Genomic DNA, 144,179 nt, shown 5'->3' with positions numbered 1-144,179 from the left:
AAGAGGGCAGGTCAACAAATGACACTGCGTTTAATGTACACAGAATGAGAGGAAGAAAACGTCAGAAAATCTCATCAGCCTAATGGAAACAGTGAACTATCACCCCAGTTGCTTTTGTAGAGCCGAGCAGGGAGGCTGGCTGGGTTGGTTGGTAGGTGGGTTAGCTTCAGATGGTGGCAGAAGCTGTCGAGTGGGGAAGTGCTCAAGGCCAACTCCCCCTGGCTCCCTCCCTCATCACAAAGACAGGTTCAACACAAGCTGTGGGAAGCCTGGCGATGCCGTCCTGCTGGTGGCAGTTCAGTGACCACACAGCTGCTAGCCAGGAAAACACTGCACTCTGCTGGTCAGATCAAGACAGAATAATACGATGGAAAAAGAACAGTTTAGCCCGCATGTGATGATCAGTGGACCTGCAACATGATTGTATTGACAACAAAACAAAGATTAAAGTTTACATAAAACACTAAACGAATGTCCACCCTGTCCAAACTACAAGCAATATAGACAGCAATCAGGGTCAATATTTTGTCATTTACCTCAAACCATCACACTTAATAATTAAACCACAGTTTACTTCATGTGACAAAATTAAATATTTGTTAAAGAAATAAAGTCTGTTTTAAACAAGCACTGATGCAATAAAATGTATTGCCCTTGAACAAACTCAATCAAAAAGTGTCCTTTGCAGATAACATGTCAAGGGTTGAAAAGGCTTCAACAAGATTCATGTCTCATAAGACTTAAAAATGATTTATACATTACAAAATGGGCAGAAAGGAAGACAGACTACTTATCATAGTGATTAGTAATTTGGTGAATTTACAAGTAAAATGGTATTCAAAATCTCCACTATGAGTAACCATAAGACACCAATTTTTGAAAGAAAATTTACATTTTTACTTTTTGACAAAGAGGACTTAAAATATACTTGTTAATTTATTGTGCTTTAAAATATATTTTAGAATCATTTAGTTGGTGAGACCACAGCCAGTTTAGAAGAGGAATAACAAAAGTGTTCATTCTCAAATGGAAAAACAATAAACTAATATAAACATGAAGCTACATTGATAATACTGTGTCACTACATTGTTCTGGTTTAAATTCACATTCACCCTACCAAGGGAACTCTTTTTGGCCACTTGTATCTGTGATCTCATTCTTTCGATGAGCAGTATTTAAACATTTTAATCACATATGTCAAACAGAAATACAACATAAAACAGGTGGTAATATGACAGCAAAGCAGACTGTAACTGAAAAAAAGAAGAAATACAGACTGTATTTTTAAAGATGTGTCAAATTACAAAGAGCATGCAGATGTTTCAGCACTGCACTAGTTTAACAGAATACGGCTGAGATATATTGCCCCGTCTATTCCACTGTTGCTGATTCCTTGCCAAACCCTGCCACTTATGTTTCCGACAGCTGAGGTGTGTTAGTGGCTAATGTAGCCTGAAGCCTCTGACCTGCAGCAGAGACGAGGAGCAGCTACAGACGTCTGTCCTGTATTCCGTGTTTAGAGGAGACCTTAGTGATAGACAGCACAAAGATCAGGAAAGGTAGAGGTCATGATACAGGTGAACTATAGCAGAAATCCAGAGCAAATCAATACTTGACTTCATTTATAACCTGAAAGTCAGGAAGAAAAAGAAAATATGAAAGTTGAAGCACCTATGAGCTATTTTTATTAAATAGGAAACAGGCGAGACAGGTGGTCAGCATCAGTAATAATGTAACATAGATGTATGAAATAACACAGAAGGAGACATTTACTATTTTAGGAACAACACTTATATGAAGGATTCAACACATACAGATGATCGTGTATTCTAAAGGAACAAAGCATATATACAAAACATGTTTGAAATCCTCTTTGTCATGTCATACCTGAACATACCCAGTGGTGTATTTTCACCATGTCATATATGTACATATCCATATGTAAATTTGGACCCTCTGCTTCTACAGATTCCCATTTTCTATCTCCCTCGTTCTCTCGGGGCGTGAATATGCTGTGAATAGAACAGCCAACTTTATGGTCAAACAGAACATACACTGGCTGGTGCACATGTGAATGAAATTTTGTTGCAATTTCGGACCAGATATAATCCAGGTATAATCTTTGAGCTCTTTGAGTTGACCACATATCGCAGAGCAAGCAGGTGACACTTAAATTGAAAGTGTGAAATCACTCTGTCAGTTATTAGTTTATAGAACGATAACAGATGCAATCTAGTCATAATCCATGAGTATTATTTGGCTTAGTGCATTCAAGAAAAACAATTACACCAACAAGTTCATGGCCCGGGCTGCACAGTGATATAGTGCTTAGCCCTTGCGCCTTGCAACAAGAAGATCCCCGGTTCAAATCCCGGGGTGGGATCAAATCCCTGGGATCTTTCTGCATGGAGTTTGCATGTTCTTCCTGAGCATGCGTGGGTTTTCTCCTGGCACTCCGGCTTCCTCCCACAGTCCAAAAATATGCTGAGGTTAATTGGTTACTCTAAACTGCCCATAGATGTGAATGTGAGTGTGATTGTTTGTCTGTATATGTAGCCCTGTAAACAGGCTGGCGACCTGTCCAGGGCGTCCCCTGCCTTCGCCCGAGTCAGCTGAGATAAGCTCCAGCACCCCCGCGAACCTAGTGAGGATAAAGCGGTGTATATAGAATGGATGGATGGAAGTTCATGGACCATTTTCCTGTAATAAACACTTAGCAGTTTGCAGAGGTATTGTGAAACTTTTGTTTTAGTTATTTATAGTGGTAGGGAGCCTGTATAGCTCAATGAGGTAAGGAGGCGAACCATGTATAGGGGCAAGTCTCCGACGCAGCGGCCCGGGTTCCATTCCCACTCGCGGCCCTTTGCTGCATGTCTTACCCCAACTCTTCTCCCCATTTCCTGTCTCTCTCACTTTGACTGTCAAAATAAAGCCGAAAATAGGCCAAAAGAGATTTTTTTTAATTTATAGAGCGGTAACCGATGAAATCCAGTCATCAGCGCCTGTCATATGAGTTAGTGCATTTAAGAAAATAAACTACGCAAAAATAAAATAACAAAATCAGTCTCTTTTTATTCTTATTTCGTCGACTTGTAGAAGTAGACAGACTGATTGACAAGTTATTCATTCATACACTGACGACATGTTTTATTTTTGTATTATTTTTGGTTCAATCTTCTGCAGAAATTATTTACAATAAACGTCCTTGAATCCATGAGTATTTTAAACGTCAGTAGAGCTCTATTAATGTCCTGTGGCGGGCAGCAACACGCCTCTGCTGCGTCCAATCTGCCGCAAATTTAGTGGAAGTAGAAGAAGATTATGTCACGTGACACGTCCTGCCGGTTAACTTCCTGTTGCCTTTACACTTCTTAATTATTTCTTTTCCTTTTATTTTGTTCATTTTGTGACTTTGCTGTTGTACACCAAGTCAAGTTATAAAACGAGGTACATATTTACGTTGAGTCAACTCGTTATAAATATCAGACTGATCCGGAAACAAGAGGTCAGTCGTGGTAAATCGTCGGCTGTTAGCTTGTTAGCTGCTCTGTTTACCTGCGGTGACAGCGGACGTGCGGAGCTGTCTCTTTATCTGTCCACTTGTCGTTCATTACATTCAGATACCCGGCGAACTCTCCGTCAATAAAGCCGCTGTAGGTGTTAAATTTGCACATAGCATCATGGCTAGTCTGCTTTCAGTGCAATGCGCTGCCACTGTGAGAAAATCTGGGAGTTTAATTCATTTAAGAAGCGCCGCACTGGGGATCCAGTCGAGACACTATAGCAGCAAAAAAGCCTCTTCGTCCGAGTATCTTCACCAAAGTGTCGTTCCATCCATGCATTACCAGAAGAGTTTACCCAGGTAAGGAACAACTGAAGATTTTGTCAATAGCCTTTCATATTACCCTAATATATTGTTGTGATTCAGTAAATCTATGGTAAAATCTGGACTGGAATGTGCAGAGTATGTAGCAGCAAGGTATTCCGAATCTAAGGTGACCCATTTAGCTTTTTAGATGAATGTAGGTAAAGGGCACACCGGATTTTAGCTCAGTCACCACTAGAGGGCCATGACATTTACCTGGGCTGTTCTGCGTGTTCAGGCTCCCCGTCCCTAAACTGAGGACACCATCAGGAGGTATTTAACTGCCCAGAGGCCTCTGTTGGATGATGAGCAAGTACAGGTAAGTTTTTACAAAGAAATCAACCCTTTCATTTCATTATTGGATGCTCTAAACTTACACGCAGTCATGTTTTCTTTTGCATATTTTCAGAACAACAGAGAAACATGCCCAAGATTTCCAGAATGGTGTGGGGAAACAGCTGCATGAGGAGCTGGTAGCTCAAGACAAAAACAACAAGCACACAAGCTACATCTCAGGTGATTGGAGGAGCCACTGTGAGGATTAACCTCAAACTGAGCCTCTCAAATGCATAACATGGATGTGCTTAAAATGCTTCTTATCTTTCAGGGCCATGGTTTGATATGTACCTCTCTGCACGGGATTCTGTGGTGCTGAACTCCAACCCCTTTATGTCTTTCAATCCCGACCCCAAGACTGAGTACAACGACCAGCTCGTGCGTGCGACCAATATGGTGTCTTCAGCGGTGCGCTTCATGAAGACGCTGCGAGCTGGCTTGCTGGAGCCGGAGGTTTTCCACCTGAACCCTGCCAAAAGTGAACAGACAGTTTCAAAAAATTAATCCGCTGGGTCCCATCGTCACTGTCTTGGTATGGAGCCTACATGGTGAATGCTTTTCCTCTGGACATGTCTCAGTACTTTCGCCTCTTTAATTCGACTCGGATCCCAAAGCGTGGGCCGAGATGAGCTGTTCACTGATGAGAAAGGCCGACATCTGTTAGTTATGAGAAAGGCAACATGTATGTATTTGATATTGTGGACAGGGACGGGAATTTAGTGAAGCCTGCAGAAATCCAGGCCCACCTGAAGTACATTTTGTCTGACTCTGCGGAGGCGGCCGCCTTCCCTCTGGGTGTCCTGACCAGTGAGAACAGGGATGTCTGGGCCGGGCTGAGGGAGAAGTTGATAGCGGCTGGAAATGCAGAGGATTTACGAGTCGTCGACAGTGCCCTTTTCTGTCTCTGTCTCGATGAGGAGAGCATGCGGGACCATATTCACATCTCCCACAACATGCTGCACGGCGACGGCTGCAACCGCTGGTATGACAAATCCTTCAACTTGATTCTGACCAAAGACGGACAGGCAGCGATTCATTTTGAGCATGCCTGGGGCGACGGAGTGGCCATGCTCCGCTTTCAGAACGAGGGTGTTTAAAGACACCACGGAGCAGCCGCTGGTTCATCCCGGTTCTGCTGCTGCTGCATGGATTCAGCCTCAGCTGTGCGAAGGCTGCACTTCAACCTGGACAGCGAACTGCAGAACGGCATCAAAGGGCGAAGGAGAACTTTAACTCAGCCGTGTCAAAACTCACCATTGCTGCCATGGAGTTTAAGAAGGGCGGGAAGGAGCAGTTAAAGAAGAGCAATCTGAGTCCAGATGCTATCGCCCAGCTGGCTTTTCAGATGGGCTTCTTGAGGCAGTACGGACAGACAGTAGCCACATATGAGTCTTGTAGCACTGCAGCGTTCAAACATGGCCCGCACAGAAACCATCCGGCCAGCCTCCATACACACCAAAAAGTGCTCACAAGCCTTTGTTAGCCAACCAGGAAACACAGTGTGGAGGAGCTACGGGGCATGCTCAACGAGTGCTCCAAATATCATGGGCAGCTCACCAAGGAAGCAGCTATGGGTGGTGTATAGAGCATGTCCACTGGCAGATACACCATGAAACACTCAAAATACACAGATGAAAGCAGAAACTCTCGCTACTTGCACTGTAATATTTCTCCTGTTGGTCATTTAAATTACCCTCTGAACCCAAAACTCACCAACAGGTTTGAAAGGCATGTATTTTTTTTTAAACCCGTTGCGCTTCAGTGTCCCGCCCGCGGTACACTTTGAGATCTGCATAAGCAATTTGCCTAAATGTCTGAAACTGAAAACGCGATTTATACAAACACTATACGCCGATGGAAAGCTTAGATTTTCATGAATCCGCCGGTATAAACCACTTTCAGATGTGATTACCACAGCGGGTAATATAAACACATTTGTCCGACAAACAACGAATATCCATCCATCCGTTCTCTATACACGGCTTCAACGTACACAGCGCGACTCACATTTCTGGGTTCATTATTACACACAGATGAAAATATTCCACAAAAAACGGCCCAGAATCCAACCTTGGACATCCAGACAAACAAGCCAGTAAAATATTTTGTCCAAAACATGTCTTGAAGTTGGCATATTATTCACGAATAGGGTCGTTTTCAAGGGAAATGCACCTCGCGATGCGCGTCCAATATTCCCTGTATTTCTTGTCATATTTTTATTTACAAATAGAATATTAGCGTTTTTTTTTTTTTTTTTTGTACTGAAAATGGCTGGAATTGACTGCAAGCTTATAGAAATTACACCATTTATCACCCAAAAACTATAAAAATAGAAAGGCAGACTATTACCTTATGACGATCTTTGATCTAGTCATGGTGTGACATGTGGTGCAGTTGGAAAATTTAATTATCTCTATAAACTAATGACTGACGGAGCAATTTCACATTTTAACTTCTCTCGCCAGGTCAAGGGTTTGACCGTCACTGTTTGCCTTGCGATACATGACCAACTCGAAGGGCCAACCTCTGCACGGCTTGTACACGGATCCGGCCTACGCTGCCATCAACCACAACATCCTCTCCACCAGCACCCTCACCAGCCCCGCCGTCAGTCTCGGTGGCTTTGCTCCAGTGGTGCCCGATGGCTTTGGTGTCGGCTACGGTGTCCGCGACGAATGGATCGGCTGCAACGTATCCAGCTACCCAACTCGCAACGTCCACGAGTTCCTGCAGTGCGTCCACAAGTCTTTAGAGGACATTTTCAGTGTCCTGGAAGGGAAGTTGCTCAGCTAAGAATGAAGTGCATGCAGAGAAAAGGTGGTTTTACGAGAGTTGATCATAAAGGGAAGAGACTGTATATAAAAATCAAAAAAACTTGGTTTAAATTTGGTCATTAGCCCTATGAGAGTAGTACGCTTTGTGTAGTGACACCCTGCTCACAGTGCTCCTGCATCGCTTCAAACACTCCCTGACAGCGTGGTTATGGAAACATGTTGAGCATTATCTGCCATTTGCACTAAATCTCTTAAACTGTGTCAGAATAGTAACCCCTCAGCTTGAACTATATTTTGGTGAAGAAAGTCATCACAGAGAACCCAGTTTGGCCAGCAGAGCAGGCGAGGAGCAACGATTGTGTTGTGACCAAAAATAATGTGTGCCTAATTGCCATGCTGTGATCAGACACACTAACATCTTCACACCAAATGCTCTCCCTCAGACACCTCAGGACGTTACAGAAGAGCCTCGCCTTGATAATCCGACGCTGGGGGATGAATTCACGGTGCACAACCACGTGATTGTCAAAACGAGCCATGGTCCTGGTGCTCCTGACATGACACTCCTCTGTTTTGAAGACTGTAGGTTCTTCAACTGTGAAAACCAAATGTTTCTATTTAGTGTCCTATTATGAGTGAAGATCCTCCACATGAAGTTGGATCATCCAGCTGCTGACTGACACAATGAAATATTCACTGTCTGCTCCATTCTCAGAGAAATTGCAATGTGCAGCTTCCCACCTGTTACAAAAGCATATTAACATTAAGTTCTGCTGTTAATAGTGCAGCATCACGAGTTGCTGCTTGCACATGTTGCACCACAGTCTCAAAACTTTTCGATCAAGCCTTGTAATCAACAGTGAAGGTGAGCGTTGTAGCATTTTTTCACAAAAATGCAAAGAGAGGAGTAGAATATTTTATACATTAGAGATTAACTTCATTAAATGTACATTCACTGTTGGAGTTTACGCTGTTCATCCATCAAATTTGACATGGAATGAAAAGCAGCCTCAGCCTTACTGTGGACGAAAGTCATAATTACTGTATGATTAAAACTACATTAAAATGGATTTGTTTGTTCAACTGATTACCCACACTGAACCTGGAATTTGCGACTGTTATTTACATTCAAATCCATTGAGACAGCCTGTGTACTGTAGCCTTATGTTAGCTGTGCTTTAGGGTTAAATTAAGCAAACTGGTCACAATGTTCATGCAGTTGTAGAAAAGCCAGTGTAGTAATGATAGCCTGGAGATAGAATCTGTGCCTTATCAAGACAATGTGAAGCTCCACCCCAGCATTAAAATGATCATCACTTTGTCAATTGCAGCCTTGTTCTTGTGAATGAATGTTTTTTGAAATAAAATTTAATGTAATTAATTGCTTTTGCTCAGTTATTTATTACATTTCTTTGCAGCAGGACAATCTTCCCACCTGAAATGCCATGAGACAATTAGAAACGACAAGTGAAACATACTAGTTCTTTTTTTCCTCTCTCTTTATTTAAAATAAAAAAAAAGTTCCATCAAAAGCAAATGTACAAATGCGGTAGTACAACAGAAACATCAGCTAAAGTAATTAAAACAACCAAAATCCACAATTTAGATGGGCTTGATCTTGAAGTGTAGTCCGATCAGACTGAAGACGAGACACTTCAGGTCTTGGACCAGGTAGTAGAACACACGGAGACCTTCAGGGTCCCTGAAAACAGCAGGATATTTAAGATGTTACCCTCTGGTATTTACAAATATACTATATTGCCAAAAGTATTCGCTCACTCATCCAAATAATTAGAATCAGGTGTTCCAATCACTTCCATGGCCACAGGTGTATCAAATCAAGTATTTAGGCATGCACACTGCTTTTACAAACATTTGTGAAGAATGGGTCACTTTCAGGAGCTCAGTGAATTCCAGTGTGGAACTGTGACAGGATGCCACTGTGCAACAAATCCAGTCATGACATTTCCTCGCTCCTAAATATTCCACAGTCAACTGAATTATAAGAAAGTGGAAGTGTGTGGGAACGACAGCAACTCAGCCACATAAACTCATGGAGCGAGGTCAGTGGATGGAATGGGTTTCCACGGCCGAGCAGCTGCATCCAAGCCATACATCAAGTGCAATGCAAGGTGTGGGATGCAGTGGTGTAAAGCATGCCGCCACTGGACTCTAGAGCAGTGGAGACGCCTTCTCTGGAGTGACCAGTTGCGCTTCTCCATCTGGCAATCTGATGGACGTGTCTGGGTTTGGTGGTTGCCAGGAAACCCAAGCTTGTCGGACTGCGTTGTACCAAGTGTAAAGTTTGGTGGAGGAGGATTATGGTGTGGGCTTGTTTTTCAGGAGCTGGGCTTGGCCCCTTAGTTCCAGAGAAAGGAACTCGGAACGCTCAGCATACCAGGACATTTGGACAATTCCATGCTCCCCACTTTGTGGGAACAGTTTGGAGCTGGCCCCTTCCTCTTCCGACATGACTGTGCACAAAACAAGGTCCATAAAGACATGGATGACAGAGTCTGATGTGGATGAACTTGACTGGCCTGCACAGAGTCCTTACCTCAACCCGACAGAACACCTTTGGGATGAATTAGAGCGGAAACTGAGAGCCAGGCCTTCTGGTCCAACATCAGTGTGTGACCTCACAAATGCGCTTCTGGAATAATGCTCAAAAATTCCCATAAACACACTCCTAAACCTTGTGGACAGCCTTCCCAGAAGAGTTTGAAGCTGTTATAGCTGCAAAGGGTGGACCGACGTCATATTGAACCCTCTGGATTAGGAATGGGATGCCCACTTAGGTTCATAGGCGAGTCAAGGCAGGTGAGCGAATGCTTTTGGCAATATAGTGTATATAGCATCTGCTTTTCTTATTTGAACGCCAAACCTGATCTTTAGAAGGTGACTACACATGACAAGCAGTACAATCGATCCACACAGAGCAGAATCAATGATTTTATGACACCTAATGTGAATGAAATCTCTGCATTTCACTTTTATTTCTGAACATTTGATTAAAAGTTTATTATGCTTGAGTAAATGAAACTGCATCTAACAGAACTGGACAATTCTGTTTGTGGGGAACTAAAAGCCGCTGTACTCACTTTGACTGATTGACATCAATCAAGGAGCCGATTTTGGAAGTTGTGAATGAAATGTGCTCGTCCCGATGACGATCTCCAGCTCCTGTAAAATTAGATCAAAAGCATGCTTCAAAAACATTTTAAGACAAACTCAGCAACACAAAGTTTTAGTATAGCGTCGATGTTCACATCAAAGTCCAACCATCAACACAAATAATATCAACAGGTGAACCAAACACAGAAAGGTGGTTTGCTCTATACATGCTATTGAAATATTTTACATTTTAACCAAATCATAACAGCGATTAAAACCTGTGAAAAACTACACTGTTAACATCAAATACAATTAGTTTTGTAGCAGCAAAACCCTTCTCTGCTCAGGTCACAACCACGTACAGAATGTTGTACAACACCAGCACCAGTATGTTTACCCCTTTAAACTCCAAAACCTGCTGGCTGGTTTCACAGGCATTTGAATCACTAAAATTTCACCAGAAACTGTTGAAACAGAATTATCAAGATCTATAACTTTCTGATGGTCTTTGAACCATGCACCCAAAACAGGAAACACCACCAAATCTAAGCCTAAAAATCATGATATTTCATCAAAATTGTTATTTTAATGAATGAACAATTTGAACCAAATTATGTAAAAACAAACACATAAATTTTGCACTCGACCAACAGTCACATGACAAAATTTGAGCCTTTTCAGCTGAACTGCATGCTGTGTTTACACAGCACAGAAGAACAAAGTATGGAAACAAAAATTTAAATAGTAAAATATTTAGTTTATGTACAGTCATGGTAACACATGTCGCCAGGCACTTAGACATTATTGTAAAAGTTGATTCCATCCCCCCTCCCCAATTTCTGTCAAAGAATAATGAAGTATGTGATGCTTTTGCTTCTGGCATTATAACTATCATACTGCAAAGAAGAGTTGCAGGACTTTATAGAGCGCACAGTTACACTGTCTTTGTTTCTATTTTGGTCAAACGGAAGATATTGCAATCTTGTTTGCATAAACTTTAATGAACTGTGCCTGGCTAAAGTGAGTGGGAGTTTAGTTTGTATACTAAGTGGTGCCTCCACATCATGGTTGGTTCATTGATCTGTACAATGTGAGCACAGAGGTTTGCGGCAGGAAGGCTGAAACATTGTACAAGACAAATAAATATCACACACTGTCTGCCAGCTCTAATGGCTGATGTAGATTTTGCATAAGTGTTTATAAGTATGCACCAAGCGTAAACTAACCGTGACGTCACCCGTTGGTTTCAACGCCGAGAAAATGAAGCCCGGATTTTGCTACTTCCTGGTCGCCGTTTTGGATTTTTTGGAGCCAGTGACGTAAAAAGCGTCAAACAGACTGGACCGGAGAGCAACTAGGGGCAGGATTGGCTGAGGACTCTCTTATCCCGCCCACATTTTAACGCAGAGGCTTCTGTTGCTGTCTATCAAGTATAGCCACGCCCCCTGGCTCCACCAACTTTAACAATTTATTTAAATTCAGTATTGATTTATTTTAAGATCGGCCACCTGATCTCTCAATTTTGACCATGAAAACTAACGGGAAAAAATCCTGAGCTCTAGAAATTCAGTCTATCAAATTTAATTTTTTCCAAAATGAATTGGAGTCTATGGAGTAAAAGCTTTTTGGAGCCAACCCTTGCAGCTATTCTAACAGATTAGAAAATTGATTAGGCTATGGGTGTGTATCACAGATAATATTTTAATACTATTAGTTTCACTTCTATTTGACCAGAAATAAAAGCAATTTCCACATTTCCTTCAATAGAGGACAGTATCAGACCTAAACGCGCTTCTGAAGTGTCATTTTGAAATGTAGGAAGTTTAAAAGTTAACATTTCAAATTTTCAGCTTTCTTGATGTAATAAAATCAGAGGCTGTGAAAAAGACTGTTAAACTTGCTCTGTGGTTTGCTAACTCCCGACTCCAGTTAGCTTCTGATGAATTTGTTATTTTAACAGTTTACAGGATTCTTCCAATCAATGTCTGACTGAGGTTAATTATTATAAACAAGAAGAAATTAATGATTTGTGCCACATTAGTGTAAATAATTTGTTTTTGTTCAGAGTCACAACCCAACATAAGATTAAATGTAGATAATTCCACTAAATGTGAACCCCTACCGGGAAGACATTATACTCTTGTCACAAACCTGTCTGCCAACTCTGTCAGGAGGCGGCCACAATGCATCATCCTCTTTGGTGATTTCACTGTCATCAATGATCCTCTTCAGCTCCTCCATCACGCTTTTGTGTACGTATGCCTTAGGTTGGTAAAAAGAACACAGGTGAACCAGATTTAACTTGGGCTAGACCAAATATCGGTAACACATGCATGACATGGATTGTCAAAGATTCAGTTTCCTCTGGTAATAGGGGGTTTATAATAACTTACCTCTTTCCTGATCATGACGTCGTTCTTGTAGTTGCTGTTGTTTGCATACCTCAGTTTACCTGCAAGAAAACATCCAGTTTGAAGCAGAAAACTTTGCATCACTTCAACGAAAATTAGTTTTTTACCATCCAAACAGGCCACATGGCGCGTACAGACTTCCGCCATATTATATAGGAATTTACGGTATTGGACATAAACATAAGTGACGGTACTAATTCGTCTGAAAATGATGACTATTAGCATTAAGAGACCAACTAAAACCAAATAGATTATTTGGCGCTCGAGTCGGCTGCGGCCTAGCTTCTGCCGGGTGGCTAGCGACGTTAGCTTAAACGAATGAAGGCTAACGCAGTTGTATTTTCACCAAATTAAACGTACCGTCTGGTCTGAATTCAAATTCCAGAAACTCGTGTCCAAACTTTCCCTTGTGTCCCACATAGTATCTCAAATAAAAGTCACTTGTTGACATATTTACGCTCCAGAAAGGCCTCTTTCTGGTGAAGTCTGGCGAACAAAACTCAGCTAGCAAGAGCAGCCCGGAGCCTCGCCACCCGTGTACGCATGCGCATAGCGTCACGATTGAACCGGGGTTTTATGTCCCGGAATTTGTCTTTCAGGTTGTTCACGCTATTCCTTCTGTAAAAGAGCGTTTAGCTGGGTAAAAATCAGTTAACGTGGGACTCAAACTGCCTTGACAAAAAGATGTAAAATACTGATGTCTTGCTCCCTGTGAAACGTATATATTTTATTTTAATAATTCATGAGGATGTATCTCTAATTTATCTATATGGTTTATCTGATTTGTGATGGTGGTTCACCTCTTGTGGATTTTATTTTTTCATATATACTTTTATACATCTATTTAACATATTTATCAAGTTCTTAAAATGTCTGTAAATCTTCATCTCCACGTTTAATTACCAAAAAATGTGTTATGTATCATTTTAGACACATTTTATATAGCATTTTTTTAAATATACAATGATTGTTAGTTTATTTACATAAAACTATAATTTAATGAAAGTTTAAAAAATGTCTGTGTTTGTGTTGAACTTCAGACTTTATGTTACACTTTAAATCCTTTATAGGCAGTTAATTTTAATCTTTTTACTTCTCCATTACTTTTTATTTGTAAGTTCTCCAGGTTATAGCCAGACTTTTGTATTCAGCATTATTTCTACAGTTTTTGTTTTTTCTTAATTAAGCAATTACTTTATTATATGCAACACTATAGTATTGTTTCAGATGTTTATGCATGTATGTGTTTGGTGCTTTTAATGTCCATTTTTATACTGAGGATTCACGGAGGATTTTCCATGTAGGATTTTAAAATAAAAAATATTTTTTGTAGTTGTTCTGAGGGCTATAATCCTGAGGATACATTCCTCATAAAATAAATCAAGTCATTTTGACGCATTAATAGCATTTTAGGAACAATGTAGGGACGTAAATCACTTTTTGACAAGTGAGATGACTGCATTATAAGAGTACAATTTGTCTTTTCAAATGGTTGAAAGAGCTGAATTGGTTATAATCAGGTACACAGAGCAGATTTTAAAAACGCATTCTGAGCGCAAAGGTTCTGCCTGAAAGCAGCATGCAGGGTTTAATACCAATAATTTCAGAGGCTCGTCGCATGTTACTGACGTCACCCCACCATCTTCGCACCGAGGAAGAATCCGGAGGTACTCACACGTGTTGTTGTTGTAAAACTTTGAGCCATGGCAGGCTCGTTCTCTCAGGAACTCGAGGATTTACTGAATCCTCTGCCCAAGTTTGCAGATCCAGAGGATGACGATGATGAAGCGACCAAAGCCAGAGTGATAGACAGATTCAACGAGGAAGAGGAAGATGATGTCGGCTTCAGTACGCTGAGGAAGAGCAACACAACCCTGCTGTCAGACACGGACAGGCGGTATGTGGGGAAGCCAGTGTCCCGTAATCAGCTGCTGATGGATGAGGAAGGATCTGAGGACGAGGATGATGATGAAGATGAAGAGGAGAGTAGCATAGAGGAAGAAGAGACTATGGTAGATCAAGAGGCAGATGATGATGATGATGATGATGATGAGAGTGATTTAGAGGAAGAAGATGATGATGATAAGGAGGAGGAGTTGCTGGACCATGATTCAGATGGTGAACTTCCATCTCAGAGGAAAGGCTCTGACATGAGTTTTCCTCAGGGAGTGGACTTCCGTAAACTCACAGACGGCATGGATGACCTGGGAGTGAGTGAGGATGACGATGAGGAGGAATCTGAAGGCAGCAACGATGATGAAGACACAGGCTCTGACGATGAAGATGAGATGGATGATGAGGAAGAAGAGGGAGCTGTGCGCACCTTTTCCCAGGATAAAGTGGACGAGGAGGTGGAGAAGGGGAAGGCCGTGAAGGACCAGCTCGCCCTCTGGGACCAGCTGCTCGAAGGTCGGATCAAAATCCAGAAAGCGCTGGTGACAGCCAACCAGCTGCCACAGCCGCCCACCTTCCCGGAGTTCAGGAGGAAGGGAGGAGCTGAGCTGGCCGGGTCGCTGAAGAACACCCACAAGGCTCTGAAGGCTCTGCAGAGGTCTCTGCTGGAGCTGCACGACCAGCTGCTGTACCAGAGCGCCGACACCAGGAGCATCGCTGTGGGGGAGAGCGAGGACGAGGAGATAATCAGCGATGAAGGAGAAGAAGAGTCAGTGCCGCAGTCTGGAGCGCCCAAACGAAAGCTGGAGATGGCGGAGTATCCGGACTTCATGGCCAAACGTTTTGCGGCCTTTCAGCCTTATCGCGATGCCACGCTGCAGAAGTGGCACGACAAAACTCGCCTGACCCAGGGGAAGAGCAGTAAAGGGTTTGGGGCATTTGACAGGAGCATTCTGACCCAGGTGGAGCAGGTGCTGATGGACAACGAGAGGCTGGTGAGGCGAACACAAACCCGCCGCTCAGATTACAGAGTCCTCGGGAAGAAAGAGGCCTCAGCCGTCACTGCGGAGACCGCAGAGGGAGCAGAGCAGCAGCTGAAGGCCAACACGCACCTGAAAGATCTGGACGAGGACATATTCGACGATGACGACTTCTACCACCAGCTGCTGAGGGAGCTCATCGAGCGCAAGACGAACGCGGCGGACCCCAACGATCAGGTGGCCATGGGGCGGCAGTGGCTCGCCATCCAGAAGCTGCGCAGCAAGATCAAGAAGAAGGTGGACACCAAAGCCAGCAAGGGGCGCAAGGTCCGCTTCCACGTCCACAGCAAACTGGTCAACTTCATGGCACCTATCGATCACAGCTCAATGAGCGACGAGGCGTGCAGTGAACTGTACCAAGGCCTGTTCGGTCAGAACGCCTCAGTCATGGAGTAAAGATGGAGTTTATGAAGTCAGAAGAGATGAAGCAGCTCTCCACCAGCAGAGACGCCTCAGACTGGGTGGACAGTTCTGGTGCTTTGACTGGGTTACAATCAAATGGACAGTTCTTTATAGATACTTTTATACCTCAGTGTGTCTCTGCCTAATGAGCAGGTTGTGTTTCCATCAAAACTAAAAGCACAATGAGTTCAAATGCTTTATTTTTTCTGTCTTGTACAGTTCAAGTAAAGTGACCATTTACTTCCAGATTTTGTAACTTCAAAAATTGTCATCTGTCCTTGATGTCAGGGCAGATACGGGGGTACATGAATATTTACAATGGGTATTTCATCCATTATATTTTAAGTTGTCACCTGGTGCCTAGATTTCATGTTTTCCTGTTTCTTTTCCTGTCTTACTTAGACATTTGTACCATAAACCGATGGAAAAATTAACAAATATGTGCTTAAAATCGCAGAAATGCAGGCAATTAAATCATTGATTCTCCATAAAGAATCAAAATGCACATGCTCTAAATGTTGAGCAGTACTTCCTCCCTAAAATGTACACATATGAACTCTTCTAATGTACATGTTGTGTCCCAGCTCCATACTAACTGTTCGTAGTCTAAATGTTCACCAATGTTTCACTGCTAATTAAAAAATCAGAAAGAAAATGTTTCCCAGATAAACTGTTTCATGACGTGTTCTTGCCGTATTTTCCAGCTCCCTTGCGCTTTGCATTGTGGGAGAACACTTCATCAACAGCTCAATGGAAAAAAAGGTTATAAGCTTTTATTATTCTTTATTTTGTGGCTTTTCTGGTGCGACCACGCTACAGACCTGCTTTGGATGAGTGTGGATTTGAGACACAGCTGGAGTCCAGTGGCATTACATGCACTAGGCTGACGTTATGAATCCCGAGTTCCAACTATCACATGAATAAAAACATTTTGGCTTGAAAGTTTAAAATGAAAATTAAATCTGGAATAGAAATGGTAATTTGTAAACTAGTTTTGTTAACTGGAATTTCATTTAGTCAGGAGTAACCAACATGTTTTTGAAAATGTCAGAAATGACAGGAAAATTTAGAGATCTTTATCCAATATAATGACACACACAAAAAAATGCTAACTACTCATTGTACCTCAATGTAGCTTTTCCTTGGTATAAAGGGAAACATTTCCATCATAAATTTATACATAAAAGGAACAAATTGATGCATAAAAATACACCACAGTACAGGAAATTCTCCTGCTTATAGGCACTGATTTCTGGGAAGTAAATATTAAGCAGGGGTGTTGACTTTCTCTCTCAGGTAATTGTCAGTGTTTAACACTTCATTTTGCTGCATACTGGAGAATTTTTGTGCTCCAACTGATGACTCTTATATAGCAGTTTATGGTGGACATGTCTATATGTGTGTACAGAACCAGGTGAAAATTCAAAATGCAATGGAATATTTATGGATCTAATTACATTTTTACAGTGAATTTAGTGGCATTGAAGTCATAATTTATATTTTCAGAGCACAGAAAAGTCCAGTGCTGAGGTATTATCGAGTGAAAAAGTGACGTCAGAGCTGTTCTTTAAATAAAAGTCCTCTGCTTATGGCAGTTTTTTATTTGTGTGGGGGGTCAAATGTACATGTGCTGAGTAGAATCTACACCTATGGCGTCGTCTACACCGTATTGTACTTAGATCAGTAACACTGAAATGTCTCTGAGCTGCAGGAAAAACCCAGTGATGGCTACAGTCCAATCTGGCATTTACCAGTGACATGTCAGATTGTCTACAGTGGAAAAAGGCCAATAAAATACCCACCATCTGTAAACTCTTCCGCCCCCTTCTTCCAATATGACATGACCTGAGCGTCCTCAGAGGCCCTGACCATCTCTACAGTGTCTGTAACTAACCAGTGAAATCTGGGTCACTCGAACTCAGCACGACGCACCACTTTTTCACCTTTCTCTCAAAATGTAGTTTGACTAAGACGGAGGTATTAATAACTGCTCTTTAAAGTGACAAATCAAAGCAAACAGAGTACCTGAGAAATTTATTATAAGAAATGTGTATACAGGCAGAAAAAACTTTTACAGAACACTTTTACATGTTGGACTAAATGTCATTTTACAGCTCTGCGCATCTTCTTTTAAATGAAAATGTACACACGTGCATCTGAGAGCTTCAAGTTGAAGGGCACCAAAATAAAAAAAAACAAAAAAAAAACGCTTTGTGGTCGTTCCATAACAACATAATTAACCTTTCTTAAATGAGCGACAGCATCACATTTAAATAAAACTTCACAACTGGTCCACAAAGATGACACGAAAAAAAAAAGATCTTTGGCGATGATGTCGTACATCAGATGATTTGAGGTGGAAATCGGTTGTTTCATTTTACTAATCATTTCTATTTACACGAGACAAAGCAAATACAGCTTGGGGGCAATGGGACACAAACATCAGAAATCTCACATTATTTCAAAGTGTTTTTGTTGAAGTGAAAATATGTTTGTTCCTTAAATATATCAAGCCTGAAGAGAAGTTGCATTGATAAAGAGAATCAGGCCCTGCCATTAAAGAGCATGTTGCTACACTGCATTTATTGTGTTGTTAAAGGCTGAGAAGTGTCCAGGAATCTGTCTGGAGACACCGATTCTTTAAGTTCCTCCACCTCTGTGCTGTGGTAAAGGCAAGCAGCAGTTCTGAATGAAATTAAAAGTGAGCCTCATTGTGTTTCTCCCCCTTTAATCTCATACAAGCTAAAGAGAAAAACAGAACTGAATACATCTGCCTTAAACGGGCTCCAAAAAGCCTCCCTTCTTCACTGTTGATTTCCTCAGTCCAAGCAGAATCAGACCAAAAGGAGGCCTTCCGATTTCCTGGCAGTTGCTCCTGCCTCGCTGCGATGAGAAGCACATTCATTTGATCGTTCCGTCCTCTCTGTGGAGGAGAGCTGTGCTTTAGTGAGGCCGACTGCTCGACTCCATGTTTGGCTGCGTTTTCGCTAAACCGCCGAAACATCCGTTGAGCCGTTTGGTCAGACCGCCGTTCAGAATGTCCTGGATGTGCTGGACGATCAGGTTTATGGCAACTGCAGCAAGAGACAAAGACATTGTGTGTTCAGGTTTCATCTCAGTTTATAATACAGTTGTGAACAAACGTTTACATACACTTCAGAAACATGTAAATCATGGCAGTCTTGAGTTTCCACTGACTTCTGTGACTCTTCGTTTTCTATGATGGAATGACTGAAATACATGCATCTTTGTCAAACAAAAAGCAATCACGCATTTTGGTTCTTTTGTAGATCTATTATTGGTCTTCTGGAAATATGAGAAAAGCTGTTGGGTCAAAAATATATAAAAAATGACTTGAATTACCAATTTTGGTTAAAGTTGTGGTCATGGCCTACTCATTTGATTTAAAATCGACTGCAGCTGCTTGTTACTCTGAGCTAGATTAAATAGGGCCAATCAGGAGGGCCACTTGGAGCCACTTCAAAGATCATCTATGCAAACAATTATAAGTATAAAGTGCACGGTACTGTTATGTCACTGCCACGAGCAGGAAGTAAACACAAGCTACTACCTGCTGCTGAGAGACAGTTAGTCACGATGGCTAAGAGTCAACCACAAATCTCCAAAAATCAAGTCTCCAGTTAATTAGAAACTGCTGGAACACAGGTGTCAGTGTCCAGAGTGTGTTATATCAACATGATCTAGGAACCTGTCATGGAAAAAGAAATCCCTTTCTCTAGAAATGACACCTTAAGACTTGACTGAAGTTTGCTGCTGATCACATTAACAGAAAATGCCATCCGGGGAAAAGTTCTGTGGTCAAAATACAACAAAAACTGAGCTATTTGGCCACAAATATCAGCAATACGTTTGAAGAGAAAGTGAGGCCTTTAACCCCATGAACACCAAATCTACCATCAAGCATAGTGGTGGTGGTACTGCTCTAAAGGTGTTTGCTGCCGTTGGAAACGGTACTTTACACAAAGTAAACAGAATAATGAAGCAGGAGGATTACCTCCACAACCTTTAGGATAACCTAAAATCATCAGTCAGAAGGTTGGGTCTTGGAGGCAGAGGGTAAAAAGTGGTAAAGAAATGTATAAATCATGCTAGAATTAAAGTTTTAGACTGGCCATTCCAAAGTCCTGACATAACCCCAATCAAAAACCTGTGGACTGTAATGAAGAAACAAATCTGTCAGCCAATAAGTGGTAGGAGTTGTCAAAGATACAACCAGCATCTTGCCAGAAGCTTGTGGATGGCCACCGAAAGCGCTTAGTTGAGGTGAAAATGGCCAAGAGACATTTAACCAGTTGTTATCCTTGAAAATCTGTGATAAAGCCCTGAAAGAACCATAATGCATGATTGTTTTTGTAACAAAGGCACATGGTTTCAATGATTCCATCAAAGAAAATTAGAAGTGATTGGAACATCTAGACTGCCATGAGATATATATATATATATATATATATATATATATATATGGTCTGTGTGAGTGTATACTAACTTTGAGTTCACGACTGTATGTTTCACTTTCTCCTTTCAAGCAGTTTGTTTTAGGCACGACAGTTGCATTTTTATTTCGCCTGACTGCTTTGTGTAGAAGGTATTGAGAGGGAATGTGTGGGGGACATTGTCGCTGCAGCTTTTGTCACAGATGGACGTTTGTGGTGAAGCACACTTACGACAAACCACTGTTAGATTTATTAGCCATGCTTGACTATCTGGAATTAAAATTTCATGTATCAACATCATTTTTAAATATTTAGTTATGCTTTGACTAGTCATCATTTTTATTCTGTCTGCAAAATATTTTTTTAGAACCATAACGAGTCAAAACCTACCACTGATCTGAAGGCATTTTAAACTAGTTAAAGATCGCCTGTTAGGAAAAAATAGCCCATCTACTGTATTATCTTTCATCTCTGTATTTATTTTTCAGAAAATCTGATTCTTTTGCTCTGTGAAACAATTCTAACGAAGCACAAACTGGGGCTACAGCTTGGTGCCAGTTTTCCTCCAGATGATATTTAGTTTGCACCCCTCCTTTCTCACATCAGACAAAGCTGTTTTGTCCTGGCCTTGCTTGAGGACACAATTGCCAGCATGGAGGTCAACAATAAACACAGCTGCGTCCTTCCTGATAACACCGTCGACTCTCCAACACTTGCTTTCTCTGGCTGTAACATTGTTTGGTATGTGGCGTTTATGATGCACCTTGTTACTCACCAATGTTATCGACTCCTCTCGGTATGATCACATCAGCATATTTCTTTGTCTAAATAGCACCAGAACAAAAAAAGGAGGAGAAAGACTTAATCCTGAGTACAGGGACATGACCGTGAAAACATAAAAACAGAATATACACTCACTGGCAGACAGAACTCCTCAAACGCAGGCTTCACAAATGTGATGTACTGTGCTAGAACACTTTCCAAGTCCCGACCGCGCTCACTGATGTCCCGCAGCACTGTGGGGCGGGAAAAAAGGTCATAATTTTACAGGTGCTTTTTTAAACAAAATAAAATTATGCAATCACATATAATGTGTTAGTTAGCGAGGTGAAATTTGGTCTGCGATGTGGCCTCTAGCTGGTTCTCCCGCTTCCAATTTTGAGGCTAAGCTAAGATAATACCACAGGAAAAACAGTTTTTACTAGTAAAAGGCAAGTATTAAAATTTTAACTTAAGTAAAAGGTACAAAGGTGCAATATAAATAACTTAGTACTTTTACTTTTAGTACTTAAAGTACTAAAAGTAAAAGTACTTGTGATGCAGAGTGGCATTTTTCAGAATAATATGTGTCATATGACTGAATTATTGACATAGTAATGTGTTCATTACTTTTATGCTGTAGCTGGTAAAAGTGACTAAACTACTTTAAATCTACTGCTTGTGAATTTCCCCTCAGGGAGAAATAATGTATCTTGATCAACACTTAGTATTACATCATAATTTTATTTGTTGATTGTATTTACAAACTTAATCTGCAAAGAGTCTTAGTTATCAAATAAATACTGTGGAATAATAAAAAAAAAAGAAAACCTGAACCCCAAAACCTGTCCTCTGGGTGGAAAGGCTTGTTATTATAAAATTGCCAAAGCTACAAAATTTTAGAGCCAGAAACCGTAAAAACAGAAAGACTCGTCAGATGTTCAACTTACCAACAATTCTTTAATCATATGTGAAGAGCAGTTCAGTAGGGAAAATTAATCAAATCTAATGTTAAAATCCTAATATCTTAATCAACACTTAACACTTTAATATTTAAATTCTCCAAAAATCTACAGTTTGCACTAACAAAATGATTGGGAAAATGAAAGTCATGTTGACTCCAGTTATAGTTTTTTTGTAAAATAAATTATCAAAAAAAATTTTTTTCATTTCTTTTTGATTCATGACTTTAATTACTGGTTAAAAGACATTCTCTACTTCCAGCCACAGTTGTGATGTTTCCACAGAGATGGAGGAGTTTATCAAGCAACAGCATGCCCAAAATCTGTTTGGAGTTCAGAGGGTTAAACAACCATTAAGGTCACCTCCTGTGTTTCAAGGTTTAACATATTAAATTTTGTCGTGTTTGTATGAGTCACCTCTCCGCGACAGGCGTGTGTCTGCGTCGGTGTCCACGAACAGCTTCATTTGAAAAAGGTCTCGAATCTCCTGAGAGTAGAACATCAAGATGCCCTCGAACAGCACCACATCAGCTGGGTACACTGTCACCGTCTCCTCCTTCCTGCCACACAGAGCACAAAAGCACTTAGAGCCATAATATGTAACATTTACTGAATAGCATCCACTGTGTTGACAGCTGACGGTAATGGTAAATGTTACTAGTAAAGTTAACTGACTCAGTACCAAAAAACATTTCCCATTGAATGACTGTTGTTTCAATGTCCAATAAAAATGGCGTTTTAGGTTTAAAAATCAAAACGTGCTGACATCGAGAAATTTTACAGGATTACAGATTAATGTCATTCCTGGACATCAAGGAAGTAGGAGCTTGTTTACCAGAGTTTTTTGTATATTAACTTGAGATGATCCAGAGGTCTGTAGCTTGTTATGTGACATACGAAGAAACTGGAATACAATTAACACATGGTAGTAGATATTCAAAAATGCCATAATTGTACTTTATTTGGTGTTCAAGTAATACTAAATTTTGTACATGGAGTGGATGCTGTGTGACTCTTTGATCACAACCAATAAATTGACATTCAAATGCTGTATTAAAAAAAAATAGGAAGAAAGAAGCATACATATATGGTTTGTACAACAAAAATATGATCACAAGGTCTGAGTGAACCATTATGAGATGAAGAAACAACATCCCCTCTGCTTGTTCAACTCTTCGCCATGTTGGAGTTGCTGGCGATTATTTTCGGGAAGGGACACAATAACGCCATCTGATTGATGTCGTACATCCATCCATTTTCTGCCGGGTCTTAGAGGCATCAGACGAAGCAGGTCATTCCAGATGTCCCTCCTGCCAGCAACGCTTTCCAGCTCTTCCTGGGGGATCCCGAGGTGTTCCCAGGCCAGATGAGATACATAATCCCTCCAGTGAGTTCTGGGTCTGTCCTTCCAGGCGGTCGTGTTTGGAAAACCTCCAAAGGAAGCCTCCCTGGAAGCCTCCGAACCAGATGTCCAAACCAACTCAGCTGGTTTTCAACTCGAAGGAGCAGCGTCTCTACTCCGAGCGTCCTCTGGATGTCTGAGTTTCTCACCCTATCTCACAGACTGAGCCCAGTCACCTGCAGAGGAAGCTCATTCCAGTCACTTGTATCCGCGATCTTGTTCTTTGTGTCATGACACAGAGCTCATGACCATAGGTGAGGGTTGGAACTTAGATGGACTGGTAAATTGAGAGCTTCACCTTGAAGCTCAGCTTCCTCTTTACCACGACAGTTCGATACAACGCCCGCATTACTGCCGCCGCCGCACCAAGCCACCTCGTACATCTCACGCTCCATTTTTCCATCACTCATGAACAAGATCCCGAGATACTTGAACGCCTTCGCTTGGGGAAGCAACTGACTGATGCTTGCTGGGTAATGTCAAGTTTACAGTAATATGCACCTAAAGTTTGACACCATAAGCATTGTGTCGTCATGTCAAACTGAGTAAGGATTTTGCAAAGAAAGCCACAACAAAACAAAGAATCTGTTGAACTAAGAGAGTTTTATTGCTAATGACCTGAGCCTGTCATTTTGACTATAAAAAGTTACATAATTTTACTTTAAAGCTGCGATACCAAACTTCTTCAAAGAGAAAACTACAAACCTGAAGACCCTACCAGTATTTCTGCATATTTTAGCAATTTTCCCACACAACTGTTGACTATTTACTTAAGCGCACAGCATTTTCAGATGCTTTTCTCATCTTCCAGGCAGCCACCGACTTCCATTCATTGCACTATGATGTGAAAATCAATTTTTGTGAAAGGTTAGAGTTATTAACCCCCGGCAGTGGACATCATGTTTGCTTTTAAAGGCAATGTTACTGCTGCAAGCAACAGAGACCTCTGTTACAGCATGTCTCCCTTTAATGTTGCATCTGCAGGGATGTGATAAGACTCACTTACCTGGAATGGGAAACAAAGTCATAAACAGGAATGTGGACTGTTTTCCCCTCCTTGATGTCCCACAGGGTTGCAATTATGAGATCGTTGTCGAATGCATCTTTACACAAGGAAAGAGTACAAAGCAGTTAAAACCCACTTCTGGAAATGGCCTCTGATTAAACAGTGGTCCAGACTGAGGCCAGCAGGCTTCAGATTCCTCTGCTGCCAGAGGATGCAGCAAAGTGAGGAGGTACCTGGGTGGTCGAAGTTGAACTGGCCCTTCAGTGCTTTGGCCTTCTGCTCCGGGGTGAGGACTCTGTAGAAGCTGTCCTGGCTCAGGATGGCCACTTGCCGTTGGTGATGGTCGATCTCATTCTGGCCCAGCAGCTCCATGATTTTGCTGCACACCGACGACTGCAGACGCAGCAAGTTAAAAAGCACACTGTAAAAATAACCTGTACATAATGTATATAATAATCTGTGAATACAGAATGTTTTCTTTTTATTTCACAGATTTTTTTGTACTTTTGCAGTACATTAAAATATTAATAAACTCACAAAAAATAGGTTGAACTTAAATGAAAAATGTAAAATAACATTATAAACCTGTATATGTGAGTAATCATAAAATTACAACAAAAGAAAAATTAGATTTTTTTAAAAACATTTAAGGTACGATTAAAATGCATCCATTTCAGACAGTTGGTTTTTCTTTTATTAGGTAAGATTTTTAAATTCAAGTTTAATTCTGGGAATGTAATTCTAAAATTAGAAACATTTCATGACAAACAAAAACAAGGCTTGGTTCTGTACCATTCTATATAGATTTGTTTGTTAACTGAGAAAGACTTTGTATGTTTACAGCCATTTTTCGCAACACACATATTGAATGAAGGAATTTTCATCCGTGTATAACATCTACAAACACTGATAATCTGCCAAAATACCATTTATTTTACATATCATCAATCTATCAGTATATCTATATATGTATACACATTATAGGTAATTCGAACATTTCTGCACATGCAAATTAACTTCACTAAGCAAAAGAATTTTCACATGACCTAATGTAAAGTTAAGGCTAGAGAATGTATTTCATAGTGAACAATTACTGTATTTGATGAAATGGTTATTTTCAGTTATTTCATAGCAATTTTAGGTGCTAGATTATTGCACCTTAATGTGAGTATTTTAATTTTACTCTGCTTTCTACTTTCACTCCACAACATTTCAGAGGGTAATATTATACTTTTTACTCGGATACATTTATCTGACAGCTGTAGTTACTTTACAGCAGATTAGGACTTTAAAATCCACGAAAAACAATTTCTATTTCCAATTTCATGTCACAGTCTGCTGACATCCCTATGATGGCATGCCACCCGTGTCTACTTAAAAGCTGCAAATGCACATTCTTTCTATCGTATGTGCACCTGGCAGTCAGATACGCTCACACACTGACACATAAACACTGCAGAACTACTCCCCATTCAGATAACGAGTCTGGGAGAGCAGGTGGTTCAGTGAACAGTTGCTCCTTTGGGAAAATGGAGACATAATACCAGGAAGCGGAAGCCACAAACAACTGACTGCTCAACCACAAACTCACTTTTACCGATTTAATCACCTATAAGAAACAAACAAAAAAATCAACCTACTGTCACCTATTGTAAAGGAGTACAGTGCCAAGACACTACGAATGCATGTAGTGGCTATATTTCGCACACATTATTGGGAACAATAAAGGCTCGGATTTTATCTTGAAGTGTTTATCACAATGATCCAGTCTGCAAACTGTAAGACTGAGGCACTTTTTCCTGATTTTTAAAGTAGAGAGCTGGCAACTAATGGGATCTGTTGAAAAGCTGAAATTATTAGTGCAGATATTTAGTCTCCTATAGTGCTGAAGACATCACTGTACTGCCAGTGAACCAGCCGGTCAAATGAGGTGAAATAAAAACCAGGAGTGAGTCCCAGATGGGGAGTACAGTGACACAAAGAAGAAGAACAACATGTGAAATAGAAATAATACTTGTAGAAACTACAGAATAAATAGGAGCTACACAGAAGAAAATAACAATGATAAAACCTCCTCTTGCACTACACTGTATTGTATGCATAAATCTACCCTCTGCGGACAGCATGACACACTGACACAATAGATTCTGCTTTACTGCTGCAGCACTGAGGAGCTTTGTTGGTCTACAGATCAGCTTCATTTCTTTGGTCTCCAATTTTCATGATCTCTCACAGCTGGGATTGATTATGTGAAATCGCTCATCTTTTTTTACTCGGATCCTGCCACACTTTGATAAAACACATGGAAACCTAAGACTGGAGTGCTTCAGTCTGATTTCTACACATCATACTGTTTTTTTTTAAAAGGCAAAAAAGAGACATATTTTGAAAATGCACATGTTTTGCTAATTGACATGCAGTAAGGTGATAGACATTAGATTCATTATTCATCACGAGACACAATCAGTCCAGCTGAAAAAAATGTGTTAAATAAAAAAATGCGCATGGTTTCTGAATGTCTTAACTGTATCCTATCGATCCGCTGTAGCCAATCGGATCACGCAGACATACAGTAGAGAAACATGTCATGAAGAGGACACAAAGAAATGATCATAATAATAAAGAAGCATCCACCTTTCCGCTGGCTGTTCCTCCGGCCACACCGATGAGGAAAGGCTGCCGGTGGCTGCTGTCATTCTCGGCCTGCTCCTCCGGCTTTGTCTCGCTGTCGCCTGCCATGCTTCATCTGCAGCGAGCTGCGGCCTCCAACACGCCGGCTGTCCGCGCTCCGCCCACCGCATGATGCTACCGGTGATGAAGGTGGTGATGGTGACGTTAAGGAGCATGATGATGATGGTGATGATGATGATGATGACGATGATGAAATCTCAGGAGTGCAGTCTGCAGTTTAATGTTTGTGAGGAAAAAATGCTGGAGTTGGAGTCTGCAGTTAAGGGAAAATTTAAGGCAAATGGTCTTGCAGTGCTGAAGAGATTGTTGTGTTTTGGCAGGTCAACCAAAAACCATTACAGACAGGTCAAATTTGGACTGAAAAGTTCTTTAAAACTCTATATCTGATATCTGAAACCTTTAGTCTATTTTTAAAAATGAAAAAAGAAAAGCTGAGATTTCATTGCTTTTGTGGCATGTAGATCACATTAGACCTGTTACAGATCAATGCAACAATAGCAAAAAGTTAACTCTGGACCAGATTAGTCATCCGTGAAGCACTTTAACCCCCACAAACAAACAAATACATTTTGACTAACTGACTGACTGAAAGCTCAGAAATGTGTACCATGAAACGCATTTGATAGATCAAGGCTTTCTTAGTGTTAGCTGGCTCAACAAAACCTAAAATCCCTGTTAGGTCATATAAGGTACAACATAAATAACCTTCAGGGAATGTTCCAGGTTCCCCAAAGGTTGCCTAGTGGCTCTGTGGCTAGCGTTGTTGTTTCACAGCTGGAAGATCCCTGCTTCATGGGATCTTTCTGCATGGAGTTTGCATGTTCTCACTGTGCATGTCAGGGTTTTCACTGGGTTCTCCTGCGTCAGAATCAGAATTAGAATCACTTTTATTTGCCAAGTATGTGAGCACATACAAGGAATTTGATGCCGGTATTTTGCAGTACCCTTCTTGTACTAGACAAATAGAAAATTAAGTAATAAATATAAATTATGTAACAAAAAAGTATAAAAAATACTAACAAAACTTTAACATTACGTAATAAGAAAAATTAGCACAACATAACATAGCATAACATAACATAACATAACAACATAACATAACAGCATAAAATAACTTAGTTTAAAGTGATGAGTGGAAATGGTGCATTTCTGGAGCTTATGTACGTGATATTGCGATATAGATAACCTATAGTGTAAAGACATGCTGAGATGAATTGGTATTTCTAAATTATCTGTAGGTGTGAATGTGCCTGGTTGTCTGTCTGTTAGTGTAGCCCTGCTATAGACCACAGACAGTAATATGTCATATCTTTACTATACAGTCTATGCTATAGACTGGCCTCCTGTCCAGGGTGTCCCCTGACTTCACACTGAGTCAGCTGGGAAAGGCTCCACAGCAGACCCTAGGCAGTGTATAGATAATAGATGGATGGAGGTTCCCTGAAGGTTACTGTTTGCTGGAGAGTCACCTTCATGACACAGAAAACTCTGGCTTTAGGCTTTACATACCTCACTAATCTTTGTAATAGCTGCACCCCTCAGGGCTACCAGATAAAAAACGTTGTACTTTAGAAGCGAAATTTTTGAGTGGATAAATTGAAATATGTTGATTAAAATAATATGGAATCAACCTTTTCTTTGGGATGCTGATTGAAGTGTAATGACCTCCTTTTAATTTAATTTTAGGCATTTATTTTGATTATGAATTACATGATTAATACAATTATTTCTACAAATATAACTCAGAAATAAGAATAACATTTAATAAATAATAATAATAAACAACTTCATTATCGTTTTTATATTTTATTCAGTAATGTTTCATTTTTCTGATCGGTGCTGTGACCCGGAAGTCCTCCTCCAATGTGTGACCTCATCGTTACTGCTGACTGATCTCTGTGAGGCTGAAGCTCAGCTCAGTGCGATGTGCTCAGGGTTTAACTACTAATTTAAATTCAACACTGTTTCTGTGTGAAGTCGAATAACCGGGACGTTGCCACCATGAGTACCATGTTTGCGGACACTATTCTGATCGTGTTCATCTCTGTGTGCACGGCGCTGTTAGCCGAAGGTGAGTCCGATCTCTGACAGCTCGACACGCTGCTTAAGCAGGCAGCCGCTTTACTGTAACCCAGAAAACCAATAACAGATTTTAAAATGATGAGTTGCTGAATTACAGAGCACGGAGACGCTCACGACGTTATTAGCAGTTTTTTTTGTGCCAGTTTTACTGCTTTTGTTGGTCTACAATTTGCTCGTTAGTGAGCGGATTTAGCTTAGCTGAGTAAGCTAATGTTCAACGTTCCTGTGTTCATGTTACATTTTCACAATAAAAGTCTCTGGAGAAGATTGTTGAGAGGCCTTTTGATTCTTCATAATCAATGTCAAAAGAAATTAAATTATAGACGCCAAATTGCCGCATATGCTTGTGTGAATGTAACCGCAATGAACCAAACTGCTGAAGCAATTAAAATGCTTTTTTTTCATTGTGATGTGGATGATTTTCATTTAGTGCGGAGGACAAACAATCCTCAATGTAGGAAGCCTCAGGTAAAGCTCGGTAAAGATTTAGGAAGTTGTGTGACAGCTGAAAATCCGGCATGTTAATGAAATATACATAAGCTGTTGGATGACCCTATGTTGCACTACAATGGCAGTTTTCCATTAAACATTGCTTTTTTTTTTTTTTTTACAAGCTTCTTCTGATTTTTCTCCTTAGGGATTACCTGGGTTCTAGTGTATCGGACTGAAAAGTACAAAAGGCTAAAGGCTGAGGTAGAAAAACAGAGCAAAAAACGTAAGTGATTCGTGCATGAACCTCATATGCTACTGTTGACTGTTTTTCTCTGGATTGTGTAAATTATTCACCGATGATTGTCTGATGTTAGTTGAGAAGAAAAAGGAAACCATCACTGAATCTGCCGGACGTCAACAGAAGAAGAAGATCGGTAAGAAACCAGTAAAGAAATTCCTATTCCCACAAACAAGTAGACATCATTGTGCTGCTTTTATTGAACTGTTCTTCATGATCACAGTGTTTTGTGCTGAGTGATGTCTGTGTCTGAATGTTTTACAGAAAGACAGGAAGAGAAACTGAAGAACAACAACAGAGATCTGTCTATGGTGAGTTTGTTCGGAAATAGTTACGTTACATGTCTGTGATTGTTCATTCTGTCATATTGCTGACCTGGAGTTTAGTAGTGACACCGGACTAATGTCAAATGTCATAGATTAAAATTTTAGTTTCTTAATCTTGAGCATGTTTGTTTATTTGTTTGCAGGTGCGCATGAAGTCCATGTTTGCCATTGGATTCTGCTTCACAGCTTTGATGGGCATGTTCAACTCCATGTAAGTTGCACCACAGTTGAATACTTTAAACATTTGGTTAAAATATTCTCGTCTTTGAAATTAAAAATCTGAAAAAACACAGATGGAGGTGAGTGTAAAGGCCAATTCATGCTTTCCTTTGTCTGCATTTCCAGAAAGGTCTGCATGATTTAAATTTGGTCATATACCAAAAATCTGTTATTGTCTGCAGATGTCCATACACACCTCAAAATATGTGACCGTGTGGACTACCTGAACTGCAAGACAGAAAATACCCTGCCATTCACACCCTTATAAACCATCATTAATAGAGTTGTAACTAAAGTAGACATTGTTGGACTTTGGGGGTGCTTTGATTTGTAGCTGCAAGCTCTCCTTTAGGGTTACACAATATATTGTTTCAGCATCAGCAACACAATGTATGTAACAGTGACATCACAGGAAGTGCAACTGGAAGTAAGGTGACTGAACTAAAACCAACATGTACCTAATAGAAATCGTGAATTGACTCCTGTAAGTTCTACAGCCCATTACTTTGAATTTGTATAATTTTTTTGAATGCATATCATTTTTTGTGTATGTTCAGTTTTGATGGAAGAGTCGTGGCCAAATTGCCGTTCGTGCCGCTGTCCTACATCCAGGGACTGTCACATCGCAACCTGCTGGGGGAGGATTACACTGACTGCTCCTTCATCTTCCTCTACATCCTCTGCACCATGTCCATCAGACAGGTAACTGCTACACTTAAAGCTACGGAACACTCAGAGTGTGGTTGATGATGGCGTTTTCATGTTATGTATGCTGTCACATAGCGTGTGTGACTTTTTATGCCATTTCAGCCCTCATGATGTCACATCATCAAGCACTCCATCTGTGATACCAGTTCAGTCTCTGAGGTCTGATAGTAAAGATTTGGACTGGACCTGAGTTCAGTGGAGTTTGTAATGATTAGCAGTATGCTGTGTCCTCTGGTGCCCTCCTCCAGCCAGACTCTGTAATGTTTGTCCCTTTTGAGATCACTAGTTTTCTTATATCCAGCTTTATTTTCTTGTCTGATGTGTACTGAATAGTAATAGCCTCATTATCAGGCTACATATTTCAGATTTGTAGATATTTAGAGCTCGTTAAGCATATAATATATATATATATATATATATATATATATATATATATACATATATATATAAATAAAAAACTATACTCAAAAGTCATTAATTGCTACATAGATCAGAAAATTAAGTAACTGTGTAGCCTTTTAGATTATAGTCATTCTGTGCTTTGGAAGAAGAAAATCTGCAATGTGTTTCTGCCATCCTATAAAGGATAGGGGTTATACTATTCTATACTTTGTATTGTCAACAAACCCCATGAAAAGAAACCAACGTGGGTCACTTTGCTGCAGAATTTGACATTAATCCCACAAATTTTCACCGAAGAAGTGAACACAAAATGCTTTTTTAAATGCAAATAATGCATAAACAGCTGGTACTTGTTGCCTGAGAAGCACAGTGGCTTGGTGGTTCTAGTCTCACAGCTAGAAGATCTCGCATTCCGGTGTATGCCTGAGATCTTTCTGTGTGGAGTTTGCATGTTCTCCCTGTGCAGTGTGGAGTCTGACTGGGTGCTCCGACCTCCTTCCACAGTCCAAAAACATGCTGAGGTTAATTGATGATTCTAAATTTGTCCATAGGTGTGAATGTGAGTGCGTTTGGATGTTTGTCTCCATATGTAGCCCTGTGATAGACTGGTCCCCTGTCCAGAGTGTCTCCTGCCTTCAGCCTAAGTCAGCTGGGATAAACTGCAGCTCCCTGCGATCCTAATGAGGATTGAGGGGGAAATGAAGCACAAGTTAGCATAATTCACTACATGTATTTCAACTATTATCAGAAGCTTCATGACAAACACGAAAAATGTCAGCATTGTGTCTTCTTGTGGGTTAGCCTTGCGGGTTTAGCGAAAAGACAGATCATGGACAATAGAGACAATGAAAGATGGATACTGACGAGCCACAGATAATCAGAAGACAAAAGAGAGGCCACTACTGCATTACTCCTGGATATAAAAATGAATTTTACAGAGTGAATAAATAAAACATGTTTCTGCTGGTACCAACACCAACGGGACATCAGGCTGTATGTTGTTGGTTGGTTGAAGGACTAGCGTGCTGGTCTCCACCATCTTCTCCTCCAAAAAGTGTTCACTACAAACCCAGGGTTCAGAGCTCATCAGAGGGCTCTTTCTCTTCAGTGCCAGCGGATCAGTACTGTTTTCTGTTTCAGCAGCAATTTATGACAGTTGAGTGTTTTGTCTATAACTTCAGCCCTGTAAAATTAATTTCTACATGCAGGACTAATGCACAAGTCCTCCTTTTTGTTCATTATTGATCTATGGCTCCTTAGTCTCCATCTTTCACTGTCTCTATTGTCCATGATCTGTCTGTCTTTAACTGTCTTGTTGCTAAATCTACAAAGCTATTTCATGCTGACGTCACCGGTTTTCATACATCGAAATGGCAACGCCCGTTGGAGAGAAGACACAAAAGAATCTTGTTTTTCCATTTATGTGCTTATATTTCTTGTGTTTGTTATTTACCTTCTGACCAGAGTGGAAATACATGCCGTGTATTATGCTATCTTGAGTTAGTGCTTCATTTTCCATTTAAGCAGTGTATAAATAATGGTTGGCTGGTTCTTGTAGCTTTTGGCAGAATTGAGGGACTGATGCATGTGGATTAGTACATTTTTGATGTTCTAATGAGTATTTATACCAACAGGGAGATGGATGTGGAATAATATAATAATCAAAACTGCAGTGTGGATCAGCCAGTCCAACATGTGATGTGCTGTTAATAGCTTTTTGACAACAATGGAGCTCTGTGGCTCAGTGGAAAAAGATTTTTCTGGCTAAATAAATTCATTGTTGGTTTGGTATTCTAATGACATTTGCTGACAGTAAGAAATGCCTGTTAGTATTCTGTCAAGCTGAAGGCATTTCTTTGTAATAATGCAAAAGGAGAAAGGTTAAAGCCACTGCCACACCTGTCGTTTATAGAACAGTTTTATTGCTAGACCAGTGCATTTCAGCTGGTGGCCTTCATCAGGGTTGTGCTTCAGAGTTGTTCTGAAGAACACTGAAAGTGTTGCTGCACATTAAAAGTAACTAAGCCAGGGGTGTCGAACTCAGTTCCTGGAGGGCCACTATCCTGTATGTTTTAGATGTTTCCCTGCTCCAACACACCTGATTCAAATGATCAGCTAATCATCAAGCTCAGCAGAAGCCTGATAACGAGCTGATCATTTGAATCAGGTGTGTTGGAAGAGGGAAACATCTAAAACATGCAGGATAGTGGCTCTCCAGGAACTGATCTTGACACCCCTGAACTAAGCTGTGTCAGAAATCCTGATTCTTCATATACTCCTGTGTGACAAAAATCTTCAATAGCAACTTAGTTACGTTGTGTTTCTGAGAGTCAGATTTTGTTGTGTTTTTCCTCCAGAACATTCAGAAGATGCTCGGCCTTGCGCCCTCCAGAGCTGCCACCAAGCAGGCCGGAGGCTTCCTTGGACCTCCTCCTCAGGCGGCCAAGTTCTCCTAATCAGCTGCGGTCATAACATCTGCGTCGGAGCACAGACAGAACTGCTGGTGCTGGAGCTAACGTCCAACCTGTTGCAGCTACCGTATCACTACTTTGTGTTTAATTTCTCATTCATGTTGTTTATTTAACTTTTAAGTTGTTTTGCTTAGAAATTAGAGGAAGAGAAGTCGTTCTTAATTCTGTTGATTACCAAAGGTTACAAATGTCTGCCACGTACTCAGCACAATAACATCTGATCCTTTTTCAGTATTATTGTCATTGTCTGTATCTTACATATTAATAAACATTTTTTAATTAAATTTTTAAAGTGTTTTTCTTTTTTATTGTGTTACTTTATTTTTACTGTATCACTGAAATTTGTCAGGCGAATTTATAAAATAAGACCCTAACACCTAATCAATTTGATAAATGAACAGATTAATAGTATTGTATGGTTACAACCTTAATGTTTAATGTAGTTTGATTTTTAATATATGTATATATAACATTAGGATTTTAAGACCAATATCTGAGTTGGATATATCATATGTAATATTGTGGGATCTTACCTTCATTAGTTAAATCATGTAGCTTTGGGTAAGGTTCTTAACTCAATTTTTTAATTTACTCAAGAAAATTTGTATTATAAAACAATGTGGGATTGAAAATATGCAAATATTGCACATTTATATTGTATATAATATTGCAGAGCATAGACTAATATTTAAAGTTGTAAATTTGTGTGATAAATATTTTAAGGTCTTGAATATTTTAACTTGTTTGTTAAATTTGTCCGACAATATTTCAGAGCCTTAATATTTAAGGTAGGTACATTTGTATCAAATATAACATTGTAGGGCTTTACCCTTAATGTTTAAATCTGGTAGACTTGCATTATATACAGTGTTGTAGGATCTTAACTGTCGTATTTAATTTACTCAGGTAAATTTTTATTAAAATACTTATTGTCAGATCTAAACCCTAATATTTAAATTAGAAAAGTTTGTGTTGTATATAATAATGAAGGGCCTTTCCCTAAATATTGAAACTGGTCAGGTAAATATATAATGTATGATAATGCAGGGTGTAAACCGTCCTATTTAAATGAATAAATTTATATACTAAATATCTTTGGGTCTTACTTTAATATTTTAACTTATTTGGTAAATCTATCAGCTAAATAATATTTTAGAGCCATAATATTTAAACTAGGCACATATCAAAAATAAAATTGTTTTCTGTAATATTTAAATTAGATATTTACATAATGTATAATATTTTGGGGTTGTAACTAATATTTACCTTACTCGGGTAAACTAGTATTCTGAAACTTATTGTAGGATTTCAACTTCGATAATAAATTAGTCAAATTACTAAGTAAATTTGTATAATATACAATACTGTGGGATCCTAACTGCAATATTGATTTAGGTGCGAATTGTATTACAAATAATACTGCACTTGTGTTTAAGTTTAAATTAGTCAGATAATAATATTGACTGAAGTTTTAGCTTCTGAATATTTCTGAATCATGTTTTCACTTTACATGTGTGGATTATTAAGTGTGAACTGGTGGTAACGATATTAAACTTTTTCTTCATTTTAAACTATAAATCAGGGTCCCATTACTTCCTGAAGCAAAAGCGAAGCGTCTCCATTAATCACGACAGTGTCAGTTTGAGGCAGCCTGCACAAACAAAGAGATACATAGAATTCAGTCATCATAAATGGTAATTTTTCCACTTTTTGTCATGAGTCTGCCCGGGTTAGCTGAAAAAGCACATGCTGGTTCCTTCTTTTAGTCTCCTGCTTGAACTTCTTCTTTTCGGGTGAGTCCATTACATCAGAAAGGAGATGCTAGTAAGTAGGCTAGTAAGTATTAGCATGAAGGAGGTGTGTCCAGGCTGCTGATAGGGGCGTGACATCTTCCTTAAATGTGACTTGTCATCGATTTCCCATCCAGTCCGTCTGCAGGAGCAACAACGGTAAAGTAAACTATCTCTGTTTGTGTGCTGCTGAATTGAAAATTTCCCCGTTGCTAGTTTAGCTAACCTGCTGTGCTAGCTGCACATTAGCAGCACGAACAGTTAGCTAACGGTCAGCGCGCCGTGCTCCTGAATATTACATTTCATAGTTAGTTTGTGCGCCTTTGACAATGATTTTTTGTTCTCTTGCAGGAACCTCTCTGTCTGAAAATGGCCCAGTCAATCCTCGACAAGATGTCTGGAACCTCCACAGGATCCGTGGAGATCACAGACCCTCTGAACTACTGGGGTGGACAACGAGTGAAACCCCGACAGGAGAAGAACGCGGAGCCCGTGTTCGAGCCTGCAACTGGTGAATATAAAGCATTAAATATAACTCTAACTATGTGCTTCAGGCTTTAATGCTTCCTCCGAGGAAAATAAGTTTTAATAATATAAAAGAAGTGAACATATAAGCACCGTTTAAAGGTCTGCAGATTGTTGGCACATCTGATTCCTGGTCTGGGGTCGTCCTGAGGGCAAGTTATTATGTAACCGAGACATTCCCTTTTTTTTTCTTCTGCTGGGGTGGAGTGACTAAGACATGATATGCTGAGTGAATGTTAGGACGTAAAGGAAAATCTAAAACACTCCTGCTGTTGTTTATCCAGTGTAATTAACTTAACTTTCTTGGCACTTAATTTGCTCTTGGCACACTTTTTACTCACTCTGGCCTCATTTTTCACTGCAATGAAGCCCTGCACCTCTGTGGAAACAGAACAACTATGAGTAGAAGTAGAAAGAACTCAGAAATGACCGCAGCACGCAATGACACAGAATAATGCCTCAAATCATAAAAACAGACGAAACCAGAATTTCTTGCATCATTACTTTTGCACAATAAAACAAATTGAATCCACATGTGCAACATTTTCCATCCATGTGCTCACAGGTGAAAAGTGAAGAGAGATTGGGAATGTGGGAAAAGAGAATAGAAGAATGACATACAACAAATAGTGCCCAATCAGGAATTAAATCAGAGACTGTCTGCTCAAAGGTCAAGGCATTTGCACCCGCGTGATATGTGTGCTATCCAGTTGCTCATAATTCTAAATTCGACCAACTTCTGTCATTCTCAGCTCTGCCCCCTGTCACCTGTTTGTCCTCTTGTGTCTGCAGGCCGAGTCTTGTGTCAGTTGTTCCCCTGTGGGTCCGAGGAGGTGGACGAAGCCATGCAAAGTGCCCACGCCGCCTACCTAAAATGGCGCAAGATGGCCGGCATGGAGAGGGCCCGTGTGATGCTCGAGGCCGCCCGCATTATCAGGGTTAGATGTTCAAGCTGTTGTGTTATAACCATCTGCAGACTGGGAAGTTATCCAGTTTGATTTCAGTGTTGTGCAACAATAATTGGAGCTGATTTGCAAGAATGCAGTAAGACACTAGTTATTCATTAAAAATCACAAAGCTTACTGCCCTACTTTTACTGTTGACCCACATTTGCACAATGTTAGCCTTTTGTGAGTCTGCGTCACTTCTTTGATGGTACACAGAAGAAGGTTTTGTGATTGCATAATCTCAGAGCAAAATGCAATTTTCCATTCTGTCCTTTGTTCCAATAAAAATAGGAGAGAAGGGAGAAAATTGCAAGGCTCGAAGTGATCAACAACGGCAAGTCCATCACTGAAGCCCTGGGGGATATTGATGTTGCTTGGCAGACCATTGAGTATTACGCTGGCCTGGCTGGAACGCTCTCAGGTGGGTGCACTGAGTTTATGATAAGTTAAAAAAAATGTAGTCTGGTGTAGTTTTTTACATTTAGGACTGTGTTGTGATTCATTGCAGGCCAGCACGTTCAGCTTCCTGGTGGAGCGTTTGCTTACACCATTAGGGAGCCCCTTGGTGTGTGCGTGGGAATCGGTGCGTTTAACTACCCATTCCAGATTGCAGTAACGAAGTCTGCTCCGGCTCTTGCATGTGGTGAGTTTGTGGCAGTTCGTATTATGTCATCCTTTTAGAGATAGTGTATGTCACAGTGTTAATAAATGCACTTTCCCCTCTTAAAAAAACTACTATATTATGAATACAACTGCACTCAGTGTCTATCAAATATTCCTAATAGCTATTTTACCAATTAGTAGATTAAACTAAAAGATAATTTTCCTCCAAAAAAGCAAAATGACTATTTAAGTTCTCTGTTATTTTCAGAAACTTGTGTAATACAACACAGAATGAAATGGAAACAAAAGTTTACATAATAAAGTACAAAATTAAATCCCATAACTTCCTTGGCGGAGGTAATTAAATTGGAAACTTCAACACAATAATTTCATTATTTAGTATTGCATTACTGACTTTATTTTTATAAAACCAGTAACGCAATTCCAAGGCAACTTCTCTTCCAATTATTGGATAATGTTGAGTGCAGCTGACACATGACAAGAGTCAAAAACTGTCATAGTGCAACAGTTATGCAATGATACCACGGATAAACATTTTGTTACAATGAATTGAAGTAAACAAAAGAAAAATGTGGCAATTAGAAATATTGATGTCAGCTCATTTACAGAATTGATGCCACTGATTTTACCAGCTAAGGGCAGCAGCTCTAGAAATATGAAAAATGGACTCGGTGCCTTAAGGTAACAGAGCAGGGAAGGTGTTTGGGAGTCGTATTGGTTATAGAAGCGGTAATCTGACATGCACACGTACAAAAAAGGCGGCAAACACAGTTTGTCAGAGGATACAGTACATGGGATTGCCACATGAAAATGGGAAACGAGTTTCTTTAAATTTAGGAGCAGGTTGCCACTTAACAGTGATTGTTTCTTAATATCATCAAAGAAAAGCATCAATCAACCAGTCAGCCCATTATCCACTTTAATATAATCACTTATTAAGTAAAATAGTTAAAATAGAATTGTTTAATCGAGCATTTTTTACCTCAAAATGCACCAGAATGCAGGAAAATGACTCCATTTTTTTCCACCGTTACTGACACAGAAATTTGTGACTCGTTGTTATTCTTATGAGTTAGCCACAGTGGCTCTTCATTTCAAATTCCTAGTCCAAGCCTAGCTTCTTCTATTTATTCTTATCATACATGTCCCTTTAAAAATATACAGCTGTACTGGCTGTATATTCAAGAATTAAACTGTTATGAGTTTTTCCTACATATCAGCATTTTTGGTGCTCCTCAAAGAGATGTTAGCTAGCACCGAAGCAGTAGAAAATGAGTAAAAAAGTAAATACGTTTTTAAAACCTGCTTTAATTAACTGTACTTTCATTTACTCAAGCATGAATGTTTTTGTTGATCAAATGGTCAGAAATGGCAAGTTTACTGTCAAATAAGGTAACACAGACTCATTTCCTTTACCGAACATGAATGCATCGTGGTTATAGTCGTATGGCGTCACACCTCAATGGTTCATTCAGAGCAGGAAAAACTCTGATTGTGGTTGTGTTGTCAGGTAACGCCATGGTGTTCAAGCCCTCTCCCATGACTCCTGTGACTGCTGTCGTCCTGGCTGAAATCTACAAAGAGGTGGGAGTCCCCGATGGGCTCTTCTGTGTGGTCCAAGGCGGAGCAGAAACTGGCACCTTGCTGTGCAATCACCCAATGGTCGCCAAAGTCTCCTTCACCGGCAGCGTTCCAACAGGCAAAAAGGTACAGAGCAGGACTTTAAATCAACCAATCAACATGTTATCTTTAAATAATCCAGATGTGTCTTCACCTGCTAGCCTTATCAGAACCAGTTTTATTGCCCAATAGGATTTCACATATGAGGAATTTGACTTTGTGTTTGGTACGTACTGACAAGTGATAGATTTTAGAGGAGAAAACAAAAGAAGAAAATTAAATATATATATAAGCAAATCAAGTGGTACAAAGTGTAGTAAATCCAAGAAATTCTAAAACAAAAAGTCATGCAGGATTACATGATATATAATGTCAACAATTTGAAATGTGCAAGGGTTAACATTCCTATTTTTGACCTACATGAATTCTAAGTCAACATAAAAAGCCAGTAGTTGCAGCAAATTAAGTCAGTTCAACCTGGTTGTTTTGTACTGAAATAATAACAGACTCTGAAGTGATCAACTTGGGTCTGTCCATATTCATATTATTTCTGAAAATGGAACTATGTGAGCTGGTAATCTCAGAACAGGAACTACTGAGAAATATGATACAGGCAACATAGCCTACTGTTGGTAGATGATCTGCCATGCTGGTCGTTGAGCTGGGATATACAAACTGCTGTTTGCAGAATTTCTGCTCAAATTTTTGGCCATCTGTTTGAAAACGTGCAGCCATACCAAACACCTTTGACATTGTGTCAGTCAGTTTTAGGACAAATACACAAGAATTTCTTTCAGGATTATTCAAGTTTTTATCTTGTCTTATATTAACTTTGAGTATTCGTTAGGTAAGTTAGTGAGTTCAAAGTCTGTTCCTCCTGTTGCCAAATATACTAGAATTATCCTGGAAGGCTCTTGATGGAACACTTATCTCCTTTTGAAAGTAACACCGCCAATTGTCCAACTAATAAAAATTTGGTTGGATTAGAGTACGTGGACCAACTACTCGACCCCTCACTCTGTAGATCACAGTCCTTGTAAATTCAAACCCACAATATCAACCCCTGCTGTCTTTACTCTCAGATCATGGAAATGTCCTCAAAGGGGGTGAAGCAGGTGACTCTGGAGCTTGGAGGGAAATCTCCTCTGATCATCTTCAAAGACTGTGAGCTGGAGAACGCAGTGAAAGGAGCGCTTATGGCTAACTTCCTGACGCAGGGCCAGGTGAGACTCCTGGGCTGTTTCATTTATGGATCGTGTTGCCAGACTCGACGTGATCCAAGACAAACTCTGTCTGCTGGAACTCTGTCAGCTTTTACATGCTGCAACATGTCTGTCTGAATAATGTAGGTGTGCTGCAATGGGACCAGAGTGTTTGTGCAGAGAGAGATCATGCCACAGTTCCTGGAGGAAGTGGTCAAGAGGACCAAAGCCATCCCTGTGGGCGACCCGCTGCTTGATGGCACCCGGATGGGGGCGTTGATCAGCAAACCACAGCTGGATAAAGCGCTGAAGTACGTCAGTCAGGCCAAGGCCGAGGTGCGTAATACTGTTTAGATTGTTAGATTTGGGAGAGTTGAGCAACTGTAGATGGATTTAATCAGCTTTCATGTAGTCATAAAGCAGTTACATGAAGTTTTATGGTTTTTAGTGATCATTATTATGATTATTTAAGTTCGATGTTTGTCTTCCAGGGAGGCAAAGTGCTTTGTGGAGGAGATCGTTTTGTCCCCAGTGACCCCAAACTGAAAGAGGGGTATTTTATGTCACCCTGTGTACTTGGTACGTCTGAAACACTCACTTGTTTCGTGATTTTTACACCATCTGCATGTTTTGTGCCCCATTATGCATCACATCTTACACTCACTCCTTTCTGTCCACACAGATAACTGCAGAGACGACATGACCTGCGTGAAGGAGGAGATTTTTGGCCCCGTCATGTCTGTCATGCCCTTCGACACGGAGGAAGAAGTCATCCGTAGGGCCAACAACACCACCTATGGTCTGGCTTCAGGAGTCTTCACCAGGTCAGCAGAGGAACACAGAAGCCGCTCACAGCAGTGCCGCTATCTGTTTGCTCTTGAACATGATAAATTTTATTGCATTCTGTTGGCTGCAGTTCAAGGTTTCTACAGTGCAGCCAAGAAAGCTTTCCAATTTGTTCCCTGTCTGTTCTGTGTAAACACAATCTGCAGTTCAGCCAAAAAGTCCCTGAATTTTTGTCCTGTGACTGTTGGTAGTAGCTGCAAATGGTGGTTGGACTGAGGAGCACAGATTTTTTTTTTTTTTTCCATCAGTGAATCTGGTGCAAATATTTGTTTTTGGTTAATTTTATGTAAGGCATGTAGAATAAAGTGGTTATGAAGTAAATATCATTATTTTAAGGTTGGATTTGGATCATTTTTTTCGACAAAATATTAAGTCGCGGGGGAGAAAGATGCAGACTGACTAGAAATTCTTTTTCCTCTGCCTGCAGGGACATTTCTCGAGCACATCGTGTGGCTGAGAATCTGGAGGCAGGGAGCTGCTACATCAACAACTACAACACCAGCCCTGTGGAAATGCCATTTGGAGGATACAAGAATTCAGGTAGGATGTTGTGAGGTCTGAATGAAGAATGAAGTCGCTGTGATATATTTTAATGCGGGTAAATGACGTAAATTATGTTTTGCTGAGTGACAGTAAAACATGCAGTTCTCCCATGATCTCCACAGGCTTTGGCAGAGAGAACGGCCAAGTGACAATCGAGTACTACTCCCAGCTGAAGACTGTGGTGGTGGAAATGGGCAACGTGGAGAGCCTCTTCTAAACTCATCAGGTTGACATTGGTGTGCCAGAACTGTGAATGAAGCACTTCACTTCTCCCTTTACTAATGTGCTATGCATCACATATTGAATGTAGAGCATGTAATACTCTAATCTTTGTACTGCCTTCAAGCATGCATAGTGAAAGCTGAAGAAATGGACCAGAATCGCTTGTTCCCTGCTTTACTCTTTGGTGTCTTTACCTAACGAGTGACCCTATTTAGTAATATATCTAAGGGTTTACTGAAAGACAGCCAAGAGCCTTAATTAGAAATTCTGTGTACAAAGACTGGGTGATCAGAATTAGGAGAAAACTTCTGTTAAACATTTTTTTTTTTTAGGTTTTATACTGTACACTTGAGTGAAACGTTAATGGACAACCGCTTCCTTTTTCTCAAAATAAAGTGTTTTTGATGCAACGTCTCGTCTTTTTTGTAAAACAATGAACCTGGCACATTAGAATAATTGTTGACATTGCATTAGTATAGATACATTAGTACTTAAAATTTACAATATTTAAATTTTACTGACAAATTATTTTGCAGTTGACAATCTCCAGTTGCTTTATTCGACTAATGCATTTTATGTCTTGTGCTGTAACTGATGCTTGCTGCCATTGCATATCTACTATTGATACACTATTATTATACCCTGTCTTGTCATTACAAGCTCTTATTGCTAAAAAATACGCTGTTTCCAAGAGTCTGCAATAAAGAAACACAAGAATTAACTTGGAAATTCAAAGGTTGTTTATTCTAGAGAAAAGGCAATCTGTGTGTGTGAAGTTGGACAGGGTTCACGTGGCGCCATCTGGTTATGAAACTCACCAGTTATCACAATATACACAAAGCTATTTGTCAGTACGAAGTATTCCGTCGATCTGCATAGAGGAAAAGGTATTTTTATAGAATACGTCTTTGGCAAAAGGGGCACATGATGACAGTGATCTTTACAGAGATACTCATTTATGTAATGTGAGGACCATGCATAGTAATGTAACTGATAAAACAGATACAGGGAAGTTTTTATGGCTGAGCTGGAGCAATATGTGATTTGTCTTTTGGCTAAATATGTAAAATCTTCCTTACATGCTACACTTTGATTCAGTGTTTTCTAGGAAAATATCTAAAATTCAAACCAGAAGTTTATCAGTTACAAAATTGTTCATAGATAATATAGTTTTACACCACTGAAACTGTTTAAAATAGACTAAACCCAGGACAATAAATGTTGAAAATGTAACAAAGAAGAGGGCATATTTGTACCTGCTCTGTGGGACCATGTTTCTGCCATTTTGGAAGGTGGCACTGAAAAATGTCAAAGGGTATCTTAAGCACTCTGTACCAGAAACCCAAAAATTACAATATACAGCCGTGCGTACAATACCACTTAAATATCAAATGAACGTGTTGTTTTGTCTTTAAATTACCCCAAAGTTGTCCTATTGGATTCAAGTCAGGTTACATACTTGGTCACAGTTTCATCAGAAACTGTGTGCTTTGGATCGTTACCATTTTGTAATATTTCTCTTCTGCCAAGGTTCTTCAGTCTAGGAATCATCTTGTCAGCCAGTATTGTGGTATTTCATGGTGCATCTACAAATGTCATCTTCCCAACACCTTTTGTAGCTCCACATCTTCACACTCCCACCTCCACACTTCACTGTCAGGACTATGCATTCACTGTGGCGGTCCTGGCCAGGTTAATGCGAAACACAGTGAACCCCATCTCAGCCAAGCAATTTATCTTGACCATCTTCTGACCAAAGAATGTGGGTCAATATATAATTCAAGAGCTTTTACATAAATGTTTATTAAAAGCAAACAAACTAATGCTTTTATGTTCTTTCTGATTATGTCTTTACAAATCCCATAACTGTTTATTATGGAAACAATCATTTATTAATAAAAAATGACTTCATATCACTAAAATGTCAACTAAATGATCCTCCAAATTTAATAACAACCACCTTCTAATTAGCTAAACAATAATAAAATGAGCTTATTCAAATATAGTTCTGAATGTGTTCTTTTTATTAAGTTGAGATAGTCATGACAGATATTTCTTTATTGGCAATATGTCAAATTTAATATGGAAAAAAACGAATGGTATCTGTGTCCATGAAACCCCTTTCAACTCAGTTACCCATTACAAAAACACCTCTGAAGGAAGTGTATCAATGACGTATATATATAGCTATATATATATATATATATATATATATATATGGCATGCCGTTTAGGAAATTATATATATATAATGAAACTTGATATATATATAATGAAACTTGATATATATATAATGAAAGTCGATATATATATAACGAAACTTGATATATATATAATGAAACTTGATATATATATATAATGAAAGTCGATATATATATAATGAAACTTGATATATATATATAATGAAAGTCGATATATATATAATGAAACATGAAACTTGATATATATATATATATATATATATATCGACTTTCATTATATATATATCAACTTTCATTATATATATATCAAGTTTCATTATATATATATCGACTTTCATTATATATATATCAAGTTTCATTATATATATATCAAGTTTCATTATATATATATCAAGTTTCATTATATATATATCGACTTTCATTATATATATATCAAGTTTCATTATATATATATCGACTTTCGTTATATATATAATTTCCTAAACGGCATGCCATATATATATATATATATATATATATATATATATATATATATATATATATATATATATATATATATATATATGTATACGTCATTGAAGTGTATCGATTCCAGGTCACATGATGTCATTTCCTCCTGAAGAAAAGCTTGTCAAGACCAATGACGTATATATATATATATACATATATATATATACACGTCATTGGTCAAGACTTTAATATCAAGTAGTGTGTGAGTTACGTGTGGCTTTATCGCATGTCATGTCGCACGTTTACAACAAAATAAATAATATAAAGAACTTTTGATTTCAATTTTTCTCAATTGTATATATAATATTTAGAAGAGTCTTACTGTAAAAATTGTTTTTGCTTGCTCATAGGAGGAAATAGTTCTCAAAACTGAAGTAATGTAGTTACTAAGAGGTGATCCAATTTTGAATCGTTTGACATTGAAGTGACTTTTGCACAGAGTAGTCGTCACTTCTTTGGTATCCTGTGTCAAACCACATGCTTTTATTCTGAAAAGGGTGAACCAGAAGTAGTTCTGCATTGTTTAGGTTTCATCCAGCTTGCCTGTAGCTGAACAATGCAGGTAAATATTTCAGTATATCTTCTAAACTAACTACGGTATAGTGCTAAGTTAACTACATTATTTATTGGTATATGTGTTAGGATTCTGTGGTGTTTCTTGTTTGTGTTTGGGTTAATAATTTGTTGAACCCGCATTATCTAAAGTTAGCTTACTGAGTTGTGTAGCTGGTTAGCCGTTTAGCTGGCATAGCGATGTAACACTAAAGGTTGATATATATCTAAATTCCTCTGTTTCTGTTTGACAGTTTATTTCCATGGCATGTTCTGGTCGTTCTTCTGTATCAGACTGAGGTTTCTTGTTTTTCAGCAGCGAGAAGAGAAGCAGTTGGAGGCGTCGGTGGAATCGCTGATATCTCGGGTGGCTCATGTTAAAAACGCTCTGCACAGTTTCATTTATAAGTTGGAAAATGAATACGAGCGTTTAACATGGTGAGTGAAGCTGTTTTTAAGGGGGAATGGTAAGGTTCACCTACATTTCAGAACTTTTCCCATTTCATGCCATGTTTTTTTTATTTAAATAACCGTGCAAAAAAACAAAACAAAACACTGTACCTCAACCATGGGACTTTGCAAAAATCCTACAGTTTTACTCGAAATACTTTATAAGTTAGTTTTGTTTTTTTTTAAAAAAAAAAAAAAAAAGCCCTCCATGTTAAATTTTATAGCTTCAACAATTCTTGTAAAGCGTCACCAGTTCCTTATTTTTGGCAGAGTTGGCATTAATTGACTCCTCAGCAGTTTTGGACAGTGACATAAGTTGACATAATAGTAATTTAGAAGGGGAGTTAATTTGCTTTGAATTGAGAAATGTTTTTTTTTTTTTAGTCAAAAAAGGGTTTATTGAAACCTTTCTGATACGGTGGTAAAACACTGGTAAAGATATCCAGAGTAGGTTTTTGCTTTGGATGCCGTTCAGATCTGGCTTTACACTTTAAACAGAAGTTAGTAGTAATGATTTAAATGGTCAAATAAATTAACTGCTCGGTGTGTTTTTGTCACTTAGGCCCTCTGTTTTGGACAACTTTGCGCTTCTGTCTGGCCAGCTGAATACAATCAATAAGCTGCTCAGGAACGAGAAGACACCATCTTTTCGAAACCAGGTTATAATACCACTGCTTCTTTCACCGGACCGAGATGAGGACTTAGCAGTGAGTATCAGCGCCGCTGAGTGATTTGTTAGCTTTTTTTTTATAAGTGATTTCTCTGATCTGTCCATTACCTGGCTCTCAGAAACTCACAGAGCAGCGTGTTCCAGTGTTCAGCCATGAGATCGTACCAGATTACTTGCGAACTAAACCTGATCCAGAGGTGGAGGAGCAGGAGAAACAGCTGAGTACGGAGGCAGCACGTATTGGCCCTGAGGTGGCACAGGTCAGCTAGTTATCATGTGGATTGGATCAGTGCTGTTTATGAATATTATTCAATGCATTTTATGGTAATATTATTCAAGCCCCCTTGTTCAATTTTCATCAACAGAAGCAGATTCAGACATTGAACAAACTGTGCTCTAATGTGCTGGAGAAGTTGAGCAACCCTCGTGAAGACAGAGAGGCAGAAAATGCAGGTATGTTGCACTTTTGCTGCACAAATTTTTTTAAATTGATTTGACAGTAAACAAATGCCAACCCTTATGTTTTTTGCAGCTCAGCGACAGAACAAACCATTTTTTAACCCTACCGACACCAATGCATTAGTCGCAGCTGTTGCATTTGGAAAGGGGCTGTCTAAATGTAGACCCCCAGGCCCCGTGGCCCAGGGACACCAAGGACAGGGGCAAATGATGAGTGGAGGTCCAACCTTACAGCAGGTCACCATTGGTGGTGGTTCAGGCCAGCAGGCAGGTATGGGAGGACCTGTAGCACCACAGCAGCAAGGACAGCCAGGTAGGAGACCTGGAGACATGGGTTAGTATTTCACCTTGAGCACTACATTAAGGCTGGTTTATGTCCCATACATTGACTGATGCAGATTTTCAAAGTAGACAGGAGATGGACATTTTAATTCATATTCATTCATACGCATACTACAGTGGAGCAGAGGTGTGTGTTTGCTATATAAAACGCCACTTTCAACAGTCATGACAACTATTTTATTTACAACTATCTAAATGCTGAATGACAAAAATGTTGAAGATTATCTCCTCAAACAGTCTCTAGTTATTGTTTTAAGCACTGTTTTTCTTGCATATCGCAGTTGATGCATTGCAGTGTGGACAGTCTGCATGATCACAAATTTTGGATGCAGAGGTGTGGATATGGGTCTTTGGCCTTTACTCAATATGATAACAGGCAAAGCAAGAAACAAGTACAAGCAGAATAAAAGTAATAATTGTAGTCTAAAAAAGCTAATTTTTTCTCTGGTATTAATGTTTCCCTGACTGATTATTTGTCAGTCAGGGAAGCTGAATAATTATTTTTCTAGCTAAAATAACAGAAACTTACAGGTATTTAATTCTTTAAACAAACTTTTGTTTAGATATATCTATTACTATTCCTTCGCTCACTGAGTGCAGCACTAATCTATAGTTTGAATACATTACTCATTCATGGACTGTTTTTAGTTAGATATTTATCACTCAGGTCCCATTTGGGTGTTTTATATATTTATATTTTGTGAACTGTGAACTAAATAATTTTCAGGGATTGCAGGGGGCTGAATGAACTCTCACTTACAGATTTTCTGATGCAAACATACCATATATTGAAAGTTAACTTCTTCTGTTTCTGGCATTTTTTTTATTTCTTTAATGATTTATTTTGCAAAAATGAAAAAGCCTGGAATCAGTATGTTCAGCATTTTCCTCAGTGCCCACAATAGTCAAGAATAGGGAAAAATATTGACTCTAGATACATTTTATGTTTTACTACCTGCATTTTTATTTTGTTCCATACAGCCTGCAACTGCAATTTAATAATAAAAAAAACTAATATTTGCCACAGAACTGTAGGTTACAGTTGAATCACATAGATTTACTTAATTTTTTAAGGCAGCGAATAACACATCACAGATGAGTAGGTTAAGGAACGCCGGAGCGTTAAGAATCAGACAATTCTTTCTGTTTTTACTGTTTCTGGCTCTAATAAAATAGTGTGATTTGGACAATTTCAAATCCAGTGATGGGTTATGAGGTTCAGAGGGTCAAACAGTCATATCATGTGTATTAAAATAATCTCCTCCTATTTTTCTTTCTTAGGAAAAATGCCCAGCAGCATCAAAACAAACATCAAGTCTGCATCTGGTTCAATGCATCCTTACAACAGATGAGCTCGTTCCTTCTCATCTGGTCAACTTATATGTGTTTTATTTCAGAGACTCTCCCAACAGTGGTAACATTAACAGTACAGACACATCACCTTTTCATGGTTCGTTAGGTTCGTGGAATGGACTAACTTATAAGAAGCTGTCTCTGTGAGCTCTGAAAACATCTTCACATCTTTGGTTTTTAATACCATGTCTGATGGAGCCACTAGATGGCAGTATGCTGTCATTAATGGGATTCAAGGCGCTTCGTATGTTTGACTCTTTTTCAATAAAATGTGTTCAAAGGACTGCATGGTTGTGTAATGAATAGATTGCAATCAATATTCAGATCGGTAAGCGTTAATACACTGAAGGTTCTGCTTGTCTGTGTACATAAATAAACTTATCATTCTTAGTGTTGACACATACAAGACTTTCCACATCATATGACCATCCTAACATGTTAGACAGGCACCATGATCTGATGTCTGCTCCGTATTTCTGCCGGTTTCCTCTTCCTGTGCTCGTCTTTGTCCATTTTGCTGCAGTACCAAAGGTGAGAATAATGAGGGTGGACGTTGCTCTGTGTGGCCTGATAATGTCAAAGTGTTTAAGGGGGGAAATGAGGAAGTATCGGTGCTGACGTGTGAGGGGGGCCTCTCTCTGTGCCGGCTCTCTCTGTCCGCTCCAATCCCTGTCCTGCTGCACAGCACAGTGACCGTGCTGCTGTCACAGCATGCAGGCCCATGGCTGACCTACATACACCCTCTGTCCCCAAACAGGCAGACGTCTCGCTGTGTCAGCCGCCGTGGTCGGACGCTCTGCTGAGACAGCTCAAAGCTGCACAAGGTCACGCTTGTGTCCACAGATGAGGTCTAAATTATAAACAAAGACCTAATGAGCAGCATCCTGCAAACCTCACAAAACAGAAAGATTCAGCCAAGGTTTTCTGCCAAACCTCCACCTAACGTTATAAGACGAGGCACTATTTACCAAATGGTGCTATACTTGCTGCATGCGTTGTACATTAGAGGGGTCAGTTCTCTGTTTTTCATAAAACAATAGAGTTTTTTTTTTCTCCAGTTTTTCCTGCTTTACATACAGGCTTAGCTAAGAAATCCACCAATGACCATGTCTTCAGTTTGCATGTTACTTTTTTTTTTTTGGTGTAGTAATCAATTATTGTGTCCAATTTCAAGTCTTAAGATGGAGTTCATTTTCACTATGTGTAGGTAAATGTGTAAGAAAATATACACATGAAAACGCTGATATTTGGAAAAACATGCAAAAGGACTAGTGGCTCAATATGGGTCTGCTGACGTAATGTGCATGCTTCGAATAAGAATGCTGCATGTCGAAGTGAAAATAATTTAAAAAAACAAAACTTTTTTTTTTTTCAAATAAAAAGCAGGAGTAGAAGCAAAAATTGCATCTTGAGTGGTAACCCACCATATATTGTAGATACATACTGTAGGCATTTAACAGTATTGTTTTCTGTAAAATTCTGCAACTCTTAATATACATTAAGTCTAACAGGCAAGAAACAAATGACAGTGACCGTTCAATGTAGCTTTGAAGCTACAAAACAGGATTTCTGATAAGAGTTTTTCACAACATATTTTTACATGTAATGATATGTTCTAATAATTTTTAGGTAATTTATTTGCCTTTTCTGGAGTTTCAACTGTATCGCTCAGACATTGATGAAGATTTTTTTGGTTTGTTTTCAAAGAATTAACATTCGTCCTGAAAAAAAAGTTGTATCTGATGATGAATCAAGTAATTGTACCTTGGTAAGAATAACAAAATGACACCAAACTCTTTTGATGTTTTTTTTTAAATATGAAAGTTAATATAGTTCTCAGGAGTTGTGTACTGTATTGTAAGTGACAATTTTGTGGTATTTTCTAAGATTCACAAGCGTCATGGTACTTGTGTCCAAACTTATGGCCATGGCTGTAATAATGACATGCAGCGTAAATGGAGGCATTGATTTAAATTGCACTCAGTGAGGAGGCACATACAGTAATGCCACACTATCACTGCTGTCACAGCCATATCTAAATAATACTAGTAAACTATGTAGTCTATGATCTGAACCTTATGACAGTCATCTTTTCAGCATGCAGTTAGAATATTCATTTACTCAGTACTGTAAAACAATATCTGGATCTTATTGTATGCATTCGTGCTGCTGTACAAAACCAGAATGTGTTAATTGTAAAATGTGGTTAAAAACTGATGAAACCATGAAAAAACCATGAAAACCATGAAAAAAATGTAAAAAAAAAAAAAAAAAAAAAAGTGACAAAATCTGCATTAAAATATATAAAATATAAATGTATAAAGTCGGCGGGGGGGGGGCAATTTCCAGTGAATGCACTCCAGCTCATCAATGCTAGCCTTGTTGTGGTAGCCTTAGCTGAAGCTTAGTTTTCTCCAGTCCATGATATTAAAAACCTGTTTTTCCTCCAATACTGTCATTTAGCTCATTTTCAAATATCCATCCATAATAATGGTTACATTTATATAGCACTTTTCAAGACACCCAATGAATCCACCATTATTCATTCACTCACACATTCTCACTCTGGTGGTGGTAAGCTACATTTGTAGCCACAGCTACCCTGGGGCAGACTGACAGAAGCGTAGCTGCCAATCCGCACCTACAGCCCCTCCGACCACCACCAACATTCACACACCAGTGCGAGAACACTGGAGGAAAGGTGGGTTCAGTGTCTTGCCCAAGGACACAACAGCACATGACTAGGTGAGAGTGGGAATCAAACCGCCAACCCTTCGATCATTGGACAACCCACTCTACCACCTGAGCCACAGCCGCCCAATCCGTCCATTTTCTTGCTTATCCGGAGTCGGGTTGCGGAGGCAGCAGACCAAGTAGGCCATTCTAGATGTCCCTCTTAAATGTTAATGCAATTTAAAAAATAGTAACACCACATTAACTAATCTTGCTAAAAGATACCTGACCTACCTTATCAAAGTAGCAGCAACTCATCTGTCAACTAGCAGAATTCCAATGATTTAATGTAGCAATCTTTGAATCATATGTAATTAAACTTAACCATTAAAAATTGCTTATTTAGTAATTCTCCTCTTTTCTATTTCCTTCTATACTGGACACTGCATTTTCTGCCCCCTTTATTAGAATAGAGTGGGAAACAAAGGTAGCTAGCCAACAAGGTAGCCCTAGCTAAAGCTTATCTACACACTTTTTTTTCTCTGTGTAAGAGAGAAATTAGTTTTTGATGATCCAGAATGTAAATGATTGGGTTTAACACACCATATAAACAGGACAGTACCACAATAAAGAACAGAAAAAATAACTACTTTCACAACACAAAATAGCCCTGCCAAAAGCTAACTGCCCTCTCAGCATTGTTTAACTCAGTGGCAGATCTTCCGTGGGGGCACGGAGGGCAGTGGCCCTCCCTATGATCTGATTGGCCACCCCGTGTGCACCCCTAAAATTTTCGTTGGAAATTTACATTACTGATAATCCGATTTCCGACGTTCTGGAACGCAACTTCATTGTCCGACTGCACCAATGATGTTAGTTTGATGTTTATTGCAGATTAGAAGAAGCTTTGAAGACCTTTCCTGATGCCAGAGGAGAAGATGAGCAGCTTTGTACCTTTGCGGTAAGAAGACTATGGCCGTTTCTCAGTACGTAACTGTCCGTACTTACGTTCTCATGTACTAGTGAAACGTCATCTAGACTGCATCGGACCAGACTAGTGTGCATAGATATGAATCAGTAGATAGATATATAACTATGGCTGCAGCTCCCACTGAACAGTAGGATTTTATTAGAGAAAGTCAGACACAGCCACACAGAGAAACACTAGACCTCACACTGAAACGGAGCTACAGCTCTGTGTCTTGGACAGGATTTATTTTAAAAGCTACACCTGTGACAGTAATAATCCGTGCCAGAGCAGACCTCATTAGCACTTCCGCTAGATCGGCTAACGTCCGGTCACTCCATGTAGCCAGAATATGGATTAATTTTTCGTTTCGTAAATTCATTTAAGGTATAATTGACTGAAATCTTTTAGTCAGTGTTGTGTTTCTTTCAATTTGAAATATCTCCATTTAATTAATACAGCTCAATCAGTTACATTTTATATTATTAAGAATTCTTATTCAGTTTAGCCCATAAGGACCCACGGTGACACCAGTGTAACAAGCACTTTATGCCCCAATCTCTTCCTTGTAAAGCTTTATGTCTGACCTTAACTCATTAAGTCCTTTAAGGAAAAATGGGTCTGGGTTCTTATGGGTTAACACTAGGGATGGGAATTTTGACTAATTTCCCCACTGACTAGTCGCAAATAAAATTTGCCCCCTTTATTAGAATAGAGTGGGAAACAAAGGTAGCTAGCCAACAAGGTAGCCCTAGCTAAAGCTTATCTACACACTTTAAAATTTGCGACTAGTCGACTAGTCTATAAAGCCAGAAAACCTGCAATTTAGCGGCCGGGAGTAGTGGGGGCCGGCGAACCCGGCGACGGGCTCTGTAGTCGGGCAACTGGAGGCAGACGGGGCATCTCGGTCTCGCCGCTGAGAGCCGCAGGGCAGCAGAGCGTAAATCAGCACCGTTTGGCAGTATTTTGACGCAGCAGATGACAACAAGGTCGCCTGTCGACTGTGTAAACTCGCTGACCCCCAATTTCCACATAACCCCCAATTTCAGAAAATAGACCTGAAGCGAATCTCCAGCGCCGGTGCACGGCAAACCCCAGGAGTTGGTGGAGTGTATTTGTGTGGGTGTTGACCAGAGAAGAGAGTTAGCATCCAGTGAATGTTAGCTTTAATGTGAATTAGCAATGCTAACCGAGCTAGCTGACCAGTCCTGATTAGCAGCTAAATGTAGCATCAAGCTAACGATGTCTGTGTTGTGTTCCTGTAATCTGGTTCATTAAGTTCATAAAACTATGGCTGGTTGACGTTAATGTAGCGTTCAGGAAACTTAAATGTGATTAAAACGGTAACTTTAATGTTTTAGTTGTCAGTAATCAGCTTTGACACTAAAACAGACTGATCGTTTTAAATGACATCAGTTTCATTAATTTGTTGAAATTGTTGTTGTGATGTTGCTGCTGATTCATTAAAACCAGATGATCCGTGTTAAAGACACTCTTATTTCTAGTATCAGAAGTACAAGAAGGAAAATGGAAGTTTAGTTCTGCTACATCAGAGATTTCAGGAATAAAATAACTAAATGAGTCTTTATGCCTCCAACTTTATTTTACAATAATGAAATAATCACAGATAATAAAATATAAATAGCAAAAAAACCCTGAGAGAATAATTTAATGAAAAGCGTATGAAAGAAAAGGAGCTTTTTATCCTGAAAGATCAGAATCATGTCCAACATGTGCATCTGACAGCATCAAGTCAACCAGAAAGAAAAGAAAAAAGAAAATGACTTCTTTCTGATCACATCTGTTCCTCTGCTCACATTCTTCACCTTTATAGTCCACTTTTAAAAGTTCAGCAGACAGATGCTCTGCTTTGGAGTGTGACAATGTCATCGGTGATCTGGAGAGTGAAGTTTCTGTTTCACCCGCTTTAGGGCACCCGGCTTGGACTTGATGTTTGAAATACTGACCTACAGCTCAGATTTAACTGTCTGCAGTTCCGTTTTGATGGATGTTAAATTTTCACTCAAAGCCACCAGGAGCTGGGTCTTTAAAATAACCGCCATCTCGTTACAGAGTGAAAGTAGCAGTTCCTCCTTAAAGTCAGAGATTGCAGCATCTGAGGGCCTCTTCAAAGAAGACGTAGTTGATGAAGATGTTCTCCAGTGGTCATTTTAAACCTCTTGACTAATCCAATTTATTATTTGGTTTTTAAGAGACTAATTGACAATTAAAATAACTTTCTCCACTAAAACTCATAAACATGAGGTCAAATAGAAGGAAAAATTTTAAATCCTGTAGCCCCACGATGACAAGAATAAAGTTTCTGAACAAAAACTAAATCTGCTGGTGGATTCCATTAAAGTCCTAATAAATGATAATAAAGTGTGATACTAAATATTTGTGATGCTAAAAATCTCAAAATAAAGATAAAAAGTTGAACATCTGGACGGAAGTTGATAAAAGTTGACCTCCCTTCATTTCTCTGGAGCCGACTCCATGGATTTTAGGGATGCAGGTTAAAGACCTGGGGCCTCATTTATAAAGCTTGCGGCGCTAAATGTATTTAGCTGCTAGAAAGTGGCGTACGCCACTTTCTACGCAAAGGTTGTGATTTATAAAAACAAACTTGGCGTGAGAATGTGCGCACCGGTGCGCCAACCTTGATTTTTGATGCTTGCTTACGCACAAAACAGGGCTAGAAAGTGGCATAAATCACAACCTTTGCGTAGAAAGTGGTGTACGCTGTGATTTCTAAAAACAAACTTGGCGTGAGAATGTACGCCAACTTTGATGCTTGCTTAAGCACATTTTGGAGACAGAGGGAACGGCAGTGCCGGAGGGTGAAGTGGTGAATTGAAGCCGGATTGATCTCAAACCTTTATTGTCATCACATATTAGACTTGTAGAGCCGGATAATCATAAACCCTCATTGTTGTAGATGTTCCTATAGTGCGCCATTCGGCCTACGACTGTATTTGCAGAACTATGTTCATATATCAAACTTCCATCTTCAAATGATATAATAGAGCGGTGAGTGGCGCTGATTGATTACTAATTTGGAAAAGGCATGTGACAATCAGTCCAATCGCTGATCAAGTGGATAAAGGTGGGGGGGTAGGGGGGGGGCACCGCCACCCACCTCCCTGCCTACTCTCCGCCCTGACTCCACCTTGGCTCCACCCATGTGGTCACTTTATTAGGAACAGAAACTACGATGTCAAGGGGACAACGAATTTACTTTTGTTTATCTGATCTGTAGTTCAGTGAGTTAAGGGTTTGCCTATGGAGCTGCAGGTTGCTGGTTCAAGACCAAACTCTTCTTAAATTTTTTGAAAAACTTAGACAAAGAAAGAAAAATGCCAGTGGTAGGTCTTGAACCTGCTACCTCTCACTTGGTAGTCTCTCTTCTTACCCCCAGAGCTAATTACTCAGATACTAATTCATCTTTTTTTTGCGCACTTATCATCAATTTTTTGTCATTTTCGAGTTTTTTTTTAAACTCGAGTCTTGTCTCGACCATTTTTCCTCAGGAGGTTGGACTTCAGCCTTTGTGCTGGAGGGTTGAACCCTCAGTTCCAAGACTTTCCAAAGCCTCCAGACCTCCCGAGTCCTTAGGACCTGAGCTTTCACACAGTCCGAGGGCTGAAATTTTCTAAGTCCCACAGTAGATCTCTGATAGATTTAACTTTCAGACAGTCCAAGGACTGATATCTTCTAAGTTAATGAGCATTTCTGTTAGTGTGAACCTTTAGACAGTTCGAGAACTGAAATCTTAAAAGTTCTTGAGTACTCCTCTGTTAGTTTGAACTTTCTGGTTAACAGAAGCCTTAAAACTTGTGACCATGAGTCTGGATTTCACATTTAAACCATCGATCTGAGTTCTTCTCAGACCTTCACCTGTAGGTTCTTTAGAACAGTGGTTCTCCACCCTGTTCCTCAGGACCCCATGTCCTGCATGTTTTAGATGCTTCCCTGCTCCAGCACACCTGACTCAAATGATCAGCTCGTTATCAGGCTTCTGCAGAGGCTTGATAACGAGCTGATCATTTGAATCAGGTGTGTTGGAGCAGGGAAGCATCCAAAACATGCAGGACATGGGGTCCTGAGGAACAGGGTTGAGAACCACTGCTTTAGAAATCCTAAACAAACTTTGATTCTCTTCACATAGAAAGAGGAAATGTTTGAAGAAACAACTTGATGTTTTCATCAGACTAGAAAACACTTTACGACCTTTATCTGCTTTTGTTCTTTTTGATCATTTTATCGTCTCTTCTGTTTAATTTGATCTTCTAAAGTCTAAATGGTGTCTTTTCAAATGTTTTGTCTTTGGTTTGATTCTTCTTAAATGTTTAGTTTTGCTCTTTTCTTACCTTTTATTCTTTTCTAATGTCTGATTTTTAAATGTTTTATCAACTTGTTTGAAAAATGTCCTTTTCTTTCCCAATGTTAAATTTTTTAGACTTAATCTTTGAGGTTTTTATTTCTAATTTTTTTTCACCTTTTAATGTTTAATTTTCTTTTTAAAATGCTTCATTGTACTTTCTGTTTAATTCCTATTTAAAGTTTTATTGTCTTTAAGATATAATTTTCCAATTTAACATTAAATTTTTTTTAATTAAATGTTTTGTCTTTTTAAAGTTTTAATAATCTAGTTAAATGTTTTGTATTTTTTTAAAAAAATTATCCTTTGTTTAATTTTATTTTTTAAATGTTTTCACTAAAATATTTCATCTTTATTAATATTTTTGTTGAAAAATGATTTAATTTTATTTTCCATTTAATTATCTAATGAAATATTTTGTCTAATAAAATTTAATTGTATTTCTGTCATGATTTTAACCTCTACCTTAAAAACGAAACAAACCCTCAAATCACAATCAAAATACTTCTGTTGTCACAATCATGAGTTATTCGGTTTATCAATTCAACTTTATTTAGCACCTTTCACACAGATGACAAAACTAAACGAGAAAAAAAAATGATGCTAAAACTTTGATTAAAACTCAATAACATTTTTCAAAAAAATGTAACATAATAAAATACAGTCCAGGGGATGGAGGGAGTTTATTCAAGGCTTGTTGGGCTCACACAGTAAATCATTTAAAATAGAAACATGATATTCAGTCTAAGGAAACTGCAGAGTGACAGAAGAACCAACAATATCTCCCATTTTCTCCTTTAATGAATCGACTCTTCTGGTGCTTTCAGACCAGAGAACTACAGACTCTTTACAACCTGCTCAAACTCTTGGTACAGGACCTCACCACACGGGTCAAGAAGGTTTCCTTCTCATTTCTACTCTGAAGCTCACCTTCTCCTGCTCAAACTGCTGACAAATGCTTCTGCTGCTCCAAAGTCTGGTCTCCAGAACTTCCTAAAAACACAAGTCTCTTCTGCTGCAGGTTGCTTTGGAGAACAGTTCCAGAAAACCTCACTAAACCACATGGAGGGGCCTCAAGATAGTAGTCCAAATGAAACCGTACAAAAACCAAACTAGCACAACCCAAACGCTAAAGTCTCCTGCAGCCTACCAGAGAAGCTCTTTAAACAGAATCAAGACAGGAACTCTTACCTTCTGGACAACCAACATTGGTTCACAAACAAGAACACAGAATGTGTCTGACCAAAAACCTCTAAAGACTCACTACAGCCAAGATAAAGACACAACTCAGCTGCACCAAATTCACTAATCACTGCACACATTAGCACCATGTGCTAACTGTGGCTAAAGAACCACATTTACCAAGACAACTATCCAGTACAAAGCCCTAAAACACACCAAGAAACACTTTAAAGATGAATTTACTGCTGCAAGCCAACACCTAAAGAACAAACTACAGCAACGGAGGAAACCCGGTTCAGTGAAGAGAAGCAGAGGAAATGTTTAACTGCAGACATAAAGCAGGAAGACACTGAGCTGCAAAGGTGTCCTTGATAACACCAAGCAGCCACCTGTACAGCCAATAGGAACACAGCTTACTGGAACTCCAGAGGGCTGGCTTAGAGAAGTAAATTTAGTTTAAAGTTGAAGCAGAAAGTTAACAAAGAAAGTTGAAAACCACCTTCTGATACCGAAATCTCTTGAGTTTTCACACAAAGAACGCCTGAACATGTCAAACTGGTTCCATATTACAGTGGTTCTCCACCCTGTTCCTCAGGACCCCATGTCCTGCATGTTTTAGATGCTTCCCTGCTCCAACACACCTGATTCAAATGATCAGCTCGTTATCAAGCCTCTGCAGAAGCCCAATGACGAGCTGATCATTTGAGTCAGGTGTGTTGGAGCAGGGAAGCATCTAAAACATGCAGGACATGGGGTCCTGAGGAACAGGGTTGAGAACCACTGCCATAGTAGAACCTTCACTGTATAAACGTCATAGTATGGTGTGTTGCTCAAAAAACAATACAACCCAGCTGTGTAGGGTCGCCAAGGAGCTACACATAAACAGGACAAATGCTGGTTTCCAGGGGGTTAGGCAGCCAATTTGAAAGAGTAAGTTTACAACAACACAACATGTGAGCAGAAAAATCGCAAAGTCTGTCTTTAGTTCAGCTGAAAATATTAGTTTTTGTCTTTTTTATTGACCAAACTTTTAAGGAAGTAGATGAGAAATAATTAAAGCTCTCATGTAGAAATCCAACTTCTTCTGGATCCTTGTGGAGAGTTTAATCTTAGAGTTTGTAAAGCTGTTGAGGTTTTAGAGTCACATGGATTGTTTTGACATTTAATAACCGAGTCCTGAAATAAAATTACAGTTGTGAATTTCTGTCATTTAGTCTGGACTAAACAAATAACAGCAGCATAAATCTCAAACGTCATTATGAGGAGTCTGGATTAAGGGTTCTCATTTGATAATGATCAAAACATGAAATTTCAGCAATTTCAAATTTTGTACTGATGATCTAATAACTTGATATTTGAATTTAATGTAAAAAAATAAAAAATAAATCAGAGCATCCTAGCTTAGTAGAGTGGCAGTAACTGCCATCTCAACAGCTTCTAACTATAGTGGACTTCCTGTGAAAATAAGCTCTAATTAATTAATCCAATTAAGTAGATACTTATTTGGTAATTATAATATTTATTCAGTAATAGATCCTGCATTTTCTGCACTATTTACAAAGAAAGCAATGTATACAAATGCTTTTGTTAACATTTCCTGCTTTCTATGACATTTTTAATAAACAAAAAAGGAAACAAAAAGGCGGTACATCTTATACTCCTTTGATGTATTTTATATATACATATATAAATCAGAGTTCAGCCTGCATTCTGTGCTTCCTACATGCTCTTTCTCACTGTCATTCTGTTGTTACTGCTGCGACACCTTCAGTCACACAGGCCATGAGGGGTCAGCAGTGTTTCACTGTTAGAGTAGACAGTCGGAAGCTGGGAGTATACCTGCTATAGTCCCATTCTGTAAAAATGATTTCTAAAACTGCTGTTTTTATCATTTGTTTGAATATCAGCTTGAATTAATAGAAAACTGTGTGTGAGGAGAGACGGGCAAAGATTTTATAATCACATCCACTGCATTCAGGCGGACCCTGAGCCTCGTTGTACGTAGTGGATAATAGCAAAACTCAATATGACAGCTGCCTCCTAAATTACAACATACAGTATATAGCAGGGTACACAGAGCAGGGGTAACTGGACAGTTTTTACCCAGACGTAAATCCATCCTGACAACATAATCAGCATTGCTATCTTTTGAAAAGACAGGATTTCCCTGTAAAGCGACACATCGCTGTGACCAAATGTGTCAAATGACTTCACGTCCAGAAATGCAAGCAAAACATTTAAGAAGATGAAAACACAGACGCAAACCCCAAACAAATTAGCTCACAGCAGCAAGAGAATGGACATGAATGATCCCGCTTCTGTTTTTGGAAGTGACTGCGATAATTATTGCAACAGCCCTGTTTCTGAATGTCCTTGATCATCTGCGCAAAGTAATTTTTTTTTGTTTCATTTTTGATTCATGTTTTGGAGAGATAACTTTCTCATTCCTTTAATAAGAGCATCTCCTGGCACGGTTTTAAAGGTTTTTTATTTTTCTGTACATGATAAGGTCCATATCTTGCTCATTATGGAAGCTTTAGGCAAATATAAAGAAACAGTTTAGAGCCTTAAACTCCCACACCCAAAAAAGACTTAAATATACTGCAGATTCTAATTCAAATGTTCCACGGTTGAAGTAACTTGAAAGGCTATGATGACGCACACTGATCTGTGAAATCTTTTCCAAATGCCTTCTTTATGAAAGTTGGGATCAGAGGAATTCATTAAAGATCTGTGGGTGGCATAGGCAATACGTGTACTGAGGCTTTGCCAAACTGAACAGCTTCCAAATCTGAACTCTGCAACACTGACTGGAACACACCCACAGTCACTAATTACTTGACCCTATTCCTGCAAAACCTTTCTTCTTTGGAGTTACGTTGGGATTCATACGAGATCTATCAACAGAGAGGAGGACTTGTTTCATCTTATTAATGCAGAGGCTTTCCTTGAGACAAAGCCTCTCCATTATGGTGCAGACCTCAGACCTTACATCGTCTGCTTCAGCAGCCTTTCCCTCCCTCAGGCACATGTGTGCAGCATTGGTGTGTGTGTGTGTCTGTATCATGCTGGCAGGCGTTGATGTAGCTGATGCACATTATGTGTTGTGAATGGGTCCAGCCCCTTGATGAGCCTTGTTATTGTCATTGATATAATGTGAGCCCTGAGCCCGACTGCATGTGCCACATGCATTGTGGTCTGGTTGAGGATGATTGATCTGAAGTTCCAGTGATGAGAAGCCTCAGATGTACTCAACTCATGAGGTCAAAGAAGACAGATGAGATAATCTGTTTGTCTTACATTTGTTCCCTCAATTCAGATTGAGAGCTCTGAGTCTATGATATGGGGTCATGGATTAAGGAACTGCTCATTCTCAGCAACGAATGGAAGAGAATGAAGGTGGTTGTGGTATCCTCAGTGTCTTCCAAGACATCAAGCTGGTAAAAGACACCAGGACTGACCCACAGCTCAGAGACATAATATATGTAATCTAGCTTCCAAACACTTTGGGATGTCCCAAGTGTTGCTTAAATGAGGAACATCTGCATTAGCCTGCTGCTACCACAGCCCAACTCTAATCTGCAGAAAATAGTTGGAAATTAACATGTTGTGCAAAACTGGCATATTTAAGGCCTCAGAGATCTATACTTTCAGTCAGTGATCAGTCAACCTTTCCAAAGTGTTGTGACTATACTCCAGTGTTCCTGCACAAGATGGCAGTGCAGGCTACAAACACGTAGTCTTTCATGTTGCTGTCAGTTTTGGCTGCCTTCTAGTTAATCACAGTGTTAGAATTCATGTTGGACAGGTAAATAGTGAGCTGAGGTGGATAAAGACAGAAGACATATATATACTCCTCATTATAGAAGTGTCCCAGAGGACATGACCTCTGTGGACATTATGACAACTATGATACTCACTGACTGTCTCACTGCAAACATTTTGACTCATCATAACAGCAAAATGTGTCACAGGTGTTACTGTAGACCAGGGACTCTCCAGTTGTTTTGCCAGGAAGCCACTTTTACAAAATGACAAGAGGCCAGGGGTTAGATAATAAATAAGACTAATCACAGTTATTTATAGAGAACATTTAAACTGACAATCGTTGAGCTAAAGTGCTTCGCAGTAGAGTGATAAGATTGATGTTGGAAATTTACCAAACAGGTTTCAATATAAAGGTCAAAACCTTACAAAATTGTGCAAAATACATAATTTAATTTTAGAGTCAAGTCCTTACAGTAGTCTTTATACAATACAAATTAACCTGGTTACCTCAGATATTAAGGTTAGAACAATGTGCATAACTTATATTTCTTTTCCCTGTAATTATTTTTCAAATTAGGTAAGTGATAGAAAATAGATATTTTTGAACATTTACTATATATGCAAACATAATCATCTTGTGAGTCAATTTAATTTCATTCTGAATTTTAAAAAATCGATGTGAGGCCAGCGGGTATTCTATTACTATACTCTATATGTCGCTCCCAATACACTCATCATTTGTATCATTTAATGTCTAAAGAAGCAGTGAATCCCTTGTTTCATATTTAGAAATAAACACACAATAAATAGAGGTTTAACAGATCAGAGTGTAACAGTGTTTTAAAGACTCTTTAGCCTCTCTGGCATAATTTAGTATAGATTTGACTTGTATATATATATATATATATATATATAGCACTTTTAGATCTGGATCTGGTCTAATGTGGTCTCTATGTGAAGAAAAGAGTGAAATGTCACTTTTTCGTGATTTTCACACAATGACTGAAGTTTTACAAATCTGACAATGGGTTTCAGACAGCATTAAGGATTTACCTAACATGTCTAACACAGTTTTACATTCTTCAGATATGAACAAACAAAACAAATAATGAAGGCAGTCGCTCACTACATGTGAAGTTTCCCTTAACTGTTGCCTTAGTGGCCAAATTGGAAGCCACATATTAGTGTTGTTTTTTTTTTGTTTTTTTTAAAGATGTCTGCATTTGCCTCCACTCTTCTAATCACTATGCTAAGCAGCTGTCTCTCATAATTACATTCACTTTAGTATTTTTTTTTCAGCATCAAATGACTAACCAATGACAAACTGACCAGGAAAATTGACACTTGAACAAACATAAATGCGTAAGACGAACCTAATGTAGCACAAACCATTGCTTGAAACAATTCATTTTAATAAATATGGTTACATTTAGATTAGTTTGGCTTGTGGCCCACAGTTGGGGGTTGAGGCTTCTACAGCAACCAGCCAACAGGGGGCGATCCAGATAGCTTGACTTTACTTCTGTGCAGCTGTGATGTTGTTTACCTTCATAAAAAGTGCTAGAGGTGGCTCTGTTCTACTAAATCATCACAGTCATGCTATTACAGTGGCAGCATGTGAACCTGTATGCACATTACCAAAACACTGAAGCTGAGGCCGCTAAAAAGAACTCGGCCATCATTAATTTTCTCATTCATACCTGGGCTTTTAATACGTGTCAGAATGTGCTCTGTAAACCTTTTGTCATGTCAGTGAAATTGTAGCATATTTACATATTTCATAGAGACGAATGGAGAGCAAGCACAGATATTTTATATTATTATTATTATAGATTGTTTTATCTGAAGACATAAAAGTCAGTTTAGCGTAAACAAAATAAAACCTTCCATTTTAACCAAATTTCATTGTGTTTAAACCAAGACGACAAGGCTTTTGACTTGTAAATGACCAACTAAATGACTGTAAATGACTTGTCCTTCTTTTTGTAGGTCCACATATTAACATCTGCCAAATGATTCTTGTTCTTTAGCTGAATTTTACAGTAAATGAGTTTGAGCAGAAAAGCAGGAAAACATGTTGCTGTGGATTTTCCGAGGGCATATTTCATTCATTACTCTTTATCTATATTTCACTCTAGTGTGTTGTTAATAAATAAAAGACTTGAAATTCGGCAGCTGATTGGATTTACATCTTTTCACTGTGTAACATGGATAATGATCAGTATAGTCTTCCGAGAAACCTACACAGCATTCGTCATGGTGCAGCACGTTATCCTGCCCATTTGTTGGAGGAATCAGAAATTCAAAAGAGCCAACAGTGATTTTACTCAGAATGGGATTTACACCTTTTCACCATGTAATGACTGAATCAGCCTCACAATGGCTTTTGGTTTGCAGGAGCACATGAATACATTATACACGTCCAGCACCTTGAACAGTGGCTATAAGAAGCCCTTTGATAGAAACAAGGAGGCTTCTCCATGTAATTACACTTGATCATGTTTGCATATGTCACTCCCACAGTCTCTGTCACGCTCTCTGATTTTGGATGCTCCTGGGAACCTCTTTCTAATCCACAAGTTAATGTTTGAACCCCTTCCTCCTTTTTTTCCCTTCCTTCCAGAGGAGGGATGAATCGAAGGAACAGAATCAGACATCCTGTCTGGTTTATCTGGAGGAGAGAGATAAGTGTGGATTCCGCCTCTTTCAGGGAACGCACATTAGCCATGCCTCGGAGGGAGCGCTGGGTGTGGGGATGGGTGGTGTGGGGTAGAGGAGGCGTCTGTCTGCCGGGAGCGCACAGCTTTCACTCACTTCGAAAACTGTGAAAATGTCCCCTTCACACCCTCGGCAGCTCGGCCGAGCTCCGGCGCTATGTTAGTGGTGATAAAATGCCTCCGTGCCACGGCATAGTTGGAAGTGAGATGTGCAATGTTATCCAGAGGTGTCGGACTGACAAGTCTACAACGTGTTAAGTTGTATCCTACAGTGACTCCTGACCCTGACCCTGTTACAAAAGTCTGGAGGAGAAACCACACTCAAGTTTGTGTTGGAAAATGCACAAACAGCACGTGAAACTTAGCAGGAAAAATGACAAAACTGCAATTTATGCAACAAAAGAAACTATTTATTTGGGATACGCATTGCCAGTACAAATTAAGAGACCATAAAACCTACACCTTTCAGCTATTTTTCTCCACAGAAAACAGGTTTTGAATTGGAATTAAAAAGACAATAGTTTTCCATTTGATACCTTTTTACATACGCAGAGATCTTAAAAGTTAAAACCTGTCAAGAAAAAGGCTCCACGATTTCACTCTGAAATCCTTATAAAAAAGAAGTTAACATTCAAAACACTGCAGTACGTTATTTTATTGAAGAACAAAAAGACATGCAACAAATAAAACATTTTATGTTTTACAAATTGTTCATTTTTCTTTTCATGTCTCTTTTCCTTTTATATTCAAAAACTAAAAAGCATCATTACATGAAGCTTCGATAATATTTGACAGGCAATGTGAAAAGTAGAGTCAAGCCTTTTTTTGAGGGGTGCAAAAAAACAATCCTCGTGTTTGCCTTGCATGGCCGCCGCTGTCAGTTCACGCCGATGACTTCCAAAGACACGACTGAGGCAGGTTCTGTGCATCACTTCAATGGTGCTCGACCCCTCGGCTGTAATACTGAGCAGGTGAGTCGAGGGGGGAGCCGCTCTGAGTCATCTGAATGTTTGGTGTAGTCAAACCGCCACGCTGTAGCTCTGAAACATCCATGATTTCATACATGTGTAATAAATACAAACCCACTGACAACTGCCAAAAAAACAAACAAACCTGTGGTTTCTCGGGCTGTTATGTGACTTTTTGGGATCTCGGGACTGAATTTAGTTTCCTGTTAGTGTTCAGTTCAGCTACAAACAAAGCCAGAGGGCGGTGCTAACACTAAGTTTTCACACCACCTTCATTTTGCGTCTGGGGTGCAGGCTTGGGTCGGTGATCTGAGTACAAAACAATAAAAAGGATTTCACCCTAAATCCAACAGGAACTCAAACAGGCTGCATTAAAACAGCTGCTGTCCAAATTCAAAGATGCAAAAGAAGAGTAACAGTGCATATCTACATACTGTATATAGAGCATTCTTGGGCTAATTCACATATAATGGTAGGATTAAAGGAAAAAAAAACCCAAAAACAAACAAAAAATGATGACTTATTCACAAAATGGAGACATAAAAATATATCCAAACATCATCTGGATTTGTGTGCCATCAGGGTATTGGTTTCCATTTTAATTTATATAAACATTACTGTATTCCAACTGCATTTTTTCTTTTTTTTGGTTTGAATACAGAGTACTGGAGCATTATGGGATGCCCACAGGTACCGCAGATAATAAAATGCTTCCAAAAGTGGAAAAACAAAAACCTTGATAAAGCTGATCCCAATGTAGAAGATAAAAATTCTGCCATTTTTTTGGTATCAAAGTATGTAAATGCTGATATCTCATGAGGACTACTGTAATCATGTATACATTAGACCACATACTATACTGTACATACAACAAAAGTCACAAATTTAAGTTCACATTTTGGATTGGCTTGTGTTGATGAATGTAGTGTCATTTGAAAACAAAACTAAAAGTGAAGGAACTCTTGAATACTGAGACTATAAACACTGTTCCATTTCAAAAAGTCTCTCTGATGTTACAGGATACTGTATGGATGTGGAGTTATATTTGTGCCTAAATCGCAGAATATTTATTCTTTTGCTCAAACACAAAGCATATTTTGCAGAGAAAGCAAAATGTCTGTTCTGTGCTCAAACTGAGCCATCGTGGTCTCCAAATTTTGACGCAAACATAATTCCATACAGGAAAAGCGAGTGTGAAATCTGACATGCAATGTGTGAAATACCTTAAAATCAGAGTTATAATTTTGGATTTGGTTACCAGCAGTATTTGGCTATATTGATCTCACTGATACACATACATACGCTATCTGATAATGTACTGTATAGTATGACTACTAGAGTTAAACAGTTTTCTCTTTGACAGTTACAAATGTTCCCCTTTGACTTCAATCACTTGATGTTATTGTGCTTTAAAACGTATTGACCTGCCGTAATTGCTGCTACCAATTGAAGAGTTTCAGCTCGGTTCCTGTGGATACAGCTGACGTGCGCGACTGAACGTCCACTCTCATCGCTTTTTAGTTAACACTTGCGATTGTTGTACTGCAAATGAGCAGAAAGCATAACTACTCTGACAAGAAAATATAAAATGCCTTATATGTCTGTTGGAGAAGTTCTGAATACAAATGATAAAAGCTGAGGCTGAATACTTGGAAGTTACCTGACTAATATGGCTGGACAAACATAATACTTTACAAAGTGTGGCATGAGAAATGTAAGGAAACAAGATTAAAAACATTATCAAAATTCACCGCCAGGGTTGAACTTTGGCACGATAGATAAACAAAGAAAACCAGCATTAAAAAAACAGACGTGGTTTAGTGACAGGGGGGCATGGTGCGGTGAAAACTGCAAAAACTGCAATAATTATAAAAATTTGTAAAACCGAAGCGTTTTAAATGTCATCTGCTCAAGTTGTTATGTCGAATAGAGGTAGTGTGAAAGCGTTTCAATTTACAAGACGTGGGGCGGTATGCTGCTAACGGTGAGCCTACACAATGTAAAGATACATAATGTAAAGAGAAATACAAAGAGGCAGCATGGACATCTAGTGGAAACTGTACAAACTGTGAAGTTTGGATATGAAGTCCCCTATGCAGGCTGCCAACGGTGGTCCAGATAGGAAATTTTTTGTCCGTAACGGTGAAAGTCCCCAGACCCCGACTGTGTCCTGCTGTGTCACATCACGTCCAGTCCCAAAAAAAGAGGGGCTCAGGGTTTTTGGGGGTGGGGGGGTGGGGTGCAGTAGAGGAAGAAGGTGGGGGGGGTGAAGAGGACGGTGGAGGATCAGTTGGAGGTGTCGGAGTGAACGCTTCCAGGTCCTTCTGTGGGCGAAGTCACTGATGAGGGGGTCGGAGCATCCTGCCAGCCACCGTTTGCCTGGGAGGGGAAAATGAAAAAGACAGAAGTGGGGGTGAGTCTGTTTGTTTTCGTATTCATTGCTCGATGCAGCTCAAACACACTGAATGGAAGTCCTGAGGGCGAGATAGATTATGAAAGCTGGGATACTTTGAACTGCACACAGCCTAAAGCCAAAATTGAATTCCGGATTTGAGAAGCAGCTAACAAATTACCGCTAATACTTCAGAAGAAGACTGACAGAGAAAAAAAACAAGAAAAAATCTGAACCTCATCACACGCTGCACGCTCAAATTCAAGTAATAAAGACAATACGCTCAAGAAAAGTCAAGATTTTCGCTTGAAATAAAAGCCCGTCGCTGTCGTTTTGAAGAATAAGAAAATATGTAAATTGTATGGAAGGGGGCTCTGAAACAAAACGAGTACAATCATGTGCACTAATTATGACGCTGACAGCTGGAATTAACATACAATATGAGCTCTGGAGGGCCTTCCCACCACCAGAGGCAGACCTGTTAAAGAGCATTTAAGGATATTAATAGTAAATTTACAGCCATCAGAAAAACTGGAAATAGTCTTTGACAGCCCTTCATTTCATAGCCTGTTATTTAAGGCAGCAGTGTGTAATCAGAAGAGGAGAGGTCAGATTGTCGAGCGTCTGACTTCACAATTCTAATTGTTGGCGCTAATCACCCACAGCAAGCATTATGAATTGGCTCAGTCTTTCTTTCTTTCTTTTTTAGTTCAGATAAGATTAATCGAAATCTGTCTTGAGATGTCTGTTAATTGTTCATACAGGGAGCTGAATTCATGACACTTCAGTTCTCTGCTTGTAGAAGGCTGTAGAAGACATTTTTTATGTACATATGTAGTTTCAAATCTGTATTTTTTATGAAGGGTCAACCTATTATCCAAATAGCTCATTATCAAATCCAATATTCTTCATTTTTCTGCTTATCAGTGTTGTTTTTTGTTAGTTTTTAATCGATTTACAATAAAACTAATGAATTTAAAGATGCATTACTTTGGCAAAGTCCCACCCACAGCCCTATCTGATTGGTTACATGTCATGAGTAATAGCCAATCAACACTGAAATATAAATACTGATGTGAAACAAAAATGAATACATGTATTTCCGTAAAATTTAGTGTTGGAGTGTTTGCTATTCTAAATTTAAAGATTAAGATTTAAATTTTAACTGTACATGCATATCAGCATGCATAATTGGGACTGGCAAATTTTTAAAAATATTTTGGTCAATCCTTAATTTATGTAGTATAACACATGTGAAGTGCTGAATTGTAGGCCCTAAAACAGGCCGTGAAAGGCTGAGAAACCCTAATAAAAAATAGAGTATTCAGTAGGAGATGAACAACTTTGGCAAAAAATACGGCGCCTTGCAAGAATATCATATCAAACGGAACTGCAACGCACATATTGTAGTAAATAAAAAAAGCAAGAGAAGAGCAAAAATTCTTAACGTACTTGCCTTGGCTACATAAATCACAGGCAAACAGGCTGGCAGACAGATATCCTGCTCTTACATTATGCATCGCAGGGCTCCTTTACAGGGTATAAAAGTGAATAACACAGCATATTGTGGCAGTGTAAGATGTGGTAGAGCAAGCAGGCGTCCAAGGAGAACCGTATCTGTGAGGTCAAAGGACTGAGGAAGAACAGGGCCTGAATACGTTAGCGGCCTCTCAGGGTTAGCGCAGCTGGCTGTGGGATGCGTTCGGAGCAGCCAGGGAAGCTTATTTGAATACACATACATGTTTTTATACGGGAGACATTTCATCTGATTATCATATGGCCGGTGAGGCACGACGACGACAGCGGAGGAACCCAGCCGCGGCTGTGACCGTCCTCGTCCTCTCAGCGCGACTCGCTGTCAGGGCCATTAGTGTGGCAGGAACATGATCTGAGCAATGCGCTTGGATTGCTGTCCCAAGTCCACACTCTGCTCTCCTTGTGTCTGTCTTATCGATTTTCCCCTTTACGACACGGCTTGTCGCTGTGAATTTCCCTACTGTTTGCCGCCGCCAGCGAGCAACCCCTCCAACCCCCAACCCCCACTTCTAGACCCGAACTCTGCAGCAAAATAAGACAAACACATCGGGAACACGCCCCTGTGGCACATGAGGAGCTGTTTTCAGCAGCGTGAGGTTTTATTTTTAGGCGTTGCCTCCCATGAGGCATTAATGGGAGCTTCAGGTCTCCGGGCTGCTAATGATGGGTCAGGTGGTCGGAGAGATTTGAAGTCCGGCACACAAGGTGTCACCTGTTTGTGCAGTTCTCTCACGTCAGACCATACGTGGCTGCAGGTGCTGCGCCAGGCCTGATCGAACATGACAGGCTCAGACAGCGGCGATGTGTGCGTGCGTCCACGCCTGCGTACGCTTGGCGGCGTGCTGCCCGTGGCACGAGCAATACGCAAAGCAATCAACTAGGTGACCATGGAGCGGAGACAAGTCCTACTAAGTGGCATTCTGAGCCCCATGGCTTTGAAATAATTGGTAGGGAGAGGAAGGAAAAAAAACAAGAATGCTTACATTGATGCCCTGCGGACTGTACATCTGGTTGGCTGTGAGTCCTTCACTGTATCCGCCTGTCTGACTGATAACATGGCGAAGGGTATCCACCTGAAACATTCAGAAACAGCAGACAAAGCAAGGTCAGAGTCAACACAACAGACGCACAAGAGAAAAGAGAGGGGGATGACAAGACAACAAGAGAGACAACAAGAGTACAAGTGCTGCAAGTAAAGTCCTTGGAGACAACAAGGTCCAAACACAAAGAGAAACTCTGAATAAAGAAATGTTTGCTTTTTGTTCACTAAAATTAAACTATTCACATGGTGACAAATATTGTGCCCTTGAAGAATCTGTGTAGTGGGTGCAATCCTTTTTCACAACAGACTTTTTTACTTAGCAGAAAAACAAAGGTGTAATTAATAACGTTAATGATGGCTCTTTTTCATTTAGCTCCAAGTCAGCTGCTGGTTTTGTAGAAGTTCTGCTGTGGACTGAGGTAAACAATGTTAATTGGAAAACAAGTTGAACAAGTGTGTCCATGCAAGCAAGGCTAGTAATATTTAGGTTACCAACATGATGTCTAACAACATCTTGCCAAAGCACTGCAGTTGAACATTTGACAGCTGGCATTACTGGCACGTTCACAGAAACATTGATTCACCCTATGAACCCCCGAGCAAGTTTTGCTTCTGTCACGTTTTCGCTCACTAATTTTAGTTTACCGCAGTATGACGTCCTGAACCTCAATGGAAACAGCACAATCATGGTTAGAAACAGAGAACTTAGAATTTATTTATGTGAAATATGACACAATGACAGTGTCAGAAATGATGAAAAAAGATAAAAAACCAAAGTAGAATTGTTTTTATTTTATGAAAATTAAATAAGCCTGGACTCGACATGTCCAACATGTTTCCAAGTGCCCACAGTTGGTACAAATGCTTGAAAGAAATAACTTTACATATTATAGATGTTTACTTGTCTCCGCTCTGCTGTGCAAACACACAGCCTGCAGTTCAGCCAAAAGGTCCCTGAATATGTATATCACATAATTGATATTCACAGTTGGGTGGCTTTACAGTTACAATGAAGAGTGCAGAATTTTCTTTTTTTTTTAAACAGAGTCTGGTGCAATTTGTGCAATTTTTAAAATCTGTGCTGATTTTAAAAAGTGACATGGAGTATAAAATGATTTCAGTGAAATATCCTGATTTTAGGCTTAGATTTGGTTACGTTCTCCAGGCGCTAATCTGTAGTTAAAGGTCTATCAAAAGTTTTAAATCTGCTGATTCTGTTTTGACATTTCCTCGCTGTGAAAAAATGTGTAATAGTGTGTATTTGTTGGATTAGGGGTCTGCGGTTCTTATAAATAAATAAAAGTAAAAAATAAAAAATGTTCCTCGGTTTTGCTGTCTTTGAGTTGAGAGCCACTGAATGGAGCAGCAATGGCACTGACTGACTGACTAAAACAGCTATAAAAGATATTTTCTGTGGTGGTTTATTGTGGTTGGAACTGCCTGAAAAACTGTCTGCAAGTTGCCGTAGTGGAAAACAACTTTTTGTAAACAACTCAAACCAGTTAATCCTACATAGTGTATAACTCCTCTATGGTTTGACTGAATAATAATATTAGATGTAATTTGGTGGCTCTGCAGCTATTTTGTCAGAGCTCTGTAACTCTTTTTGGCAAGCAATCTCTGTCTTTGTTTAACACTGAGGAGTAAATATTTGTTGTTCCAACACAGGGCATATCTACAACGGAAGAGATGTCTTGAAAAAAACAAACATATTGGACATGATCATGGCTGAATGGACAAATGGCTGCTTATGGAATTTGAGGAAGATTTTGAGAAGATGATGGACATTTTAGGAGACAGGAACACATTGTTGGACATGTCAATCCAGAGCTGTGAGAAATGATTTCTTAGACAACAAAAGGTTGAGTTGGGGACATTCAAGCGCCTGACTATGGTCCTGACTGACACACCAGCATCCAGCATGTTAACAACCTGTTCTCATGTTTCTCTTGCCATCTGTGGCATTGTTCCACTTGAACTAAGTTGTGTTTTAAGATGGCCTTTTATAATCACTGGTCAAAGGAACGTCTGCGTACTGATCACACTATCTGATCACTGTACTTTAAAGCCAGGTTAATTTAATAGTCCGCAGTTTGTCGCCACAAAACAACTCAAATCCTTTGGTGCATAGTTGGCTAAATTGAACTCTTTTACCCTTTTCTCTAAGTCAGAAAAGCCGATTTGCATGCTGCATTTTTGTTCGTTAGCTGTAAGAGATTTTCTGACACAATTGTGAGTCCAATTACTATCTTAGTCAAAAACTCTGCCATCAAACTGATAAATAAGAAAAGTAATGGGTCTGCTCCTGCATCATCTTCAGTTCTGCTTGTGGCCCTACCTGCGACTGCACGTTGGCTCCCACCTGAGCCCCCTGGTACGAGTCCCCATTGAGAGACTGCACGCTCATGAACAAGTCCCCGGAGTTTGACATGTTAAAAGAACCAGCAGAACCTGAAAGAAGAGAGGGAGCAGTCGAATCACAGAGAGACAGAGCAAGCAGAGGAAGCAAGTCGGCCCATCCAGGCTGCAGCCCGGACGAACAGCATGCGGAGGTTAGCTCACAGCCAGACAGGCTCTGTTAGATCAGAGGAGCTGAGAGGAAGCTAACGGAGGACAGAAAAGCTGTGTGTCAAGGCTATGTTTGTATCACAAAGCACAGAAACAGACAAGTCATTCACATAGTAGAAAAACAGTCAAAGAAGCAGTCCAACATCATGAGAAATGCACTTGCTGTCTTACACAGCTACACTATACACCCCTGTGCAATATCACCTAAATGTCAAATGATTCAGAACTGTCATGTCTCAACAATCACATTATTTCTAAGCTTAACAATAAAACGATCAAAAATAAATACTTTAGTGAGACTAAAAGGCCTAAAAGTGGCAACTTACTGCAACAAAAGTGAATCCACCAGTGAACTTTGACACGTTGGAAAACCTGTGATCACTGAAACTAGATTGAGTACACCCATGATTTCCAATCAGCCTGACTGCACATATATGGTTATAAAGACCTATGAACACCAAAACTTTATCAGTTTTGGACCTGTGTGTTGTGTGTGTCTGTATTCCTGAATCATGGTTCCACAAGAACAAAAGTATGCCAGAGGAGTTGAACGCTCCGATTGGGAGATTTCACAATGACGGTAAAAGACACATGAAGATAATCAGTAGAAACACAGTTGTAGCAGTAATCAGGAGGTATAGAATGAGCCATAGCACCACTCAGCAGAGCTTCAATGGTTATCCTCCTAAAATGCCAAAGACAGTGCACTACTTTCAGAATCTTGCTTTGAAATACCAATGGGCACGTACTTCAGACTTAGTATGAGGGTTATCTAAGGAAATCAGAGTTTCAGCTCAGACAGTATGAAGGACAGTGCATAACATCCACCTCGACAGACTTCCTGCAAGGAGTAATATCCTTTCTTCGGTTAGGTAAGATAATTCTACTAAACTCAAATGGGATCCAGCATGTTTTGCATTAACCTGACCAGGAAGTACCACAGTGAACGCACAGTCCTGACAGCGAAGCACAAAAATGGGAGTGTGGTGATATGGGGCTCTATGACCGCTGTACGCTGTTGGAGAGGTGACATTTAGAGATAACTGCTTGAGGAATATACCAAAATAATGGCTGTCAAGATTACTCTCCGTCTGCAGAAATTTGGGAGAAGAGGAATATTCCAGCATGACAACGTTCCAAAGCATGCAGCCAAAAATCACACATGACTTTGTAAAGTAGGAAAAAGTGAAAAGTATGACTTGGCTAAGTATGGTGTCTTCATCTTGACTTCAGTAAGACATCTTTTGGGTATTTTAAAAAGAAAGATAGAGTAGCAAAATCCCTAAAGCAAAAAGCACCTGAAATAAATAGCATTTGAGAATTTGGCAGAACATCTCATCCGAAATTTAATATCCTCTATACCAACTGACTTTTGTTGCAGTGAGGTTCTACTGTTGGACACACAATTTCAGTCATTTGACATTTAAGAAATGTTGCAACAGGATATGGTCACTGTTGTTCACTGTGCCTAGCAACTGTTAGCTTGACCTTCATAGCCCTCTATCAGAACAAACTCTCCTGATAGATTTTGGCATTAAGTAGGGGACTCTTCAATTCAACAGGATACAACATGTAAAATACAGTTTTAGTATGATGCAGAAAAGGAAAATTCCATCTTTGCTTCTTACAGTACGGCACTACCATAAGCTATCTCTTTTCCCCTGCCAATGCTATGTTAAGTTTAACAGTCACAGTCTCATGTGACTCAAAGTAAGACAACAAATGCAAATATTTCTCAAAAATACTAGTCTGCAGTTTTAAAAGATAAGTCTGGCATCATTCAATATTTGTTTGACTTCATTTATTGCATTCCAACATATTTTGACAGCAAAGGTCACTGTTCCGTTAGCCTCAGTAGCTCTCATTCAGCATATCTTTCAAAATTCCAAATTAAAGATATCTTTGGGTAAATTACCATTATCCAGTTGTAATAGCCATAAGAAACTGATTGTTTTGAAAAAGTTAAGAAAATGGTTTAAAATGTCGTCACTACAGCATAAAGTGACATCATTATCATGCTTGCTAAAAATGTTTTTTAGCAATTGCAAATAAATTAAAGTAAATATTTTGTTGGGGACTATTTTCAGCTGCCATTCTGTGTTTAACTAGGTACTTGCAACATCAGGATGGTGTATGTGGGATTAGCTCCAAATAAACTAATAAACTAAGTGCTAAACCCTGCAGGAACTCAGCGCAGATGAAAAGTAAAGCAGGTAGGGAATAGAACAATGGAGTTTTGTTATGTTAGTCTATATAAGGAATTTTTGATGTGGCAGTTGAGAAGACTGCTACTTGATCGGAACGTTGAGAGGGCAGTGAAATGACACTCTTCATCCTGAACCAATCCATGAATGGAATCAATGAATGGTTTAACCAATCAGAATTTTCCCTCTTCAAGTTTAACCAACCAGCATCAAGACCCACACAGCAGTTTTTAAGGTCACTAAGAAGTGCCAAACTTGGTGTAGGTATTTTTTTCTCCCCTAAAAACGAACTAGAAAGAGCACAAAGGTTCTGGTTGCCCTAAAACAACCATATGTGGGTGTTCATGATAACGATGGAGCATCAGTATGACAATGACTTACGGATAACAGTGGAGCTCAATGGTAAGAACAGCAGGATCAGTTTATTATTGCTTTTGGTCAATTGTATGTGATTTGTTGACAGTAAAAATATGCAGAATATTACCAGACTTATCCTTTGAATGCTAGCACAGAGCACGGAGAATACAGAGTTAAAAACATGAAGAATATGGTTAATTGAGACCAAGACAAAGGACAGTAAGGATATGGAGATTTGGCATGGGGCTCAGGTTGGCTCATCTCTGACACAGCTTTGCTCTAGAGGGCTAGTTAAACTTGTAAGGGGAAATCTGTTCAATAAAATACTGGTGCATTACCAGGCAATAGGCATGTTCTATGAAGAAGAACGGCCTTTTCTTAAAGCCCTAATTCTTTCATCCTTTACAAATAACCAGCATTGAAAGAGTCTCAAACTGCTTAGCTGTAGTAATGCACAGAGAGGAGGTACATGTCTAATAGCTGAGCAGAGCCAGGGACTTCCTGTCTCACCTGCAGAGTTTGGAGTTGAGGGTGAATTTGCTTGGCTTCCATGTGAGGATGCATTAGCCGCATTCACGGCAGTTCTCGCAGCGTACATGTTGGCTTCTTCTTGGAACTTACCAATGTTTTTCTTGTATCTGATTCTTTTATTCCCAAACCAGTTGGAAACCTGAGCAGACAAACAAGAGAACATAGTTTAATTCTCATGACATGCTACCGCACAGAGCCTCTCAGGAAAATCATGGCAGTGTTGAGCTTGCATGGCCTTAATGGCACGTGTAACACTGCAGAGAGCCTCTGTCAGAGGTAGGGGCTACAGAGACTGGTGCTGTGAATCTGCATTAGTGCCAGGATGGAATGATTGCCAATAACAGTCTCATTATGTCACCATGACTGCAGCTATCATCAGAACTCACGCAAGCACCAATCAGTCAACATCCGCTAACACCCATTACGGCTAATGGACTCCCAGATGAAGCCGGGGGGGTAATCCCAGCGCTAATGATAAACAACATTAAAATGAAAACCAAATCAATCCTGCAAAGTTTCCAATACACAGAGTAGGTAAACATTCTCCTTTATTATGGCCAAGAAATGGAAACTCTACAAATCATTCAGCTTCCACAATCAGGCCCAGCTGCATCCTCCAATCATTTGGTATAAATTAATGAAACCAATCGAGAAAACAATCCATTCCCAAATGATGGATTCAGAACACAAACTGCTGTTTACCTTGGCGTTGTCATTGCTTTCCTTATTATCAATTCTCACAGGATTGAAACAACTTGAGTGCTAGAATGCAAAGACGAAAAAAAAATCAAGGTGCCTAAATATTTAAGTCTTCTCGCATCTCAGGTATTTTGGGATGTTTGATAAGGTATTGTCAGCATCATAGAAAATTAGCAAGACATCCGCTGACTGTGGCATAAACTTTCAGGAGCTGATGGATTTGGTAATTAGCTGAAAGTAGCTGCAGATTAACCCTCTGAACTCCAAGCAGTTTGTGGCCGTTTATTTGCTCCTGCGACATTCTCACTCACTGTGGGATCATTTTTCATTTAATTATAAAGTCCCGCATCTCTACAGAAACAGCACAGCCATTACTACAAGTAGAGAGAACTAAAAAGTGTATTTTCTCAAGTATGACACAAGGATAATGTCATAAATCATAAAAAGAAAAAGTGAAAGTTGAATTTCTTTGATGGCATATTTAAACACATCCTGCAGTTCAGCTGAGTAGTCCCTACATTTTTACCATTTGTTTGTCGGTCACAGCTGACACTCTCATGGCATTTGAGTTACACAAAGAAGCACATTTGTTTTTAGCTTTTTACAGAATCTGGTTCATGGGAACACTATACTTCTGACAACACTTTCAATGAGACATATAGAAATAAAGTGAAAATGATATAAGATCACAATTTTACACTTCAATTGAGTTATGCCTTCCAAAGTAACGACACACCACTGAATATTAGCTGACAACTATCTAAAATTTGAGTATTCAATTATTGTTTCTGATTTTACAATTTCTTGCTTATAAAAAGTAAAACTTTTTTTTACATATTATAAAGATAGCATGGTTTTGAACAGGTTTTGAAGTTCACAGGGTTAACCATTAAGTTGCTTTGTCAGAAATGTGAAAAATAATTATGGTCTCACAGTTTAAGGTTTTATTTCGTGTTTCTGTTATGAAGTGTGACGGCTTGCCAAAAAGTGAACATGCAAAGTAAACCTGATTAACTTTCTATCTGCGCCATCTGCTTTTGTGTTTCAGTCTGTAAAAGCACTTGGCTTTATTTTGTGGGTTGTAAAAAAAAAAAGATCCACTATAGGATGAGATAAATAACAAGTACAACAGGACTGTTGTGCTGAGCTTCAATAGAAACACGGTGTCACTGGTCAGAACTTGCTTTGTCTGGTTTGATTTTCAAGATTACAATCTCATGACATGACATATTTCTACTGTGTGTGCTTTGTTCTCTCGATGAAAGGTAAAAGATTAGAGGAGCTGTCTGTACTTATGACAGTCAGAAAACCTATTATTAGGTTACTTGCCAAGACGCTCACAGTGGCTTCTCAATAAAAATGGTCTTCATCTCAGTGTTGTGTGTGCAGTGGTGCTCTGCTCCTACAGGTGGTGTGAGGTGGCAGTGATCTGTGGTGTACCTGGGCCACTGTGATGGCACACTTCTTTGCCAGCTCTTCTTTAGCCTCCTCACTGGGGTAGGGGTTACTGAGGTGCGAGTAGAAATACTCATTCAGGATCTCTGTTGCCTGCTTGTTGAAGTTTCGTCTTTTCCGTCTGCAAAGAGAGCGTTGGAAATGAATGCAGGAGTAAAACCCAGCTTATGTTAGCGCTGCACAATATATAATTTCATCGCTGACATCATTATGTCAAACACATCATGCTAAAACTTTGTTTGCCGCTTGTTACAGAAAGGAAAATCTCATTGTTGTCATTTTTCATCACTAATCAACAAAAGAAGTCTGTCTGATAGAGCATTTAATCTGACTGAATGGTTCTTCTGGCTTTATTTACACGACACAAAGTTTGTTGACATGCGGACTCCACATGAGCACAGTAAAATGAGCATGGAACAGGAGAGACACACAATACAACGGTTGCACAAAGAAACATAACATTACTTATAAAGAAATATTTCACCTACAAATAAGATTATTTTGACCAAAAGCAGGTACTCTGTCCTGCAAATGTTGCCGCTGCACGAGGCAGCAACGGTACGTGGATGAGTACATGTATGATGAATGCAAAGCCAGATCTGTCATCCAAACCAAAACCTTATTTTGGATGCTTTTGCCAGTGTTTCTCATAAGTTCCAAACAGCTTTTGTCAGCTTTATATTTATTTTCAGTACTTTTCTATGAAGATGCAGTGCCTACAAAATCACATAATGCTTCATGGAGTAAATAGTGGCGTAAAATGCTCTCCAACTGTGTCTTTTTGGATACGACCACTAGGAGTCACTTTAAAACAGGCAGATTGTTTCTCTGGAAATTGACAACTTGCATTAACATCACATGCAGCCTCAATCTCAGTCTTTACAGTTGCTCTCAGACTGCTACAATAAGGCTGGATGCATCCATAAACAGGGCCGTCTCCCAGGCTGCATAAGTGACACATGTAATTCAGCCCTGCTGAACACTGTGACATGTTTTAATATGGAAGAGGTGGTTTGCAAAATGCTGCTTTGCAAGTCAAACTATTCATCTAAACTGTATTTTTTAAGCCTTGCATCTCTGATGTTCCAGCTGACCTTGCTTTGGATGTGCATTACTTTCTTTGTGCTGCACTCAAAACTTTCAATTCAGCTGCAGTTTTGCCTCGAGACACTTTGTCAGGACTCAAGAGAACAATTTGGCTCAGAACTGCTGCACTACAGCTCTGTATATGAGCCATCATTAGGAGTGGCAATAAAAGCACATACAGGGTCATAATAATTAAGCCAATGTCTACTACTAATTGTGGACAAATAAAAAAGTTGCAATCTGTAAGTTAACATTTATAGAGGGTTTAATAGCAGTGAGAGACATCGACATATTTAGATATACAAAAGGAAAAACCAGTGTAAAGCTGGATATATCACTTTAATGCTGTTTAAGGGGCTGAATGTTGTATGTTACACCAGGTACTGAAAAGTAACACAAACCTTTGACTGGTGTGATTTGTAGTCTTCAGTATCCTATGATTAGATTGTTACTGATTTAAAGAGCCCATTTTGTGCACCTTTACATGTTTCCAATTGTATTTTTTGTGTCTGCCAGAATATGCTTATATGCTTTAATCTGCAATTAAGCAACACATTATTTTTCTAATTCTGTGTATTACTGCAACACCTAATCTTCTTTCTTCTACCTCCTTCTGTCTGAAGTACCACTTGTCCAGCAAACATAACCATAACTAAGGCTAAAATCACAATAATTAGTCAAAACCAACTAATTTTGCACGTATTTATTTCATCAAAAGCGAAACATTTGCAACACATTCTGTGAAAACCAAAAATTCTGCACTCCTATACACAACCGTGAAGCTTTGAGTGACTCGGCTACAACCGACAGTCATGTCACAAAAATTCAGAGACTTTTCAGCTGAACTGCAGGCGGTGTTTACACTGAACAGACAGGAAACAAGTGGGAAAAATGATAATTTAAGTAGTAAAATATCAATAGTACAGAAAAAATTCAACTGTCCTTCATTTTATTGTGTATGACATCATAGCTTCCTTACACTGCACAAAATACATTTTGTGCTCTCTCTACTTCTAGCCATGGTTGTGTTGTGTTTTTATACAGGTGCAGGGCTTTATATTGTTGTGACAAATGATGATTGACAGGAGCAGAAAACACACAGCTAGTCCTGGGGTTCAAGGCACATAAACTCTTCTTTATCAGATCATTTGTCTTTGAAAAAAAAAATGTAACTTTGAATTCCTGTTTTGGACTTATTCGTTATGCTCTTGTTTTTAATTCAATTCAGCATTTTGACAGTTTCCCCACAATTTCACTTTAACCATGCAGAGTAACTTTAATAGCGAACACACATCTCGGCTTCAGTGTCTTAGCATACGAAAAACAGCAGCACAGAAACAAGGGAAGGCTGATCCATCGTGACATACTGCCATAAATCTTTCCATGGTTTGCATATTAATCATGAACCCTGCGATATCCCCCAACACAACCCTTTAAAGCAGACAGATATCATATGCTGATGCCCATGAGTTGACTGACCCTCCATCTCCTGCACCTATCAGGTCATGTCTGCATGTGCCACATCTAAAGAGGGCTTTACATAAGCTGGAGGGGGACCCTGTAAAATCTCTTTGCATGCATCCACCGGTGAGGAGATTTGTGCTAAAATCTCTGTCCCCCGCTCCAAAAGCCTGCATGTGAATATGTAAATGTGCACAGCATGGGCTCCAGCAGCCAGTAGATTAATCAGCGGAGCCGAGCAAGGCAGTGCCTCTCAACCAGCGAAAGCTTTCCTCTTCCTCTCCCTTCCCCTCGCTGCTGCACCACCACAATCATTTGCAAGAGAATAGATAGGGAGCTTTGTAAGGGAGCGCATGCCTCATTTAAATGTTATGCCTCCAACTCAGACTTTGAGTGAGATTTATCCTTGGAGAAATGTATGCAAATCCAAAGCACGCATCAAAGAGAACAAGCGATTACATTAAAAAAGGGAAACAGTTAGCGTTATGGAGCACGCAGGGAGCTCTTATTGGCCGGTGTTGCTGGGTATGCTGGTCCAAATGGCATCCGTAGATGCAAAGCAGCCCAGCATGTGTGGCAAGCAGCAAAAACAGCCTGCGTTACAGCATGTTTATGGCATGATAGGCCTCCTACATCAGCCATTCATATGGATATGAGGCTGAGAGGGAAAGCACATGATGAGGTGCTTGTAATGTGGTTAAATTGTGAGGTTATTTGCAGGATGGAGCGTGGTGGTGTACGCTTTCAACACACACAGACACACGGACACACACCTGGCATCGAGGAAGCGGGAGCGCAGGATCATGACGGCCTCACAGGTGCTCTGTTTGAGCTGCATCTGGATGGAACTGAACTTGCGGTGGATGATGTTCACCATGCGCTCGATCTCTTTGGGCGAAATTGGCCGCGTGCGTGACTGCTCTCGCAACAGGTTCATCACATGGGTGGTGAACTCGTTACACGCCTGTAGGGACGACACAAACGCATGCAGGAACACGTCAAAGAGCACACTTCCTTTAAAAGTCAAAGAAAACTGCAGATGAGACCTGAATTTGTCAATGAGGCCGTGTCAAATTTACTGAGTGTAGTATTTAAAATTCACAGATGATGGAAATCTAAAACCCAGCTCTTTGCTTAATGCAGTTCTGGGGCAGGCTTTCTCTCTGAGCCAAGAGGGAATATAAGCACTGATATGTTTCATATTTAACAGAAATGGTGATGGCAGTATGTTGAGAGGAACCAATGACAGCTGTTCCCCTCTCAGACACACACTTTCACAGCATAGCCAACCCTGAGAGACGAACACGCCACAACGTTTCATCCCCCCGTGTGACACCAGGCGTGAATCTGCCACGATATTACACTCCGACTCTACGTCTCTTACTGTCTCCTCTTCTTTATTTCTGCACCTCCCGTCGCTCTCTCTCTGGATTTAGCCATGTCAGGCTTTGTCTGTGTCTGTCTATCTGCCTGTTCATCTGTCTTTCTCACATTCATCTGAAAGGGATGCTATTGTCATGAATGCATCGCTTATCAAGGCAATGAGAGGAAATCACCCCCCTCCGTTCTAACAAACTTTCAAGGCTATACTTGGAATGCACACAGAGACACACAGCATGCTGCATATGATGGACTATTCTAGGGTAAAAACACAGTCTAAAGTGAATTCTTACTGACAGCGATGTACATTGAGGAAGCAGTTTGAGTCTGCGAGGGCTGCCGCTTGATTTAAGGCTGATTCTGGCTCAGCGTAGAATAAAATCTAGGTTATGAAGTTCAGGAGAGCAAAGGAGAATCGGGGAGATGGACCAGTTAAGCATCATACAATCAGTCTGTGAAGTGAAGTTGTGTGTTAGGATTTGCATCGTTTTGGTGTACAAAGTGCATAAAGCTGGAATGTCCTAATACAAAATGTGAAAAAAACAACCAAAAGTAACATCTTGGGTCGTGTTGTTTTGTCTGACCAACAGTCTTAAAGGTATCTAAGATGTTGGAAAGGGGTTAAATAATAACCTAAATCAGTTATCTGATTTAGGTTGTTATTTTTCTTTTCTCACATATTTGTAACAATGTCCATAACCAGAAACTTATTCTGCAAAATCAGGTAAAGTGGATCAAAAAAGTTGTGCTAAAGTACTGAAAGCTGTTAAAATAATCCTTCAGTTAGTGGATCAGTGAGTCAGTTTACCGAAAGGAATTATTCATCAATAATTTTGCTCATTTAATTAACTGAAAAAGCCCAAACAAGAAATATTTTCTGCTTAAATAAGAGAAATCTGTCTTGCATGATTTCAAACAGAACATTTTTTTTAGTTTTGGACTTTTTTTTTTTACACATGGAATGTCCAGTCAGTCATTATAAGCACAATTAGTATCAAATCTGTCAAGAAGATTTATTAAATGACTTTTCATATGGGCACATACATAGTTTTTGTATTTATTTATTTTTTGCTTGGTCATTTTTTTCAATTTGTTTTGACATTTATCTCTAATTTTTGGGCTCTGATACAGTAATTCAGACCATTTCTAGTTCCTGAACATCAACAGTCCTGCTACCTAATCTTTGTGGTTGTTGGTCCGTACTAAATGCTTTAACTGCAGAATAAAATAGAACAAAAAGGGTGAAAGCCTCTTCTAGTGCATTTTGGGATAAAAAGTTGAAATTCAAAAATATACATGTTATATATGTCAAAAACTGTAAAGCTTTGGAAAGCTCTTGCAATTTTCTGTGGCAAGAAAGTACAATTATTATTATTATTATCACTACATAGAATAGCATAATTCAGAATGATATATAAATATATTATTGAATTACAAAAACAATTATTGTGTGATTTACTAACTTTATATCTGCCGTATAGGTTGATCTTCTATATTGGCTCAATAATGACCAATAATGTATTAATCTATGACATCACATCATGTACATAATCTATTTATTGATTATATTTTCCATTATCAAACTAAATCTGCAAAGAACTTAAGTTATCAAGCAAATGCGGTGAAGTAAAAAGTGCAATATTTGACTTTAAATTGTTGTGGTGGGAAAGTATAAAGTAGCAGAAACTGTAAATGCTCGAGTAAAGTACAACACTTCAGTGAATTTACATAGTTACTCCTACACAAGTATTTCCACAGATGTGTGGTGTTCATACATCCACTCTGGTCTCACCTGTTCATACTTCTCCAGCTCTGTGTGGTAGATCTGTCTGATCTGGGACAGCTTGGCCCTATAGTCGGAGTGCTCCGCTGAGTTGTCGGCTCCTGCTCCTCCCGAGGCGGCCGCTGCAGCCGCCGCCGCCGCAGAGCCTCCACCTTTCTCTGGCCCGGACACCCCCTCTGCCAGCAGCATGTTGTCCAGCCGCATGAGCTGGGGATCGGGGGGCTCCTCCTCCTGAGCGCCACGGATGCTCAGCACTGCGATGACAGGAGAAGGTCAGAGGTCAGTCATAAAGGTCGCACCTGCAGCGGCGTGATGCACCGTAACAAGCTGTCAGCGGAGCAGCTCGTCCGCCAGCTCAGTGTGAGCTGAGCAGTATGTTGAAGCAAAGACAGACACACAGGCAGAAGGAAGTGTGCAGAAGAATCACACCTCTGTTGTCTTTAAGATTCAGGCTCCTAATTACTTTCACCGCATTTCTATTTGTTTGAAAAAAAAAGTCCAATGCATCTCCAAACATATGCGATTTGGACTGAACATTTGAAAATGATGAATGGGAAGAAGTTTTTCAGATCCAGTCAAATGTCCCCAAAATGCTCCTGTACAACTAAAGGGCATTCTAAATGACATTTTCAGCATATCTTCTGTCAAAAAAAAATCTGCTTGTGATGTGTACATGTGTACTAATATGGTTAATAACAACATGTCTTTGATAAGCCAGAATAAGCTTCAAACTGATGTAAAAGGGTCATATTTGAACCTAAGTCGTGATATTTTCCTAAAGTTAACTATGTTGTTTTGGTGTCTAAAATTAACCAAGCTGAAAGGTAATAAGAAGTGCAGTTCTAAGAGTAATGGTCCCGCCTTGGACACAAACAGCTCTCCAGAGCGAATGTGTTGTTGCTGACTTGTGCCTCCATCCTTCATAAATGAACTTTGTGGTTCCTTCATACTGGAAACCTCTCCTATTATGTCACATATTCCAAAATATGTTCTGAATGCAGTTTAGTTCTATGAGAACACAGTTTTGAGGACACACTGTTGTCAGATTAAATCCGATATGGATCTTTTTTTGAATATATGGATGCAGCTCTGAGCTTCTTTGAATCAATCTGTCCTCCAGGGCATTAGACTCAGTAATAAACCTTTGGCTACTCCTTACACTCCAAAAAACCCTCCAGTCTCCTGAAGGCTTCTGTGACCTTCTCTACTTTAAGGGCCGAGCCGCTGATTCTCGTAAATTTGGAATCCAATCATCTACCCTCCCACAGTAACTAACTGGCTGCTTGATTCAATTAGAACTGAAGCATTTAGTCCCTTAATCGATGAGCTGATCAACAGAAAAATAGGAGCAGCAACAATTCAGAGCACAACTGAGCAATATTTCACAGTTTCCAGCATCTTTCAACAAATTCAATACCTTTGTGTTTTGGACCACATTGGACATCTGAAGACATCACCTTGGACTTGGATTTTCTTCTGATTTTGTATGCAAGACATCATTTGAGAAACTATTCAGTGGATCATTTGCTAATGAAGGTAACGTATATCCGCTGCCTGAATAAAGTATTTATGGATGACAAGGTGAAGAAATTAGTCTCTTTCATCTCACTAATCACTATATAATTATTGTTTTTATTGTTGTTGCTATTCACAGTCATCTGTATGTTGCTCTTTCAGCTGCCATTTGTCAGAGCCAGAGACGGTAAAAACAGAAATAATCATTCGATTTTCAACTTCCTGATAATCCTTGAATGAATCCTGCATGAAATAGAATTACGTTAGAGGAAATAAATTGTGATATTTCATTCAAGCAACTTTATCCTGCGGCTTCTTTATAAATTGACAAAAAAGAAATAGTTTGCCCCAACAAGATTCTGTACAAAACCAAAAAATGCCCTTGGAGCAACCAAAAAGCCATCAGTGACTGAAAGTCCAACCAAAAGTCATCTGGCAAGAATTCTGGCTCTATTTAGCTGAACTGGGATGAACTGCAGGCTGGGTCTAGAAGAGAGCAGCAGATAACAGCCAAGTATGGAGACAAATTAAAAATGCTGCAGTTATATCTATAGCATGTTGATTCACCTTTAAGGCTCTGGAGAAATGTTGTACATGTTAGTTTCAGTTTTATCAAAATAAGAGTATAGAAATTTAACTCTTCCTTTAATTCAAGATTTTTGGCATTACAAGTGTGTCATACTGCACAGTAGTTGAGTTCTCTCTACTTCCAGCCCTGGTTGTGCTGTTTTTCTTTTTTAGCGGTGCAACACTTCCTACTATAGTGAAAATTGAGCCTCCACTGTGAAAAAACGTGACACGAACAAAAAATGCCCAGAAACTGCTCAGGGTTCAGAGAGTTAATTAGAAAAAGCAAATACACAGATAGATTTTACTTGCTGACGGATGTTCGAAGAGAAGAAACAAAAAGGTGATGACATGTGAGAGAGGTGTGAGCTGGTTAATATCAAGCGACATGATGTGATCTGATGGAACAATATGTGTTACCCAGGACAATAAATGAGACTGGATGGTACCAGCAGTAATCTGGATGGATACCTCTGCTTTCCACTAGAGGTCTCCCTTGCCATTCTTTAGGACATTCAAGTCCCACCTTCCATTTTCTGAGGTGAAAACACTCGGCTCAGACTCTTCCTCCTCCATCTGAGAACCATCGATTTCAATATAAAAGCCTGGCTCCTGTGTGGAGCTCAGCGCTGCCTCGATCCAAGCTGATCCCAGAGTGGACACGAGCGGCAGCTGCTGTTATCGTTACTGGGCCTCGGCGGCAGCGTGAACGCGATCTCTGACTCTGTGACTTAGCGCCCCGCGAGTGTCGATAGCCGTTTAAAACAGCACCACTTGTCATTTGTCTCGTTGTCATTGAATGAGAAGGGACAGGCAGGGAGCACTTCATTAATTCAGAGACAATAGGAGTGCTTGGTGCATTAACCCCAGACTGCTGTCCGGGTTGGTAGGCCTAGGCAGGGGGTCACTGGGATGAGAATGAGGCCTGCTGTAGTAGCAGGGGAAGAGGAGGGGGCTCCCTCATTTGCCCCCACCTCAGTCTTTAAGTGGACTGGAAATGCAAATATGGCAACTGTTGGCGAGTGGAAGGGGTCAGCGGTTCAGGCCATGGGCTCAGCAGGAGGTAGATTGAGTGTGGGAGGAGAGTTGGAGGAGGACGGAGGGGGAGGCGGCGGTGGGGCGTCTCCTGGGATGGCAGGACTGTACAAACATCCTGTCTCATTACCCAGACTCCTTCATCACTCCAGTAATGTATGGATGGTGCTCGGAGGTGGAAAATCTCGGATGGCTTCACACCCGCCTCACCTCGGCACCGCCATCACTGCAGCCGCGTTATGACCCGATCAAACCCGCTCCATCAGAAACTCTATACCCGTCTGTCTGCTTTAGTTAACGTACACCAGCGGCAGCTCCTGAACGCTCACCAGGACGGAGAGGCACCTTTTCTTTTCTTTTTTTTTCTACAGTTACCACCTCATAAATACCAGACTAAAGTGGGTGTTAAAATGAGAGCACACCACAATATCCCATGGAGGAAAATGAGCTGCACTTTCTGGAAGTAATTTCAGCAGGAAAACAACTCGTAGCAGAACGTAGTTAAAGAGGAAGGAAAAAAGATTTTGACAGAGCGCACAATGAGATGTTATATTGGACCAAGAACTGGTTCCAAGATTTAGGATCCCCAGTAGACATGTTGAATCTATGTGAAAGTCACACTTTTATTGAAATAAAATGAATCTATGAATACGTTAATAATTTACTTTCAAAATGCCTGGATGATGTCTTGTATTTCCTGTATGCAATGTGCTTCAAGTTTCCACATCACAGTTGTGTAAGATGTAGAGCTGCGACAACAGATCAGTTAGCTCTCAACTATTAAACTAATCAACAACTATTTGATAATTGTTAATTTTTTCAAGCAAGTAAGAGAAGTCTCATTCTGGCTAGTTTCTTTACTCCTCTATCACAGTAAACTCTTTGGTTTATGAACAAAACAAGACATCTGAAGATGCCATTTTTGGGTTTTAGGAAACACTGACCACATTTTCATTGTTTTCTGACATTTTATAGACCAAACAATTCACAAATTATTCTGTAAACAGTAGGAAGACTAATCAGTAATGGAAATAATTGTTAGTTGCAACCCTGGTAAAATGCCTACCAACTAGGATTGGCTTTCAGATCCATAAATTCAGATTTTACGTGAAACCCTAAGCGTCAATAGCATCAGGGGGGATTTCTCACGGTAAGTCACCAAACAAAAACTAAAAATTGAGAAAACACCAGCGTGCTAATGTAAGATGGAAGAAGCTCTCCTCAGATGTTTTCTAGCAAAAATCCGAGGTCAGATTTCTTCCCCAACTCATAAAACGTCTAGACTGTCAAATGAAAAGGAACATAAAAATTCCCTGTGTCCACAAAAACGATTCAATTCACGTCTGCCAAGTTCCAGCTTAACATTCATGAAGTGTTTATTTTACTTGGCTTGAAGCTCCTCCAACATCAGTCTTATAAGAGCGCCTGTTGCAGAGAAGGTCATTTCTTAGGAGATCTCTCCTAGAAGGGAAAAACCAGCAGGCTAAGTTTTTTTCCTTCGACACAGGAAAGGTCACGGACAAAAGGAAAGCGAACGACTACATTCTGCAACGCCGCTTATCCAAAGAGGTGCTTTACACTCTTAAACTGAGAATTAACTCTTAACTCCATCGTGATCCCTGGGCCTCGCTTGTTGACACGTGTACACCCTCACTAATCAGCCGCATATCACATCGTCTCCTCGCACGCAGCCCAGATTCCAGCTCCGTTCTCACTGCTGATCCAGCTGTCTGGGAGAGCATCTGTCAGGAGGGACCCAGGAAGGAACAATGCATTACGCCATGTTGGCTGTGTACTGTCATCCCTCATTGACAGCACATTGTCACACTTACACAGTGTCCTCTGAGCTGGGAACAAGCTAAGTAGCTGCCTGCCTATAATATCAGCTCTTCCTGCCGACTCTTATCACACGATCTGATGGGATCTCGCTCCGAGTGGGGTTAATGTGGATTTCGGCGAGGAGGACGCGTTCATTTTTAATTTAAGTCACTGATCAGTGCGATCCCTCTAACGATGACAGACGCAGTTACAATCTCTTGTCTCGCGATTGGGTAGTTTCCTCTTACATGGAGAACAACCGCAGACCTGCAGAAGCAAATGATGATTTATTTATTCCACTCTGAACCTAATTAAAACCATGGAGGGATTATCTCAAACAAATAAAACGAATAAAGAAAAGAAAGGGATAATGTGCCTCCATAAAATTGGCTTTGCTCTGGGTCATAATTACACGACTCAGTGAGGGCCACTTTATTGGCTAATGGCAGCCTAATTGATTCATCCTAATGTTTTTCGAGCCTTGGGTCTGCTGGGCACTCCCTGTCCAATAGTGCTGGTGAACTTACTTAGCCACCCGCAGACAAACACTGAAGGTTCTCCCAGGGATAAACAATTATCTGAGTGTGTGTGGGAGAGATCCAGGCCCCACTCCCCCTGAGCGAACACACATTTTCTGTATGTCTCTAATGGATGCCATTCCCCTCTTGGAGGCATTTCAAAGATGGCTTGTTGTCAGACGATGCCTTATTCCTCCCCCCTGTTGTTGACAAGCAATTCTCACAAGGAGGCATGCGCCGCGCTTTATTGCCGCGATTCATTTTTAATAAAAAAAACGTGTGATTTTTTTTCCTTTTACGTTGGCTTTTAGGTTGGTTAGTGGATTTAAACATGCAGAACGCAGGATTGTGGTGGAGTGGTGGGAAAGAAACACGTATTAGACGCATCTCTTGCACGGATGCATCGGGACAGCATGGCCAGTGGTTTTTACTGCTCTGTGTACACACAGAGAGACAAAATGTCACCGACTGAGAAGACAAGAGAAGTAAACCGGAATGGGAGAACATGACATTTATTTAACCTCCCAACATCTGGCCTTTTACAAATCAAATCGATATTTAATAAAAGCCCAGGGCAATTGGCTTTTGGAGAGGTGGATGTTTAACCGTCTGGTCGTTTATCTGGGAATATTTATTTCATTTCCACACAGCTGAGGGAAAAAGCTTTTGCTCTTTGAGGATAAGCTCGGAATATCATGCTCGGAGATGATTTACGTCCCTATTTGGGGGAGAGCAGCTCGCCGAAACCCCCTTCTTCTCCCCCCTCGTTACTTGTTTTCAGCAGGCACATGTGTAACACTCTCCATTCCCCATATATTAGTCATTCGAGGAGATTGGCTCGTGGCCTCATATGAAGATGGGTGTGGGTATTAAAACATTAATTGAACTACTTGCAACAGAGATACATCATTTTAGAGCAGCTCTGAGTTTGGGCTGAGTCTTAATTGAACAAAGACCAGAGAATAAACTCTGTCTTCTCTCTCTGGAGGGGAATGAACCGTGGCAAAACAAAAGTGGGTTGGTTGCCTGGGGCACCGTAACTAGCTCCTCTGGAGACGCGTTATCACTGGGGAAGGACACAGGTCCATTATAGTTTGTCACGTACATGATGGGAGTCCACAGATGTGAGAAAAATTAAAATTGACAGCAAATACAAGCATGATCCAGCTCTAAAAATACACTTTTGAGTCAGTGACAATATTTGGGATTGTATCAAAAGCTTGTCAGAGGGATTAAGATTTCTTCCAGGACCATGCTTCCATCTTCAAAATGATTCAGTTTTTTTATGGCATAACAATATCAGACTCAAAGAGTTACAGCACACCATGCTCTGCAGTCCAGATATCTTATCCTATCAGATTAACAGAGGCAAATGGCAGGCTGTCAAAAACCATTACCATATGTAATCCCCTTCTAGATTTCGAAGGCATGTCGACAGGGACTGTTGGCATGGCAGCCTGTCATGGCGATGGGGTGATTGGGGGGAAAGCCTGATGTTTAATTAATGACGTTTGGCTGTTCTGTCACAGTTAGCAAGATGGACGGTAAAACATAAAGGCCTCTGACAGAGATTGTATACCGTAGTTCAAACCGGTGGAGACCTTTGGAGGCCTCTCCGTTCTGCACCCAGATGCTGAAATGTGATCTGTGGCGTTACGTCACGGGGAGCGGCAGCGTTAAGGGGAGAGAGCCGGCCAAAACTGACACTCGATGCCGATCAGGTGACAGCATGTCCAGGCACATCAACAACCAACTGCCTTGACATTTCCAACCGCTCTTTGACTTCCACATCAGCTTTTCAGTGGTGCACAGAGATGGACACTTCTTGTGTTGTTAGCATTAGCACCAATGACCACAATGACGAACAGCAAACAAAAACCACTCGAGCTGACATTTTTATGCAAATTTCAAACTACTGCTCAAATGGGAGGTTAAACAGCAAATGTATATTTGAAATAACTTCACAGTTTGTATGCCAGGCTAATGTTGAATTAATTTTCTATCAATTTATCTAATGACTATTTTACCAGTTAGTCGATTACTCTGCAAAATGACCATATAATTAAAATAAATGTAGAATATCATGTATAATGCAACACATTACAAGATGTAAACAAATGTTTACATATTAAAGCGCAAATCTGTTCAGTTAATGTGAAAACTTCAGCATGATAAAAAAAAAATAGTAATAAGTAAAAATATACAGTAAGTCAGTAGTGCAACTCCAAAAGAAATTCACATTTCTATTAAACCGCTAACAAAGCAATAAAGTTTGGTCTGTGTATAAAACATTTATATATTTCACAATGGTAAACGGCATGTGGTGTAAACTCACCTCAGTCCTTAAAAACACTCTCGTGTGTACGGTGAGAGCCAAATGCTTTTGCATAATTAACCCTTCCTGGTCAGGCGGTGGTCGACCTGTCTGCTTGAATTTACAGTGACAGCTCTGGCCCTATTTGTTTGCATTGGTGCTTCAGTGGGCACACTTCATTGTAGCTTCAGCAGTTAATAAATCACAGTAAAAGCCCCCTCTCTCTGCACCAGCCTGTGCTACGGTGGTCCTGTCACAAGGCAGGCACCAGAGCCGAAGCGACAGCTACATGCTAATTCAACATCGGCATAATTCATTATACAGTCGCAAGTGTACTGGAATGGAAAGAGAACCAACATACACCAGGAGGAAGACGACAGGCATCAAACTGTTAAATCCTGCTCTCCTTAAGTCCCCTCTGTTTGCCTTTGTGAAGACTCAAGTCTTTAAAGTCCTGCCAGCAACATAAAATTATACTTCACTTAGAAAATATGCACAAAAAGTGCTTTGGGATGTGTGAAGAATAAAATGATTTTCCTGCACTTACTTTCAAAGCATACACATAAAGTCATGTAATTCACTTTAAGGGAAAAAGGTTAATGCACAATATCAAAGGGGTTAATGGACAATGGCAACAATTAAGTGGCAACTGAGCTCCTTAAAGGTATAAAGAAATCGGTCTCTTTATGAAATACACTAATCTATACCGCCAACTTCCTGTAAGTCACACAAAAGCCAACATAAAATGACAGATCAAAAGGTAGAATGGGAGAGTTGCTGCACTAAAAGGGAAATTAACAAAAAGATAAAGAGTCAATTAAACCGATAAGGCCTTGTGCTCTTCAGAAGGTGAAAACCAAGGGGAGTGGAGCTGACAGCCTTCACATTAAAGCGCTCTGCTGCTTTCTCATCCTCTATGTGGCCCCGACGGTTCGTCACAAGAGAAAGAAGCAGCGTCGTCTTTGTTAGGAAATACTGATCACACACACACTCCAGTCCTCTGCTGATATCACTAATGGACGTAATTAGAATTAGATCCACCAAGACCTCCGGGCTACAACTGACAATGTAGACTTTGGTTCACTTCCTATTGGAATGTACATGAAAATGCTCTGTATTAGATATCAGTTCACTTCTTTTTAAAAAAAAATAAAACTTCTCTTTTTATAAGAATTGCATGCTTGACCTAATCTCACTGAATTCAGGATGAAGTTAAATCACCAGCAGCCTCAGGCTTCCATCTAGATATGTTAATCTCCACAGAGCCAAAACTATTCTTCAGAAGGTATCTCAATATTTCTGATTGCTCTACACCGACTGGTCTGCAAAGTCGACCTTTGAACTCAGTGTTTTGCTTTCTTATTCTACCATGTGACAGGTTGAGCTGCAAGATATTTGACAGAACAGTGATTTTTATTTCTAAGGTTTTATTTTAATCAGTTGTAGAGAGAGATACTGCAACAAAGCACTGAAAAATAAGTAACTTCATGTAGATTTCATGCAGATTTTTAAAACTCTTTATAATAATCCTAATGATAATGATAAGTAAACAAATACTGTCCCGTCAAATGTTGAACCTAAGAATCTGTTCTTTCGCCTGTCTATTGCTTCACTCTGTTTGTGGAAAAAGCACTTACTGGGGGCTGAAAACTAAGCTAAAGTGGAAAGGCCAAAAACTGCAGTTCTGTATATGTCCACTTGAGGCTGATTCCAAAAATTCAATCTCCATCAAACCCATGTTAAAATGACTGAGTTTCCAGCAGAAATAAACATGTTTACAGCCTGGTAGAAAATCAATTTTTGTCTCTTTAGCTAATTCTTACTATACTGTGGTGCTATTTTTATTTAACACCACCGCTTACATTGTAGCAAAGCTCAAAGTTATGCTGCTTTGAGTGACAGGTTGGGAGTTAGAAGCAGTCAGCTCTGCCAAGATATAGCCAAAGCAACTAAACCACTTCAGAAGTGATCTTCAAGAAACCTCTGGGTGACGTCACAGAGAGTTCGTCCATTTTCATATACAGTTAATTGCGCAGAATAGCCCTCTGTAAATCGCACTTGTCACAATGTGTCCACAATGCAGCGTCAGTCCACTATGGTACACTGGCACCCATTTTCAGACCTACTGTATCTTCCAGATCGATCTGGCATTGTGTAGTCAAAAGCCTACATTAGTTTACATAGTTTTTACTCACATAGTCTTTGCTTCCTGAACTGATTAAATCCTTAATACAGGAAAACTTGGTCACTAAAATTTAAAATCTATGTAAATGTGTCTGCAATAGTAAGGACATGTTGCTGGATGACCATCCAGTACTAACAACGAATGTTTGATTTGCCTTTTTCTGGTCCCCTGTTTATCTCTGTATGGAAGAACCTCAAAATAATACAAAGGAGACAGTCTGTTTACTACAGCAAGGCTCTGTTTCTCTATGTTCAGAGTTAGGATAGTTACACTGGGGGTTTCTGGAATGCTCTTCAACAACCCTCCATTCATGGAATCGTGAAGCATTTTATGCCATTTGTAGTCTGAATAAAGCAGAAATTAGTTCACAATTACAATATACCTTAAACGTCACAGGAAATTTGCATAATGCATAATTTAGGTAATCGATATTACCTGCTTTCAGTCTCTACTCTTTTATGCCGAATGCTCAAATCACTTCATACGTGTTGACCAAATTTACAATTTTGAAAATATCAATAACTAAAGGCCTGAAACAAAACCTGTCTGGTTGGGTTTCTTCCACTGGTCAACTTCTCTTCCACATCCAGGATGGGTAGCAGTTAAAGAGCATCCAGACAAGTGTCCTGTGTGTCCCACATGAGATAGCAGCGTCCAGCAGCATGCACCAGACTGGGGCCATCCATGGCCTCAGGCAGTGTGTTGACTGGGCCTGCCATGTCATTAACAGTCGCCTTGATCCGCTGTACCTTATTAAAGCCATTCCTTCAGGAGAGCAGACGAGCATGTCACAGTGTGAAACCAGGCCAAGGAGGGAAGGTGACCACACTGCCACCCTCAGCTTGTGCAGTGGGGCGGGGGGACGGGGGTACGAGCACAGCGCAGTGGCTTTGTTGTCAGCCTGATCCCAGACCCCCTGATGTCCCTGTGATTCCCTTGTCAGTCTGTGTTAATGGAACTCACAGTGGTTATGCTCCTTCACATTCTTATCTCCTGTAGCAGGATGGTCGTACAGACCATCCTTGGCTGTTTGGCCTCAGCTGACCATAGACAACTGCTGTGTTGAATATTGACAATGTCTCTCCTGGTAGAGAAGAAATTTGACTTCTTCATGAATTCTGAAACTCAAAGGTGGAGATTACTGGAGTGATGCAATGTCAACTAATGCAATGATAAACACCTCTTTAAAAGTTGCTAGCAGCTGCCTCTTGCTTTTGAGCAGCAGAGTTAATTACAATATTTTTCTGTGTAATCTGTAATAGAGCCTAATTGATACATCATTATAGGCCAGTATTGGCCTGTCACAGATTTATTGATACCTGCACATATGCTGTATATGTGCTGATATGAAAACTTTTTTGTATCCGAGATGCAAAAAGATAATTAAGGTAATTTAAAATTGGCATCATGACCAGCAGAGAGCGCGATGACTCCACTACTTACAATGTCTGCAGCACACGTAGCAGAGTACGTATCACAGCTGGCTCGACGTTGATGCGGAGTCAAATGGCATCTTCACTGTAAACTACTAACTAGTATGTAAAATACATTTCCATGACCCCATACATTTCTCCAATCAGAGTTTTTACTGCGCCGTTGGAACCAAAATCCAGCTTTGGCCCCCTCGAATCTATGTTAGCTAGTAAAGATGAAAAGGAAGCAAAAATACCCTTTCATTTTATTGGGAACAGCCTGAATGGTATGAGTAATATGATAAAATAACTTCAGACTTTATTTGTAGTCATCACATATGGCTGTATATCTCATTCACCACTATTAAAATTAAAATAGGGTTGCAACACATTTAGAAAAATAACTGAACTATTGTCTCGCAGTCTGCCATATAATAGTCATTTCACTGATAAGATAATGACACAATGTGGATATAATCCTTTAGATTGGAGTATTAGGCTGTAGTTTTTCTAACTAAATAAGTTGTACTATGAAGATTTCATCAATTCTACAAAAAGTCATTCTAACATTTGATCGTGTGGTCAGATGTAGTTGACTCATGTGTAGCTGCAACGATTAAAACAAGTAATTCACTAGTTGTCAACTATTAAATAAATGGTCAACTATTTAGATAATTGATTCGGCAGTTTTAATTATTTCTTTTTAAAAAGGTCAAAATTCTTGAGCTGCATATCTTTGGGTAGCGGACAAAATAAGACATCTGAGGATGTCATCTTGAGCTTTGGGAAAATTCTAATCAACTACTTTCTTAAATTCATATTTTAAAAATAAAATTGCATATTTTCGGCATTTTATAGACCAAACAACTAATTAATTAGTTGAGAAAACAAACAACAGATGAATCACTACATAAACAAATAGTACTGCACCCCTGGACTCAACCAATCTCCACATATATTCAGTACAAACCGAGCTGTCGCTATGAAACCAATATGAACCGATGCAGTGAGCAATCAGAGGTTAACTTCCTCTGACTGGTGAGCTCAGGAGGAAAAAACCACAACACAAACCCACAGCAGCACCTGACCGGGAAGCCTGGCAGCTTCCTGTTCTGTCCCATTCTATCTATCTGGCTGCACACTCTTGTGTGTGGTATTTTTCACGGAGCGCAGCTCTCCTACTGCCAACCAGTTTATGTAAAAGTGATTAACAGTAATTAATCCTTAATCACCATGATTAGCCAAGTCGCAGTAAATTAAGCCACATCTGGAGCAGCTGAGGGCTCGTGAGTGGCAGCAGGCATGCTGACTGTGAACTGTTTACTGAGATCTACCTGAAACATGTGAAAGCAAACAGGCACAAGGCTGCTGTAACTTGACAAACAAGGCAGTAAGGGAAAATAGACAGTATTCTTCCATAGTTGAATGAAATAAAGTTACATTTAAACATGCATTGATGTTAGCTCTTCTTTTCCTTTTAACTATTTACACACTGCAGTTAGACCTACTGTAGAACACAAAGCATGACTGTTTCATTCACAGAGAAAACCCTCGACACCATGTGAGAACAGATTACAGCCTGACCGATTCTGGCTTTGACGGAGTACTGAAACAGTAATTCAGTTTTTAAAGAGGCACGACTATGAGTGGGACACTTAAGAGTGGAAATGAATAATAATTGAATGAATCAGCTAATCTAACTATTCTGCTGAGTGATATCATGTTATTTATCAAGCTAAAATTAATTCCATCCTCTGCTCCTAGCCTCTGCTTTTCCCACAGACGTCTGATCCACAGTATTTTCACATGTAACATATACAGGCATTTTTAATTAGGACCCTTCAGATACATTTTTTAGAACAACTGTGACCAAGTTATGTACAGCGTGAGACAGGATTTAATTGCATTTTCTATACTGATACAACTGCAATGAGCTCGTATCAACCAGTATATCGTTCTTGTTTATTTAGTTGGTCTGGATCCAAAACAGACAATGTGGTTTAAGTGTTAGAGTTGTGCTAATGAGTAAAACTCAACCAATATGTGATCCCCCCCCCATTTCACCCCATGGAAATACAAATGTACCTAAAAACAGGCATGTTTTTTGCAGGTCAGGTAAGGTCAGCCTCTTGATAGACATGAAAGCTTTGTTTAAACAATATATAAGCTGCAAAATCTTAATTTTATGCAGGCTGAATAAAAACTGTCATCGGCATTACATAAAATCTAAGCCAGCAGATATTGCATAACTAGGATGTCAGTAAGAACAATACAAGTCGATTCCAAGATTCTGAGATCATGAAATTGCTTGTTTTTCTGTGGTCCCGTAGATAGAAGAGGTAGGATGCTGCAGGTAGGCCAGCAGTATCCAACAGCAGCTTCAGCACCAATTTGAGTTACAGACATAGATTACATAGAATAGATGGATGTTACCACCTTGACATCATCATTTGGTGTGTGTACTACTGTTTTGAAGCCAAAGGTTTAGAATTTTGTTCATACGGTAGTGACTTGTCAGTCACAAGGTACTCATGCCCTAAAGCAAACCCTGCTCTATTATCTATTATCCTCTAAATGTGACCATAAGTTGCAAAACGAAGATCATGATTGAGGCCAAGAATTCACTTGGGAAATGTCTTTTTATTAAGATTAGAAAGGATGGAGGTCCATCTGCCCATCCACTGATTTTCTTCTGTTCATCCAGTGTTGGGTCGTGGTGACCCCGGGCTAAGAAAAACATTCTAAATGTCACTCTCCTCAGTGACTACAGTGGTTTTTCAGCTCTTAATTGAGATCTTGACGTGTTCCCAGGCCAGATGAGATATGTCATACCTCTAGCAAGTTCTGGGTCTACTTCAGGGTTTCCTCCTATTTGAATGGGAATGAAAAACCCACATGGAAAGTTGCCCAGGAGTCATCAGGTCAGACGCCTGTATCATCTTAGCTAGTTGCTTTGGAAGTGAAGGAGCAGCGACTCGACTGCAAGCTGCTCAACCTATCTCAAAGGAAACTCATTTTGGATGCTTGAATCTATGATCTCATTCTTTTGGTCACTATTTAGAGCTCATGACCATAGCTGAGAATTGAATCGACTAGCATATCGAGAGCTTTACCTTCTGGCTCAGCTCCCTCTACAACACAATGCTCTGGTACAACGCCTGCATTACTGCTTATTCTGCACCAGTCTCTCTGTCTAGCTCACAGTTCATTTCCCTGTTGCTCATGAGCAAGATCTCAAGAGATTTAAATTCCTTTGCTAGCGGCCCATCTCACCTCCAACCCAGAGGGAGCTGCTGTGCTACACTAACTGGGTGGAGACTAGAAGCTTCTCAGTACACAGCCAACAAGCCAGTATCTACTGCAATTTGCAGGTGAATACTTAAGTGAATTGTGGTGTTTATTGATAAGCTGATGTTCAGCACTGAGCGGTTTGGGTACAATTAATATTCAACCTTGAAGAGATGCAGGAAATTCAAGTAAATCTCATTTTAGGTTTAATTTTGACGTGGATTACAGTAAATTTGCCAAAATGCATCGCTAATGGAAGCGAAAGGTTTTGTCCCTAAAATCAATGAATGATCGTGATGAGTTATCATTTTTGGTTAGAGTGATCATGATTATCATTTTGACTAGAAATGTGCAGCTCTAAATTCAAGTACAATAATAAACTGGATAACAATCTCTACATAATGACTTCACAATAAAAAAGAAAGTTCCTGATAATGATACAGAATACAATACAAGATATTATGTATGAATAAGAACATTTTAAGGAAATCTGTGTTTCCTGAAAAAGCTTTCCAAGAAACCTAACAACTGACCTTCTGCATCTACAGTAAACTGACACTAGAGCAGCTTCTCCACATTCACAAGGACACGCGCACAAACACACAGCGCCCAGTGGGTACCTGTGCAGAATTGTTGATTGGCTTAGTTGCCTGAAGATGTCTCGGGGTGTAGCAGCAGCAGCGGCGGCGGCAGTGCTGTCTCTCTGTAGCTTTTTCCTGCCAGATAAATGATGCAGGAGGACTGGTTGTGTGCCGGGAAGCTGGTTCCATCACAGCGGGTGTGCCGTGTCTCTTAGCCCAATGTTTCTCTTGTGCCCCCCTGGAGAGTTTTCTCCCTGTGCCCCAGTCTCTCCCTGTTACACAGCTCCAGATTAATTACACACTTTAATGAGCTGAATTATTAATGGGGCTCTTACTTGGCAGTTTAAGGAAATGCAGAGAAGAAGACGGCGTCGAGCATCGGGAATCGGGGCTCTCATTAAAACATCACACAACGCCTTTGGGACCGGTGTTATTTAGCCGGAGAAATAATAGGATTTGGTATTTTACATATCAGGAACAGAGAAGCTACTTGAGCATGAATCCACAGCGAGAGATAGAGAGAAGAGCCCTGCAGAGGCTCATGTACGACCATTATGATTGCAAGCCCAAAGAAAATGAAAGGCCATCTAATGCAGCCACTAGAAAAGGTTTCCTTTCTGATTGTTCAGCACAGATGGGAGCAATAATATCTGAAATGAGGTGGACTAAAGCATGAGCGAAATGAATGAAAAGAGAGGCAATTTCTGGGTGAATATGTCTCATTCCCCTCTCCTGTAAAAGAGATGGTTTTTATCTGTGACGCTCACAGCACTGAGGATGTTCATCAAAATCAGGAATGTGGGAAATTGTCATTATGAAAGTCGCAGAAAAGCGGCAGGAAAATGAGATTATTCACATAATATCACACTCGCTGATAAGAGAAAATCCCACAGTGAAGAGACAGGAAATGAAACCAGGAAACAAGTTGCAGAGTTGTTCCTGCAAGTCTAAATTTATATTTCTGCCAGAGCTAAATTCAATCTCCTCCACATTTCTGTGTATTATATGTGTGGAGGCACGTGCATGTTGTATTCAATAAGATGTTACAACACTGGGAATATGTCTGACACCGTGCTGCACTGTTGAGGCTCACATATATGATCACACAGTGGTTCTGTGAAAGAACAGAAAAAGCTGATTTGCTCTCTAAGTGCACTTTAATGTGTCGGAGAACAGAACAATTTTTCCGACAAACCATCTTCATCAAACTCATATTTCTGGTGTGATGACGATGAGTGTTTATCAGACAGGTTTTTTGCTGTGATGGCTGCTGCACTAACACGAGCTGCATGTCTTGAGAGCTCCAAGCGGCTTTCACGCTCGCTCGTGGAATCCACAGTGGGATCCCAGGGGATCTCTCTCTCTCTGTTTGTGTACAAGCTGCTGCCAGCGCCGACTCTTCCTGGTGTTTGAGGGGAAACAACAACAGGCTCACTGCACAGTCAGATTATATTACAACCCGATGCTCTGCATGGCTAAGACTCTGAATGGATTTTGGTGTTATTGCCATATTTGAGGAGACACTTCAGGAAAACTGATGACACAGCGCCTGACAAATAAGATTGGGATCTCAGCGATGATTGCACCACTGCGCCTCAGTGATACGGCATATTAGCACAAGTCCCTGATTAGTAACCACTGTGAAGAGTAATCAGATGACCCAGAATGGCCCGGGTAGCTCTGCAGGCGTCTGGTTTGGACAGTGTCTTTGTGCAGCCCTGCAGCTCCAGACACAAAGCCCTGGAGACACTGCTAAACACCCCCCTGTAGCCACGATGAACAACCGCACAAGTTCAGCGTTAAGAATTTAAAAAAAAAAAAAAAGATGACCAAGCGGCTCATTACGTGGGCCTTATTTGGGTCAGGGAGCAGATGCAAATGTAGGTCAGAAGGAATTCCTGTTGTCAATCAGGAAAGAAGCAAGAAAAGGGTGCAGTAATGGAGGATGATGGAGAGGGTGTCTCCCCCACTGAAAGATCGTGGCTGCTGCTCTTCACAGATCGTCCCCAAGGACAGAGGGGATCAAATCATCCGCAGAGAAGAGCGCTGGTGCTAAGCTTCAATGAGGAAACTTAATTAGACTCTTGCTTGTGAGGTTAATTTGAGCTAACCGACGCGAGTGAAAACGCATTAACATTTTTCTGTAGCAGGACTGATCCAACGTCCTGGCTCTGTTTCCAGTGGACCATATATCACCAGTGTAGCCTGCATCCTGCATGGTTTGCAGTTGGATGATGAGGCCGGTCTGACCTACATGCTGCAGACCTCCAGAGGATCCAACTCCTGCAACAGCCTGACAGGGAGCAAACTGCACACGTTAAGTCACCTTGAAGCAAGATCCGCTGTCACATTTCCATGCTTGAATTCCTTTAAGATGACTTGTGTTTTTTTTTCCTTTCCTGACTGAAGCACATCATCTTTTCTTACTCTTGCACTTTTGGCCAATTCCAGCTCCTCTGCTGAAAATCTCAGCAGCAGCAGCAGCAGCTCCTCCAACTCTGTAGCACTTCATTTCACCTCACACTGAGCTTAGATGCAGCGCTAACTGCCTAGAGGTTGACACTTGTCTGAATAATGTTATGCTAATGCTCTAGTCTACCTGTATTTACCCCTAAGTGCAGCAAGCAATCTGTTGATTGCGAGAAGCAATTTTCCTGAAAGAGGGGGAGAGCGGGCTGCGAGAAAGACTGAATGAGAGGGTAACAAGAGATCTTCTTTAAGCTGCGGCAAAAGCAATTTGCAGAGGACGACAATTTTCTCTGGCTGTGAAAGGAGCGCTCTCTCTAATTGTGCCTACGCAGAGCCATCAAGATGGGGATACAGAAAATAGCAGAGCAGGCTCGTACGTATCCCAGAGCAACTTAGAGGTATAAGCAGGAAAACAGCTATAAAGCCTTCCTTTTATTTAGTCAGGAATATCTTTTTTGAACCCATTCATACTGTAGATTATAAACGAAAGAATAGCTCACATCAACACTGCTCGGGGTGCATTCTGTTTAGGTTAATTTAGCTTCAAACATTATACATAAACTACACCAAACACAACGACATGTATGAGAAAGAATGGCCTTCATCTTGCTGCTCTTGTTTCTTTTCTCATGCACAAGCATAATGCAACTCCAAATGCTATAATGATGAATGGGGACATTGTCCTTTTAATTTGTTTGTGGGTCCTTGTGTTGCCCATGAAGGCAGATGTAGAAATTAATTGCTCTTTCTGACAAGGAGTGGGGCTGGTGTTTGTGTAAATGTGTGAGTTTGTAGAGGGGTTGAGAAGGCTTCTAAAAATAAAGCAGCAGAACCGTGTGTGTGGTGCCAGATTGGGCTCAGTGCTGTGCTCGTCTCGCTCTGGCTCGACTTCTATCTGCCCGTGTGATAAAGCTGCTAACAGGCCTTTATCAGGGAGCAAGGGGAAATATGCTCCTGCCAGATTAGGCCCCAGACTCTGCCAAGGTTATAAACAGCCTGTTATCTGTGTCCCAAACAGAGTAATCCACGCTCTATCAGCACCCAAACATATGGGCCACACAGAGCAGAGATAGCCTCTGATGGACACTTGGTTTTAATTGCAATGAGAGCCAGCGGAGCATCGCTGGGAGAGAAAAAGGACATAAAAAAGGTCTGTTATTGTGGACATCTCCCAGGCCCCGGTGTAGCCGGCCAGCATTCACAACCTCGACCTTTCTGCAACGCTGCACCTGCTCCTTCCTGTGCGCTGAGGCGATATCATGAATGAGCAGGGCAGCGTCAATGTTACATTTCCAGGAATCTATTAAAGCCCTGCTGCATATTTGTTTCCCTTCTCAAATTAATATTTTCCCTTTTCATCCTGTGTCATTTGGTGTCTTTGTGCATTTCCATGGCGTGTTAAATTAGATCTTGGCAGCAGCAAGTATGCATTAATTTGATTAGGCGCTGATGGGCTATTTTCAGTTCTCAACACAACACGGGCTATTCTTCAGCCGATGCTTCACAAAACATCACTTCTCAGATGCACTCTGGCTCCCTAATCAATAACAGACTTAAACTTCCCCAGACGCAGCCTTAGTAAACAAGAGCCACTCAGACGCTCTGTCTTTCAGCACAAAGCACACACTCAAACATGCTCAGAAAAAGTCGGAGTGAAGTGAGGACAGCAGACAAAGATGATGGAGTGTGAACAGAGTGCTCAGCCCCACAGGAAATGTGCAGTGTTTGTGCTAAAAACGCTGCTATTAATATGAACTGTTATGTTTATATTTCAGCATCACAGCTTTGGAATCATCCATTTGTTCAATTAGGTTTACCAGACATCAGCATCTTCACAACTTGCATTTTTGTCTATTTGGGTGAAGTGGATCAAGTCGTAGTAATATCAATGATACATTATCATCTTATGCTGTTTACATGGACCAGGACTAGCAAACTGTTTCCATTTTGCAGACAAGGGATATCCATGAATAGTTGAATAACAATTAAAGTTCCTTTCCTACCAGGAACACTAGTTGGTTAACTTTCAATCGTTTACTATCAGCTATGATGTTATGCAACTACCTACCACTAACTGGAATTACAGCTTCCCTCCTTGCACTAATGATTGCTAATGCAACTAATATTGTTTACCAAGAAGTCAAAAGGTGAGACATACTACACAACAGTAAACCAGTGCAGTTTGGTAGTATCTTATTTGAGGCTGTTGTGCTATTAACTTAAATACTGGAGTGCATTTTTGACACTATAGTTCTGTTGTCTAGCACGTTTACATACACTAGTAAACTACAACTGAACACAATCAAATGTGACACTGACCTGTGACTAAAGTCCTCATGCTGCAACTCCTTTATTCACAAAGGAACAGCTCAATACTCCCACCTAAATCTTATGAACATCTTGCAATCAGTATGTTCAGTATGTATCTTATGATCAATGAAATGGCTATCATATGACTGACTGTAAGCAAATACATGAGCTTCAACCTGACCTTACATTTATAAACTGATGGACTCTAGTGTTAATGTGATGAATGAGGTATACAGGTGTAAATAAAGGCTTGTAAAGTTTGATCATACTGTATTATGACCTCTTTAGCGGGTACGAAAAAATCGGAATTGATATGTTACTGCCTTTTCATCTTCGCTGGTTAACCTAAAAACTACAGAGATTATGTCCAACATTTTTCTAAACGCCCGCAAGTCTGTGTAAACAATGCCTGCAGTTCAGCCAAGAAATCTCTGAATTTTTGTCATGTGACTGTTGGTCACATGACGGCTTTTTGGTTGTTTGGTTTTTCGTTATGTTTTTTAAGGAGGCATATAGAAAAAGTGCTTCTCAATGAAAAATCACAATTTTACACTTAATTTTGGTTTAGGTTTCTGAGGAAATGTCAGTAGCTCAAGGGATCTCACAATCGTTCCTGTTTTCACAGTTCCTGGCTCTGATAACTGGTGTAATTTTGTGGATTTTTATTTTTTTAAAAGATAAAACATCTCATAAACCTGCCAACGGGTTTTGGTGATCAGAAAGCTGAGCCATCCAGCTGTAACACAACTGCAGTGAGAAATGCACTTAAGCGGCCTGATGTCATGAAGCATGTATTCCCACATTGTTGCTCAGTTTTGGCATCACAGTGTAAGAAACTATACATAGAGCAAGGCGCGAGCTGTAACAAGCAGCAGCTCCTGCGTTAATGAGGGCTGAGGTAAATCTGGGAGAGATTTAGACCCTCTACTACTCTCTGTCTCCTCATATAAGCAGCAGTCTGCTCTTTCTGTCGGCAGAGCTGTGATCTGAATACCTCTGCCTTCATAAAAGATTCAGGCCTTATTGACTTCCTACTTTGGTTTCCCCGCAGAGTCTACCTCCCCGGCTCCTTTTAAATTCTGCTCTCGTGGCTGAGGATGCGCACCTGCCTCGGGGAAAAAAAAGTCTCTGGCTTAACACGGGGCCTTCATAGCCTTTCCTGAACCACATCTCAAACATATCATTCTCTATGCAGGAAATATACATCTTCCTGCAAGATGACCCTGAAAATACTAAAATCCTGCTGATCTGATAAATAATAAAGCTCCAAAGCGTTGCTTTGTTAAATGCACTAATCACTCAGCTGTTACAGGCTCACAGGGTCAGTTGGGGATTATTGGCATTATAAAACGCCACATCACATCTGCTATGCTAAATATTGATATATCATGTTCCTTTTATTCCAGCATCTGTTACCTGCTCTTTACTGCACATCATTACTGAATGACTGCAGCATTAAAACCACACAGGCTGGGCTCATCTGTCTCTCTATACGATATTTCAAACGCAACCTACACAAAAGGGCACAAAGTCTAATAAATTCCTCATTTTATATACTGCCCCCAGATTTCTAAGTCCTGTCCAATAAAGTTTTAAATGTCATGAAGGACCTATAATATAGATAGTATAAACTAGAGCCAAGAAAACCATACAGTGCTCTGTCCCGTATCTTTTAATCCAATAAAGTTTTATATCTTTGAATCAACTATAAAATGGTTTTGAAATAGTCAACTAGGGGGTAATTGACCGACTTTATTGTTGTGGTGATATGTCCCAACAGGCTCGTTTCTCTCTTCTGACAGTAAATGAGAAAACTGTGCACTATACAGGATAGTTCAGTCTGAATTATTCAAATTAACGCCTATTTAGGTTGAGATATGTCTGAAAGTGAAAATAAGCTATAATGTCATGTATAATAGGGATAAAGTGTCAGGTGGAAATTCATAGATGAGAAAAGTTGAATGCAAACAGTGCAGCAGCTCTTGACCTCTAAAAGCAGCAATAACCTTCTCCCCAGGATTTCCGAGTTGCTGGTCGAACAAACAAAAGCAGACCAGCATCTCCAAGGCGCAGCATTTCACACTTGGGTAGAGGCAGAGGACGGGCCTTTAATGACACACAGTCCCCCCAGTCACCTAGAATGAACACGCTGTGCTGGAAATAGACCGGAAACTCTGCCTCCACGCAGGCCAGAAACCTGGTGATGCCTGCCTGCCCGCCTGCCAAACAAATCCTGCCGCTGCAGCGAGAGACAAACTCCTAACCACGTCTCAGTCATACAAAACAAACATGATCGAAGCATGTTATTCACTGAGTTATAATGCTGACACCATCACCGAGCAAAGTGCACACATACTGCAGCACACTTCAGTCAGCTGATGTGCTGTCCACTGATGTGTGATAACGCTGTAGATGGCACAAAGCCCAGCTTTGAATTTTCTGTCCGTGTCGTGTGCAGCTACCAACAAAACATTACACTCCCTGTACAACAAAATCCACATCAAAGCAGAGAGAATATTTCTGCTGTGGCTGAATTCACTGCCACACAAAATCCAGAATAACAGGCTTACAGCTACAGTAAATCAAAACATCCAGTAAGTACCAAGACTAGGGATCGAATTCTTCCAATCCTAGTGCAGATGCTTGAGTCCAGCACCAACAACACAAACTTAAATTAATATAAAGTGTGTTTTTCTATTTAAAATGCAACTGAAAATCAATCAGGCACACGTAGATGGAGGAACAGGCCAGGCCATTAATAGCAAATAGGAGTATTGAAAAAGTCTCTTTAACACCCTGAACACATACATCCACCAGCATGCTTTAGAGGCATGTTCTTTTTCTAAAATTGACAAAATTATTACAACTTTTCGACGACTCTTGAACTACTCATTTGTGATCCATCAGACAACCAAAACTAAGCTTAAAATTGCGATATATCATCAAAATCACTGCATTCTACGCATTTTTAAATTTGCCAGAAATAAACAGTTTACCGTCAGAAGATTCAGTACAAAAACACTCCATTCTATGCTTCCCAACACAACAAAGAAACCGTTAATGACTCAGCTGTGACCAACAGTCACTTGACCAAAACTCTGGGTTTATTTGGCTAAACTGAGCTGGTTTAACAGTCATGCCATTGTGTTTGTGTCACAGTCACATTTTCTTTGGTATCTTATTTGGTAATGCTGTATCACATGTTTGAAATCTATTAAACAGCGACCAAATACTAGCTGTTAGAACCTCCGGATATAAAAACAAAACTGGTGCCATTAAGACGATGGCTCAAACAGGGGAAAACAAGGAAACAAAGAAATAGTGATTGCAACATTTCTGTTGGTTTCATCCAGCTGTTGCTATACAGGCGAATGAGAACCATATTAATTAGTACGCAAAAGTTTGCAGTCAACTCAAATAATAGCAATATACCTGGAAATTTAAAATCGTGTGAAGTGACAAGTTATAATATTTGTAGATCTGCATGAATGTGACTGGACATTGCTCAGCTAATAGCCACACAAGTGATGATTGGCATGAATGAAACATCCTACATCATACATGCTATACAGTACACTACAGCTATTTTAATGCTCCCAGCATTAATTTGTTTCCTCCCTGCTCCATGTAAACACAGCCAGCAGTTCAGCCAATTAGTTAAGCTTTTTTGAAATTTTTAAATTGTGCAAAATTTGTAGTTTTCACAATCAGGTGCAAATGTTTTTTCTCTTTCTGAAACTCAGCATGTAGAATAAACATGTTTTAATGAAATATGACCATTTAAGCTTGGCTAACAATGAAACAGCATGTCACAGATGAGTAGTTCAAGGACTGTCAGAATGTTGTAAAATCGATGAATTCTTTTTTACAGGTTCTGACTGCAATAAGTGGTGGAATTTTGGCAATTTCAAAAAAGACAGCATGCTTTTCAAACTCACAGGCAGATTTTAGAGTTCTGAGGGTTTAAGTAAATAGCATAAAATTGGAAAACTTTCGCTAAAATTCTGAGCTAATTTATTGAGCAGCAGCAATATGTAGCATGGACCAAAACATATTCAGTTTAAGCATCCATCTCTTTTAAGCACCTATTTTTAGGATCCACATCTGAATCACCACTGCCATTGACTTCTCTGCACATTTAACATGACATGCAGGTCACTTATATAGTATTAATACTGAGTGCTTTCTTATTGATTGTGCCTCTTTGCCAGTAGAAGCGACATGGCTGGTTTGCTGCTTGGAGACAGGCCATTTCATACATAAAGTAACTCACCTGTGCCTCTGTGCAAAAGCTCCCAGTATTAAATTCCACCTCCCAAAATGGATCCCCCCACCACCACCACCTCTTCCCTTCCCACCCTCCAGCACTGAATTCCCTGGCTTCCACCAGTCTGCTATGACAAAGGGAGTAAAAGCAAGCAGCACTGGGGTTAAGACTCCAGGCTCCTAATGAGCTTCTCTGTTCCAGTATGTTGCATAAACCCATTACCTCCCAGCACATTACCTCATTCATTTCTTATATGTGGATAGCTTCCCTCTCCCAAGAGCACGGCATTTCAGACACGGATCGAGGTATACTGTATGAACACATACACTTGTAAAGACTCAAAGTAAGAGTGTATAATGTTTCCATTGCACATAGCCATTGAGTTGACCCTGAGATATCAGGAAAACACAGCGAGGGGAAAAAGAAACTCGACTGGCAGGAGATCTATTATTCAGAGAAAAGACAAAGCGAGAAAAACAGAGAGAGAGAAGGAAAGAAAATGTCTCCCCTCGCAGTAGCATTATCTCAGTATGTGGCAACTATTGCAGAGTGGGATGAAAGACGCAGGTGGTAGTGAGCTTCACGCTGCCTCCAGCTAATCTGTGGATGCAATCCAGGCTGATGGTGTCCCCAGATTCTCTTGCAATGTTTCTGATGGCTGAGTACAGTAAGTTCTCAACCAAATGCAGGGATTTCAGTAATGACCATGTCTCAAATAACAAATAAATGCTCTGGAATAGAGGGAGGTCCAGCAGTACTGAGTAATGTACTTCAACACAGAAATTATTTCAGCAGCACACATTCACTGTTTTCTAATTGCTTCTGTTTCTTTCAGTCACTGTTGAACAGAAGGAAAAGACTTTTCTACTTAAAGTGTTGGAAGTCTTAAAGTGTCTGAGTAGAAAATGCTCAGTTTACTAGGATTTCTGTTTTCATTCACATATTCATTCCGATTGTTTCTACTTTACAGTGTTTCTGTCACTATTATATTGTTGATAAAGAATTTTCTGCACTACCATCCACACGAGAAGCTGATTCTGCCCTTTGAGTCCCTGGAAAAGTGAATGGACTGAGCTCAGGTCTATATTATGAAGCAGGATTAGATGTTAGTGAGATAACTTCAGGTATAACTATGATGGTAGATCAGTTCTTCGTCATGGTAACTTATGCTACACACATCACCAGCTCCAGGGAAGGAAGATTCGAGATAACACCGCCTGCGGAGCAATTAGTTCTCTTAGAAAATAGCCTCAGTGTTTCTATAACATCAGAGCTGAGGTTTACAATGAGAGTTTGCTCTTCTTGTGCGAATCTGTCTACGTTTACAGCTAGTCATCAGGTACCAATGCCACCTCTTTAATGTGAACTCACTCAAAGCTAGATTCAGGAATCCTAAGTCGACCTATCGAAATTCTAACTAGCTTTGTGTGACTGCTTAGCCTGACTGTGGTTGTTAGGCTTTGTGAAGCCAGATGAACAAAACAGCTGATGTTATATTTATGATTACTCTCATGTGTCGCATTTCCTATTTTAAAAGCAAGAACAGAAAGCTTAAAAGGTGAAACAATTGAGCAGGAAGTGTCAAGTTTAGAACCGATTAGTGAATGAAAACTAAAAGGAGAGAGAATCTGAGCAACAGAGCGCTCCGTATGAAAGGATCATGTTGCACTGATGGTATTAGTTCTCTCCGCTGATCCTGAGCTGATATAATATGCAGCGATACTATTGATATACTGTATAAACATTGTAAAACAGAGAATTTTGAGATTAATAGTAAATAATCCACCAATTCACGGTACTTGTATTAAGGCACAGACTCATCAACAGGACACATATTTACCTTTAATTCAAATGCACAGATAGCATTTTGCCGACCTCTGTTCAGCAGCATGTAGAACACACTTTCACCCACACTCGTGCAAATCAAAGACATGACTGGCTTTCATGTAGCAAACCACTTTGCAGAGTGTTGCTTTGATTGATTGTGGATGCTGAATAAATCTTGTCAATTATCAATTAGGACATACTAATCCTCTGTCTTTTCCCAACCAGAGAATATTTATGCCTGTGGAAGACAATATTAAATTACTGCGACAGCCGTCGCTGTTCACAGCAGCTTCACGTGTGCCGTAAACGGAGGACATGCGTGCTAGCTCACGGAGGCATTTATTCAAATTCCCCGACACCTTAGCTGGAAATCGGCTGAGCCTTAATTTCAGCTGGATGTCAGAACACTTTATTTTGTCACCATAAATCAACAATGACCCCAGAAACAATGGGCCTATTTCTCAAAGCGAGCAGCAGCTCATTCCACACGGTGGAGGGAGACTGTGACTCTGAATAAAGTACCCAATATGGCACAAGTGTTTACATGGATATCAATATTTAATCAGAGTTAAAGGCAGCAGCAATTCACGGAGACAATAGATGGAGTTTATATGGAGTGCCATTGCCATCAGCCAAACAATTTGCGGAGTTTGCATGACTTCCTTGGCACTTAAATGAAAAAATAAACAATGATCCAATCAAGGCCAAGTGGGATTCTGTACCCTGAGCCCGAACGCAATAACTAAATCTTCTTACATTACAAGTGATGAAGAGAATAACGTGAGATCCTGTCCTGTGTTTAGTTGATTCATCACTCATTTTTACCACTTCTATGGCAACCAGCGCAGAGGACACTGATGTCTGTTGTTGATGTTATTGTTTGTCAGGCTGAGTCAATAAGTAACGTTTCAATCTGAGCCATTTGGACTTCGTTAGAGCTCCGATCACAGCCCTCACACATCAATCAAAGGGAACACTGTGAGCAAATGTGTCCCCTGTTATAATTGGATGCAGCCCCTTTTTTCTATCACACAGTGACAGTGTATGCAGCGCTGGAAAACTGTAATGCAACCCGCAGTGAATCATTCTGTTTGAAGCGGGAATGTCTGCAATATGAAATCCATATGAATGTTTCAAAACCTCCTCCAAGTTTCCATTAAAAAAAAGAATCTTCTAATAAACTGCCACAGAAAATTGTCACCATCTTTCTCTCCCTTCAAGGGAGGGATGTGAGGCTTGGCTTGGCTACTGTCCTCTGCATGTGGCTGCCTTCTCTCCTTTTCTCTTCCAAGGCTAAAGTTAAAAAAGAGCATCAAAATCCCAGCTTTAATAATTGAGGGAGAGACTGCAGGGTACTCTGCTCTGGCCTTCTTGATGTGAAGAGTCCTTAAAAGATGCATGGATGCCTCCCCAGAGGGAGATGGAAGGGCTTCATGGAGCCGAGGCTCCGTACACTTAAAGATTATGTGTGCATCCGCTAAAGCAAGATGACCAGAAAAATGCTCAGAGGACCATTATTCTCCTCAGAGCGGTTTGAGGGATGGGCACCAACCTGATAAGATACTATCAATATTCATGCCTCTAAATCAATTATATCCCCATGTACTTCAAATGCAAATTATTTGGCAAGCGAGACATTTTCAGAGTGACTCTGCAGACTACAATAATTGAATGCAGGATATACAAAGCTAGGTAAACAAGCACTTAGACACAGACTTAGCTTTAGAGGAAGAGCAATAAGGATTCCAGTAAACATAAATGTGTCAGCTGTTTACAGCAAACACATTCAGAGGGTTTCTTGTTAACTCCAGCTAGAGCTCGAGCTATGCCTTTAAAATGTAATCTCTGACTCAGATGTATCGCTTTCTCCTCACCCCACCATTAAGGCTAGGGCCTAAATTATTGATCCCCCGCCTTCATCAGCATAGCAGTCACGTCCGAGCGCAGGGGATCTAACTCCGGCTGTGTCCCCACGCTCCAGCCACTGAAATAATTAGGAGGAGTTCTCATTAAGGGAGAATGAAAGGTTGAGAATGAGAGGAGGGGAGAGCAGCCTGAGGGGCATTCTGGGTGTTTAATGTCTTCCCCTGGGCCTCCAGATCATTCTGATCAAATCCTGAGGCTGTGTCTAAAGACGACAGGCCGTGCCGTAGGAAAATATGCGCGCTGCGTGGACACACAAATAATGCATCAAGACATCAAGAGAGGGGCGATGCATGAATAACAACGCTGCACTGTGCAACCAAATTAATAATAAATTGTTCGGATTTGGATCAATAGCGTCAGCGCATAACCTCGGCTGCACAAATAAGGCGAAAACGGCCAAAACATGCAGTGTGTTTAGCCAGTGTAGCAGTGTAAATGAAGTGGAGCAATCCCTGCTCAGCTTGTTTTATTTTAGCTGCTGAGGGAATCCACAGGGCTTTGGTGCCCCAAGGTAGTTTCCTTCTTAACGCTTAGTGAATCATACAGCCAAAAATTCTACACGCTGTCTCTATGTATGTGTGCATGTGTGTGTGTGTGCTGCAGTAGCAATGCAAAAACTCTGAAGAGAAAGGTTGCAAGTAAAAAAGAACATGAATAAATTGGCAATGGCAGCATAATGAATATTTGATTTGTAGCTATTTATGGAAGTCGAAGACATTTTAGAATGTAGCTGCCAGAAATAACAATATGCTATATGTGCCAGCAGTACGCAGAAGCAAAAGGAAAAAAAAACAACTTTGATTTTGGAGAGTCTAAGATACATGACTAAATTAGACCAAAGAGCCAGCGAGAGTGCATTACAAGAAATTGCATTGTCATGTCTCTCTGTGGAAGGAAACACTGAGCAGAGCCTGTAAACTGAGTTTGCAAAGGAGCGAGCAGAGGAATTTGCATGCTACACTTACATTCGTGCCAAAATGGCTTCACAACGACTAGTGAAGTCCATGAATCTTTTTGTCACATTGTGCTTTCACTGTCGGCTCGCCTCATGCTGCGACTCCTGAGCTTTCTAAGTAGCTCAGTGTCGAGGCCACACCCCTCGTTAGTGGGGAGGGTTCATTATGCAAATGATCCTGCTGGAGCGGTATCAACGAGGCGCACGCTCCGTTATCATTTTCTGCCGCCGGGGCTCTTCTTCTCCCCGATCGCTCATACGGAATCATGGCCTAATAGCATCCCATTAACATAATTGCCAGCACAACTAGTGTTCCGTGTCTCAGAGCCACTCTGCTGCTCTGCCAGCCGAAAAAGAGAGAAGAGGATGGGTGAGGGTGAGGATGAGGAGGGGAAGGAGGGAGGGAGGGAGGGGGGATGGAAAAAAATTTAATTAAGCATTGGCCACTCCCTCCCTCAGTAAATGTCTGTTTTCCTTTCTTCTTCTTTTTTTCTTTCCTCCACACAGGGGGAGAGGGCAGAGCTTTTGTTTTCAGGAGACCTTGAGAGTCTCCCTGTGCTCCGAGAAGCAGGCGAGGTGCTCAATATTCCACTGATGAGCTCACAGCAGACGCCAGAATCATGTCCAAACCCAGTCTGCCAGGCAAAATAAAATCCCCATTATTTTTTAATTAATCCTTAATTAAAATATATTACAGCGCCGATTCCGCAAATCTCTCCTAATGCGAAGATGCGGCCCATTCAAGCATATTTACACATCTTTAATTAACGTGGCACATTCTTTTAGTCTAACAAGCCGTGGACTTGGAGCACCAAGGTGGGCCTGACTGACGCTGCGACTGTGGGGTTCACAGAGAGGCCCGTCAAACACTCCCACAAGACAACACAGCGCCATTGTGGCTCGCTGAGGACGCTCCACAGGAATCTTTTGTAGCTGATGGCTGTAGAGGCACTCAGTCTATTAAGACACTGCAGCATCAGCTACAGCGGTGAGGGGAAATAGTTGCAGCAGGGAGCCATAATCATGTGCTGTGCTCCTCCTGCACGCTTGCCATTACCACGCCCCCAGCTCGCTCTCCTCTCTGCACAGCCACCCGTGCTGCTCTGATGAATTGATTGACACCATTTTCCATCTTCCGGTGCTGTCAGAGGAAGAGAGCGAGCCACACAGGGAGGCCCGCTCCTCTGACACTCCGCCAGCGCTGTGGTCACTTCTGAAGGGTCTCCTCCGAGAAATGGACATGTGCTCTACACACAGCCTCGCTTAGCCTCGATATACACTAGGGCTGCGCAATCAATGGAAAAAATATTGAAACTGCAAAACAGCCAAGTGCAATATTCATATCACAGGACATGCAGTTTTTTGATAAAGGTGGAATGCAACACAAAAATATAAATTAAGTATTGTAGTGTCAACAACGTCTCCAGATGTAGGGAAACATACTTGTTTGGTAAAGACTGTAGCAAAAAGACAAACATTTTTTGTATTTGTTTCATGGAAAAAATAAAAAAAATCTCCATTCCCTCTAAAATCATTTCTCATACTGCAATGTCAAAATAAACACAAAACGATTCCCTTGATTGTTTCGCAGATCAAAATCACATTTCCAAACAATGCAATTAGCCAAGGCTGCAGTTTAGACTCACCCGACTTTTACAGTGTTGTGTCCATGCTTTTGCAATCCATTGCATCCTCTTAGGATTACTAATGACTATTTTTGTTGTCAATTAATCAGGTGACCGATTAGTTGCTTGGATCTGCTTGGAAAAAATGTCCAAAAATGGTGAAAACTGTTGATAAATGTCTCCCAAGCCCAGGATGCCATCCTCAAATGTCTTGCTTTGTCCACAACCCAAAAGATATTCAGTTTGCTGTCACAGACAAGGAAGGAAACTACAAAATATTCACATTTAAGAAGCTGGAATCACAGAATTTAGACTTTTTTCATTTAAAAAAAAATCACTTGATTACCAAAATAGTTGACGAGTTCACAGCTAATCGATTCATCATTTCAGGTCAGGCGTCATTCTTGTGTGACAGTCTTGCTTTTAATGGTATCTTGTTGCAATGCTCCATCACATGTTTTAAATCAAGTGAATAAGAAATTGAAGCTTGGCTTTAAAGAATCATAATACAAATCAATGTGTGTCAGATAATTTGCAATTAGATACTTTCCCCAAACCGTTCAGTCCTAATATGCACCTTGTAAGCTCATAAAGAAGAAGAGCCTGTTTGCTGCTCATGTTCCAGTGTAGAAACGAACGCCCATCGTGAAGCCTCCATCAATACGGGGGGAATATAAGAAATGTGCTTCCCCACTGCAGCCTCACAGCTCAATAACACGTCTGGCCTCGTTACGCTTATCACAATGACAACTAAATAAGCACAATTAGCAGTCACCCAGGCATCCTCGCTGCTGAAGATTTCATTCCCCAAATTATCCCAGAGATCCCAAAAGCAACAATTCTTCATCAAGTAATAATCACACAGATCATAAACCAAAAAGAAGGTTAAAGCAGCATGTCGACATCAGAAGCAGCTCTTGTTATTACAGCATCAAACTCATTGCTGCACCAGAGAGGCAGTTCTTTTTGTCTATTGTTGTTAGCTCTTGTTTTTTTTTTCTAATTGAAAGATTAAAAGTTCTCAATGGTCAGGAAATCAACACTCTCTCAGTAATAACCACTTAAAACAAACATGCACACACACACACAAACTGTCTCTCTTTTTCCCAGCCTGTTTTTAATTTGACACCTTGAGCTGGGGTAACTAGGTGGGGAGTGAGGAGCCGCAGAGGAATTCATTAGGCGCGCCACTGCAGGGTCCTGGCTCGGAGCGTTAATGACATTGGAGGATAGGGAAACGAGACAGCCCAGACGCAAAATGAAATAAACATGAGGACTGTCAGTTCTGACAGCACCAGCAAAAGGGGACAGAGTCATTTGGGCCGGAGACCTTCAGCCCGTAAGATCAGACCAGACGGCTTATGGACCAAAACAATCTTTAGTGTAGGAGCACAATCATGCCTCACCAGGCCCTTAGTTTCACACTGACCAGACACTATGTGTGTTGTGTTGGTGCGTGGCCGAGCATTGGATCTTTCTGGGCTTCACTTCTCATATCATTAAAAATATCCATCACTTGGCGCTCTCTGCTGCATTCAGATACACGGCCTGCATTAAATTATTAATGCCACGGCAGCCCCCCTCCTCCACCCGCCCCACCGCCATACAAACTGCACTCTTAATGTGGCTGCTGAAAGACATTAAATAATACAGCAAATCTTTGTCTGGCCTTCACTGTGGATTCAATTTAGACGACTACAGAAATACACACGGAGAGAAAACAGGGCTGCTGGCCGCAGGAGCAAGAAGGCTGTCCGCGTTTGACGTCGTTTCTATTGAATAAAAATGCCACAACGCCGGCAGGTAGATCAGCAGCAGAACAACGGACCATATTTGCTGCCTAAAATGAAGGAGACGACATGAGATTCCTGATGAGGCTGAAGCTCTGTCGCCAGAATGTAACTGCTCAGATTCCTCCACAGCTGCTTTTTGTGCAATTAGAAAAAAAAAGTGTGTTGTCAGCTAAAAGACGTGGACTCCATACAAAGAAACAACAATGCGTACAAAAGAACAAGTAATTCTTCCCGAGCACAACTGAGAATGGTCTGTGTTTGGAAGGCCTCTTCATGAGAGCCTTTTATCCCCGTTCCTCAAAGGACACAATAAGCTGTCAGTCAGTGTGTCAGTCAGTCAGGCGTAGCCCCAGTCTCGTAATGCTTCGGACTGGGACAGTCTCCTCTGGTGGATGCTCCATATCTACATGTAACGCTCTCCACACGCTGATGGAGCTGCGGTCTCCTGCGATATGGCGATGTGAATCGGTGGCAGAGATCACCCTTCTCCAAGTTGCTCAGCTTCAAATATGAGGCTCAGTTGCAGAAGGCATCTGCCTGGATGAGTGAGGGGGGAAGGCGAAGGGCACAGGCAAGGGGAGAGGGGGGGGCGCGTGTTGCTGACACCTGTCTCTCCAGGACGAGCCCGCCTTAGTGACGTGGGAGTCCGGGTTGGCTGTCGGGACAGGCCCGAGACAGATATGACAGGGCCGCTGACAAGGGCCAGGCTGCACGCTGGGAGCAACACTGCAGTCCAACACAAACAAGCCTTCTGCTCCTCACTGGGCCTGCAGTGAGACCCACAGCTGGCAGCTGAGAAGCCTCAGCCAGTGTTGAACTGAAAGCAACGCTGGCTTCTCAACAATGCTAATCACTGTTGCATGGATGAACCTCCAGACACAGACTGTTATATAGAGATAAACGTAGCAGACGTGACATCACCCTGGCCTGAAGAGTTCTGCAGCCTCGAGTTTGGCACTTGGCCATCACCATCTTGCTCTTTTGAATGAAAAATTGAGGATGCAATGCAAGGCGACCTGTCAGTCACAAGGTTAGATCCATCCTAAAGCAGAACCTGCTTTACTATTTTCCTCTAAGCAAGATCATAACAGCGCTGTCACTACCAACTGTTTATCTGTCAATTAATCTATCAACTATTTTACTGATAAGTTGATTAATGAAGATGCTTAATTTACTTCAAAAGACCCAAAATTACCTCTAATTGATTTTTTTTTTACTGTATGTCATTGTTTAATGCAGCACAGTACAAAATGGAAACAAAAGTTCACATAAAGTTCAAAAATATTTAGGTCAGTGGTGCAAATCCTCCCAAGTTTTATCAAACCCCTCAATAATGAACAAATGAAAATGTTGAGTCTGCATATTAAACGAAGTGCAGGATTGACATGGCTGATGTTCTACAATACAACTTCTTTCCTTATAATGTAATTGGTGTCTGACCTTGGTAATAACTTTGGATATTATAAGAATTCAGCTGAATACACAGCACAGCCATCGTCCTTAACTCATGTATATGGTAGCTTGTCAGATAATGTTAAGGTTATAACATCAAGATATTTTGCGTTACAAAGCCTGGATCTGACTGCTGGTTAACATGTAGCCTTACTGATCCACCTTTCAGTCACTGTTTCATACCAGATCTGCTGACAACAACTCATCTCAACAACTTGCTCTGTGACCATTTTAAGTGCTGCCAAACTTTAGAAGCCGTGGGTCTCTCTTACTCTGATCCATTGTCTAAAACTGTAGCACCATTGGCTGAAGTCAAAATTGACTCACATTGTTAGACAACAGTAAGTGGTGAAGAAAAAAACTGTTAGAAGGATTTAAAATAAAACAAAAATAGATTACAAATATAGATGTAGATGCAATTTTAGTGTCAAAGTCATCAAGTATGACATCTAATCGTGGCAGCTCAAGACTATAATTTACAGAATGGCACCACACTGCATTCAAAAAGTCACAAAACTAGCAATTGAGACCATAAACTTATGAGGAAAATGTTTAGTGAAATAACAAATCAAGTTAGAAATGGGGTCATTTTCTTCTATGCGTCTATACAATTCGACTTGTTTTCGCAACCAGAGGAGTCGCCCCCTGCTGGTAGTTTGAAAGAAAGCAAGTTTAAGAAACTCTGCATTCGCTTCAGAGTCAGAGGCTACATCCATCTTTTAAATGCCGTCTGTTCCTCCAAAACAGAAAATCTAACGCAGCTTTATCTGTGTTAGTGGCAAAAGGCCCCATGCTTCTCTGAGACTTCAAACTCAGCAGACAAAGAAGCGCTCTCCTCTGTGCTGGATCTGTTCATTATGTCAGCCTCGCTTGGCACGCTTACATTTCTGAGCCCCATTCCAAAGCAGACGCCTCCTAATTGTTATCGGGTCTGTGTTGAGACAGTGTGAGCAGAGAGATGCTGATAAAAACTCTCCCGGAGCTGATGAGACTTCTCACAAACAGCTGCAAAACCCAACAAGTTCTGAGTGTCTAGGTACAGTGGAGGGTGTGGAGGCAGAAACTCACCATGCTCTCTGACCACAGTTAGAGCAATATGACAAATTGGCCTAGTTTTTCTTTTAATTAATCATGCCTTGCTGACAGCTACCTGTGCCACACATCATCATTAGTCAAGAGGAGAGGAAGGCCCAGCCACAGATAATAAGAGAGGAGGACACACCTCATTAACTAATTTTCCTCCATTTATTTTTTTACAGCAACAAAGCAATGATAGGATGAGTATTTACACCTGAATCTTCATAACTTGACATCAGCTGATTTATGTTGCTTCACTGTCTCAGAATGGAGTTTGGAGATAAGACATTAGATGACACAAGCTTGTTCAGTCAATGATTTGTATATTATTTTAGTACCAGCTGTATTAGGCAAAAGATTTCTCTTTTGCTTTTAATATTGCTTTGTGTACTATGAGGCAGTATTGATTTTTTTTACATGATCTTTGCAACAATTGTATAAGAAAATATATTTTTGAAATGGCTTGTACATTAGCAAAGAATACAGAATCAACATTTTCTCAAATTATATTCTCGACAATTCCCTATTTCACAATATAATGTATATTGGGAATCAAAAAGTTCTACATGTAAACAACAGTTTCAGTTTACAGGTCGACTTCTGTGTTCAGCCAAACCAACTGTGCCAACAATAGCTGTTGGCGTTCACAATTTCCTTGCATGGAACAAGTAACAAGTAACTTAACTCCCGCTATATTATTGGTTTGTTTACCAACTTTACAAACACTTGACTGCTCCTTTCTTGCATTAAACTGAATTGTCAGCTAACAATGTCCAAGATGATGGTCAAAACTATGTAGATGTAGTCTGACTCACTGCATGTAGACTTCAGGTGACATCTTCCATTACCTGTCACTTGGCTTTTTTGCTGCATTTTGGCTATCTGTGCGTTACTAATTTTGAGAGTTTTGACTGGATTTGAAAGGTACAGTAAGGCAAGCCTGCTCAGTTCATCTGGTGAATTACCCATTTAATGAGTGCCCCTTTTGCTGTGTGCAAATGTTCCACTAAAACAATTTATGCAACACTATTTTGCAGGGACAGTGTTGATGCATCCTGCGTTTAGCACCAAGATTGTGATTAAAGAAAAACAAACAATCCAGAGCACTTTCCCCGTTTAACAGAATGACAGTGAGGTGCAGTCAGACCATCCTCCACAGCACTGTGGAGATCAGTCTGGCTGTATGAGACCAATGAAAATGAGACCCAAGTGGACTCTGTCTCGTAGAAATTCACTAAAGTGCAACAGCAAATACTCTTTTCGAATTTTTTTTATAACTCAGGGCCATTTGGGAGGGAAAAAGAGGAGCCTACTCTGGGGTCAACACCTCCATCGGCTAATATAGAAATATCCACTGTTCTATTTCTTCTGTGCTATAGAACTCGACATATGTACATTAATCCCTATTTGTTGCTGCTTTGGCACACTCTGGGTTAATGCTGCAATAAAAGCTGTCAGACACTATATTACAACTGAAACTGAAAAACTGAAAAAGTCCACTCAATGTGCTTAATTCAATCAAGACACAGTCTTTTGCTAAGCTGAACCAAAGTGCTCATAGCCCCTAAACATCATGTGACCGTCTGGATGCAAGAAAGTGGAGAGTTGTGCACCTTTCGTCTGCCCTCTATCCACCCCAACCACCTCTCGAACAATGTGGTGCTTCATTCATTAAAAATAATTCCACCTTTAAATGCAATCCAGCACATAAGCGTAACTGGGAAAACTACTCAGTCGTACATGACTGTAATTTCTAGGAAACGGGGTCAGCCAATTTGTAATGAACGGAAATCTTTTCTTGAAAAAAACGTTGAATGCATGTCACAGGATCTAACAGGCCTTTCTCTGCATCACTATAATCAGTCAGTTCAATTATTTGGACTATCATCTGCTCGCCTCCTTTCAGACTGGAAGAATGAATTTAATTAAAGGGCAACACACTGTCCACAGAACGCTCCACAGAAATGCACATGTGTGACAACAAAAGTCATTGTTCCAGTCCCTCACTGAGGACTGATGCTGTCTCTCAGGACTTGGAAAGCCTGCACATGATTGACAGCTCCATCTTTATAGAGGCCATCCAACAAAAAGGCAGAAAGAGAGAGGCCATCCCCGCCCACTGAGCTGAATGCGCTCGGAGAGCAGTTGTGAACCGGAGAGATAAAAAATAAATAAAAGCAAAATCAGACGTCTTAAAGCAGAGCAGCATCAGACTCTCTTTTATCTTCAGGAATACTGACTCCAGGCGACTTCTAATTGGACTTATTGTTTATCACAGTCAGTTCATGTTTTACCTTCCATGCAGGCATTTTAACAGCTATCCATATGTTGTTTAATGCAAAGTGTTGGTCTTAACTTACTCATAAAGAGATAATTACCCGCTTCATAAGGCAATAAACACCTCGTTACATGGAGGATCTTGTATCCAGAGATCATGAACCCGGTATGTGTTGGGTACAAATGAATGTGGGATTGATAGAGGGAGATATCTAAGGTGAGATAGACTACATGCATGTGGAAGGAGGGTTGATGGATATCATCCACAACATGAAAAAAAGACTGTTAGGGTAATAGCCTTCCTGAACTCACACAAATAAATGTTCCACAGTCTGTGCTGACATAGTTAAAAATGAAGAGAAATGTAGCAATGTAAAATTCTCTACAAGCTGTTAATATTTCATGAGTAGCCATTCTGACACTGTCAGTGTCTCTACCTAATTTGTATGGCACGAAGGAGAGGGGAAGGGAGCAGCCAGAGTAGGGAAGAAAAAAAGGGGGGAGGAGAGGGTGGATAGAAGTGGAAGTAATAGAAGAGGATATAAGATAAAGGTGGAAAAGCGTCTCCAAAAAGACGTCAGTGTGTGCCGAGCTGGCTGACAGTGAATTTTTTTGGAAGTCAGCATGGTACAAAGAACATTTGAAATGGCCCATTTAACAGCACTGTACTCCACTCCCAGCCGTTGCCACCATTTGCATACTTCATATCAGATGAAGATGGATGGTGAAAATCAGTGTCACTGAGATGAGCGTTTTATCAAGGTTACACTATCCTCCAAACTCCTAAAACCTCTTTATCTCATCTCTGTTGTCGGAATATTAACTTATCAACACAATCTCTTTACAGCAGAGGCAGCAGCAATGTGAATTTATCAGCTGCAATAACAATGACAGGGAGGCCAGCTGGCTTTTAGAGCTGCACCTAATGATTATTTGGATTATCAATTAGTTTCCTGATTTTTTACATTAATTGATTAAGTGCTTAGTTTACAAAATGTCAGAAAAAAATTGAAGAGTGCCCATCACAATTTCCTGTTGCCTCCAGGGATTTTTTAATTGCTTATTTTGATCACCAACAGTAAAAAAACAGATATACAGACCAGTCAAAGCAAAGGTATGTCCATGAATAAACTGATTTTCTAATCGTTGGAGCACTAACATTTCAATGGTATTGCAATAAGAATGGCATTAGTTTGCTGACAGCTAGCTAATGTAAGGTTGTTTCACAGCATGTTTCATTGCATTTTCCATTTATCTGTACATAGCAGTTGGTTACTGACCAACAGTTAACCATAGCAGACAGTAAATATTAGACATCCCGAGTTAGACCGTGAAGCACATCACATCAGAGTTCAAATCTGGACAACTTCTGATTTCATCCTCTGACCAAAAACGCATTCCAACAGGAATCTTGGACACTGTTTGGCATGCTCCACTGGGCCAAATATGCAAAAGCGTGTTTGGAAAAGTGAGCAATTTTGATTCAAATATATGATGTGCCAGAGTGAGAATTGCAGGGAAAACATGATTTGTGAAATTTTGGGGGGTTTCTAATATGACAATATGCTACATTTATATTGCATTTCTATTTTTCCTAAAGTCCACTGTTTTTTTTAACCCTCTTAAACTGGAGCAGTTTCTGGGCATTTTTTTGCTCAATATTTCACTGTAATATTAAGACCTGCACCTCTATGACAAATTGAAAAATCAAAACGTTTTTCCAAGTATTCATAGATGTTAACAAAACTAGTGACAAATGGCAATTCTACATACTATGTTATTACTTTTTCAATTTACTTCCATTAGTGTCTCATATACTTACAGATTTTTTTGTCACATGACTGTTGGTTGCAGTTGAGTCACTAATTGCTTTATAGCTGCATTGAGAAGCACAGAATTTTCAGTTTTTGACTAAATGTGGTTGGTGCAAATGGTGTAAATTGGGCTTATGTTTATCAGACATGCAGAATAAAGTGATTTTGATAGCATATCACCATTTTAAGCTTAAGTTTGGTTAGTTTGGAGAGTTGAAAATCTGATGATTCTTTATGTTTTTCAGTGTCTGGCTGATAAACGGTGTCATTTTGGCAGTTTAAAAAAAAAAAAAAAGATAACATGCCTTTCAAACCCTCAGGTGGGTTTTGGGATTCAAAGGGTTAAACACAATAAAGTGTGCAAAAAGTGCAGGAGTCTGAAAACTTTCCCAGAATATGTTTTAAACTTATCTGTCACCAGTGAGTGTAATTCAACTTGTCAGTGTAACAGTTATTATTACATTTGTCACAGTGGTGTCACAGCACTGCAGCTATTATTGTGTGATAATGTGAGCTACAGTAAATTGGTTCAGCTTACTAAATACAAGAAAATCGTTTTGTTCCTGGAAGAATCAAATGGGTCTACTTGCTCTGAGTTTCATCCATATATGATTCTATAATTTTCAAAAAATTGTAAACAAACTAACCACTATATGATGTGTACGTTTGTAGCTCTGAGTGGGTGCACAGTGTAACAGCATTGTCTGTTGGCTCACTTGAATCAGGCTGTGATTTGCCAGAAATGTATTAATGTCAAGATTTCACCTCCTCCTCGACAATCCTTGCTCAAACGCTGTTCAAATCACAATCTATCCTTGTCTGAAGTCCATGTTTAGTGAAACATTATTCTACCTTCTTTGTCAGCCGACAGAATCCTTCTCTTTGTCTGCATGATTAGCTCCTGGTTCCTCATTACAGAGGAGTGGACTGAGCTTCTATTTCAAGCCTTTGTGACTCCCACCTTTACTTCAGTCCACTAGTCATAAAAATGTCATGGCAGCTACAGAGCACACAGGCCACAGTGAGATCTAGCAGGAATCACACGCTCAGGGCCAAATCCAGCAGGGCAGCGACGGCCAGTGGTTACACTTTAGAGGTCGGCGAGGAATCTCTGCAGACGACTTTCCACACGCTCACCCGTTCCAGCCTCCTGACATCAGCCTGAAAGTGACTTCAACCAAGTGCACATCCTCCATTTACTCTCCTGGTGTAATGTTGCACCGCTGAGAGAAAATGACACACCGTTTATAAAAACAGGAAGAGGAGCTAACTACAGTAAGCATAAGCTATTTCTGGAAGAGGATGTCTGCAAGTAACAAAGGGCTGTCAGAATCTAACGGTAGACAGTGAAGTAAAATCAGTTAAAAATGAATTAAAAGGCGACGTCAACGCAAAGAAACTCCACGTCTTGCGTCTGTGGTCGCACCTGCTGTGACCCCTACTGATGTTGCAGACGATCACGCTACACGCTTTAACTTCCCCACCACGTCTCTGGTGTCGGCGCTGGGAAGGCATCCAAACTCACAATACATTTCTGCTATGGAACATTTGTTTCCTTTCAGGGGGGCGCAGGGCCCCAACATGCTCCTTCTACATTTTTCTGTCCTGCCACATTGCATGACAGTTTATTTTGGGAAGCGCAGGTTGGCACCTGAGACACAAAGCTGACAAAGCACTCGGTGTCACTTCAATGAGGCCAGTTGGTGCCATGACAATGCCTCTGGCCATGCAGTCCTACAAGATGGACAACACTGCGCTGAATATCTTGGCAAAGTAGGAAAAGAGGCATCAGCTGTTTGCACAATTTCATCTTTAGAGGGGAATAAAGCAACGCACAGACTGTGGATCTGTCGCAGGAGGGATTCCACCTCAGATTACTGGACGCTAATACAATCTGAACTGGTGTGATGGACTGTTCACCCACTGAGGGTGTTTCCTTGGCTTCCACCCAATGCTTGCTGGGAATAGATCCAGCACATCCAGCTCCCTAAATACGAACAAGTGGGTAAGACACAAGCTGTATGAATGAGAATTTGAATGCATGCATGCAAAAAGAAAAAAAGCACATTTCCTCACTGACCAGTAACAGAAAATCTAAATGCAACTATTTAGAATTATGCTATCTCAACTGGGGGCAAGGCTAATGTTGCTAGCAGGTAGCAACACTGTACCAGCCTCACATGTCTTCACGATTTTACCGCCTATGGAGTAAAAGCTAAAATGCCTCAATGTTAATTCTGGGCAAATGCTGATATGTCATTTTGAGTACTGCAATACAAAGCACAGTGCCTTCACACCGACTTTCAGGGGACTTCTAAATGGTAACTTTTGCTGTTTCCTGCACGATAAATCTTTCAAGCATCAACACTGTGATATACGCATGTGTAATATAGTCACATCACAGAAAGCATGTTGAAGGAAAAGCAAAAGAATTCAAACACACAACACAGACTTTGTTGACTTTCAGGCTCCACATGTGAACAGCAAAATGGGCAAGGAACAGAAGAAAAATGCTGAAAAGGAAGACTTGGTTGCTAAAAAGAAATGCAACTTCTGTTGTAGTGCTGCACAATAAATGGGATATTAATCACAGTAATGATTTTGGCTTCTCACAATTAAACGAACACGATTGAGTGAGATATTGACATTTAAAATGCTCCACTCATTGAAAAAAAGCCAATGCAGATAAAAATCACTTGGTTTTCAGCTTGGATAAATCTGACATTAGAAGTCCTTATTTCATCTTTTCGTATATTTTCCATTTTTGAGTGAGCACTTTTTGTCTACAGATAGACCTTCTCCATATTGTGCCACCATGTTTTTACAGTTGCCCAGAACAGACAAACAAAACATTGAGTATAGGGATGGCCATTTGCGATTCTACATTCAAGCCACTCTCCTAAATGCTTGAAATGGGAAAAATCAAAGAAGTTCAATGCGATCTCACTAATTGACGCCACTAAATGCTACACACCTTTAAGTGTTTGTTTTGTTTTAATGGATGATGATGATGGATAAACACATTTTTTGTACAGGTTCCCTTCAAATGAAAATGTAAAAAAAAATATATTTTTGGGTATTTCCTGCCAAGGGTCATAAGTTTGGGCTTTAATTTAAAGTAATAGAGGTGGAAAAAAACCCACCATTTTCACTTCTGAACATTTGTTCCTTCTTCATGCTGCTTCTCTCCATTTGACTGAATAAATTTGAACGGCCAGAATGAAAACATCGATATTTTCTTGACAGAACTGCAGCACATGAGACTAAATCCAGCCTTTGTTTACCATCAGAATAGTGCAGTCTCCATTTACTGTACAATTACAGTTAGGATATAGTGTAGGTGCAGCTTAATTTTGGGCATATTTCCAACTAATCGCCCCTGTGAGCCTGTTTTCATCAAAGCTGCTGGAACGACAAAGAGATGAGCAGCAGCGGTGGAATTGCGACCTGCATTAGTAATTATGAGCCTTCATGGGACACTTATTGTAGCTGCTGGTGAGGCTGAAAGAAGAGTCAGCAGATCTGTGGACGCCACTGCTGCCAGTCACGGAAATCTAAAGGAGATTGACGATACACAGCAGACATTGAGCGTTGTGTAGTTTTACGTTAAGATGTGTAGTTGTTCAGAAAGTGTGATACGTTGGCCTCCTAGCAGGACCTCGGAGTTCGGTTTCCCAGTTGTGGGAAATGTAAAATGCTACTTTCCAGAAAATGAAGTGTTGTATAAATACACTACCTGCCACACACACACACACACACACACACACACACTCTTGCCTGAGCAGTGGCTGCGTATCCTGTTTCTCATAATGCAGCGGCGACTGAGTGCAGATAAGATTACTGACTGCTCCAAAAGCCCGCGTGCACACACTCATAGGCTCGCACTGTAAAGTGACAGAGCAACTGCTTTGCTGTGTTAAATATCAGATGCAAATGAAAAGAGAAAATCTATCATGACTCTAATGTGGCCTGATAGGAGGGGGCGCACTCTCCTCTGAGGAGCCGAGCGGTGTGAGGAGGGTGATGTATGGAGGAGCTGGATGAGAGGTGAAAAGCGTAGCGAGACGGACGGAGGGAGGGGTGGATTGCTGGGAGGGAAGGGAGGAGGTGAGGGGCGGCAGAGGTGGAGGGGGGGCCAGGCAGTCCTGCCAGACTCCTGAGAGCCCAGGGCAAAAGTGGAATAAATGTTGATTAGTGTTGATTTTGTCCAACGAGCACCCGGCAACTGACAGTGGGACTAAGCTGCAGCGAAAGGGAACCATTAATCTTGGTCTGGTTTAAGTAGTGTATATTAATTTGTGTCATTTCCACTACGTGGAGAGAGGCCTCTCTCTCCCTCTCTCTTTTCTTTCTCCCTCCCTCCAGTGTTTGAAAGCTGTGGCAGCCGAGCCTCCTTCATAGTGAACATACAGTGGGAGCCTGGAGGTGGCGTCTGCAAGTAGCAGCAGGGGAGAGCGGAGGAAATGAGATTCCAAACACTACATTATGGAAAATGAACTCCTGGGGGGTTGGTATGGCAACCACATTCAAATGTGCCATTGCATGTTCAATTTAACGTGCATAACAAATTTGCAGACTTGATTAAATTCGTAACATATTAAGGAGGCCAGTATAGAAAAAAAAGCAGAGCAAACCTGCAGGGGCTGAGATTGCACAGAGAGCCTTGATCGAGGTAAATGGCAGAACAGTGATATTTTAGCCATCGTCTCTCGGCGCCGAGCACAGGAGTCGACATTCAGGTAAAAGATTGAGGCTCTTTTACAAGTCTGCTTGGATCTTGCCTTCCTTCTGTAATCTCCGCACTGGCAGGGCTGCTCGGAGCTAAATGTAATTTTTCTACAAACTGCATTCCAGTAGCCTTCAGTGAGGAGGAAAAAAAACATTCATCAGTTCAGGAAATTCAAAAGTTAAAAATATAAAAACGCGGTAGTGCTTCCTTTGCACAAGGATGAGGAGACGATCACAGCGCACAAAACTCTCCTGGAAAAAAAAATAGATCGCTTTCCTTGTACATGTAATGTCAGTGTTAATTACCAAATCGCAGCACAGTAAGATTCCTATAATTAAGCTCCTTAATATGATTAACATGTATCAATTAGGCGACTGACAATTTGCATAATGTATAATGTAACCACATTGTTCTATACTGTAATGGTATTAACTCGCCATTTACAATGCTGTCACTCACTGATGATTCTGTGATTAGGATTCTGCATCAAATACAGTGCAGAAAAGTCCGTATGCTGGTTAATCACAACACATTTTCCCCCAGTTGTCGACATCCTCGGAGCAGAATTAGACTCCAGCTCTTCCTCTCTCTCAGTGGATGATTAAGCAGAGAGATTGGGGAAACAGCTGTGGCGGCGAGCTTGGCATTTCTCTCCCCCTCAATGCTGCTGTATCAGCACGGGGGAGGAAGGATAAGAGGGAGACAAAAGCTGCACGTATCGGTGTCCGCCGAGAGACGATCATGAGAGGGGAGGCACGGCCCCGTGACATCCACGCCGCCATGTAATACAGTACACAGGAGGCAGCGAGTACTGTTACTACCTGCTGGTTTACACTCACACTGGCTCCCAACATGCAACAAATGTTTTTACAGCTGCGCTAATGTGGCTTTCTGAAGCTGGTAGCTAACCTGAAGATGTAACCTTCTGCTGGGTATCATCACATTAGTGCCACAGAAAACTGTTGGAGCAGAAAATATTACTACAAACTGATTATAAAAGGTCATTTTTCACCACTTCACAAGTTAGAGGCCATGCAGTTAATTGGCATACAACCAAAAGCAACAGTTTTTGATGCTCAATAATGTGTTGATTATTTGGATTAGTGGATTATTTGGTCAGATGATAAACTGTCAATGTTGATCAAAACTTTCCCGAACAACAAATTCATATTTTCTTCTTTTGTCAAGAGCTGCAACAATTCATCAGTTAATTGATTAAAATGAACCTGTACTATTTTAGATAATTTTATAACCACAAATGTCCCAAAAATGGATGATTCCAAGTGCTCAAACATGGGAGTTTATTTTTTTTATTGGTCTTACATTATAGGAAATTGAACGTTATTGGGTTTTGCACTGCTGGTTGAACAAAACAAGACATCTGATGAATGTACAATGCATTTTTCAACCAAATGATTTGATCCATCAACAAAATAATTGTTAGATTAAACAATGACAACACCTATATAAGTGGCAGGTATGAAGTTTATAATGATTTAATGCAAAAAAAAAACCCAAAAAAACAGAAAACCTTCATATTGGAGATTAGAGCTGCAAAAATGAATTAACTAATCAAATAATTGCCAAATACAAAATTAACTATCAACCATTTCATTGATGGATTTGAGTAATTGCTTATTTTAATTGTAAACATTTTCAGATTGAGGCTTTAAAAAATGTGATATTTTCTATTTTCTTTCCTCCTATGTGACAACAAAACATTGACGGACGTTTTATCACCATTTTATAGTTCAAACAACTAATCAATTAATCGAAGAAGGAGTCGACAGGTTAATCGACAATAGAAAAAAATCATTAGCTGCAGCCCTGGGTGTGCTGCAAAAGAGGATATTTAGCATTTTTGCTTCATAAATTTATTGCCAAAATTGTCTGTGATGTATTTTCCCTCAATCATCTCGTGAGTGAACTGACCAACAGTTTTATCGCTGCACGCAGCTGTTTCACATTTTAAAGATTACATCACAGTGGATCACCTTGAAGGCTGCTTCAAAGTGTTTTTACAGTGACGTGCGGAGCTGCGCTGAGTTCAGCCTCTGTATTACAAATAGGCAGATGCCAAGCAAGTCAATGTAGTGTGGGCTTCCATGCACCTTCCATAATCAGACCTCTGGCTCATTTCATCCTGTCAAACACTGCCTGGCTGCCCTCTGTAAAACACCCTATTTTCACCCTTCAAAAAATAACATTACATCACTCGGCTAGTCATTTTTATAAATGGAGGATCCCCTAGGCTTGAAACCTTACACTACACAAACACGGGCCACGAGAAAGCTGGCCTTTTGTTGAGGTTGAGAGGAAAAAAATTAAACAGCAAGTCAGAGCGGCACATTTACTGAGCAGCTCAGTCAAGGAGTGGTTTTGTTTGACAGTGCCAGAGATTTATGATGTTGATGAAGTGTTTACAGAGGTCAAGGCGGCTCATTTTCCAAATCAGTTTGTCAAGCATTTGCTTATCTAAAGAGGCTTTTTCATCAATCACGGGGAAAAAAAAGTGATGGTGAAGATCCAGACAAAATAGCCCACCTTAAAAATATCTGTAACTAAGATAGAGAGATTATTTGACATCTCTATATTTACCAGCCTGTTAACTTTTAGAATTCAGTTAGTGAGAGGTTAAAGTTTCATGGCCCAATAGCAGCGGAGTCACACTGTTGGATATATTTTTGGAAAGTGTGCTGTGTTAGTCTAAACTCTAAAACAGCACACCGCCGTTGCTAGGATGAACGCTAACACAGACAAAACCCTGCTGTTTCTACCTTTGCTCCACCTGTTTTTGGACACATGCAGTCTTGTAATTAATATGCTTTATATATTTTATGCTTTGTCTCCTCTTAGGAATGCATTATGCCACACACACACACACACACACACACACTCATGCACAGCCTCTGAAAAACAGCATTCCTTTGAAGTAAAATAGACGGCCCAAATATGCCTGGAATGAAACTGGGTAAAGACAGAGCCGATGTCTGTCAAAAAAAAAAAGGAACAAAAACAACAAAAAAAAAGCCATTGGTTTAAATAAAGTGTTCCTTCCTTTCTCCTTTCCTCCTGGCTGTTGCTGCACTATTGTGCTTGTTTATACTGCACAATATTTCTGTTGGCCATCGCTCACTTCATCCCAGTAAAAATACACAGAGCGGGTCACAAGTTCAGGCCCTAGATCAGCGCTGGCATTGTGTCCTGCAGGTGCTGTCAGCTGCTCCGGGGACGGCCAGGGATGGAAAATATACACGAGCAAACATCAGATCTGTGGACACACACTGTCTCTGCACTCTGATGGTTCTGGGGACAAAGCGAAAGCGACTCAGCTGCAGCTCGGAGGAGTCACTGGAGGACACACTTTCATATGCTTGAAGTTGGTTACGATCGGTTTAGTAGTAATTTTAGATGTGAACAAGAAAATTACAAAAGCAAAACCGCTGTCAAAGCTGAGCAAACAAGATCTGTCAAAGATAATTGCGCAACAAAGTGTTTAATTTACATTTTATTTTACTACAAACACAACAAAACTAACTCTTTAACAGAAGAGCCAAATTACTCTGCTTTTCCCAGGTCAGCATCACAAAAATCTACTTTTTATTAATAAGAAATCTGAAGTTAAAATTACACTAAAAATTTTGAAAATTCTCAAATAAATTGCTCTGTTATAATTCAATTTTTAAAAAGGAGAATTAGCCACTAGATGGAGCAACAAGCTGCGACTGTTTCAAAATACTATAATTCAGAGTGTTCTATCTTTCAGTGACAAAAGACCAGTTTCATAGTTTAGTTATCTCCTATATAAACCCCCCACTGCCAAACAATAGTCATATGACAGACACAACATTTAATTTCCTATTTTCCTCATGTGTAACATTCACTTTTTGTTACATGGTAAGAAATTGATCCTTTTCACACTCTGTACTGAATTTACACTAAACCTGACTGCACTGCTCAAACTCACTGTAATAATCACGATGATTTCCATGAAACCGCAGCAACAAGCAAAAAACAGTAGAAAAATATGTGGTGTCTATGGTGTTACTCCACACCAAAAACTTTAACAAATTTGCATGTTTAAATAGTTAAAATAAAACCAATCAGCAGTATGAACTGCAGTAAATGTTTCTCACTAAGACTGGAACAAAGTCACCTGGATAAAATGAAAATGTGCAAAAACATGACAAGCGGCAGATCTCCTGCGTAGAGCTCCACAAGCTGCACCTTGTGTTTATAGGTTACCAGCTGAAAGAGAAAAGAAAAGGGTGTGCAGGCAGGAAGAGGTCCAAGTCACTTTGTACTCTCAGCAGAGCCGAACTTTGGATGAACTCCGAGAAGCGCCAGGGAGTAAAACACTATGCATAACTGTGTCACTCCCCCTCCAAAAAACCTAGCAAGACAACAAAAAGAGGAGCGAGCCAGCAGGCTTCAAAAGGCCCCCCTGCTCTCTCCTGAGGCAGTGGCCGATTCAAGATAAACTGCCAGGCTTGTTGCAGGGGAGGGGAGGGGTTGGGGGGGGGGTTCAGGCGGCGAGGTGAACTTCAATGAAAACCTCAATGAAAACATCCATGAAAGCACCAGGCGAAGGGTGGGATCACACACACGAGGAATAAACAGTCGCCGCCGACACAAAGGTCAAGTATGAGCAAGTGCAACTTTGGAGACAATGAAAACAATATCATCTTCATCCTCCACCCATTCCATTTGATTTCATGCACTAATGAGTGTGAAACACACAGAAAGCGCTGGCTCTCGCAGCAAACCGGTACGCTTTGGCAACTCAATATCTCAACTAGTGTAAGTTTTGAAGAGTCCTATGGCACATAAAGACAGGCAAATAAAAGACAAGATGCACGCTATCAGTCTGGAGTGCACTGGGTTCTATCTGTGCCAATTTCAAAAATGTCACGGGGAAAATGATTTGGAAACATGACTTACGCCTCCTATGTTACGTTATTTCTCTCCTAGCAATTATTCTGCTGACATGCTCTCTCACAACTGCTTTAATAGAGAGACACAATACATAATAGAAAGAGACGTATTCACCAGACTTGACAGTTAACTCACAAGGGGAGACATCAACGTGCTCGTGACAATTTTTGCTCAATACTCCCTATTATTCCACAATAGCATCAAAAAAGGCCCTCATTCATATTTTGACACAATAATTGATAAGGACTGCTGGAAGTAATTGTCCACAGTTCCTATTGTGAAACTGCTAAAACACGCAGACAAGGAGGAAACACACGTCGTACATGTCACTGAAATTTATATGGCCAATTGTGTTGTGACTGAATATCCAACATCAGGTTTACCTATGTGAATTTGAGGCTGAATAGCAACGACTGCTGATAAAATAACCCCCGACACACACACACACACACACACACACACACACACACACTAGCACACACTCTCAGACAGCAGACACTGAGCCTCTGTGGATTTTTTTAAAACTGTGTGCACTATTGTGTTGCTTTAGCCCGGGTCAGGAGAGTTTGAGGCAACAACAGAGCAAAGTTTACCACTCTGAGGTTCTCGAATTAAAGTGCAGATTAAATATGGACGTACCTGTTTTTTCTTTGATTTCACACAAGACATTGAAAAGAGCTGGCTTCATTCTGTGACAGTTCAGAGCGTGTTTCCTGAAACAGAAAAGTGGCTTCATGAGCTAACCACGGCAGGGAAAACAGAACTCATCCAAACCTCTTGCAAATTGCAGGAGCTGCTTGTGATCATTCACTTTTTTTTTTTTTAAGGTAAATGCAACACTGAAATTACCGGTAAATACAAATATTATAACTATTTCCTAGAGGCACCTGTATGTGTCCGCATATGCTTCAATTTATTCAGCTTTATCTATTTGTCAGTCATTTTAAAATCATACTCTGACCTGCTGTGCTGTCTCAATAAAACAAGACATTTTTAAACGTACAACTTCACCTTCACTAAATTTAATGTGGAGTGCACAACATGGATCTTGAATTATGTATCGCATGCAAGAAAGTTGTTTTGAATTTGCTGCAAAAACACACTTCAGAGGCAGTCTGGACAGTTACTCGGTAATTTCCTATTTAGACTAAATGAAGAGCTTCATCTGTGTTGTTAAATAAATGCAGCTTGACTGAAATAAAGTGCTTTAAAAATACCCTCAGCGGGCGACACGTTGGCAATAAACACCATATTCATATTACACTTTAATTTTCTGTTTGAGCGCGGTGGTCGAGTTATTTTAATTGGAGTGCTGTTTTTGTCGGCTTCTGCACCAGGCAGTGCATTTACAGTTTTACGCACAGGGTGTTGAAATTTTATAATTTCCCAAGCATGCATATCTATATATTTTTTGCATTCTGTATTTTTTTTAAAATTTATTTCAAATGTATTTTTCTATTGGAGCCCAGTTTGCCGCCGCCTCCTCCTCCTCCTCTTTCCTCCTGACAGCGAAGCGGCGCATGTCCTTTACCTGGCTTGGGCTTCGTCCAGACTCTGATCCGTGATGGTCATAATTTGCTGTAAAATGTCTCCAATGTCCTGTTTCCTCCCGTCGCCGTCCGTTCCTCCGGTGCCTTCCTGCATATGCTGCGGCAGGCCGGGGTGCCCTGCCATGCCTACCCCCGTGTGAGAGTGCATCAACCTCGGCTGCTCGTCCATCTCTTCTGCTTCTCTTCCTCCTTATCTAATTCTCTGTGGCGCTCTTGCTGCTGAAATCCTGCAAAAATACATAAAAGAAGAAAAAAGGAAGGAAGAATGGAGGAATAAAAAAAATAAAAAAATAAAAATCCCGATATTTTGCGCTGCGCACCCGGGGGGTTTCCACGCAGGAGCGTTTTCTCACCGAACAGTTTTTTTTTCTTTTTTTTTCTAAAACGGGGATTTCAGAAAAGGGGGGAAAAGCGGAGAGAAACGAGCCCTCCTGCTCTCTGACTGTCTCTCTCTCAGCTGGTCGGAGCTGAATGTGAAATCTGATCTGAACTGCTGCTGCCTTCACTGGAGAAGGGTGTGCGTAAAAAGAAGAGAGGCTGCTGCTGGTTTCTACTACTAACATGCACGTTTCTTGTAATGTCGCGCAGTGATCCAAACCCCCCTTTCTCTTCTCTCTCTCTCTCTCTGCCTGGCAAATTATAGAGGAGGAGGAGGGAAAAAAAGTGGCTGTAAGAAATAGGAAGTGTGGATTTATTTCACTCACTCCATCCTCTTGCTTTTGTCATGTACAGTACAGGCTGGGCAGGCAGCGACACAGCGGAGAGCACGAGAGTCAGACTCCGCCTACGCGACATGTTTGGGAATATACTGTAAGACCATTTAGCCCCACCTTGAGGTGCCTCTCATGAAACGTCGATCATTGGACTGTATGAGTGGGATGCAGAGGAGAAGCTGGAAGATGTGGCTGCTGCCTTTACAAGCTCAGAGACAGTATGAAGTGATGGATGGAGCCCCAACTTCAAATAAATAACAGCGACTGAGACAAGAGGTCTGCTTCAGTCTGTCCTTCTGACCTCCGCCGGAGCCCCCACTGGCTCCACAGGAGACCATTTCATCTCCAAGCTGTGCCAAGATAAGGTGCACCAATCAAAACTACTGGCCAGGCCTTTCTCATTTGTTAAAAATATTAGATAGATAATGCGCGTGAAGATTTACGACGGCAAAAATCCATCCGCTGATGAGACACGTAATGAAAAACACCTTTTGGATGTCATTAATATTTCATGTTGGTATCATAAACAGAGTCCTGCAGTGAGACATGCTTGTTTTGTTGCAGTAGCCACTTTGTTCAGTCATTTTCAGGTATGTTGCAGGGCTCCGCTTGGCTGACTTTGGCAGGGTCCTCCTAATGTAAGGCGGTGACCCATGTTGCGCAGCCAAGCAGCAAGGCCCGAGTGTGTCTGGCCAGGCTGAAAAGTGCCCTTCAGGCCCAGTGCTGCCTCACTGCCGCTGCTCCCCTCCACCACTGAGAGCCATTCAGAGGGAAGAGAGAAGAGGAGGAGGAGCAAAAATAATAATAATAAAAAAAGCTCCAGTGTGGAAGTAAAGTATGAACAGCGCTCTACAAATCACCGGCCTGGATGTAGCACACTTAAAAAGAAGCGTATGTAAATACATAACAGTGTGACCGTGTTTCATCGTGTGCAGTGTCAGAAGAAACAGCTGCTACCTGCGACTTCACCTTTTCCGACTCTGAAATTGTTTCAACAGATTTTAATTTTTACTGAAACATATTTTGTAGAATGACCAACTAATTTCATAGTAAAGTATTCTCAGATGATTAAGGGCACCCAGTGGAGTTTTCTTGTAAACAAACTCTGTTCATATGAAACAGTAACCTCGTCGGCTGAAAACAGAAGCCAACACAATAATACCAAAACTGCAGTTCCACAAGAGGCTGCCTCCAAAAGTCAGTCATTCTCAACAGATTTCCATGTTAAATCATCCAACTTTACAGCAAATATAAACATGTTTACAATCGGGTACAAAAAAGTATTTTGGTGTCATTAGCTAATTTTACCATTCGTGACAACTGTACAGACAGTGATTTTTTAAATAACTTTCCAGTTTAAATTGTATTAGAGCTAAAAGTTAGGAATAATTAAGGGTTTGGCTGCTCTCAGTGACAGATAGGAGCTGCCACAGGGCAGTCCATAAGATGAGTCACGGAGGACGTTCACATGCCCCACCTAAACTCCACTCATTTTTGAATTAGCTGTAAGTTAAGAGGAGTCCGGTGCTGCCAAGAGAAAGAGGGCCGCTGTCACCACACTGTGATTGAAAACTGTTCTGCAGGAAACCAATGGGTGACGTCATGGAGGGTTTATCCAGCTTTATGTACAGTAAATGTCGCATCCTTGAGGTCTAACAAATGTATCAAATACATTTCCTTCCTTATAAACATGAGCTGCATAAAAAAGGATGAATGTCACCCATAGGTTTCTATAGAAATGGCTTTAAAACACAGAATGCATTACAATATCTGGTCTACCATGACAATTAGTATGTCAGAGAAAGATTTAGTACAACCCAATACATAGTATGTCAAATACAGCTTGGAAGAAATACTTGTCCTATCACATCCTGCATCACATTTTGCTGAATGTAAGCCAGCCTGCTTTTCTGGATATTCTGACCCATACAAGGTACATCACATTACAGTGTCTAGCAAGACTATAAACAAGGTTGAGTCGCTGAGAGAGAAAAGACAGGTGACAACGTATTTGGCACATGACAATGCATTGTATTCCAGTGTTACAAACAGCATTCAATTACATTTTAATCAAAATTTTACACTGCAGACCCCAACAGATATATGAACAAGAGGGTCAAAGTTCAATTCAAAGTCATGTTAAAGCAGTATGTCCGAATTTTACATGCAAAATGCATCCAAAAAAATGACCTACTTTGTACAGCTGCAGTATGTACTAAGAGAAAAAAACACAAGTATATGATTTGGAATGCAGCTTTAGTGTGATGGCTCCAATTGTCACCATTTTGACAGTCTGACTCTGACAATTATGAATAATTTTAAGCGTTAATACAATTGAAATGTGTGGGTTTATCAAAAATTCACCCTGTGTACAGTTGGCACATATGGGGAAATTAGCTATAGAGACCAAAATGGTTTTTGTACCCAGCTGTAAACGTGTTTATTTCTGTAAAGTTGAACATTTTAACATGAGGCCCTATGTAGAATGACTCACTTTTGGAGCCAGCCACAAGTGGACATTGAAGGAACTGCAGTTTGTCAGCCCTGGAGATTGTTGCTTGCTCATAAAACATGAAAGAAAAAGACTTTTTGACCCTTTGAGAAAAGCAAATTGTTTCTATTTGTGTTTGCTTGTTAGCAGTCTTTGTCTATACCGCATTTGTCCATGCAGAGCTGCACTTCTTGGCAAGTTACTCCCACCTGTAGATCAGCAGAAGAATGTGAAACCATGAATCAGTATGTGTATATAGCGTGCTTGTGCGTGTGCATGAAAGCAAACAAAACAGGAATCCACTTCATTGTACCATTGTGCTACTAGCGATCCAAAACGTGATGGGGTGCCTTTAAATATTCATGACTAAATAAACATCAATGAGTGCTGCGAAAAAATATCCTCAGGTAATATTTACGCTCAGCTAGTCGCAAATGTTATGACAGTGTGATTGAAATGTTGCTAAATCCTGATTGGCCTCTGAAATTTATGATATCATCACATTCAGACTGAGGCTGATCTCCTACAAAGCAGTGAGAGGCACAGATACAGAAAATTTGAAACACTGTCAGCTTTGGTAGTGTTTATAGGAGCCATGGTTGTTAAAGAAAAAAAACTTTCAGAGAACTTTAAAATTAATTTATTTTTGAAATGCTTTCACATGCAAATGCATCAGGTTGGAGACTTGAGAACCCGATAAGTGACATGAAATCACTCTCAGATGCCGCAAAAGCCACTATTTTACCATCTTATTAAGGCTGTTTCATAGTAAAACATCTCCTGAATGATATTAAACTATTTAAAAATCATCAAGCTGCATATTTCTCCCCCTTGCAATTCAAAATATACAACTGGAATGCACCCATTGGAATTCCTCTGTACAACCATTAGCATATTTGAGTTTGAAGCGTAGTGGCAGTGACATCTCAGACTGTCTCCCTAAGCCTCAGGTGGAGCTGCAGTGCAATCCTGGAGCTAGGTACTCTCCCTGTAGGAGCTCCTGTGAAGCAGCAGCTATGTAAATTGGGAGCAGAATATGTATGATGGATAATAGTAAGTGTGGTAAGTTTCGCTGCCATCTGCTCAGTAGTAGAATAATGAGAATACCTGAGGGGGTCTCTGTTACACCAACATCCATACGACTCCCCAACATCTGCTAAGCTATGTTAGCAGGGCATTTAGAAATCTAAATATATGCTGATACTTTCAGGCTACATGGCAAGGCAAACAAATCACAGAGCTGGCAGTGATCTTCATCCACTCGTTGCCAGGCTGATGCATGATCAGCCACTCACTAGTGATAAAACAGGAAATGCTAATAGACGTCCTGTAAAATGCTTAATTTGCAGCGGAGACATCAGCCATATATTATGGAGTGTGGGGCTGAATACATGAATTTCCCTGAGCAGAGTGCCATCTACCCTTGTGGGATTCTGTGAGACCGTCACAGCTATTAAAAGTAACAAAGGCAGACTCTAACCATGGTGGCAAATATAACGCCCAGGTGTAGGACACGACAGTAGCTTCGGCTCTCACACCTCTGCACTGTAGATCTCCAGGGCAGCAGCAGAGGACAAAACCTGACTGGGAATAAATCATAAGATACAGCTCGAATGATGTCACCTTATTAAATGACTACTAAGAAAATGACTTGTTATGCATTTAGATATTTAGTGGTCTGACCTAATCTGCTTTAACTCGCATTTGCAGTCAGATGTGTTCCGCCAAACGTGGTAGTGGCTGATCTGAGCAACACCACAGTGAATGTATTTGAGGACAAAGAATCCTGCTGAAGGAAAGCAAAGTATATTATTTGGTTTTGTGTTTTGTTGATAAAAAAAAAAAAACTAAATGCAGTTAACAGATAAATTTGTTTCTTTGTCTATATTTTGAACAGTTCATCTTTTTAGCAAGCGCTTGAGAAGAAGTCAGTCAAAAACAGGTTGCCAGTTTATAACACAGCTCTCATACATGGACAATTGTAAGTGTCTTATACCTGGATAAAATCAATGTGATTTAATAAACTATGTTTCTGTTCGTCACATCCTTAATCTGATTGGATGTTTTAGTTTTCCTGTTCTACAGGCAAATCAGGTTCAGACCTACTTCTGTCCATAGGCTGGTGGTGATAAGCCGTAAACTTGGCTGAAATGACATTTGCAACTGATGCTGTCTGCCTGTGTCATGTGGACATAAGTGCAAGTACTGTATACACAAACAAAACTAATACACCTACAGGGATATAGTAATTCCACTGGAGTCTTCCATTATGCATTTCTCTCTTCATTCATTTAGTCCATTCACACAACAACACGTTTTGTTCTCCATACATGGAAGACTCAATGATTCAGTGGATTCACCAACTTACATACAGTATTTAGAAGAGAAGCGACAGAGGGAGGCCTCATTATCTGTAAGTCATGGTAGCTTGATCCTGCAGCAACTCCAGAAAGTATTCAGACTGTTTGGAATGCTACAGCTACTGCTTCTTGTGTCTTCTACGGTCGGTTTCTGCAGGTTTTCCTAAAGATCTGGAATTGGACAGTTCCAAAAGATCAGATGAGAAGCATATGTGAACTGCCATCTTCTGGTCTGTCTACATATGTTCTTTGGAGTTTAACTCTAGGCTATTCAAGGACAGTAGCAGCTCCTCCGGCATTGTTTTGGCTGTTTGCTTTGGTACAGTCACGTGATAAAAGCTGAACCATTGTCACAACTACAGGTCAGGTATTCAGCTGCAGTCATCCTTGTCTCGGGTTTGACGAGTCTCCCTGTTCTTGCTGCCCCATAGCATGATGCTGCTACCACTGTATGGATAATATTAACAGGTGATGAGTAGTGCTTGCTGTTCAACACATAATGCTTAGAATTTTTCCCAGATTGCTCCAAAGAATCCCTTTCCTCACGCTCTCACAGTTGTCAGAGTTTGACAAACTCTACACAGGTGTCACGTGTCTTTTATCCAGAGTGACTCCATCCAGCTGCTGAGATGGTTGTCCTTTCAGGAGGTTCTCCATCTCTGAAGAGGATTCCCAAATCTGTTAGCCAGTTCGTTGGGTTCATGGTCACCTCTCTGACAGAGACCCTTCTTGACTGGTTGCTCACTTTAAACAGACAGTCAACTCATTGAGGAGTTCTGGTGGTTTCAAACTTCTTCCATTTCATAAATATTCAGACCACTGTACTCTCAAAGGGAGGGACATTCTAAGCCCTCAGCTATGCCTCAATATCATTCCACCACAGATGTCTACAGAGAGTCCTTGGAATTCATGGCTTGGTGTTTGTTCTGTGTGAATGGTGGGACCTTATATGCACAGGAATTTCTACACTAGTAAGCAATCACATTCTAGACATCTATCAAAGTAAAGCAAATGAGATGAATCTGCTGACCACAATTTAGAGAACCTCAACAAAGTGACAGATTAGATTCATTAAGTGAAGACTTGTGGGAAAAATCTTCAGTATTTAAAATAAAGGCACAACACAATAACATGTTCAAACAGTAATCTGAATACTTTCTAGAGCAACTGTACATTCTAAGGCGCATTGTACTTAGGATGTCAATAGAGGGGTGAGTTAAAATTCTACACAGCTTTGAAATATTCAGCTTACAACTAACTCAGATAGTCAACAGGCCCAAGAATCCTCCACAGGAAAAGCACAGAGGACGATTGGAGGACAAAGGGACGAGCAACCAGAGGTGGGCTGGTTTCCATGGCACCTGAGTGAGAGACCTTTCTGCTGCAGGCCCCGGGTCACATCATGTGATGAGTTTGTGCAGATAAATCCTCCCTTTCATCCTGCACAGCTTTCAGCCTGTGTGGAGGCAGCACTAATGGATCGGATTCATACACGTAACGCTGTCTTTGATTCTAATACATTTGGACTGAGAAACCGCCGCATGTGCACTCCTCAGTTGCTGTGTTTTCAAACATGCAACACTGCATATATGTACAGACACATGTTGCTACTAGAGGGCAAAGAGGTGACTTTTTAGCTGCAATATAATCTTTGTGTGTGTTTTTTAAATAATTAATATTCTTATGTCTCAGTCGTAACACCACTAATGAGTCACCACAGGTGGAAGTGAGATGGCATGGTAATTACACTCCGTGTGACCTGGCAATAAGCAACACGAGCTGCTCGAGATGCATCCTCTTTATGTCAGAATATAAAGTGTGACCCGAAGACTTTGAGACGAGCCTTCTCCTAACAATGCCTTAAGGTCTTAAGGCACATAATACATTACTGAGGAGACATGGAGCAGACAATCAATTGATCTGCCTGCACAGGTCTTAAGGATGCAGACAATATGATGGACAACAAAAAGTCTAAAGGCCTTTATATTGAATAGCATAAAAAATAGAACGTACAGGTTTTCAATTGCTCACACGATCGTTATAACTCCAGTAGAAAATAAAGTCACTGGGTTTGCCTGGTTTTCTAGCTGCCATGTGAGAGCAAGCATTAGAGGAAGATCCATGGCACAAGCTGGTTTGAGCAGAGTGAGCACCAGCGGAGTACATTCGGGAGGAGGTCTGAATGGATCAATACATCACAGAACAAAGGGGAACTGTGCTTCAGCAGGGGCCCCAGAACAAGACAGGCCCATTGCTCAACCACTGTCACTGTAGTGTATCGCAGGCATCTCACATGCACCTTTTCAGAGGTGGAGCCTCTGGTTACAGAGCAGGGATAAAGACAGATGTGAGGGTGGGTGGATAAACTGAGGAGACTTGGGACACAAGCAGTAGATAGACAGATAAACTACCACTGAGACAAACACTGAGCTTTATCTTGTTATGTAACAGTTTGTTGTATTAAGATCAATATTTTATTATATTGGAATCAGTGTGAGTTTCAGCCACAACAGGGCTGAGCAGTAGTAGCTTACTTAGTGGCTTGTTACAATAATGTGATGCATGTGTATTATAGGGATCAATATGTATTTTTAATGGGAAAAAAAATCTGCAATTTGACTGAATTTTTCCTACATAGTGGTTAGTTAACAACCATAAAACAGTAACTATAAAATGTAATATTTTAGGAAAAGTTACTTTCTTTAAACGGGTTAGAAATGTATTTAATTCAGAATCAATGAAATAACAAATTCAATAACCAGAAAAATGCTGGACAGTGGATTCAATAAGCAGCCAGACTGACACTGGGTTACCCTCTGGTGAATAAGTGTTGCCAATTTAATGGGCTGTTACTTTGACATTTTGGGGATCTGCTTGTTTCAGTTTCATCTCACAGCAACAGGACTGGCCCAAACCTACAGCAAATCAAAAACATCAAATGAGAAGTTGATCTTGGACTTGGTCAGACCCATCAGCTTCCTGCTATTAAGCAGCAGAACTCTGCAGCTAGAGTCCAAACAAAGACTCAAACAGCAGAGCGTATTACTCCATATCTCAACTACTGCACTGGTTGCACTGGCTTTGAAGTATTACTACCTGTTTGTAAATCTGGTCTAGGATGAAATTCCATCTTAGATCTTCTCGTACAGTATGAAGATGTGTGTTTCATTGCAGCTCACATCTGTAACAAACTACCTGATTGTCTCAGACCAGAGTCAATGCAGACAAGACCACCACAGCTTGAATTTCATTTTCAGAGCCACAGTTAAATTTTACTGCTGTCTTTGTAATGCTTCTTCATTTTTAAATCTAATTTGTTTGTTTTTTTGTCTTCTCTCTGTTCCTTCACCTTTGTTCTTTTGAATTTAGTTCATTAATTTACTTTTATTAACTAAATGCTTTACAATGCTTGCCACTTCTGCCAGGAAAGCAGTGAGACTACAGTTGACTGTTCCCAGCATAACCCTGTTAGGTCTTCTCATCCAAATCACAGCATAAAGCAGGTAAGCGTGTTTCCCAAAATGTTGGACTATTTCTTTAAACCATGATATCTCATTTTCTATTTCTACACTAATGGACCTGAAACAAAGACGACAGGTTGGCTAATGAAGGATTATAACTACTGTAAAGAAACCATGATGAGAAATTGATTCATTGATTAATTGATTGATTTGTCAAGTGATTTGCGGAAAGCTGGTGTATTCTATGGTCAAAATATAATTTCTAAATAATCAGAGACCAACATCGTCTTTAAGAAGAGTGTTAATTGCCATTTCACATGACTGTCCATGCAGGAAACTGGAGTTTGTGTCATTCACCATCTCTTTAAGTTGACATATTTTATGTACAAATCTTTCCCCTAAACCTTACTCATACTATGGAAGTGAAATGAAACTTACCAGAGAAGGTGCACTGCTCAGATTTAACCTGCATTAAGTGGTGAGCTTGCAGATTTCAACCAGGGGAACATGATGTGGCTACAAAAAGTGCAAAGGAACGAAGTAGAAACATGTTCAACGTAGCAGACCACCTCGCTCTATAAATAAGGTCCTATTCTGAGGAAACAAAAATAAAACAATTCATAATTTATTAAAAAGTAATGAAAACATTACAATGAATAGTACTACCAATACTATGAAAAGGTACAAGAAAGTGATTACTAAAAAACTGTACCTTGTTGAGAATTAGTCGCCATTCTAATTATTCTACTTGTGCAGTGATACACTGCGACCAGTGATTTTTTTTTTTTAATGCTGGTAACACTCACTGGAGGTCCTGTTGTGTGAACGCGTCTTGGACTGTCTGCAATGAGTGCCGAATCTAC

The 144,179-nt window shown here is 40.3% G+C and overlaps 8 protein-coding genes across 13 annotated transcripts; 5 read left to right on the top strand and 3 right to left on the bottom strand.

Moving 5' to 3' along the window:
* Window positions 1-4,254: 4,254 nt before the first annotated feature.
* On the top strand, window positions 4,255-7,853 carry cpt2 (carnitine palmitoyltransferase 2; the record flags this gene model as incomplete). Its single annotated transcript, XM_051947389.1, is given in 12 exon segments — window positions 4,255-4,381; window positions 4,473-4,679; window positions 4,682-4,815; window positions 4,817-4,868; window positions 4,871-5,289; window positions 5,291-5,342; window positions 5,345-5,410; window positions 5,413-5,621; window positions 5,623-5,692; window positions 5,695-5,775; window positions 6,667-6,684; window positions 6,687-7,853. Coding segments are annotated over 12 exon segments (1,743 nt in total), but the record flags the coding sequence as incomplete, so codon positions are not given.
* Window positions 7,854-8,456: 603 nt separating this feature from the next.
* Window positions 8,457-13,060, bottom strand: magoh (mago homolog, exon junction complex subunit). Its single transcript, XM_022218037.2, is given in 6 exon segments — window positions 8,457-8,677; window positions 10,077-10,140; window positions 10,143-10,158; window positions 12,241-12,351; window positions 12,483-12,541; window positions 12,861-13,060. Coding segments are annotated over 6 exon segments (441 nt in total). The 5' UTR covers window positions 12,952-13,060; the 3' UTR covers window positions 8,457-8,577.
* Window positions 13,061-14,121: 1,061 nt separating this feature from the next.
* Window positions 14,122-16,505, top strand: aatf (apoptosis antagonizing transcription factor). Its single transcript, XM_022218137.2, has one exon. It carries the CDS (start codon window positions 14,204-14,206, stop codon window positions 15,827-15,829), a length of 1,626 nt encoding a protein of 541 aa, XP_022073829.2. The 5' UTR covers window positions 14,122-14,203; the 3' UTR covers window positions 15,830-16,505.
* A 1,347-nt stretch (window positions 16,506-17,852) lies between these two features.
* On the bottom strand, window positions 17,853-27,237 carry uck2a (uridine-cytidine kinase 2a). The gene is made up of 7 exons (XM_022218245.2): window positions 27,053-27,237; window positions 24,652-24,811; window positions 24,419-24,515; window positions 22,428-22,570; window positions 21,208-21,305; window positions 21,065-21,113; window positions 17,853-18,909 (listed from the first exon to the last, which is right to left on the bottom strand). Exons 1-7 carry the CDS (start codon window positions 27,155-27,157, stop codon window positions 18,779-18,781), a joined length of 783 nt encoding a protein of 260 aa, XP_022073937.1. The 5' UTR covers window positions 27,158-27,237; the 3' UTR covers window positions 17,853-18,778.
* A 1,719-nt stretch (window positions 27,238-28,956) lies between these two features.
* Window positions 28,957-34,331, top strand: tmco1 (transmembrane and coiled-coil domains 1). The gene is made up of 7 exons (XM_022218470.2): window positions 28,957-29,180; window positions 29,829-29,906; window positions 29,998-30,057; window positions 30,186-30,232; window positions 30,391-30,458; window positions 31,024-31,168; window positions 33,934-34,331. Exons 1-7 carry the CDS (start codon window positions 29,111-29,113, stop codon window positions 34,030-34,032), a joined length of 567 nt encoding a protein of 188 aa, XP_022074162.1. The 5' UTR covers window positions 28,957-29,110; the 3' UTR covers window positions 34,033-34,331.
* A 1,397-nt stretch (window positions 34,332-35,728) lies between these two features.
* Window positions 35,729-42,776, top strand: aldh9a1a.1 (aldehyde dehydrogenase 9 family, member A1a, tandem duplicate 1). Of its 2 annotated transcripts, none has more exons than XM_051947426.1 (12): window positions 35,729-35,840; window positions 36,189-36,348; window positions 37,155-37,300; window positions 37,601-37,730; window positions 37,818-37,952; window positions 39,444-39,640; window positions 40,636-40,776; window positions 40,903-41,091; window positions 41,247-41,334; window positions 41,438-41,579; window positions 42,029-42,141; window positions 42,267-42,776. In XM_051947426.1, the coding sequence occupies exons 2-12, from the start codon at window positions 36,207-36,209 to the stop codon at window positions 42,359-42,361; spliced, it is 1,518 nt and encodes a 505-aa protein (XP_051803386.1). In that variant the 5' UTR covers window positions 35,729-35,840; window positions 36,189-36,206; the 3' UTR covers window positions 42,362-42,776. The 2 variants fall into 2 exon arrangements, with proteins under 2 accessions (XP_051803386.1, XP_022074053.1); XM_022218361.2 differs by lacking the exon at window positions 35,729-35,840 and adding an exon at window positions 35,856-35,996.
* Window positions 42,777-45,538: 2,762 nt separating this feature from the next.
* On the top strand, window positions 45,539-49,185 carry med8 (mediator complex subunit 8). Of its 2 annotated transcripts, none has more exons than XM_022218589.2 (7): window positions 45,539-45,638; window positions 45,945-46,066; window positions 46,641-46,785; window positions 46,868-47,008; window positions 47,114-47,201; window positions 47,281-47,541; window positions 48,831-49,185. In XM_022218589.2, the coding sequence occupies exons 1-7, from the start codon at window positions 45,633-45,635 to the stop codon at window positions 48,899-48,901; spliced, it is 834 nt and encodes a 277-aa protein (XP_022074281.1). In that variant the 5' UTR covers window positions 45,539-45,632; the 3' UTR covers window positions 48,902-49,185. The 2 variants fall into 2 exon arrangements, with proteins under 2 accessions (XP_022074281.1, XP_022074356.1); XM_022218664.2 differs by having other exon boundaries at window positions 45,606-45,638; window positions 47,281-47,520.
* Window positions 49,186-64,978: 15,793 nt separating this feature from the next.
* LOC110968771 (pre-B-cell leukemia transcription factor 1) lies at window positions 64,979-135,103 on the bottom strand. 4 transcript variants are annotated; one of them, XM_051947427.1, is made up of 10 exons: window positions 134,996-135,103; window positions 134,273-134,518; window positions 133,381-133,454; window positions 84,062-84,306; window positions 81,663-81,853; window positions 78,328-78,463; window positions 76,168-76,327; window positions 72,867-72,979; window positions 70,470-70,559; window positions 64,979-67,937 (listed from the first exon to the last, which is right to left on the bottom strand). In XM_051947427.1, exons 2-10 carry the CDS (start codon window positions 134,458-134,460, stop codon window positions 67,845-67,847), a joined length of 1,290 nt encoding a protein of 429 aa, XP_051803387.1. In that variant the 5' UTR covers window positions 134,461-134,518; window positions 134,996-135,103; the 3' UTR covers window positions 64,979-67,844. The 4 variants fall into 4 exon arrangements, with proteins under 4 accessions (XP_051803387.1, XP_022074544.1, XP_051803389.1 ...); XM_022218852.2 differs by lacking the exon at window positions 134,996-135,103 and having other exon boundaries at window positions 76,279-76,327; window positions 134,273-134,975; XM_051947429.1 differs by lacking the exons at window positions 72,867-72,979; window positions 134,996-135,103 and having other exon boundaries at window positions 76,279-76,327; window positions 134,273-134,975.
* Between the last annotated feature and the right edge of the window lie 9,076 nt (window positions 135,104-144,179).

Source organism: Acanthochromis polyacanthus, chromosome 4, assembly GCF_021347895.1.
Source record: "Acanthochromis polyacanthus isolate Apoly-LR-REF ecotype Palm Island chromosome 4, KAUST_Apoly_ChrSc, whole genome shotgun sequence".
In the NCBI taxonomy this organism is placed as follows: Eukaryota; Metazoa; Chordata; class Actinopteri; family Pomacentridae; genus Acanthochromis; species Acanthochromis polyacanthus.
The sequence above is the reverse complement of the archived record's forward strand: the minus strand, read 5'-3'. Positions and strand labels throughout refer to the sequence as shown.

What these genes read in the sequence shown, in the direction of transcription:
- aatf (XM_022218137.2), top strand. Translation starts at nt 14,204, where the DNA reads ATGGCAGGCTCGTTCTCTCAGGAACTCGAGGATTTACTGAATCCTCTG.
- uck2a (XM_022218245.2), bottom strand. Translation starts at nt 27,157, where the DNA reads ATGGCAGGCGACAGCGAGACAAAGCCGGAGGAGCAGGCCGAGAATGAC. An exon ending in GTTCAACTTCGACCACCCAG is followed by an intron (nt 24,516 to 24,651) that starts GTACCTCCTCAC and finishes CCTTGTGTAAAG; the next exon opens with ATGCATTCGACAACGATCTC. An exon ending in GAGAGGAGTCGATAACATTG is followed by an intron (nt 18,910 to 21,064) that starts GTGAGTAACAAG and finishes CTCTTGCTGCAG; the next exon opens with TTGCCATAAACCTGATCGTC.
- tmco1 (XM_022218470.2), top strand. Translation starts at nt 29,111, where the DNA reads ATGAGTACCATGTTTGCGGACACTATTCTGATCGTGTTCATCTCTGTG. An exon ending in AGAAAAACAGAGCAAAAAAC is followed by an intron (nt 29,907 to 29,997) that starts GTAAGTGATTCG and finishes GTCTGATGTTAG; the next exon opens with TTGAGAAGAAAAAGGAAACC. An exon ending in GCACCATGTCCATCAGACAG is followed by an intron (nt 31,169 to 33,933) that starts GTAACTGCTACA and finishes TTTTTCCTCCAG; the next exon opens with AACATTCAGAAGATGCTCGG.
- aldh9a1a.1 (XM_051947426.1), top strand. Translation starts at nt 36,207, where the DNA reads ATGGCCCAGTCAATCCTCGACAAGATGTCTGGAACCTCCACAGGATCC. An exon ending in AGGCCGCCCGCATTATCAGG is followed by an intron (nt 37,301 to 37,600) that starts GTTAGATGTTCA and finishes CAATAAAAATAG; the next exon opens with GAGAGAAGGGAGAAAATTGC. An exon ending in TATGTCACCCTGTGTACTTG is followed by an intron (nt 41,335 to 41,437) that starts GTACGTCTGAAA and finishes CTGTCCACACAG; the next exon opens with ATAACTGCAGAGACGACATG.
- med8 (XM_022218589.2), top strand. An exon ending in ACCGAGATGAGGACTTAGCA is followed by an intron (nt 46,786 to 46,867) that starts GTGAGTATCAGC and finishes CCTGGCTCTCAG; the next exon opens with AAACTCACAGAGCAGCGTGT. An exon ending in TTGGCCCTGAGGTGGCACAG is followed by an intron (nt 47,009 to 47,113) that starts GTCAGCTAGTTA and finishes TTTCATCAACAG; the next exon opens with AAGCAGATTCAGACATTGAA.
- LOC110968771 (XM_051947427.1), bottom strand. Translation starts at nt 134,460, where the DNA reads ATGGACGAGCAGCCGAGGTTGATGCACTCTCACACGGGGGTAGGCATG. An exon ending in GTGCCATCACAGTGGCCCAG is followed by an intron (nt 76,328 to 78,327) that starts GTACACCACAGA and finishes TTGTCTGCTCAG; the next exon opens with GTTTCCAACTGGTTTGGGAA. An exon ending in ACAGTCCGCAGGGCATCAAT is followed by an intron (nt 67,938 to 70,469) that starts GTAAGCATTCTT and finishes TTCCCCTCCCAG; the next exon opens with GCAAACGGTGGCTGGCAGGA.